General features: G+C 42.0%; 1 protein-coding gene across 9 annotated transcripts; it reads right to left on the reverse strand.

Annotated features, from left to right (window-relative positions):
• Positions 1–1,706: 1,706 nt before the first annotated feature.
• GXYLT1 (glucoside xylosyltransferase 1) lies at positions 1,707–106,401 on the reverse strand. Of its 9 annotated transcripts, XR_009156016.1 has the most exons (9): positions 105,978–106,390; positions 81,873–82,047; positions 79,989–80,114; positions 69,967–70,218; positions 68,732–68,855; positions 41,047–41,219; positions 29,046–29,203; positions 25,418–25,752; positions 1,707–7,927 (listed from the first exon to the last, which is right to left on the reverse strand). XR_009156016.1 is itself a non-coding variant. In XM_058190128.1 (8 exons), the coding sequence occupies exons 1-8, from the start codon at positions 106,202–106,204 to the stop codon at positions 25,578–25,580; spliced, it is 1,302 nt and encodes a 433-aa protein (XP_058046111.1). In that variant the 5' UTR covers positions 106,205–106,393; the 3' UTR covers positions 17,227–25,577. The 9 variants fall into 9 exon arrangements, 6 of the variants coding, with proteins under 6 accessions (XP_058046111.1, XP_058046110.1, XP_058046114.1 ...); XR_009156018.1 differs by lacking the exon at positions 1,707–7,927 and having other exon boundaries at positions 17,226–25,621; positions 29,046–29,190; positions 105,978–106,396; XM_058190128.1 differs by lacking the exon at positions 1,707–7,927 and having other exon boundaries at positions 17,227–25,752; positions 69,967–70,110; positions 105,978–106,393.
• Positions 106,402–106,704: the final 303 nt, after the last annotated feature.

A 106,704-nucleotide genomic window follows, 5' to 3' on the forward strand; every position in this document is an offset into this window, starting at 1 on the left:
GAATGTGATAAAATAAGACCAACTAGTCCAGAGGGAATAGGACCAGAATACTGTGAAGGAACAAGTTTAACTTCTAATGGAAATTTAAAATCCAAATCTTCTTGAGTAATTAAATCGGTCCCAGCACTACGGCTGGGGCTGGGGCGGCACAAGAGAGGGAGGAGGAGGGGGAGAAGGTAGGGTTACGGGAAAGGCACGCTTTGTTTTCTGGGTGGGTGCCACACCCATTGGCAAGTTTCCCAAATGGAAACGGCACTGGTTTGTCCAGTGAAAACCCTTTCTGCATAAAAAACATTTCTTTGTAGGACGGTTAACACCAGTAGATGGCGCTGAACGACAATCTTTTTGAAAATGGCCAGATTTCCCACATCTGAAACAATTCCCTATAGGTTTCTGCCCTATTTGAATAGCTGCAGCTAATAAATGCATCTTGTAGGATTGAGATCCTATATCTTGACAAACATGTAACATATCTGCCAAGGTATAATGATCTGTAGCTTTTAAAGGTTGCAGAGCACCTTTACAATCTGCATTAGCATTTTCAATAGCCAATTGATGTAACAATTCTCCAGCTGCTTCTTGATGATCAAATTGTTGATGTATAGCTTTTGAAAGTCGTTCCACAAAATCAGCATAAGGCTCAGTTGCTCCCTGACATATCTTAGAAAAATTAGCTGTTGGCTCACCAGTTTGTGGAACTTTCAAAAAAGCTCTAAAAGCATATTCAGAGACTATAGCTAAAGTAGCAGGAGGAAGAACAATATGTGTAGGGATAGTTGCAAATTGACCAGATCCAAATAATTGTTCCACTGTGTAAGCACCACGCCCCACTAAAGCAGCTGCCTGGGCATGATGAAGATATTCACTTTCCCAAACAACATACTGCATAGAAGATAAAATCATGCAAAAAAATTGTTTCCAATCTTCAGGTACCATAGTATATCCATTTTTAATCCCTTCTAATAATCCTCTTGTAAAATTTCCACTAATTCCATAATCAGTAATAGCTTTTTTCAACTCACGTAAAATTTGATATGGCAAACCTTCCCATTCTGCTATCTATTGTCCAGCTTGCTGGACGATATTGCACTGGGCACACAGATAACAATTCAGCTAACTCTTCCCCAGAAATAGCAGCAGCCTTCTTACAAGTTTCCACCATCTTTTGAAAAGAAGATTGTGGAACGATGTCAGGAGGAGGTTTTTGTCCAGTATCAGGAAGTGCAGAAGGCAACAAAATTTTAGTTTCAGATACTGGAGGAAGCACTACAGCAATAGAATGCTGAGGCAAAGGAGGTGATAAAAGAGGAACTTTCTTATGACTAAATGTTTGCACAGTATGCCTACACAAATGCCAAACATGCAAAATTTCTATCTCTGCTCTCGGATCAGAATGCAAAACTTTACCAATTCTTTCCCAATCTGACAATTTAAAAAAACCCTTTTCAGGATACCATGAACATTTTAAAACAATTTCTCGTACCAGCCGAAAAAGAGCTTTCTGTGAAACAGCTAAATCAGATTTTTTAAGATAACCCAATTCCTCTGCATGCTTTCTCTGTCCTTGTGAAAGCAAAGACCTCATACTTACAGAAACCTTGAAAGGTTGAGAAGCCTTAAAGTTGAAGGTGCACCTGTCCTTGCCGGACGAAGTAAAGGGTCCCTGTTCCGGGCACCAAATGTTGCGAAGGCCTGAAGGCTGAAGGTGATTGATCAGACTTTATAGCAAACAATGTCCAGAATCAACAGCACTTTATTGAACATCACACAAAGTTTATATAGTTTCTCAGTTTCTAATTTCTAATACATGTTACTTCATTATTGGTTAATGAATCTCCAAGGCACAATAATTGGTTAGTAATTACATCATTGGGTTTTCGTGTGAATATTATGCTAGAAAGTAAATGCATCAATGTTTCAGGGTTACAACTTAATTTCATACTGTATTCTTTTATATGCTGGGAACACTGCTTAAATGTGGTTTGCCATCCAAGATAAGAATGCTACCCACATTCCACATGATGAACAACAAAATGTTAACCCTTCATAAACCCTTCAGTGTAGGGTTTCCTGCCTGGGCAGGGGGTTGGACTAGAAGACCTCCAAGGTCCCTTCCAACTCTGTTATTATGTTATGTTATGTATTGAGGTGTCTTCCTTTTTGTTTTCTTTAAAGAAAAAGGTCAATTCCTTCTCTATTCTTTGAATAAGTTCTTTATCTTTTAAAATCATAGTATTTAAGGTCCATCTGGATCTTTTCCTGTGGCCTTTCCATGCCAACATCATCGGGTTGTGGTCTGCCCAGGTATTGGCTTCTATATCAATTTTTCTTATGTTGAGACTCATTTCTGTTGTCATCCATATCATATATCCATATATTGGACCATGACAGGTGTCTATTTGAATAAAAAGTATATTCTGTTGATTCCTTTCTCTTCACACATCCTTTAAATTCATTTCTTCCACCATTTTGAAAAAAGACTTCGGGAGGGTCTTTCTATTTTGCCTGGTTGTTTTTTGTGTTTTATAGTCCATCTTTACATCAACTACGCCATTCCAGTCACCAAGGATACCAATGTTTTTATAGTCCAGTTCACCAATCTTCATGTAGAGTTTCTTATAAAACTCTTCTTGATTGGCATTCGGAGTGTAAATTGCTGTTAAAAGTATTTTTGTATTGTCGATTATTTCCAAGATCAAATTTCTACCATTCTCATCTGAATATATTAAATTTGCCCTAAGTGTCTCTTTTATACTGTATATATGGTTATGCCTCTTTTCTTACATTGAGAGAGTGAGGTGAATACTTTCCCTAATTTTGGTTGTATTAATACTTGTTCATGCTGTTTTTTAATGTGTACTTCTTGCAAACATATTATATCCAGTTTTTCTAATTTATGAAATATTTTCCTCCTCTTAATTGCCAAATTTGATCCATTAATATTCATTGATATCCATTTTCTCTCTTCCATTTCTATACTTTGTAATTAGGGTTTATCGCTCTTGTGGCTCTTGGTTCATGATAAGGCTTAACTCCAATCTCACTGCCTACAGCACCTCCTTCTTTTTGTAATAAGGCCAATAACTCTGACTCCTGTAATTCAATCAATGAAACTTCAGCACTTGCCTTCCCATTCCCCTTAAAAAAATTCCACATAAAAATCCTTGGCTTTATCTATCGTATCTGTTCTGTATTTTTGCTGTTGCCATGTAAACAGCAGTCCCTCTGGCACCAGCCATCTGTAATTCACACCTTTCTGCAGTAACACCTTGGACAAAAATTGGTATTCTCTTCTTAATTCTCTTACCCTTCTGAGAACTTGTTTCAAAACAATAATTTCTTTTTCTCTCTCACTGCTTGTAAGATTTGTGCCTTGAATGATTTTTTAGTAAATCTTATATGGACTTCTCTAGGAAGATTATTTCTTGTTGCATATCTTGTGTGTATTCTAAACATCTCATCAATACCATCAAGTGCCTTTTCCTTAGTGATTGCTAAAAGTTCAGTCAAAATTTCTGCCATTTTATCTGCCAAATTCTCACACTTCTCTTCCTCTATATTTTGAAATCTCAGAAAAAATTATGCTCTATCAATCTCCCAACCTAGAGCACCACTTTTATCTCTATCCATCACTTCCAATCTACTATTAACATTTTGGATTTTTTGATCTCTTTGTTCCTCTCTCTCCTCTACTTTCTGAAGTCTATCCTCGTAATTTTTCAGCATCTGTTGAATATCTTCTACTTTTTCATCTGTTTTTTCTACTTTTTGTTTAATCTGTTCAATTCCCTGTAAAATAAGCTGAAGAGAAGTCTCTCTGTCTTTCGTTTTTTCTTTTTCTTGTATAAGCAACGATTGTATTGTTCTTTGGGATCCTGCTGGTGAGGAGGAAGGGGCTGGAATCACTGTAGCTTTTCTACTCATTTTTGTGTATAAAAATACAAACACTAAAATTCCAAATTGTAATCCAAATCGCCAAGATTATCTTGGGGTTTGTATAACTGGGAAAAGAATCCGGAAGTTTCAGTTTTGGAATTTCACTCATCATGTGCCAGTTTCCTTATGCTAGTAAAAAAACTCTGAAGCCATTGTCTTTCAAAGTTCTTTACTAGCATAAGGAAACTGGCACACGATGAGTGAAGAGTTTATTGACAGATTATTCCAAAAAAAAAAGGAAAAAACAAATCTTCAGACTCTTCTGTGTCTTAATCCAAATTGAATTGATCTCAAAAAAGGAACCAGAATAAAAAAATTGAAGAAAGAAAAAAATGTACAAAAAAAGAACCCAGAGAGTAAAGATAGAAGGGAAATGTAAAAAAATAAAATAAAATAAAGGAGGGAGGGTAAAAAAAAAAAGGAGAAAGAAAATAATAAAAAAAACTCTTGTGTATTTTTTAAAAATAGAAGAGGCTTTTCTGCCTTCTTCCCTTCCCTTGCAAGCTTTTCCAGAATGTAGAATAGAACACCTGAATAAACAATCCTCAGTGTTTATCTCAATCTCAAAAGGCAACACTGTATCTCAAGGTTAAAGCTCTAGGGAAATTGTGTAACAATGTAACAAATTTCTTGTAACAATAAAAGTACAACCAGTAGGTTGCAATCTGGTTGAATCCTTTCCCTCTCCCTCCTCCTATCCACCCCCTCCTTCACACTCTTAAAATAAAAAATAAGCAAAAAGGACAGGAAAGAGAAAAGAAGAAAATGATAATAATAAAAAAAATGTTCAGAAAAAATATGGCAAAAATGCTTTCCCTAGTAAAACTCCAGTAAAAGAGATTTTTAAATCCAGCAACAGCAAGCACAAAAAGAGTTAACTTCTCACTTTAAATCCAAGGTGGAGACACTCCCCCCCCAAAAAAAAAATCCAAAAAAAGGCAACATTTAAAAAGATATATTTTCTTTAAGTATTTTTAGTCCGCCATTCAATTTCTATAGTATTTTAAACTATTTTTGTTCTTTCAAATCTTAGGGTGGTTTTACAAAGTCTAATTGAATAAAAATCTCTCACCCCTGCCAACACGTTTCCTTCCGCTCTTCCGTATCGAAGCTGCCCCAGCTTTGACAGCCAAGGCTGGAATAGACTGCCACGAAAAAGGGCTTCTCCTGGGTCAAGGAGACCAGCAAGAAGTGCCCTCCACGATCACTGTCCCTCCGGGATAGTGAGGTCCAAAAAAACTGGACCGTCTTGGCAGAAAAACTTCGGCTGCAAGTCCGGAGATCAAACTTGTAGCCATTTCACCAGGATGCCAGCTCTGCTCCCCCCCCCCTTCTTGAAGGGCAATTTTAGGTCTGAATAAATGGTTCTTGGACTACTGGGCAAAAGTGGGGTTTTCTTTTAAAAAACAAAATAAGATGCTTCATAATGAAGAAATGAGTGGAACTTTGAAGGAGATGGCATTGATTTTCCAAAGCACAAACGACATTAGGGAGAAAGGATTTAAGGAGATTATGGAAAAAATGGAAAATACTATGCGAGGGATGATGAATAAAGATCTAGACATTCAGAAAAGGGAGAAGCTAACAGAAGGAATGGAGGAAAAGATAGAACCAAAGAACCAGAGAATAGAAGAAAACAAGAAGGAGATAATAATAAAAATAACAGTGATTGATGAATTAAACCAGGAGGAAAATATTTTAAGAGAGTTGAAAAGAGAATTGGAGATACAGGAAGATACTCTTGAATGAGAGATAGGGGTTTGGGCAGATACTTTAGAAGCTAGGCAGTGGAAGGGGGTAGAGATGGGAGAAACACTTAGATTGCATAGTGAAGAAGTAGATGCAGACAGAGATAAAGATCTAAGAGAGGAATATGGGAAGCAAGTCAAAAAAAGCATAGCAATTAAAATACTGAAGCAGAAAAGAGACAATGGTTAGAAAGGAAAGGGTGTCTCTTTTTTCTTTGATCTTTTGATTTGCTTTTTTCTTTTCTTTCCCAGGCAATCTCTGACTGGGTTACAGGATGTCAATGCTGTCAACAGTCCCACCCAGCAGCACAGGGAGTGGGAGACCCCTAGGGCCCTGTGGTCTCAAATTCATATAGATTTTGCTGGGCCATTCCAAGGGGCAGACCCTTTTGATAGTGGCTGATGCTTACTCAAAATGGATGGAAATAGGCCTCATGGCATCAACCACTTCTGAAGCTGCAATTAGGGTCACCCATGGCCACCCATGGCCTTATTGGTTTAGGATAATGGCCCACAATTAACCTTGGCCACGTTCCAGGTGTTCCTTGCTGAGCATGGCATTCATCATGCCCAGGTGGCTCCTTTTCACCCTGCCAGTAATGGTATGGCAAAATGTCCGGTCTGCTAAGGACATTCTGGCTAGACTTGGGTTGGGGAACTGGCAGGAGAAAATTGCAAAATACCTCCTAGCACAGTATACAATCCCATGCCCAGTGACCAACTACAGCCCAGCCCAGTTACTCATGGGCTGATGACTCAGGACCATTGTGGACAGGTTGCACCCAAGCTACGTAAATGACACCCCCCCTGACTTGACCAGCCAGGTCAGAACTTTTAAAATGGGAGACCAAGTGTACTCCTGGAACTATGGGGGTGAACCTCGCTGGTTGCTGGGACAATTAACCCTAGTAATTGGACCCTGTTCTTATAGGGTCAAGCTTGAAGATGTCTCCCATCTGATGTTGCTGTCAGGCCTGGAAACCATACTAGACTTTAGGGTTCCAGACATCGCCACATTTTCCCCTGAGAGGAAAAGGGGGGTTGAGGGGTATGGTAACATTCTTCAAGCGGTCAAGGTCGGATGGTGTTCATATCTGCAGGAGGAGTGGCGAGAAGATATTCGAATGAACTGGGAGAACGTGAGACCATGTGACCAGCAAAGGGGTTAGGGGGGTGGGACTCTTGGGGTTTGTATAAGTGGGAAAAGGATCCGGAAGTTCAGTTTTGGAATTTCACTCATCGTGTGCCAGTTTCCTTATGCTAGTAAAGAACTCTGAAAGACAATGGCTTCTGAGTTTTTTTTATGCAGAAGAGGTTTTTCTGGAACCTTGACAGTTGCCACATTGATCATCTCCCAGGGTGACCATTCACCTCTGCCTCTCGGCCAGACGGGGCCTTACCAGAACTAATTGCTGAGGCAGCCACCTCAGACAATCCCCAACCAATCAACGTCCTAAACATTGTTCCTGTACAATGTTCTCATTGCCAGGCTCACCTGAAGAAACAGGCTTCTTCCATCTGTGGAGCCGCCAATTGAAATTTCAGAAAAGTCACCGGGAGTTCTAGCAGCTCAGGAGTAGCCTCCTTCTCCAGGTAAAGACACTCCTGAACTGCATCGATCTGGGAGGAGCTGCAGGCATCCAGGTTATCTACAAGATTACGCATGCGCCATCCAGGAGGGGAGAAGTGTTGTGTCCACAAACCACACTGTTGCTAGGCATGACGCAGAAGCACCTCCCATTGTCTAAAATGCGACAGCTCATCCAGTGGGAGAATAAACATGCGCCATTGGTTAAACCGTTTGACAGCTGCTATATAAATAGCAACTTGACAGAAAGTTGTTGTTGCTGGTTCTGCATTACTTGTTGCATGTTAGCTGTTACCTTATTAAAAAGGAATTACCTTGAAAACAGTCTCGTCTCAGTTTCTAGCCACCTTTGTTCTCCCGAATGGAACACTTATAGAGATATACCAGAGTGGTATCACATTTAAGATTTGAACCAGGAATAGAAAATGAAAGGCCATATTGATACAAAGCAGTCTAACCTTTCCTCTTTGCTTCTGTTAAAGAAGTTGCTTGTACTATTTTGCTATGGTTGGAAATCATTTGTTAGAAATTCATTCTATAAGAGAATTGTATCCTTTTCTATCTGGCTTCTTGCTTCTGTAAATTATTTCAGAGCTAGGCATATTCTTGGAGACAGTTCCCAGGAACATCCTCCTCCATAGATAAGGGGGGCTGCCTAGGAGCACAAACACACAAGGACAAGTGTTAGATAGCATAGACAGAAATGGACCTGAACAAAAAAAGATCATGTTGGTGACGAACCTTTGTCTGATTGGATAAACTTTGTTTCTATCAGTGTAAAATGTATATAATACTCTGAGCCACTCTTGCAGTGTGTGGCTATTCCTTGTATGCATTTTGTCTGTGTTTTGGAAATAGTATCATCCAGCTCTTTTTCTGCTTTGGCCAAAGGAATAAAAAAGCTGTTATTTTTGCAAGCCTTGTCTCGAGTCTCTTTGGCATCTCAGTGGCTCAAGGAAACTTCTGGGGCCTTACAGTAAGACTGGATTCTTGTCCACCTTCATCTATAAATGCTCATTATTTAATTTTGGGAACACTCACTTTTAGCTCAACATATTCCAATATTTATATCTCGCCTTTATTATTTTTTAAATATAGAACTCAAGATAGTAAGCATATCTAATTACTCCTTTCTTCTCCTATTTTCCTCACAACAACAACCCTGTGAGGACAGTTGGGTTGAGAGAGAGTGACTTGTCCAGCCCAAGGTCATCTGGGCTGACTTTCATGGCTAAGGTATGATTAGAACTCATGGTCTCCCACTTTCTTGCCTGATCCTTAACCACTAGATAAAACTAGGGCTGTACTGGGGTAAAATAGAAGGGAGCACTTTGTGTGCTAGTTTGAGCTCCTGAACTTAAGGTAGGTAGGTAGGGAAGATCAATAAATATCTTATTTCTTTCTTGTCATTTATAATAACTGTCTCCTTTGCTGCACAGAATGTTAAAGAGCTAAGGTCTATAGCTAAATACAGATAAGTGTTAGCTCTCTTAAAAAGAACCATAGATATTTCACATGAGATACATATATTCAATATATAATATTGTAAATGAGCTGAATTGCTGATTCAACCGGAAGCGTCGCGAAATCCCGGGCTGACAAATTGCTGTTGAGGGTACTTCGGACCGGATGTGTCCTGTAGGGATGGAGAAGAAGGAGAGGCACCTCGGATGACCAAGAGGAACCGGCAAGTTCCTCGGAAGTCAGAGAAAATCTTCGACTCAGCAGCGGTGGCCCTAGCAGCCATCATTAAGCTGGGGCAAATGGACCAAGATTTTGAGCAGGAGCGGAATATTGACGGAATATTGAAGCCGGGTGAGTGAACACCAACTCACAAGAAAAAGAACTAATTTTAATTTGGCAAAAAATGTCCTGGCGGTGAAACAGCGGCTAAACTGAGAGAGGAACGTGAATACAGCAAGTATAAAAAGAAATGGAAACACTGACCCTAAAGCCCGAAAGGGAATTTGGTTTTTTTGGAATTTAATTTGTGAAACCCCAAATAGAAGGAAGGAAAATAAAACCCTTAAATAGAGCTGGAGAGGCTTAAAAATTCTCAGAACGACTTTTGGATTACAAAAGGAAAGCTGGGGCAATTATAACTAAAACTTGGTGAAATTTTTCTTGACTCTCCCTTTTCCCCATTAAATTGGATGACTGAATTTTAAAGGATATAGATTTGGTTTGGACTTTAAATTGAGTTCTTGGAGGAAAAATAAAATAAAATGTGGTTTTAAAAAACAAAATGGATACCTTTTCAGATTGTTGATTGGAATTGTGGATTGGAAAGAGACACCCTCAGGTGGAAGGGAAAATTACAACGACTAACATACATTGTGGAAAATTTTTTTCTCTTTAAAGTGATAAGACTGGTGTGAACTTTGGGGGAGGATTTCAGTGCCTGCAAGCTGTTTGACTTTGATAATAAAGCAAGGCAAAATACAATCCAGAAAATACAGAATGATGCAGGAAATAATGGAAATGATGAAAAGGATGCATATGACTTTAAAGCGGGAAATAAAAGAAATAATTACAAGACCTTATGGACAATTGAAATCAGATGAACTAGCAACTGTGTTGGAATCTACACAAGAAAATAGAGAAATCATGAAGAAGAAGCAAGAGTGAGTTATGGTAGATAAAGAAAAAATACTAATTGTGAAATATTAAATGATGGTATGGGGAGTAATGATGGAAAAAACAGAAAGGGTGGAAAGAGACAAAGGGAGAAAGAAGGAGGAAAGAGAAAAAGCACAAAAAAATTAAAAGATTACACTGGGATTGACAGTGGCAAAAGAACAATATCTAAAAGGGGAACAAGGAGAGCAGATGGAAAAACTGCAAACTAGGAGGGCAGATAAAAACAAGGAGGAAAAAAAAGAGGGAAGGGAAAAAAACAAAGTTAAAGGACCAAATTGAGATTAAGAGTGAGAAGATAAGAACAAGGGAAGAGGGGAGGAGGAGAGTGGATGGAAATACAGGACAAGCAAAGAGAGTAAAGGATTTTAAGAGAAAAATGGGGGAAAAAAGGAGAAAGAGAAAAAAGAGGAAAATTAAAAAATAGTTGACAATATATTAAATGACTTAAATGTTAATAATGGAACTTGGAACTATACAGTAAAATGTTTTTAAATGTAACTATGTAACTTTACTTAAAGTATTAGAAATGATACTATGAAGATAAACTGAGTTTTTCTTTTCTTTTTTGACTATGGCTAATACTATATGAATTGTTACTGAATTGCAAATATATGACTGATTTTGATGTTTGATAAGTAGTATATATAAAAGATTACAAATACTAACTGGAAATAAAGGGTTGATTTAAAGAGAGTAAGAAAGGGGGAAGAGAAAAGTGATTAGAATTTAGGGTGAAGGGTAAGATTAGATATACAACATAGTTAAAAGAAGGAAAATAAAAATGAGAGAAACTATATACAGTAAATGTAAGCATATAAGATGTGTTGGAAGAAAACTAAACATTGTATGAATATGAAACCTCGCCAATATTCTGTTCAGAAAAAATGCATTATATGTTGATGTGTGTATGTTAAAAAATTACAAAAAAAAGTAAATGAGCTGAATCAAACTTTGGTTATTTTTCTAGACTGTAACAGCCGCCTTCATAGATGCTGGCTTGATCACCAAAGAAAACAAGAGACTTGTAGTTGATCACAGTAAAGTCAAGAGAGCCCAGAAAAAAATATCTTCCACCTGGTTCACTGCACACAGAGTAATGTTCTTCTTTGATGGAACTGGGGAATTGCTGGTCCGAATTGTTTGTTCTCCAGCAGGGTGGGACCAGCAGCCAGGTATGGGATTGACTCGGTCTGTATCCAATGGGATCATTTCATTTTCATTTCATTTCATTTATTAGATTTTTATACTGCCCTTCTCCCGAAGGACTCAGGGCGGTTCACAGCCAAATAAAACAGTAAAAAGTGCACAATAAAACAATAATTAAAAAACTTATTAAATATAAGGCCAAATTAAAATCCATTTAAAACTGTAAAACCCCATAAAATTTAAATCCAAATATTAAAAACTACTAAAAATTTCTATGCCAGTCCTGCGCGAATAAATAGGTATGTCTTCAACTCGCGGAGGAAGGTCTGAAGGTCAGGCAGTTGACGGAGTCCTGGGGGAAGTTCATTCCAGAGGGTGGGAGCCCCCACAGAGAAGGCCCTTCCCCTGGGGGCTGCCAGCCGACATTGCTTGGCGGACGGCACCCTGAGGAGTCCCCCTCTGTGAGAGCGCACGGGTCGGTGGGAGGCAATCGGTAGCAGTAGGCGGCATAGACCAAAAAGGGGATCGGGAATCCTTTCCCCTAGGGTCCAATTTGGAGCAGGCCTTACCCTAGTGCCTCTAGAGGCCTACCTTCCAGCACAGGCCTTGGCCATGTGCATTTAGAGGCTTAACCAATGGTTGTAGCCTTCCAAGATGGCAGCCGTATTTCCAGCCCAGGCTAGCAAAAGAAAACAGCCTGCCCATAAGGGTAGTGCCAACACACTACACACACTACAACACACTGCCCACAGCCAGTGCCAAGCACTTTAGGCTCTCATACCCCTGCAAGGGCAAAGGACTTGCAGGCCACGGGAACCAAGCCTCACAAAAAGGCTTCCAAAACTTCTGAAAAAGAAGCCTTACAATGCCAGATGGCAATGGACCGGGCAATTGAAAAGGCAGTAAGAGAATCCACTAAGAAAATACAAGAACAACCGGGCCTAGCCCAACAGACCATCACCCCTCCAGTTCAGACCCCTCCTCAGGCCTCTGGGGCCCCATTGGCTTCTTTGTCACTGGATGGCTTGGTTGCTTCATCCCTGCCACAACCCACTGCTGATTTATTCTGCCCTTTCCCTACTGCTGAGGTGGATGTCATCCCTGCGGGCACACAATTGCAGGAGCCATCGGCCGAGGTCACCACGGCCACCCTTGCACCAAGGGCCTCAGTGAGCTAACAGGAAGCTAGGCCCGCACCTCAATACCCAGAGGGTATGGCAGATGCTGTATGATCATAGCTGCCATCCATTGCTGCCTCCATGCAGCTAGGGACCCAATCATGGGTCTCGGAATATGCAGCATCCCAAGCAAGCCAGGATTTAGTGCATGACCACATCACTGCTCAGGCTGAGGATTTCCAGGTTCATTCACCCACTCAGGTGTCACTAGCAGACGAAGGCGACTTCAGGGAACAAGACTTTTCTGAGGATGAGGACTTGGTCCAAGACCAACCCTCTTGTGGGCCTTTTTAACCCACAATTATTTCGGTCCTTGCTACACAAGGCCAAGGTCACCACCCGGCTGGGAGTGACCCAACCTGCTCCAGACCCTACCCCAAGGCCACAGATCCACCCCTAAACTTGTTCTTTGAACCAGTGGTTGAGACAGAGGTGCCTGCTCCCAAATTATTTGTGGATGTAGTGGACAGACAGTGGGCCACACCTATAGCTGGTCCAAATCTCAATGCCTTGGACCGCTGCCTGTACAATTTGGACCCTAACTTTTTCAAATGGTTACAGGTCCCCACTGTAATCCCCCAGTAGTCTCCTTAGTGGGCCTCTCTGTTGTGACAGGACCCCCAGAAGAAACCCTATGCCCAGAGGACAAATGGGCAGAACAGTCCTTGGTTAAGGCGCACCAGGCGGCCACCTGGACCGTGAGAGCAGTGTCAAGGTTCCAGAAAAACCTCTTCTGCATAAAAAAAACTCAGAAGCCATTGTTTTTCAGAGTTCTTTACTAGCATAAGGAAACTGGCACACGATGAGTGAAATTCCAAAAACTGAACTTCGGATTCTTTCCCAGTTATACAAACCCCAAGAGTCCCACCCCTGACCCTTTTGATGGTCACATGGTCCCACGTTCTCCCAGTTCATTGAATATCTTCGCCACTCTTCCTGCAGATGTGAACACCATCCGACCTTGACCGCTTGAAGAATGTTACCCCTTCTTCCCCTCATGTGGCAGCGTCTGGAAACCTAAAGTTTCTTTCTTTAATCGGGTCGCCCTCCTGTGGCTAAAATAAATGCAAGAACGCCTGCCCACCACTGACACTCTGTCCCACCAGGACTTAAATTGTGGCAGCCCTTGAATGCCTGGCCGACACAACCCTAAACGCTTCAGATAGATGCTGGCAGGCGGACGCCAAAAGCAAATGGCGTCTGGCATTGGCCCCATACTCTGGAGGTTCATTATTTGGAGCAGCCTTGGATCCCTTACTCATAGAGACCAAGGACAAGTGTAAAATACTCCCAAGTATGTTCTGTCGTTCGGACACTAGACCTGCTCCTTATTTTCGTCCCTTCAGGATGGTGGATAGAGGCTTCATGCATTCCAGGCCCCAAAGGTCCTTCTCCCCCAGACAGGGTAGTCAGGGAGGTCAAGGACAGAGGGGCTCCTCCAAGCGGCCCGTTCAGGGCGGGAGGGGTCACCCATTCTGATGCTCACATTGACTGCACGTCCACTCCTCCCATTGGGGGCAGACTGGCTCTATTTGCCAGCCAATGGGAGAGCTCCACTACGGACACTTGGGTCAGCGAGACGGTCAGGTTGGGCCTCTCCCTGGAATTCCTCTCCACCCCCCGAGCCATTTCATCAGGTGTCCTCTATCCTGCGACCTGACGAAACGGCTTCTCGTGGCATTGGCCATAAAACACCTTCTCTCAATTCAGGCCATCCAGCCAGTTCCACGAGACCAACACGGTCAGGGCTTTTATTCCCAACTGTTCATCATTCCAAAGTCCTCGGGGGGGGGGGGGATGGAGAGCAATTCTCGATCTCAAGGCTCTGAACCACCACATCATCTACAGGCGGTTCAAGATGCAGTCTCTCCAGACCATCTTGGAGAGCGTCTGGGAGGGCAACTTCCTCACGTCACTGGACCTGACGGAGGCATATCTCTACGTCTCAATTCTTCTGGCCCACAGACAATTCCTCCGCTTCTGCCATGGAGGTCTTCCCTACCAATATTGTGCCCTTCCATTGGACTCTCCTTGGCCCCAGGGTCTTCTCGAAACTGACTGAAACAGAGGAGATGGGCCATCTGGGAGAAAGAAGCGTTTGTGGTTCACTGGGCTCTCCAAATGTGGAGACAATTCCTAGAGGGAGCTAAACACCCTTTCGAAGTTTGGACTGATCACAAAAACTTAGAAGTCCTTAAAACACCCAGAAAACTGTCGCCAAAGCAAGCTCGATGGGCCCAATACTTTAACTGTTTTAACTTCTCATTGCGTTACATTCCGGGAGGAAAGAACTTCCTGGCAGACGCTCTTTTTTTTATTTATTTATTTTTATTTATTTATTTATTTATTTATTTATTTATTTATTTATTTATTTATTTATTTATTTATTTATTTATTTATTTATTTATTTATTTATTTATTTATTTATTTATTTATTTATTTATTTATTTATTTATTTATTTATTTATTTATTTATTTATTTATTTATTTATTTATTTATTTATTTATTTATTTATTTATTTATTTATTTATTTATTTATTTATTTATTTATTTATTTATTTATTTATTTATTTATTTATTTATTTATTTATTTATTTATTTATTTATTTATTTATTTATTTATTTATTTATTTATTTATTTATTTATTTATTTATTTATTTATTTATTTATTTATTTATTTATTTATTTATTTATTTATTTATTTATTTATTTATTTATTTATTTATTTATTTATTTATTTATTTATTTATTTATTTATTTATTTATTTATTTATTTATTTATTTATTTATTTATTTATTTATTTATTTATTTATTTATTTATTTATTTATTTATTTATTTATTTATTTATTTATTTATTTATTTATTTATTTATTTATTTATTTATTTATTTATTTATTTATTTATTTATTTATTTATTTATTTATTTATTTATTTATTTATTTATTTATTTATTTATTTATTTATTTATTTATTTATTTATTTATTTATTTATTTATTTATTTATTTATTTATTTATTTATTTATTTATTTATTTATTTATTTATTTATTTATTTATTTATTTATTTATTTATTTATTTATTTATTTATTTATTTATTTATTTATTTATTTATTTATTTATTTATTTATTTATTTATTTATTTATTTATTTATTTATTTATTTATTTATTTATTTATTTATTTATTTATTTATTTATTTATTTATTTATTTATTTATTTATTTATTTATTTATTTATTTATTTATTTATTTATTTATTTATTTATTTATTTATTTATTTATTTATTTATTTATTTATTTATTTATTTATTTATTTATTTATTTATTTATTTATTTATTTATTTATTTATTTATTTATTTATTTATTTATTTATTTATTTATTTATTTATTTATTTATTTATTTATTTATTTATTTATTTATTTATTTATTTATTTATTTATTTATTTATTTATTTATTTATTTATTTATTTATTTATTTATTTATTTATTTATTTATTTATTTATTTATTTATTTATTTATTTATTTATTTATTTATTTATTTATTTATTTATTTATTTATTTATTTATTTATTTATTTATTTATTTATTTATTTATTTATTTATTTATTTATTTATTTATTTATTTATTTATTTATTTATTTATTTATTTATTTATTTATTTATTTATTTATTTATTTATTTATTTATTTATTTATTTATTTATTTATTTATTTATTTATTTATTTATTTATTTATTTATTTATTTATTTATTTATTTATTTATTTATTTATTTATTTATTTATTTATTTATTTATTTATTTATTTATTTATTTATTTATTTATTTATTTATTTATTTATTTATTTATTTATTTATTTATTTATTTATTTATTTATTTATTTATTTATTTATTTATTTATTTATTTATTTATTTATTTATTTATTTATTTATTTATTTATTTATTTATTTATTTATTTATTTATTTATTTATTTATTTATTTATTTATTTATTTATTTATTTATTTATTTATTTATTTATTTATTTATATTTTTTATTTATTTATATATATTTTTTATTTACATTTATATCCCGCCCTTCTCCGAAGACTCAGGGCGGCTTACAGTGTATAAGGCAATAGTCTCATTCTATTTGTATATTTTTACAAAGTCAACTTATTGCCCCCCCAACAATCTGGGTCCTCATTTTACCTACCTTATAAAGGATGGAAGGCTGAGTCAACCTTGGGCCGGGCTTGAACCTGCAGTAATTGCAGGCTGCTGTGTTTTAATAACAGGCTTCTACAGCCTGAGCTACCACAGCCCTTTCTCGGTTGCCTCAATACAATAGCACTCACATGGAAGTGGCACACCCAATACTTCCGGTTCAGCAACTAGCAGCTCTGGCCATTACCCGAACCCAAGCAAAAACCGATGCATCACTACCAGATGATCTCACCAAGCTGCTAAAGGAGGCCTTGGACTGTGCCATAGAAATCCTTCCGGGGTGAAACTCCCGAAGCCAAAAGCTTACTCCATGTCACAAAAAGAACTATGGAACTTCATAGACAAAAATTTGGCTTGAAGTTTCATTCAATCAGCCAGGCTCTGGGTAGCGGCTCCGGTGATGTTCCGGGAAAAGAAAGATGGCACCTTTCATCTCATAGTGGATTATAGGAATTTGAACGCGGTATGCATGGAAAACATATCCTATGCCACTTATGAAGGACATGCTGCCCATTTGGCAAAGGGGAAGTTTTTCACAAAATTGGACTTACGAGAAGCCTACTACAGAGTGCATATAAAGGAAGGAGATGAGTGGAAAACTGCTTTCAATTGTCCCCTTGGCTGTTTCCAATTTCGAGTACTCCCTTTTGGACTGCAAGGGGCCCCTGCGGTGTTCATGCAATTGATAAATGAAGTACTCCATGAACATTTGTTTAACGGGTTCTGGTTTATCTTGATGACATCCTTATCACTAGAATGGTCGATGGAGTGCCAAGCAGCTTTTGAAAAGTTGAAACGACTCTTTGCGGCTGAACCTATCCTCAAGCACCCTGACATGGAGTCCCCATTCGTGGTTCAAGTGGATGCTAGTGATGTAGCAGTGGGGGCCATTCTACTCCAAAACAATGCTGAAGGGGAACTACAACCATGTGCGTACACATCTCGGAAACTGACTGAAACAGAGAGGAGATGGGCCATCTGGGAGAAAGAAGCGTTTGTGGTTCACTGGGCTCTCCAAATGTGGAGACAATTCCTAGAGGGAGCTAAACACCCTTTCGAAGTTTGGACTGATCACAAAAACTTAGAAGTCCTTAAAACACCCAGAAAACTGTCGCCAAAGCAAGCTCGATGGGCCCAATACTTTAACTGTTTTAACTTCTCATTGCGTTACATTCCGGGAGGAAAGAACTTCCTGGCAGACGCTCTTTTTTTTATTTATTTATTTTTATTTACATTTATATCCCGCCCTTCTCCGAAGACTCAGGGCGGCTTACAGTGTATAAGGCAATAGTCTCATTCTATTTGTATATTTTTACAAAGTCAACTTATTGCCCCCCCAACAATCTGGGTCCTCATTTTACCTACCTTATAAAGGATGGAAGGCTGAGTCAACCTTGGGCCGGGCTTGAACCTGCAGTAATTGCAGGCTGCTGTGTTTTAATAACAGGCTTCTACAGCCTGAGCTACCACAGCCCTTTCTCGGTTGCCTCAATACAATAGCACTCACATGGAAGTGGCACACCCAATACTTCCGGTTCAGCAACTAGCAGCTCTGGCCATTACCCGAACCCAAGCAAAAACCGATGCATCACTACCAGATGATCTCACCAAGCTGCTAAAGGAGGCCTTGGACACAGACGACTGGTTCTTAGCCCATTCGTACGAATGTACTCTTTGTGATGGCCTGGCCTGGTGGGGGCAAAGTTGTATGTCCCTGCATCTGCAAGGGAGACCATACTTCAGTGCTGCCATGATGCTTAAAATGGCTGGACATTTTGGTTTTGTGAAAACCTTGCACCTTCTGAAAAGGCAATTCTGGTGGCCAGGACTTAAAAAGGACATTGAGTCTTACATAGCGAGTACTGTGTGTGCAGCGGCGAAAAAACCACCAGGAAAACCACCAGGATTGCTTCAAACAGTTGCTCGCCCAGGAGCCCCATGGAAAAAAATATCCATGGACTTCATAGTGGAATTGCCCGAGAGTGGTGGCAATACAGTAATCTGGGTAGTTACAGACTTGTTTTCCAAACAAGTGCACTTCATCCCATGCTCTAAAATACCCTCAGCTAAAAGCTTAGCGAAATTGTTTGTCCAACACATCTACAGATTACATGGGGTCCCGGAACGAATTATTTCGGACCGGGGAGTGCAATTCACTTCCCAGTTCTGAAAAGAATTTCTACGACTCCTAGGCTCCGCCCAGGGATTAAACTCCTCCCACCATTCTCAGACTAATGGATCTTGTGAGAGATCTAACTCGGTACTGGAATAATATCTAAGATGCTATGTTAATTACCAACAAGGTAATTGGGCAGACCTACTACCTTTTGCTGAAGTGGCCTACAAAAACTCTGTACATAGCAGCACTGGTTTCACTCTGTTCAAAGTGGCTTCTGGTCAAGAGTTTGTCCCAATCTCAGAACTTCCCGAAGAGAAACCTTCGATTCCATCACTGGCTGAATGGGTAGAACAACTACAAAGTACCTGGAAAATAACTCGCAAGGCAATTGATGACGTGCATCGCTCACACAAGAAACAGGCAGATAAAAAACGGTCTCCAGAAAAGTGGGAAATAAAGTTTATCTGTCCACCAAATATTTACAAACAACTCAAAAATCAAAGAACCTTGGACCTAAATATGTTGGACCTTTCCCCATTGTGAGAGTTATCAATCTGAGTTATCAGTAACTGTCCAACTGGAACTACCCAAAACATTGAGAATAATTCACCCTGTTTTCCACGTTAGCTTAGTGAAACCTGAACACACTTCCCCTATGAGAGCCATGCCTACTACCCTCTCCCCGTACCAATTCTCATAGAAGGGGAACAACATTTTGAAGTAAAAGAAATCCTGGATTCTATAAAACATAGAAATAAAGTCCAATATTTAGTAGCTTGGAAACACTTTCCTTTATCCCAGGCAGAATGGGTTAACAAAGTGAATGTTCGTGCCCCCAAAAAGCTAGCACGATTCTATGAAAAGTATCCTGATAAACCTTAACTTTTCTTTTCTTCTTTTCTAGGACTAACGTCCTTTTTGCAGGAGGGCTGAATGTCAGCCTCCGCTTATTACTTTAAGTGTTTAGTTACGTAGTAGGATGTTTAACTGTTTTATTACTTTGTTAAATGTTTTATTGCTAGTTTGTCGTCATGCTAGATTAATGGATGTTGTGGCTCTTTAAGCTTCGGCTGCCATTGAAAGGAAGAGAGAGAAGGAATTCAAACAGTCAGATGCACGTGCTGGCATCAACGATCTTTGCATATCAGACAGAAGAATAACATCGAAAGAAGAACACCACGTGGCCCATGAGGGCAAAGACATTGAACTAGATCTGTTTGACCTTTGGAGGGAGGAGGGATGAATAAGGGGATATACCTCTGTAAGTCACACCTACTCAGATCTTGCTTTCCTTAGCTGTAATCAGATGTATCCAGTAAAAGTACCTATCTGTTGTGGCTCCGGCCCCCAGGCCTGGCCTCCTAGAGCCAGATGACTCGGAGAGTGAGGAGGAGGAGCTGGCAAGGCCTCCTTCCCCCCCTGGACACTCCTCCTCCCTGGCACCATCCCAGATTCCAGCTGCAGGCCAGAAGGAGGAGGAGGAGCTGACAAGGCCTCTTTCCCCTGACCCTTCTTCCTCCCTGGCAATGCCCCAAGAACCAGCTGCTGACGATCAATCTTGGCTAGATGTGAAACAGCGATGCTGAGATAAGGGTGCGCAGCAGAGGAAAAGGTGGGGCAGGCCCAGGGAGTGCTGAGTCATGGAACCACACTCCACAGGGGATAAAAGCAGGGAGAGTGCTCGATAGGCCCTTGTGTTGGACAAAGTTACGGACTACTGGCTCTTTGACTACTTTGGACTGAAGGCTGGGAGTTCTTGTGAGTACTTTAGATCATCCTGCAGACTCCTGGTTGCCCTGGCAATGGTCTGTTGGCACGCTGCTACTTAATAAGGACTTGGCTGGCACGTGAAGGAACGTTGCCAGAACTTCTTGTTGCCAGAAGAAACCCGGCCAAGTGTAAATAAATTGCGGCTGGCGTGTTGTTTTTGGGAAGGAAGGGAGGGGACAGAACACGATCTCTATTACCATATGGAGTTGGGAGTTTCCTTTCTTGGGTATTGATCGGCGACAAGCTGACAGATACGGTCGAGGCCGAGTTTATCTATCGCAGGAACGCCTCTCCAGATTACAAGATCTAGCCTTAGAGGTGAGGACAGGACGTCCAATTCCCTTACGGGTTCTTTCCCAACTCTTGGGGAAGATGGTCTCCTGTATCAGCATAGTGCCTTGGGCACGTCTCCACTGCAGGACCCTGCAGAGGTTTCTGCTCCTGTATCAAAAAGCCCACAAGGCTATGTCACCATTACTTGTCCAGATTCCTCAACAGCTCAGGGACTCTGTGGTTGATCTTCCAGCCCTGTCAAAAGGCAGAGAGTTCAGGAACCCCAACACTTGATATTGACAACAGACGCCAGTCTTCACGGCTGGGGTGCCCATCTGGGATCAAACATGGCTCAGGGTCAGTGGTCTCCAGAAGACCTGACCCACAACATAAACTGGCTAGAGCTACGGGCCATACATCTAGCCCTACTGTCATTCCAGGATATAGTTCTCAATCAGGACATTCTGATTCTAACAGACAATGTGGTCTCAAAGGCCCATGTGAGCCACCTAGGGGGAACCCATTCACAGCCCCTGATGCAGGAGGCTGTTCAACTGGACCTCTGGGCAGAGACTCATCTGAGGTCCATCCGGGCTTCTCACATATTGGGGGTGGCGAATGCACAAGCAGATTGGCTCAGCAGAGTCTCAGTCGACCACAGGGAGTGGTGCCTGGATCCAGACTTGTTCATCGAGCTCACATGCCGCTTCGGGACCCTGACAATGGACTTATTCACCACTTGAGACAATCGACAACTGGAAAGGTTCTTCACCAGGTTTCCAGCTACAGTGGTGGAGGGCATAGACACTCTATGCAGCCCTTGGCCCCCCGGTCTCCTATACGCCTTTCCTCCCCTTCCGATCCTCCTCAAGGTCATCAGGAAGATGCTGGAGGAACAGGAGGAACTTCTTCTGGCTCCCCACTGGCCTCGGCATCCGCGGTTTACGGACATAGTGGCCCTTTCCATGGCGCCTCCCTGGAGGCTTCCTCAGGCCAGGTTGTCGCTCAGCCAGGGGCAGTTGGTCCATCCAGACCCTCAGTGGTTCTAACTGACCATCTGGTGCTTGAGCGGTACCTCCTGAGGAAACAACACCTGATGGCTAATGTCATCGACACCATCCAGGCTGCGTGTCGTAGTTCCACTGCTCGTATCTATGGCTCTACCTGGTGCACTTTCTGCACGTGGTGTTCAGAGAAGGATGTGCATCCAACTTTACTCTGGTCAACTACAAGTCTCGTCTTCTTCGGGGATCAAGCCAGCATCTGTGAAGGCAGCTGTGGTAATAGCAGCGGTGGCATTTAACATTGTATCTTATGCTCTGCTATTTTACAGTGCATAATTTCTAATCTATTATTTCTAATCTATTGCATTCTGTAGAGGGCATGTGTGTTTGGTCTAAGGACTCTTCATAACTTTCATCATATTCCTCTTCATTTTTATCATCAGTCGTCTGTCCTTCATTTTCATATTTTTATCATATCATTCATTGAGCTAGAGAAAGGCTCAAAAACAGGAAAACCTGTTCATGTTATTGCAGGTAATCTGATGTATTTCATGAAAAAAGCTTGAAGCCATTGGAGGAAATTCTACAAATGTTAAAATAGCTTGACTGGAAGTTGATCTGGTTGGTGTGTGCATTCCACACGAATGAGTTACCCCTACTACACTTAATCACAACATTGGATGGGAAGACCTTGTCTAACAACAAATGGGCAGTTAAAATTGGCAACTTGCTGGACATTGCAACAAAACTTGACATTGGTTCTTCATTCACTGAGTTTCAATTGGTGAGCCTCTCATTTCACTGAGCAATAGTGTTATAAAGGATCCATCTACAATCAAGCATATGGATAGAGTATCACACAGGCAATAAGGACAGGAGAACTTCCCACAGATCTGGCTCTTCTGGAAATTGGCCCCGTAAGCCATTTACACTGGTTGACAAACTCTCCAAAACTTAAGAATGATAGCGGAATACATCATTGTTGTGTACTACCCTTGCAGATTCAACATCAAAGTAAAATATTCCTGGATTGAAAGCCTGTATCATGTGTTGCTCCAGCTGCAGCAAGTCAGACTGAAAAAGACGGGTGTAGTAGATGCTGTTTTGCCAATCACTCAGCGCTCAGCATGGTATGCTTTCAGTGAAATGATAATCCAGACACTTCTAGTCAGCCCCCTACTCAAACAGAAGATCCTATACCATTTCAGACAAGTGACTGTCCAGTCTCTTCTTAAAATCCTACAGTGATGAAGCACCCACAATATCTGAAGACAAGCTGTTCCACTGGTTAATTATCCTCACTGTTAGGAAGTTTCACCTCAATTCCAGGTTGCTTCTCTCCTTGATTAGTTTCTATCCAATGTTTCCTGTCCTGCCCCCTAGTGTTTTGGAAAATAAATTGAGCCCCTTCTCTTTGTGGCAGCCTCTCAAATACTAGAATACTGCTATCATGTCCCCCACAGTCCTTTTCTCTAGACTAGCCAAACCCAAATCCTGCAACCATTCTTCATATTTTAGTCTCCAGGCCTTTAATTCTCTTAGTTGCTCTTCTTTTTGCTCTTCTTTGAAATTTTCCCAAAGTTTCAACATCTTTTTTTTAAAGGGATGACCAAAACTGGATACAGCATTGTATGTGTGGTCTTACTAAGGCTTTATAAAGCACTGCTAATACTTCACGTGATTTTTCTTCTATGCCTCTGTTTATACAACCAAAGATTGTATTAGCTTTTTTGGCTGCTGCCGCACACTGACTCATGTTTAAGTGATCGCCCATTAAGACTCGAAGGTCCCTCTCAGTTACTGTTTTTGAGCCAGGTTTCAAATAATCTGTACATGAACCTTTGCTTTTTCCTGCTGAGGTGTAAAATCTTGCTTTTCTCCACATTAAATTTCATTTTATTGGATACAGCTGATTGTTCAAATCTGTCAAGATCTTTTTGGATCCTGAGCTTTTCTTCTGGGATATAGGCTATTTCTGCAGGCTTAGTGTCATCTGCAAATTTGATGAGTTCCCCTTCTATTCCCTCATCTAAGTCATTTATAAAGGTATTGAAGAGTACTGGGCCTAAGACGGAACTCTGTGGTACCCTACTGCTTATTTCCCTCCATGTGGATGTAATATGGTTTGTCAGCCAATTACAAATCCATCTGATGCTGATGCTGTCTATCCTACAGTTTTCTAGTTTACCAAGAAGTAGGTTGTGATCTACTTTGTCAAATGCCTTGCTAGAATAAGACATTAACATCAAACGTCAACTTTTTACTTTTATATAATAGTTTAAACTAGCTGGTTCTATAACTAACTAATCGGTAAAACCCAAAATCAACGTTTCATTTTTTCCACCTTAAGCACAAAGTCTAGAAGCAGTTTCCAAATAGAAATAAAAGTATTTATATTTTTTCTTTAATCAGAGGTCAAATTAGCAATTTCTGCTAACTTCATCAGTTTTTGCAACCATTTGTCATTCTGGGGATTGAGGTGGCCTTCCATTTCTCTCTGTAATCTTGCTGCTGTCAACAGGTATAACATCAAAGTTCCATTTCCCCACCCCCCTAAGCCTTTTTCCATTAAACCCAGAAGAAATCTCTGGTTTTCTGTTTATATTCACTTTAAAAAAAATTTGTATTAAGGTATGAATCCTATTTCAATATTTCAATATTTCTTCGCTTTATCACACATCCACCATAAATGATAAAAAGTCCCTTTTTTACATTTATATTTCCAACATTCATTTGAAATGCCTTAATACATTGTTGACAACTTGTACCAATGATACATCATCATATAGAAGTTTTCTTTTAAGTTCATTATAAATTTTAAATCTTTATTCCACATATTCTCCCATTGTTCAAGCATTACATTATATCCAAAGTTCTTTGCCCTCTGAATCATACAGTGCTTTACTTGTTTATTTTCCAGATTTAAATTCAGCAACATTTTATAGATTTTAGCAATAATATGTTCATCATTACTACACATTAATATTTCCAATTTATTTTTAACAACATAACATAATTCTTTTTGTCTAATTTTGTCTAATCTTTGTTTCAATTGTTGATATGTAAACCAATGGCAGACATGACTTTTTGACTCTAGCTCCTCCTTAGTCTTGAGGGTAGGGTCACCCAAGTTGAAAGATATTATTTTACCATAAGTTTACCAGTTCAGCCTTGTCACCATTCCTTTTCTAAAAAAAATTTCCTTTGGAAACCCAAAGAGGCACCTTTGTGGAAAACCTTGTTTTATATTTATTCCAAACACTCAAAATGGCACGCCTAACAAAATAGTTGTTGAAATCAACATTTACTTTAACTTTGTCTTATCATAGGTAACAGTGAGACCCAAATCTTAATTCATGGCCTTCTAAATCCAGTAGCCTCTTGTTCTGAAGTTCATCTATTCTTTTAGCCAAACCACAGCAAGCATCAAACTACAATTTCAAATCTGGTAAACTCAAACCCCTCCTTCTCTAGCATCTTGCAGTAGTCTATATCTAATTCTTGGTTTTTTCCCCATGCCATATGAACTTAGCAATGTCCCTCTGCCACTGTTTAAAATGGAATATCAGTTGCAAGTATTGGTAATGTCTGAAACAAAAAAAAGTATCTTTGAGAAGACATCCATCTTAATTACAGAAACTCTACCTAATAGTGATAATTGCAATTTATCCCACCTTAGTATGTCTTCTTTAATGTCATTCCAGAGAGGCATATAATTGTTTTGGAACAGTTTTGTGTTTTGTCAACCCCCAAATATTTCACCTTTTTCTCAACCCCAAAGCCAAAACTTTTAGTCAATATCTCACCATCCTGTGTGGTCATATTCTTAATTCTTAATCAGAATTGTTGTTTTCTGTTGTTTATTTTATAAACTGCGAGAGGCCCAAACTAATTTAATTTCCTCATCAAGTATTCTATGTTATGTTTTGGGTCTTGCAATGGCGGCAGCAGGAGTCGCCATCACTCTCATGATCCTGGCCCAGGAAGGTACGACTTGTGCGTGCGCATACCTGCAAGAGACAGATGACAGAGGGAAAAGGGGAGAAAAAGAGAGAGAGAAATGAGAAATGATGGAGGGAGAAAGAGAGAGGGGAAAGAGAAACAAATGAGAGAGAAGGGGAGAAAGAGAAATGAGAGACAGCTGGAGGGAGAGAATGAGAGAGCGGGAAAAGAGAGGGAAACAAATGAGAGAGAGAATTATTCTAAAGCAGCTAAATGGAATACAGAAGAAAAAATTGCCTACAAAGTTTTGATACTTCAGATCTACTTTCAGTTATTTGAAGAGATAAATTTTTGAATAAATCAAGATCCCTAAACAAATATTTTTAGCATTTTGGGTATTAGGTGGCAAAAGTAAATTAAGAATGAATAAATTACTCTATTTTTGCTAAGCAGAGTAATGACACAGTAATTTTTCCAAGTGAAACTGCAGGACCCCGACATTCTGTGTGGCAATTCCTGCCCCTTGGAGTCTTCAGTGTTTGCTTCCTCAGCACAGTCCTGCTTCCCCCCTTCCCATTGGGCCTTACGGATCTCAACCTGCTTTTTACCCAACCACTCAGAGAAGCCTAAAGCTGACAGCAGAAACTACTGCCTTGCATAGGGTATTACTACTTGCAGGCCTCGCCCTCCTTCCCATCCAGCTACTCAGCCACCGAAGGGAGCCTAAAACTGGCAGCAGAACCCACTCAGAGACTTGCAGGACTTGGCCTACTCGAGCCATCTCCAGGCCCAGGAGCACCCAATTTAACTTTTTCTTTCCTACAAAGGCTGCCTCATGGCAACCATGTGCTAGACTGGAGCCTGTTTAATAAGGGAGCCCCCTAAAGGATCATGAGTATAGCAATTGCTTGCCAAAGCCCACTAAAACTTTTTTTTTTACTCAAACCCAGAGATTTGGCACATTCTGTTCTGTTGTTGGGTAAAGAGCCAGGTCTTTAAGGCATTCTTAAGGTCTGACAAGTTTAGGACCATCTGAACCTCAGGAAATGCTGTTCCAGAGGGCAAGTGCCAAAACTGAAGACGTCTCCAGGGTCCCATTGAATGACAATAGTTCATAGAAGGGGTATAGAACATAACAATTTCCCCAAATCTAGTGAGATAAGCATATATAATCAGAGAACAAGTAACTTGGCCTTAACCATGTTTTATTCACAGTTTAAATTTGAATATTATCAAGCACAATTTGGAACTTGTAATATGGAGTAGTCTTTCTCAGAATCCCAGTTAATTTGTTCCTGTGGTATTAATTTGATGAGATAGAAAGCTTCTGTTAGAAAAAAAAATACAAGAGAATTGTTTTTTTGCCAAGTTTCTCTTCACGGTACAACAATGCTTTTCCGATGGTGATTCCCGCAGCCTGGAACAGTTGATAGCCCAACTGTTGGTATTCCGGGAGGCAGATCCAACTACCAATCAGCTGCTCGTGCTAAATCAGGCTGTGCTGAAGCTGACCAGGCTGTTTGGTGTAAGGAGGCAAGTTGTTGAGAAGCAGAGGCTGAAGGGTGGGGGCCGGCAGGTGGGTGGGGCTTTGGCAACATTTGCTGTATAAGATGCGCAGATGTTTCTACCCACTTTTTTGGAGGGGGGGGAGAGGTGCGTCTTATACACTGAAAAATATGGTATAGGTTGTCAATCATCACATATTTCTTTGAAACAAAGAAACTTGTGAGGTTTGTAAACAATGTATTCTTATACTTTTAAAGTGAAGATAGTGCTGACTTAATTATTCCTTCATTCAGTTAAGTAAAATTGAGATTAGTGATGATAATATATTTTGCCATTCCTAAAACATATTAACTGTATTTTTCAGAGTATAAGATGCTCCGGAGTATAAGACACACATTAGTTTTTGGGGAGGAAAACAAGAAAAAAAAATCTGCCTCTGTCTACCAGCATCCATCAGTATTCATCTGGCTAGCGTCCTTGCAGCAAGCAGCAAACAGCCTGGTCAACTTCAGCACGTTATTGCAGCCTGATTCAGCATGAGCAGCTGATTGGCGGTTAGATCGGCTTCCCGGAATACTGCCAATCAGCTGTTCCAGGCTGCAGGGATCGTCAAAGCCCATCGCTACCTCCACGCGTTGAATTTTTGACCTCACTGCATCACGTTTTTGGCCTTAGCACGTTGCATTTTTGGCCACTGCACGGCCCATTTTTGGCCTCTGCGCATCACGTTTTTGGCTGGTCCCAGGGGGCAGGGGGCATCGGCAGTGATCCAGCCAAAAACACAACGCGTCAAGGCAAAAAACGGGGCATGCAAGGCTAAGAACGCAACATGCAGAGGCCAAAAACGTGATGTGTGGAGGTGGTGATCGGCGACAATGGGCTGTAGCGATCCCCACAGCCTGGAACAGATCTACAATGGAGCATGTGAAACTGAAAACAGCCAAAGGATGGGGCCGGAGGGTGGGCGTGCTTCAGCAACATTCACTGGATAAGATGCACAGACATTTCCACCCACTTTTTTTTGGGGGGGGGGAAGTGCGTCTTATACTCCGAAAAATACAGTATCTGATTCTTTTGAGGTTTCTTGAACTGAAAAACAATAAACCTGAATACAAACATAGCTCTCCTAACTCACTGCAGTAATGTCTACTAATTTAATTTCAAAGTTCCCTGCTAAGTTAAAAAAAAAGATTCTGCAAAGAATAATTCAAGATAAGTCCATAAAGTATTATGGTACAAAACATAATAACCAACCACCATCTACTGAGATATCACTATGCAAATCCTAGCCTTTTTGAACTTGTAGCCCAATGTCAGGTGCAAGTATGTAAGACAGAGGTTCCCAAGCCCGACTGTAGCATACTACCAGGCTGCGACCTGCACAAAGCAGCACTTGTGTGAGTTGTGGACAAGCATGCCTGTACGAAACTGCACTTGTGCAAGTGGTGAGTCCTTTTGCTCATGTGCAAAGCTCCAGTCATGTGAGTGAAGGGGATTTGAGCGGAGGCTGTTGTGCTTGTGTGCGAAGCTCCATTCAAGTGCCCTCCACTCGTGCAAGTGGACGTTTGCGCACAAGCAGAAACACCCTCCAGTGAAGCACCCTCTGGTTGCATGCAAAGATCCATTTGCCTAAGTGGAGGATATGTGCCCATGCCGCTTGCACCAATGGAGCTGCAGCTGCATGTGTGTGCCTGGTCATACGCCTTCTTCAGTGCCGGGCCAGGTGCCAAGGTGGAAAGTTTGGGGATCACTGATGATACATGTGGTTTCACAAGCCATGTTTCTTCATTATTTCCAATCCTCAATTTGTAGATGCCTAAGATGCTCACTATCTTCATTTTGTCCTCAATGGGTGATAATGCAAACTTCAAATAACAGCATATTAGAGCACACCATTTGTGTAGGAACAAACTTCAGGCATCAAATATTCTCCTACACTGTTCTGTTCAATACGAAAGTCTGGAGAGAAGAACTTGCAATGATCACCTTTCCTTAGTTCTTCTGTTACTAAGGTCCCTTATACTTTTTCTGAGTTGTTTTATGAACACTTTGTATATTCTTCCACAGTAGGTATGTTGTGTCTTTTGTAATTCGTGTTCAAGAGGCAGAAGCAATGGATGTGGAAGGTCATCTTCAAATGAATACTAGAAAAGTATTAGAAACATTGTATTAGTTAGAAACATTGTATTGCAAAGTTAGATTTACCAATGCCAGGTTTTCTGATATAGTTCTACAACTGCTGTTATACAATATACTGCCTTTTATAAACATGGGTCATTCCATGTCAAGTGGTCTGATTTCAGAAAATCCCATCACGGATTTTGATGAAATTTGGTGTGAACATGCACACATGTCCCCAGTGAACATTGGTAAAGTGTTACATTTGCCGATGCAACACTTGTGGAGATATTTGTTTGACCCCATACTGCAGCCTTTGACAATATGACTCTGAGGTTTCAGCAATTTTGAGACATAGTATCTCTGGCAATATTTTGTTGAGAGAAACAAAACTTGGCCATCTTGTACAACTTGTTGTGCTCTATTAAACAAATAATAAAAACATTCTCATGAGCGATCTCCATCTAGATAATTTGGAGCAAAGTTGGCTGAAAATGACTGTGGTGTGAAAAAAGAGTAAAGTTTGGCTTCTTATATCTCTGGAAGGAAAGGCATGAGAAACGTGAAACTTTGTGCATAATAATTTAGCAACACAAGGTTGTTGAATATAAAATTTCATTCTCCTACTGCTTTCCAATAGTTCACAAATTGAGTGTAAAGGTGATGTTTTTTGTAAACTTGCCAAAAATAGGATATTTTCAGGCCACTTTTACAAAAAAAGACCTTCTGGAAACTCTGTTAAATCATTCTCATTAGAAAGAGCATGTTTCAACCCTCCTAAAAAAGTAGAGTTGGTGTTTCATTGCTGATGCATAAAGCCCTAAGAATAGGGACAAAGTGGAGAATGTTGCTATGGCAGCGTCATGTGCATTCTATTATTGTTTCGTCTTATTATTTGTCTTACTTATTATTCGTCTTACTATTATATTGCGTTGGTCCATGGTGACATTGTCACTACCAGTTCAGGCACTTGACCCAGCAACCCCATCGCCGTAGGAGGCATACCTGCTAGCCATGCAATACCAGCCATGTGTTGTGTCTTGCCCGCCCTCAGAGCAGCCGGGGCCTTCTTACCTGCTCCCCAACACTGAGGAATGTATGCCTTCCGGCCCAAGTCCTGGCTCCATGCCCCCACAAACTGCAGAAGAAGGAGCATCTCCCTGCCCCAGCCCTGACTCCATGCCCAGGCAAACGGAGCAGCTAGACCCCTCCCCCTCCTCCACAGCAGGTGAGCCTGAGGAGGGTTTACTCCCAAGAACAGCTGATTGGAGTGACCCTCGCATCAGAAGATTGGAGAGGCGGAGGCAACAGAGGGAAGGGAGGGGCAGGCCTTAATGAGTGCTGAGTCATGGAGCCACACCCCATGGCCTATATAAAGGAGCTACTTTCTGGCAGTCTCTGAGTCAGGCAAAAGTCAAACTTATCTTGCTGAAGTCACTTACTGGTCTCCTGCCTGCTCTGAGGACTTTGCTAGGACTTTGGGCAGAGCTGCAGAGGCAAGCCTGATTCGGATTTCCCGGACCCAGCCGTCAGCGGAGGAGTGGGACACGACACCATGGGTGGGTTTCTTGGTTCAGGATGCCAAGCCTGTAGTTTGGCTTCTTCCTCAAGGTTCCAAAGCCTTATATGGGTATCTGGCTGGTTCCCAAGCCAGCAACTGGGCAGCTTATCCTAGGTTCCCAAGCCTAAAATGGGTATCTTATATATCAAATTATATTTCAAATTTGAATACTGTCCTCTTTGTAAACAAATTAGTAGTCTACATGGAAAGATTACCTATCTAGAATCTCTAATCTGTGCTCTCCAAGCAGAAATTAGGTGCCCAGTTCAGCCTTTCCACTCTATTGATCTGCCGCGTTATCAGACCCCTCTATCACAAAGATCCTGCAGGAGAAGGGCAGTATGGACAACTGTGCGATCTGTCAGGGTGAGAGCTGTGAACCATCAACACAAAGCTTTTGCTGTGTCCTAGCATAAAAGATATAGTGCCCTTGCTGACCTTAATAGGGACACTAAAATGACAGATCAAGGTAGTTGTGATAATGATAACTCAAACAAGCAGGGGATCATGGTCTGAGATGAAGAAATTACTTTGGAAAGGGGAAAGTGTGAATCAGGTATTACACATCGGTCACACAAGAGCACGGCATCCAAAAAGAGAAGCCATCTTCTGGTTGGCGATTCAATTGTAAATTTAGGAAAAGATATGGAGGTTTTGAAAGAGGTCAGGTGTCTGCCAGGTGCTACTGCCAGCAGAGGCAAGAGGCATATTTTTAAGGTAGTCAAGAATATCAGTAAGGACTGTGATGTTGATGCTATTATACATCTTGGCACAAATGATCTGTCCCAAAAGGATGTACTTTCTGTGCAGAATGCTTTCCAGAGCTTTGAGTATGAACTTATTAGTATAGGTTGTAGGCTTATCTTTTCAGAGGTTTTACCAATATATAAGGAACAAAAAGGGAAAGGCCAGCGTGTAGCGGAGTTTAATGTGTGGCTAAAGGAGTGGTGTAAAACGGAAGGCTTTGGTTTTATTAGTCATGATGTCTGCAGCCGGTTGAATGAGAAGACTGTACAAAAGAAATGGATTGCATCCATCAAAGAAAGGGACTGAGTTACTTAGCATTAAATTCACAGATTTTCTGGATAAACATTTAAACTAAACAGCGGGGACAGAGAATTAATTGATACAGAACATTTCTGTCCCCAGCAATCCAAAATTAATAGTGCATGTAACATAGATGTCTCTGCAGGTAAAATTATCAGCTCTGCTGTCAAGCAAAACCAAGCATTTAATAGTGAGTGCCATACCATGTGCACTAATCAAACAGGTGGTAAGAAAGTAGGGGCAGTCAGGCACAACACAGGTTATGTAGACAGTAAACACAGGGTCAATCAAAATGGACTAAAATGTCTATACACCAATGCACAGAGTATGAGGAATAAACAGGGTGAATTAGATATTCAAATAAATATGATATTGTTGCCATTACAGAAACTTGGTTGGATGAAACTCACAAATGGAACATACAGCTAGAGGGATATAAATTATTTAAAAGAAACAGATCAAATAAAAGAGGAGGTGGAGTTGTACTACATACAGGTAAAATTAAAAAAATTAGAATATCGTGCAAAAGTTCATTTATTTCAGTAATGCAACTTAAAAGGTGAAACTAATATATGAGATAGACTCATTACATGCAAAGCGAGATAGTTCACGCCTTGATTTGTCATAATTTTGATGAATATGGCTGACAGCTCATGAAAACCCCAAATTCACAATCTCAGAAAATTAGAATATTACATGAAATCAATAAAACAAGGATTGAACATAGAACAATATCAGACCCCTGAAAAGTATTATTTATTTATTTATTTTATTTGATTTGATTTTTATACCGCCCTTCTCCCGAAGGACTCAGGGAGGTATAAGCATGCATATGTACTCAATACTTGGTTTGGGCCCCTTTTGCATCAATTACTGGCTCAGTGCGGCGTGGCATGGATGCTATCAGCTTGTGACACTGATGAGGTGTTATGGAAGATCAGGATGATTCAATAGCGGCCTTCAGCTCTTCTGCATTGTTCGGTTTCATGTCTCTCATCTTTCTCTTGGCAATGCCACATAGATTCTCTATGGCGTTCAAGTCAGGTGAGTTTGCTGGCCAATCAAGCACAGTAATCCCATGGGCATTGAACCAGGTTTTGGTACTTTTGGCAGGTGCCAAGTCCTGCTGGAAAATGAAGTCAGCATCCCCATAAAGCTCGTCTGCGGAAGAAAGCATGAAGTGCTCCAAAATCTCCTGGTAGACGGCTGCGTTGACCCTGGACTTAATGAAGCATAGTGGACCAACACCAGCAAATGACATGGCTCCCTAAATCAACACCGGGTTTCCGGGCATTTCATCAGCCGAGGGCCCAGGGTAGGGGTGGGGTGGGTAGCGGTTGTTATACACGAGGGTCTGGAACCGAGGAAGGTCACTGTCCGCAGATAGCCGGTTGTGAAACCCTCCTGGTAAAGTGGGGCCGTGGGGTACAGGTGGGCATGCTGGTTACGTACCTGGCTCCTTGCTACGTGGCAGCAGCCCTGCCCGAGTTGTTGGAGATGATAGCCTGGGCGGCGGTTGAGAACCCCAGACTTATGGTTATGGGGGATTTCAACCTGCCGTCAGTGGGCGAATCATCTACGGCAGCTCAGGAGTTCATGGCTTCCATGGCGGCTTTGGACCTGACCCAGGTAGTTAATGGTCCCACCCACACTGTCTTGGGACAGTGGCTTAATGATCTGGATTTAGGGGAATTACTTGTTAAACCCTTGTCATGGTCAGATCATTTACTCCTTCAACTAGACTTTCGAACCGCTACACCCCACCGCAGGGAGACAGAGCCGTTGCGATAGTTCCGTCCCAGGCGCCTGATGGACCCGGAGAGGTTTCTGACGGAGCTTGGGCCGTTTCCTGGGGAATTAGCCCACGACTCGGCCGAAAAACTGGTGGCCGCCTGGGAGGAGACGGCCGCCGGGGCTTTGGACTGCGTCGTGCCTTTGCGGCCTCTGACCCGGCACCGAACTCAACCAGCTCCTTGGTATAACGAGGAGCTGAGAGAGATGAAGCGCCGGAAAAGACGCCTAGAGAGTGTCTGGAGGTCCAGCCGCACCGAATCCAACCGAACACTAGTTAGGTCACATATTCAGACCTATCTAGTGGCGATAAGAACGGTGAAACATAATTTTTTCTCCACGCTTATCGCATCAGCAGATAATCGCCCAGCCACCCTGTTTAGGGTGACCCGCTCCCTGCTCGTGCAGGAGGCTCGGGAGGACCTCTTGCAGGGTCGTGCTGAGGATTTTGTACAGTATCTGTCTGATAAAATTGCTCGGATCCGGAGCGGTCTGGATGCTGATTGGATAGATCCGGGCGAGATGATGGGGCCGAGTCTTGTGGACATTACCTGGGCTGAGTTTGATCCTGTGACTCCCGACGACATGGACAGGTTGTTGGGTAGGCTGAATCCCACCACATGTTTATTGGACCCGTGTCTCTCCTGGTTGGTACTGGCCACACGGGAGGTGACACGAGGCTGGCTCCTGGGAGTTACCAACGCTTCCTTGTTGGAGAGTATTTTTCCCACCGCCTTGAAAGAGGCGGTGGTGAGGCCCTTCCTCAAGAAGCCTTCCCTGGACCCAGCTGTATTGGCGAACTATCGTCCAATCTCCAACCTTCGCTTTTTGGCGAAGGTTGTTGAGAGTGTGGTGGCATATCAGCTTCCCCAATACCTGGAGGAATCTGTCTTTCTAGACCCGTTCCAGTCCGGCTTCAGACCTGGGTATAGCACTGAGACGGATTTGGTCGTGTTGGTGGATGACCTCTGGAGGGCTCGGGACAGGGGATGTTCCTCTGTCCTAGTCCTTTTAGATCTCTCGGCGGCTTTTGATACCATCGACCATGGTATCCTGCTGCGACGGTTGGAGGGACTGGGGGTGGGAGGCACTGTTTATCGGTGGTTCTCCTCCTATCTCTCTGACCGTTCGCAGACGGTGTTGGCAGGGGGGCAGAGATCGACTTCTAGGTACCTCACTTGTGGGGTGCCTCAGGGGTCGGTTCTCTCACCTCTCCTGTTCAACATCTACATGAAGCTGCTGGGTGAGGTTATCTGTGGTTTTGGGGTGGACTATCATCTGTACGCTGATGATACTCAGCTGTACATTTCCACTCCAAACCACCCCAACGAAGCTGTCAAGGTGATGGCCCGGTGTCTTGAGGCCGTGCGGGTCTGGATGGGGAGGAACAGGCTCCAGCTCAACCCGACCAAGACAGAGTGGCTGTGGGTTCCGGCGTCCCGGTACAGCCAGCTTTCGCCATCGCTGACTGTTGGGGGTGAAGTACTGGCCCCCAGGGGAAGGGTGCGCAACTTGGGCGTTCTCCTGGACGATCGGCTGTCTTTAGAAGAACATCTGACGGCCGTCGCCAGGGGAGCATTTTATCAGGTTCGCCTGATTCACCAGTTGCGCCCCTTCCTTGACCGGGACTCCTTACGCACGGTCACTCACGCCCTCGTTACCTCTCGCCTGGACTATTGCAATGCTCTCTACATGGGGCTCCCCTTGAAGAGCACCAGGAGGCTCCAGCTAGTCCAGAATGCGGCTGCGCGGGTAATAGAGGGAGCACCACGTTGCTCCCATATACCACCTATCCTGCGTGGCTTGTACTGGCTGCCGGTAGCCTTCTGGGTGCAATTCAAGGTGTTAGTGACCACCTTCAAAGCGCTCCATGGCTTAGGACCGGGGTATCTACGAGACCGCCTTCTGCCACCGATAGCCTCCCAACGACCTGTGCGCTCCCACAGAGTGGGCCTGCTCAGGGTGCCGTCGACCAAACAATGTCGGTTGGCGGCCCCCAGAGGGAGAGCCTTCTCTGTGGCAGCACCGGCTCTTTGGAACGAGTTACCTCCGGGGTTACGCCAACTCCCCGACTTCCGAACCTTCAAGCGGGAATTAAAAACTTTATTATTTAATCGTGCGGGACCAGCCTAAATGTATTTTAAATGTATTTTAATTATAGCTTTTAAATTTTAAAGGGTTTTATGTCGGCTTTGACCATTTTAGCAATCTAGCCAATTAATATATTTGTTTTAAAAAATTTTTAAATCTGTTATTTATATTATGTGTATTTTTGTATTTTTAATATGGCTGTACACCGCCCTGAATCCTTCGGGAGAAGGGCGGTATAGAAATTGGATTAATAAATAAATAAATAAATAAAATAATAAACACAGACTGTGGAAACTTTACACTGGACTTCAAGCATCTTGCAGTGGGTGCCTCTCCATTTTTCCTTCAGACTCTGGGTCCTTGGTTTCCAAATGAGATGCAAAAGTTGCTCTCATCAGAAGAGAGGACTTTGGGCCACTGAGCAACAGACCAGTTCTTTTTTTTCTTTAGGCCAGGTAAGACGCTTCTGACGATGTTTGTTGCTCAGGAGCGGCTTGACAAGAGGAATACGACATTTGAAGCCCACGTCCAGGATCCGTCTGTGTGTGGTGGCTTTTGATGCACTAACTCCAGCCTCAGTCCACTCCTTGTGAAAGTCCCCAACACTTTTGAATGGCCTTTTCCTGACAATCCTCTCCAGGTCATCCCTGCTGCTTGTGCACCTTTTTCTTCCACACTTTTCCCTTCCACATGACTATCTATTAATGTACTTTGATACAGCACTTTGGGAACATCCAACTTCTTTTGCAATTACCTTTTGAGGCTTTCCCTCCTTATGGAGGGTGTCAATGATGGTTTTCTGCACAACTGTCAGGTCAGCAGTCTTTCCCATGATTGTGATTCCTACTGAACCAGACTGGGAGACCATTTAAAGGCTCAGGAACCCTTTGCAGGTGTTATGGCTTAATTAGCTGATTAGAGTGGGACACTTTGAGCCTGGAATATTGAACCTTTTCACAATATTCTAATTTTCTGAGATTGTGAATTTGGGGTTTTCATGAGCTGTCAGCCATAATCATCAAAATTATGACAAATCAAGGCGAGAATTATCTCGCTTTGCATGTAATGAGTCTATCTCATATATTAGTTTCACCTTTTAAATTGCATTACTGAAATAAATGAACTTTTGCACGATATTTTAACTTTTTGAGTTTCACCTGTATAAGAAATAACTACATCTCTACAGAAATAGAGCACAACAATGATGAAAATTATCTTGAATGCATTTGGGTCTATATTAAAGGGGGAGGGGATGACATTGCCATAGGTCTATACCAGTGGTTCTCAACCTTTATAGTGCTGCGACCCCTTTAATACAATTCCCCATGACGTGGCGACCCCTTTAATACAATTCCCCACGATGTGGCGACCCCAACCGTAAAATTATTTTCGTTTTGAATTTATCATGCCTGAAGCTGTATTGGCTAGCGATCTGACCTGCTTGCGATTGCCTTGAGGACGGAGTCATTAAAGCGGAGACTCCTTCCCTATTAAGTTTATTGCGCCTGAAGCCAGATTAGGCTAGCGATTGGGAGTGATTGCAGCTGGCTTGAGAGAGACATCAGAGCAAAGATTTCTCTCTTTTTTAATTCATCGCGCTTGAAGCCGAATTTGGCTAGTGATTTGAAGAGCCTGCAGCTGGCTTGTGGAGTCAACCATTGGAGCGTGATTCTTCGACTCGCAAATATACTTCCCATATTTCCGAAGGTCTTAGGCGACCCCTGGCAAATCGCCATTCGACCCCCAACGGGGTCCCGACCCACAGGTTGAGAACCGCTGGTCTATACCATATCTACCGCCCACTTTTGTCACTGTTAGTAGTAAAGTTTTCTAACCGCCCACTGGTTCCACAGTAATGGTGATTTATAAAGTAGGTTTGGAGGGGGGGAGGACGCCGGCAACCAGCTCTGCTTGTCTGTTACAGCTGGGTCTGTTACAGCTGTGGGGGGAGATGCGCGAGCTATTCTGGGGCGAGGCTCTTATGTTTGCGATCGCATGTAACATGAACTAAACTAATGCGCGGGCGATACAAATAGTATATTTTCAGAAATTTAAATTGTCACGACGAATTTTATGAAAACCTAATGAAAATGTTTTTAAATAATGCTATGAAAATTTTTTTTAAAGTCAATTAAATTAAAAAAAAGGAAAGTGCTTCAGTATTGGACAAAATCCCTACCACCCACCATGAAAGCTGGAATGCCCACTAGTGGGCAGTAGGGACCAGGTTGACTACCCAACCAAACAGAGGAAGTAAATTAACTTTTTGCTAGTCAGCTAAACAAATGACTATATCTCCACAAGTATTGCATCGGCAAACGTAACACTTTACCAATGTTCATTGGGGACGTGTCTGCATATTCACACCAAATTTCATCAAATTCCGGGATAGTTGAGCTGGGAGCCCCAGACCACTTCACATGGAATGACCCATAAGTATTTCTAAATAAAATAAAATCTAGGTCCAGTAAAAAAACTGTGCCTACTTTTAATATTCTTAATCCTCATCAGGCAAGGCAGCAATATCATCTAATTATTTATAATGTCCAGTTACTGTCACTTTAAATAAAATGTAAAAAATGTAAAAAATATAAAAATATAAATATTCGCACATAAAATAAAACACAAATATTCATACATAAAAATCATATTAGCACTTAAAATTATGCATTAATTTTTGTGGAGCATATTGTTCTGATAAAGTGGCTTTATCAGTGTGAAATATATATAACTTCCCCCAGAATATTCAATTGATATATTAATATGCAATATATTGAATAGAAACAGCATAAAAATAGCAATCTATAGAATCATTAAAGAACGGGTAATTTCATTAAACTGAGTTATAAACACGTACACACAATATTTAATGGAAACCTGGAGTAAAGGGCTATTGCTTTTCAGTTGCAGGTTTGTTTAATATGTTATAAATGTAATATATGCAAACACAATATTACAAATAAAATAATTTTATTATTTTGCTGGACTTAATTTATATCTCTTCTGTGCTTTATGCATAAACAAAAGCTGATTTTTAAATAAAGCCAACAGTTTTCTTTTCTTAATATTTTTTGATAATACTCAAAGGAATTAAGAAATTGCATTTTTATAAGACCACATTTTCTTTTGGTTTAATAAACTCTAAGGCCCGCAATAGTACTTTTTTCATTTTTATACCTATATGACAATATGCCACAAAGCACCTTTAAATAAACTACTGTGTTTCCCCGAAAATAAGACAGGGTCTTATTTTCTTTTGAACCCCAAAATAAGGTCTTGGCCTTATTATTGGAGGGTCTTATTATTTCAGGGGTGCAGGAAGCCCAGGCGGCCTGTGCACTCACAGCCGGAGGTCCGGCAGAGAAAGGCTCCCTTCGTGCACTGACATCAAGCCCCTCCCCTCCCGCGCGTGTGTGTGTGTGTGTGTGTAGAACCCGAGTGGCCCGAAGGCACCAAGCAGTGCAAGTGCCTGTCCCCACCCCCCACTCATGCGCCTCCCAGGCCTCACCACGTTAATGGGGGCGAAGCCGGTGAGCACCAGGTCCCTGAGCAGCTCGTAGCCAATGCCACCGGTGTGCACCACCAGCACCCTTAGGGAAGCCATGGCCTGGGCCAACTCCCCCTGTAGGGTCCAGCTCCAGCTGTCACCATAGAGTAGGAAGCACACTCCTAGAGTGGCTGCTGCCTTGGCTGGTGTTTGGAAGCCACAGAGTTTGGGGGAGAGAAACAAAGACTTCTGCTGCTTCTGCTCCTTAACTTGCATGTAGCCAAAAGCAAAAGCAGCAGAAGTCTTTCTTCCTCTCCTCCAAATTCTGCCTGTGCAGCTTCCAAACCCCAGCCAGGGCAGTGGCCACTCTGGGAGTGTGCTTCCCACTCTATGGTGATGGTTGCTGGAGGCCTCCCCTTCCCCTACTCCTCTCTGCTCTGATCACCCGGTGGTCTCCCCACCCAAGCGCTGACTGACCAGAGCGCCTGCTGTGAGTCCAGGAAGCGCCTCGGGACTCACCAGACTGGATGGCAATCAGGCTAGACCCTTCCTGGGGAAAGGAGCCTCACGGGACCCTTGCCTACCCTCCCTTCCTCCTGCAGGTCCAATTTACTCTTTCCAGGTGCCCGGTAGTGAGATGCCAGGCAGCCACACCAAGGGCAACCCCGACAGACACAGCTCAGCCGGCCCAGCCATGGCCAACGCTCCTCGCCCACCTCAGCTATTCCTGAGACCCGCGCCCAGCTGCAGGATGCACCAGGTCTGCTGTTGTAGTCCTCCGTGACTGCCTGCTGCACATGGAGGCCTCTCTGCCACCGGTGGCCACTCTGCCAAGGAAGCCCCGGGGTGGTGATGCTTGTGCTGAGGCTGCTGTGGCGGGTGCTCGGTAGCACGGGCTATGTGGACACAATGCCTGGGCACAGGGGCGAGAGCGGGCGGGCTGCCACCATGGCACAAGAGCAGGCACTTGAAATATATGGTCAGTGCCGTGGGCAGCGAAAGAAGCGGGGGCACAGGAGTTTGCAGGGATGTGGCTGCCTTGGGAGAGTTGGATGGTGGTGAGGGACCTGTGTGTGCGTGTGTGTAAGTGGGGGGGGCTTATTTTCAGGAGAGGGCGTATATTTAGGCCCACCCCAAAAATCAGGCTTGGCCTTATTTTCGGGACATGTTCTATTTTCGGGGAAACACGATATTGATTTTTGAAGATTATATACAAGGTAGAATGAACATTAAAATAAGCAGCACTGCTACGTTAAAAGCTTTTCAATGAGTATACTGAAAGACTGATAAATCGTTTATTAGAAATGGTTTATTAGAATGGCAAACTGAATAGTTATGCCAAGTATCTATAATATTTAAAAAGTAAAATAAGAAAATTATACAACTATGACATTGAAATAAAACTTTTCAATAACAAAGCATCACATATAATTTTAGCAATAAAAAGGAAACAAGAAATTGTCAAGATTCCTGTGTAGAAATTGTTATTTTGGTTCACCAATGCAGATTTACTAATTACAAGCATTTATAGAAGCAATATATTACATGGAATTTCTCCGGAGTCAAAATAATGTGTCTCATCTGGTCCTGATGAATTTAAAATTAGAAAGCTTAATACTAAAGGTTTTCAGTGTCTCGCTGAAATCAATACTGTAATTACGTAACTTCTGCCCTTCTGTATAGGCCAAAGCCTTTCTTCCTTTCAAAGTCTATTTTATTCTTGAATATTTCAGAACAGATTCTGAAATATCCACTTTCAATGTCTTTATTTATTTTTAAAAATAAGTAAAATTTATTGTATAACTGCTTGTAATAGATTTATTGGAAGGCTTGAGGTAGAGTTCTAAGAATTATTTTTAATTTTAAAAGTTCAAATTAAAATGTTTACTTACATTTTTAATTGCATAATAAACAGCACGAAACGTTGGCTGCTTATCATCATGGTAAACTCCTCTATTTCCATGAAGAATGAATATTCCTTCCTTTTCTGCCTCCTGGCAATTGCTCCCATAAATACAATGGTCGGGCCGATAGTTCCATTGGCAAGGAAAAAGAAAAAGGCTTTCTATAGAGAAAAACAAAAAAACATCCATTATAATTTTTCTAGGCAAACTGTTCATTTCAATGGAAAACTCAAAATTAAAGCATGTCCAAAGTTTGCTGTCCAGACTTTGCCTGAATATTGTACATACAACAAAGTGAAACTTATACTCTCATTTGATAACTGGTTCAACAGTGGTGGGATTCTACCAGTTCAGACCAGTTCAGGTGAATCGTTATCTCCGACTTTCAGCAGTGAGTGAACTGGTTCTCTCTTTCTTTGAAATGGGCTTGCCTGCCCGCCTCTGCGTTATATTCACCTATATTTCTGCTTCCTAAACCCAGCTGATTGGGGTGGCAGAGTGGATTGCTGCTCCTCAGCTGTTTTCCTTGCTCTCAGCAATGCGGAAGTTCAATTTTCTACAAACTGTGCACATGAGCACAGTGCGCGTCTGGCGCACGCGTGTTCAGTGAACTGGTTGTTAAACCAGTAGGATCCCACAACTGGGTTTAACTGTTGACATGAGTTCAAATTAATTTTTTTTCCCTGACTTCCGGTTGACGTCGCCATACAGACAGAGGAACAGGTCTCCGTGTTCCCTGTGTTGAATTCTTCACGTTTGTGGGGTCCAGAGGGAGCCTAAGCCACCCTGTAGGGGCAGTGAAGCAAAGAGGGCCACCCTGTGAGATTGGGGAGAGTCAAAGCTCTTCTGTCGCACCTGGGGGTTTTTTCCCCTCTCAGCCACGGCAAGAAGCAGCAGCCTAAAGATGGCTGCTACAAAGCTGGGACAACCAAAGAACAACAGCTAAGACTGGTGCTGGAGAGAAGGTGAGCCATGGTGGATTGGGGTGGGGGGAGGATTTTTCTTTTGCTTTAAATTGAACCCCAAGAAATAATTCAAAACCATTTGCCCAGAACTATGTGTTAAAGCGGTGCCTAAGCATTTTGGGACGCCCTGAAGTTGGGACCTAACTGGAAATGAAAGGCGCAAGAGAATAAATAACAGATTTTGAAATAAATAGAAAATTGACTCCTAAACTGGGAAGACATTTTTAAATATTGGAATTATATATATATATATATATACAAAACTTATTCTGCTTTTACATTTGTTGGATAATCCAAGTAACAATGGACTAGTAAACTGAAATCTAAATGGAGAGTGCCACATGCTGACAAAAAGGGAAACTACAAGGAAATGATTCAATCAAAGAGACATTTGAATATTAGAGGATTGAATTGGCAAAGGACATAAAAGGGCTTTTGATAACCTCTGGGACTACTCAAATGAGACTTGAGTGTTAACCTATGAGACATGAAGAACTGGGACTGGTATACTCCTTGAAGGGTAATTCAAAGACCAAATAAAAAGTTCTTGGACTGTTGGATAAAAACCAACTTTCTTTAAAAAACAAGATAAGATAATTAAGAAAGAGAAAGGAGTGGAATTGTGCAGGAGATGACACAAAAAATAAGACATTATGGATAAAGGATTTAAGGACATTATGGAAAAAAATGGAAAATACTATAAAGGAATGATGAGTACAGACCAAGACGCCCAGGAAAGAGAGGAGTCAAAATAAGAAATGAAGAAGGAAGAAAACAAAGAGGAGATAACAATGAAAGTAATAGTGATTGATGAATTAAACCAGTGGGAAACATATTAAGAGAGTTGGAAGATACATTTGAAATGGAGGCAGGGGCCTTGGTAGAAATTTTAGAAACTAGGCAGTGGAAGAGGGTAGAGGTGGGAGGAACACTTATATTGGACATCCAAGAAATAGATGGAGACTTAAGAGAGAAATGTGGGAGGCAAGTAAAAAAAAAAGCATAGCAATTGAAGTATAGTGAAGCGGGCAAGAGACGATGGGTAGATGATTTTCTTCTTTATTGATTTGCTTTGCTTTTCCTTTTCCTCTTTCTTTTAAAGCATAGCAATTTAACTATGAAGCGGGCAAGAGATGATGGATGGATGATTCCTCTTTTTTGTTGCTGCTCTGAGTTGCTTTTCCCTCTCTCTCCCTCTTCCCCCCCCCCTTTTAGGCAGATGACATGATTAGAAGTTAGACAGGAAATAAAGAAAAAGATTCTTAATAAAGGGTGACATGATTAAAAGCTAGAATAAGTGATAGAAAGGGAATATTAATGTAAACATTTTTATTTGATAAAATGAAAGCAATAATGAGAAATAGGTGGAATAATTGAATGATAGACTGTAACCCAGGGGTGAAATCTAAACAACAAATCTCAGAAAGCTGCACAAATATTTTATTTTATTTTATTATTTTATTTTATTTTATTGTGGACTTCAAATCCCAGAGTTCTCAGCTAGCAAAGCAGGAAGTCAAAGCAAGCTTTTTTTTTTATTCAGTAGCTGAAGAAAGCATGCAGTTGTAGCCGGAAAGGAACAGTAATTATAGGTAAATGAGGAGGGGGAATTGGCTGGGCATGGGTGGGGGCTCTTGTAAGTGGGGGCTGCTAAAAAGTGAGTTTAGAAGCCTGTGAGGATCAGGAAACTCCTCTGGGATCGCCAGAGGCGGCTTTTAAATCATGGGTTTTTTTCTTTTTTTTCCCCCCTTTGGCTGAAGAGGGTTTTTTTAAAAAAAACTTTTAAAGGGTTTTGATCTCTGCTCAGCCCCGCGATCATCAGAGGGTTGTTGTTTTTTTCTTTTAAAGGCATGTTTTGGCAGTGGCACGTAGACCAACACTGTATCTTTTACTCTGTTGAACTCCCAACACCCAATATTTTCAGATATGGCCTCCTGTTAAGAGAACAAAGTAGTGATGATACTAGAAACAGGCGACTTAAGATGAAAATGAAGGGGATGCTCTGCCAATGGAATGTGTGGGTCGAAACACAGGTGAGGAGCCAAACTTCCAGCAGCAAATGTTTTTATTAAGATAAGGACTCAGTATAAACCAACATCCAGTTTCCGGCTAACAGCCCCTTTTTAAAGGGAAACTGTCAGCCTTTAATCAATAGCTTTAAACTATGTCCCACACATGCATGGCAAAGGAAAACCCTCTGTTCATGCCTGTGTGGATATAACACCCCTCTCCCTTCCTCAAGGAAACCGTGTACACCACAAACATAATCATCCAGATACATTGGTCTACGGCAGCTTCGCATTGACTGGCGGCTGTCCTGTATTTCTGTCGGGCCCTCCTCACAGGTCAACCGCATTCTCAACGATTCTTCAACTACATCAGATGGCTTACATATACTCTCTGGGGCCCCTTCCTGAGCATATCCCTTAGTTGGAGATGGAGAAAAGTGAGATGGACCCTGTGGCAATGGACCCTCAATAACAGGTGTTTCATTCTGCACTGGCCTCAGCCCTTCAAATACCTTTTACTGCATTGTTGTCCCTCTCGCTCTTTTGGATTCCGACCCGGGTTTACTTCTTCCAGCTCCCTAACGGCTGTCCCTCTCGCTCGGCTCCAAAGCTGATCGATATGTCAGCGCCACAGATGCCCATCCCCAAGCTCCACCCAGTACGAACGGGGACCTGTAACTTCTGTAATCTGTGCCGGCACCCATATGAGTTGACCGGTATAATTCCGGGCAAATACTAGGTCACCTTGCTCAAAGGTTCTGACTACTTTCCCAGTCTGTGAGGGTTTCTGTTGAATAATCAGGGTGTCTAAATTTATTCTCAGCTGGCGACCCATAAGTAATTTGGCTGGGCTCTTTCCGGTGGCTATACAGGGACTGATGTGTTGGTTGAACAAATACTTATCAAGTTTCTCCTGATAGTCCCCTGGACCCATACGAGCCAACGCCTCTTTCATTGTTCGCACCATTCACTCCGCCTGCCCATTACTTGTGGGGTGAAATGACACAACAAGGGCATGATGTATTCTTTGGTTTACTAGGAATACCTTGAATACTGTTGTCGTAAATTGCAGCCCATTGTCCGATACCAACACATCTGGGAATCCATGTGTCATAAGCATTTTGTTTAATACTCTCACAGCAGCGTCTGTCGTGGTTGACCTCATTATGGCCACCTCCAGCCATCTGGAATACGCATCAACAAAATTAGGAAAAACAACCTCTTTATCGGCCCTGCAAAATCAAGATGTATTCTAGACCAGGGGCCTTTCGGTGTTTCCCAATTCTGTGGTGGTGCTGCAGGAGGTGCCGGTCTTGATCCCTGGCATGCTTGACACAACGCCACCCACTCCACAATATCTCTATCTATATTTGGCCACCACAGATAACTATGGGCCAACACCTTCATCCTTACAATTCCAGGGTGGCCTTCATGTAGTGTCTCTAATAATGATTTCCTTAGCCTTGAGGGTATCACTACCAGATCCCCCACAATAGGCAACCCTTCTGCACCGAAAGTTTGTATTGCCTTGCCTGGAATGGCTTAAACTCTAAACTCCCTGCCTCTTTAGGCCATCCCCTCCACACCCAGTTTAACACCTGCATGATCATTCGATCTTTTCTCAACTGGGGTGCTACTTCTGTGGCTGTAACAAGAATGGAAGGCATAGTCTCAATCAGCAGTACTGATGCTGCTGGGGCTGGATCCTCCACTAGATTAGGTAGCGGACATTGGCTTAGGTCAGTGGTAAGTCAACCTGGTCCCTACTGCCCACTAGTGAGCGTTCCAGCTTTCATGGTGGGCGGTAGGGGTTTTGTCCAATACTGAAGCATTTTCCTTTTTTTTAATTTAATTGACTTTAAAAAAAAAATTCATAGCATTATTTAAAAACATTTTCATTAGGTTTTCATAAAATTCGTTGTGACAATTTAAATTTATGAAAATATACTATTTGTATCGCCCGTGCATAAGTTTAATTCATGTTACGTAAATGAAACTAAATGGCGCTATAGTGCGACCGCAAATATAAGAGCCTTGTCCCAGAATAACTCGTGCATCTCCCTCCACACTACCCAGCTGTAACAGACAAGCAGAGCTGGTAGCTGGCGCCCCCCCTCCTCCAAACCTACTTTATAAATCACCACTACTGTGGAACTGGTGGGCGGTTAGAATTTTTTTTTTTTATAAATAATTTTTATTTCCATTTTCCAACATCATATTTATGTACAAACTATTATCCATCATTAATTATTAATTTTTATTTATTACTGATTCAGGCCTGACCGATTGCCACTTCCTTTCTTCACAACCTCCCTCTCTACCCTCTACTACTTTCCCATCCTTCATCTCCTTCACTTTACTACTTCCTCTCCTCCTTCTCCACTCCTCCCTTCTTCCACCCTATCTAACCTTCTTATTCCCCTCCTCCTTCTCTACTCTTTCCTACCTACTTTCTTCCCTCCTTCTTCTCCTCTCTCCTTTTCTTCCTGAAATGGCAGTCGAGCATCCCCAATATCATTTAAATTTTTTTAATTTCATATCTTCAAAAATTACTGTACATTAATAATCAATCCATGTATCATTCCCCCCCTTCCCCCCCTTCCCCCCCAGACTTCCCAAAGCAAATACTATGATATTATGATATTATGACCAACAATCACAAACTAAAGTATACAAAATATACATAACCTCCCACCTTTAAAAATTTAAAACTTTAGATCCCCTCACAATAAAAATAAAAAGATAGGAAAGAATAAATAAGAATAAAGAAAGAATAATAAAAAGAAAGAAAAGAAAAGAAGCAATACCAACTTCACATATTACTTCTTCTTACAGTCCATTTTTAAAATTAATCCATCTTCTCAAATTCAATTTTTTTTCCACTTGTATATTCCTTCAAATTTCATAAGTCCATTTCTCAAATTACAGTCCATCTTCTCGAACTCAAATTTTTATCACTCATATATTTCTTCAATTGCCGTAACATTTAATGTCTGTTCTTCTTACAGTCCATTTTAAAAATTAGTCCATCTTCTAAAGTTCAATTTTTTTTCACCCACTTGTATATTCCTTCAAATTTCATAAGTCCATTTCTTAATTTACAATCCAGCTTCTCAAATTCAAATTTTCATCACTTATATATTTCTTCAATTGTCGTAAGATTTAATATCTAATCTTCCAATACTACTCCATCAATCAAATATCATTTCGAATAAAATCTCTCAAATATAATATTTACAGCTTAACTTCATAACTTTTACTTATAAACGTATCATTTAAAACAAATAATCATTTAAACTACATCCACAATATAACAGTAAGCAGTTAAAATCATTACATCCACATTATCTAAATTCATAAATTTCACTTTCCATCCTTCACAATTGAATAATATCATCCCATAGATTTATACCATACAAATAGCAAATAACAAAAATCCTATAATTTATATCCTAAACAAATCAATTCCAAAAATTAACCATAATCATCATATTCACATCTTAAACATTCCTCCCCTCTCCCATTCTATTTCCCATCATTTCCAAACCAATTAACTTAGCATCTAACAACAAAGGATTCCCACTCTTTAAAACATTAATATAAAAATGTCTCGCTTTCATAACTGAATTAAGAAAATACTTTCTGCCTCTAAAATTCACTGACAAACCCATTGGGACTTCCCATCTAAAATATATCTGATATTTCTTAAACTCATCCACTAAAAAAAGCAAATTCTCTTCTCTTTCTTAACATTTTAGGAGGAATTTCCTTCATCATTTGTATATCTTGTCCCAATATTTGAAATTTATTTTTATAAAAGGCTTGCAAAATTTCATACCTAACCTTTTTAGTTGTAAAATAAATAACCACATCCCTCGATACTCTATTTTGTCTTGCCCACCAACTTGCTGTTAGAAAATTTTACTACTAACAGAGATACAAAAGTGGGCGGTAGGTATAAAAAGGTTGACTACCCCTGGCTTAGGCCATCAACATGGCCCAGTTCTATGCCAGGTCGATGTATAAGTCAATAACTATATGCTGCTAAAAACTCTGTCCAGACTGTGATATTTGAGCAGACTGAGTATTCCGAGAATCACAAGGCTTATGATCATTTGGAAAAGTGAGTCCTGCCTGTTTGGTTAGAAGAGAACTCCAGTGTAGAGATAGGGTGGCGACTGGGTGGGAGTAGCAGTGATTCAGCATAATATATCTAACCGCTAAAGTGACAAAGAAGAGAAAGGAGTAAGGAAGGACTAAGCAGTTTAAAGAGCAGGGGGGACAGGGGGAGTCTCTGAAGAAGAGGAAAAGTGAACAAGAAGAGAGAGCTGACAGCCCAGAGTGACAGGAAGAGTAGGAGGAAGGGGGGAGAGCGGACAACAGACTGCCATGATTGCAAGAGAGGCTTGAATACCCGAGTTTGACAGCGGAGAAGGATTTTATTGCTGTAACAGAACTCTTGAAATTTGGGTCTGAGGGACCAGACTAATCTAAGATTAATTGAAGATGGAGAAAGACAATAACTTTACAATCGAGACATTGAAGACCCAGGAGAAATAAAGAGATCTAAAATTGGGTGAAGATATAAGGATTCACATATACCTAGGACCAATTCATGGAACTTATATCTAAGGCATATTTTTCACTTATTACTTTCTATGGACTAACTTTAAAGTATTTAAGAGGATTTAAAAAGATTAAATATATCTATTCAGTATATATTTATTTATTTATTTATTAGTGGAAATCTAAGCATTTATGAGTTAATAATATTTACAAACTTTGTAGGGCAAGAAGTGAGAAATATAATATATTGGTATCTGTATTTAGTTATTATTTTATTAATCTGGAAACTTTTAGAACTATAAATAGAATTAATTCTAGATATATATTAATCAACTGAGTATTCTAAATCTTTGACTTATTTATTTGCATAATATATATAGATTAATTGTGAATTATATGTATAGTCATATCCTTTTTTTTACCTTTTTCTGATAATTCTGATAGCTTTATTGTTATAGTTGATCTGCAACAGGACTAGATATTACCAGTGGAACTGAATGCTTAATGCTTAATATTTAATAAGACAAAGCAAGTAAAAAGGGGAAATAAACAACAACTGATAATATAAATTGGATGATAGTGTGGGATAACATCTATAGAATATTGGAAGAGCAAAACAGGGTTTTGAAAGAGATGATGAGCATCACAACGACGACCCTAAAGGAAGGGGAAAAAACAGCATCATATCCAATGGTAACAACATCCTCTCTATCAAACCAATGGTTGACGGAGGGGTCGTCAAAGATGGAAAAAACTAATATGTCCCCAAGCGTGCAAATGATGCAAGATACATGATGTTGATCCAAGAAACAATGATTAAAATGCAGGAAACAATGTTTAGCAACCATGGAGAACTGAAAGTGATATCCAGAAACTGGACAATAAAATGAATTCAATATAGGAAGCAAACCAGATGAACGAAGAAAAAATGAACATAGTAGAAGCCAAAACAGAACAAACGGAAAAAAAAGTATATCTGTTAGATCAGAAATTGATAGCAATCAATAAAGATCTTGAAGATTCAATAGTCCAGTTGGAAATGGATCTGGCATCCTTCTACTTAAGATTTCAAAATGCGAGGGAGGAAAATGATGCAGATATAAGGCAAATAATGGCAGACATAATATCAGAATCTCTTCAAAGAGATAAACAAGAAATTCTTAATGAATTGGACAAGGTGTACCGAATCCAAATGAATTATGCTAGACGCCATAAACTGCCCAGAGAGGTTCACATTAGATTTGCCCGAAATAAAATCTGGGACATTGTCTGCAACATTACACGAGAAGAACCAATGATATATAAAGAAAAGGAAATCATTACACTAAAACAAGTCCCGAGAATGGTTAGAGAACAACGTAAGGACTATCGTTTTCTGGCTTCACAATTAAATAAATGAAATATCTATTTAGATGGATATTGCCAGAAGGAATGCTTGTCTTGCAAGGCAAAAAGGTGAAAATTGACAGTTTAGAGATGGCACAGGATCTTTTTAACCAATTGATGGTTAAGGAGGAAGATCAGAGTAGTAAAGAAGAGATGCAAGTCAAGAAGATTCACAGCAAAGCCAGGAAGCGAAAGGAGGAGCCCAGGAAGAGAGAAGTAAAGAAGAAAAGGAAGGGAAAGAAATAGGAGGTATTAAAACTAGAACTCAGATAGTTACAAGGTCCAGTAGATATTAACACACGGCTGATAGAGAATAAGATGGGAGATTTGAAATTATTATCGATAAACATGAATGGATTAAATGCAACGGCAAAAAGAAGACAAATATTCACAAAGTTAGTTAAGCAAAAAGCAGATATTGTGTGCCTCCGAGAGGTACACATCCGAAAGCAGGATGAAAAATATCTAGAGTATAATTAGGGAAATTATATACAGCACTGGCAGAAAAGAAGAAGAAAGGAGTGGTGGCTTACATCAAAGAAGGAATAATAGCCAATCAATTCTATGCAGACCCAAAAGGAAGAACTTTGATGATAGAAATAAAAAAAGGAAATATACCAATTTTGTTAGTAGTAATTTATGCGCCTAGTAAAAATCAGGGAGAATATTATAAAAAATTGCACGAAAAAATAATTGCGACAGGCTACAGGAATATATGTATTGTGGGTGATTACAATGGGATAGTCGACATGAAAAAAGATTATACTAGCAATAAAAAAAACAAGAAAAACAGAAACATATTACCCAAACCCTTTTTTAGAATGATAGACAAATTAAATCTGATTGACATGTGGAGAATTCTGCACCCAAAAGAAAACAATTTTACATTTTATTCCAATCCTCATGCATCAGCCTGCCCCAGATCAGTGTTTGAGAAAATAAAGACCCAACTCCATCATGCTGAAGAAATTGGTAATTTATACCAGACAAGTCTGTATGCAGTACAAGCAAAGCTGGAACTGGAAGTAAATCAAAACCACAGAGTCATATTCTCTCCTGAACCCTCCCCCTACTAGAGGTCAATACAGTAATAGTCCAATGTCTTCTTCCTCCTCGGCCACGTGTAGTTTCACTTCCGATATTCTCCCTCTGTCAATCTTCTGGATGGAATGTGGAGCCAGCAGCTGCCGTTACATTCACGCGCCAAAACAATTCAAACATCTATTTAAAAAGGCTTTTTCCCTCTCCCACACATGCAATGTCAGCCGACGCTGGAAACAGTGAAAACCTCCCCCCTCCTCCATAAGGCATGTAAGACACTGAGTAGAGCAAACTTTTAACAAGGTAATAAAACAGTCAGATAATCTAGTAGGAGAAATACACTTAATTAAAGCGGAGGCTGACGCTTGGTCCGGAATCGATATGATTTGGATGAATAAGGAATTAGGCATAGAAATAGAAAAAATTGAAATTTCCCCAAATACCTGGGCAGATCATAATCCCCTTGAGATAATTTGGAGAGGCTAAAAGGAAAAAAGTAATAGATGGATGTTAAACCCTCAAGTTTTAAAAGAGACAGAATACATAGAAAGAATAACAAAGGAATTGGCATTATTTTTTAAAGAAAACAAAAAAACATACTTCCCTAAAAAATCTGTGGGATACGGTGAAAGCTTATTTAAGGGGGATAACAATAGCTTATATGGCAAAGAAAACAAAGAAAAATGGAAAGAACATAATACCCTAACGAAAGAAATTGAAAAATGGGAGAACCAACTACAAATAAAACCAGGAAATAACTTAGCCAGAGAAACTTGGAATAGGGCCGGAATAGCTCAGGCTGTTAAGAAGCCTGTTATTAGAACACAGTAGCCTGCAATTACTGCAGGTTCAAGCCCGGCCCAAGGTTGACTCAGCCTTCCATCCTTTATAAGGTAGGTAAAATGAGGACCCAGATTTTGGGGGGGCAATAAGTTGACTTTGTAAAAAATATACAAATAGAATGAGACTATTGCCTTATACACTGTAAGCCGCCCTGAGTCTTCGGAGAGGGGCGGGATATAAATGTAAACAAAAAAAAACTTTGACTTTTGCTAGACATGAATTAAATTTATTAGAACAAGCAGAAATTGCAAGAAAATTAAAATTTTCTAAACAGAATTTCTTTGAACAAAACTGGACGGTGGTTGGCTTACAAGCTGAAGGAGGAGAAAGAGGAAAGAATTATCCAATAACTATACGATGAGATGGGGATTCCACAAAATAATGAAGAAAAGAAAAAGAGAATAGTACAAGGTTATTATATGAACCTTAAAAACAAAAGGAAACAGCAAAGGATAAAATTGATAATTACCTATTGGAAGAAGAGTTTATGCTGCTAGAAGAAGAAAAAAGGGCAGTGTTAAATAAAGAAATAACACTAGAAGAATTGAGGAAGGCAATCCTAAAACTTAAAAACAATAAGACACCAGGACCGGATGGTCTTCCGGGGGAGGTCTATAAAAAATTGAACGAGATTATAGAACCAGTCCTATTAGAAATATGTAATGAAGTTCTGCAAGAAGCAAAACTACTAAAAGGAACAAAAGTTAAAGGAGAAGAGTTTAAAGTACAGGCCTTCGCAGATGACATGGTATTCATCATTGAAGAGCTTTTGGAATCTCTATTTTGGAATAGAAAAATATCGGGAAGTGTCTGGACTTAAAATCAATAAAGGGAAAACTAAAATGATAGTTAAAAAATTTAATAACCAAACAGAAGGAAGAATTGGAAAAGGAAATGGGTTTACAAATTGTAAAAAAAATCAAACACTTAGGGATATGGCTAACAGCAAAATTTATTTATTTATTATTATTTATTATTTAAATTTGTATACCGCCCTTCTCCCGAAGGACTCAGGGCGGTTCACAGCCAAGTAAAAATACATAATACACTATAAATACAATTAAAATACTATTAAAAAACTTATTAAATTGGCCAGAATTAAAATTTAGAAATAAAACCCATTAAAAACCCATAAAAAACTAACCCAGTCCAGCGCAGATGAATAAGTGAGTTTTAAGCTCGCGGCGAAAGGTTCGGAGGTCCGGAAGTTGACGGAGTCCTGGGGAGAGTTCGTTCCAGAGGGCAGGAGCCCCCACAGAGAAGGCCCTTCCCCTGGGCGTCGCCAGACGACACTGTCGCGCCGATGGCACCCTGAGGAGTCCCTCTCTGTGAGAGCGCACGGGTCGGTGAGAGGTATTCGGTAGCAGCAGGCGGTCCCGTAAGTAACCCGGCCCTATGCCATGGAGCGCTTTAAAGACGTTCACCAACAATGTTCATCACTTAAGGAGGACAATTATATGGTATTAGCTCAAAAATTAAAGATCAATTTGGAAAGATGGTGGAGATTACAACTATCGTTTTAGGTAGGATAGCAGTTATTAAGATGAATGTCCTACCTAAATTGCTGTACTTATTCCAGACAGTCCCCATTATTAGACAGAATTTTTTTGGGAGAACTTAGTAAAATTACCACAAAATTTGTTTGGGTGGGAAAGAAGGCAAGAATTAAATTATCCTCTCTTTAAGATAGTAGAGATAGGGTGGCTTTGGACTTCCAGCATGGGAACTTTACCACAAGGCGGCATCTTTGGTTTGGATAAGGGAATGGATCAATGTAAATAATAGAAGAATTATAGCATAGGAAGGCCACGACTTACAAAAGGGGTGGCACACCTTCATGTGGGATAAAGGAAGCAAGACACATTCATATTTTCACAGACATAGAATAAGAGATGCATTGGTATGGAATTGGCAAGACAATTGGAAAAAACACTACATGAAAATTCCTGGCTGGTTATCCACTATGGAGGCGATGATCCACCCCATCACACTAGACATACAGTCATGGCCAAAATTGTTGGCACCCCAGAAATTTTCCAGAAAATAAAGTATTTCTCACAGAAAAGTATTGCATTAACACATGTTTTGCTATACACATGTTTATTCCCTTTGTGTGTATTGGAACAAAACAAAAAAAGGCAGGAAAAAAAGCAAATTGGACATAATGTCACACAAAACTCCAAAAATGGGCTGGACAAAATTATTGGCACCCTTTCAAAATTGTGGATAAATAAGATTGTTTCAAGCATGTGATGCCCCTTTAAACTCACCTAGGGCAAGTAACAGGTGTGGGCAATATAAAAATCACACCTGAAAGCAGATAAAAAGGAGAGAAGTTCACTTAGTCTTTGCATTGTGTGTCTGTGTGTGCCATACTAAGCGTGGAAAACAGAAAGAGGAGAAGAGAACTGTCTGAGGACTTGAGAACCAAAATTGTGGAAAAATATCAACAATCTCAAGGTTACAAGTCCATCTCCAAAGATCTAGTATTGCCTTTGTCCACAATGCGCAACAAAATCAAGAAGTTTGCAACCCATGGCATTGTAGCTAATCTCCCTGGGTGTGGACAGAAGAGAAAAATTGATGAAAGGTTGCTACACAGGAGAGTCCGGATAGTGGATAAGCAGCCCCAAACAAGTTCCAGAGAAATTCAAGCTGTCCTGCAGGCTCAGGGAGCATCAGTGTCAGCGCGAACTATCCATCGACATTCAAATGAAATGAAACGCTATGGCAGGAGACCCAGGAGGACCCCACTGCTGACACAGAGACATAAAAAAGCAAGACTACAGTTTGCCAAAATGTACTTGAGTAAGCCAAAATCCTTCTGGGAAAACGTCTTGTGGACAGATGAGACCAAGATAGAGCTTTTTGGTAAAGCACATCATTCTACTGTTTCCCGAAAATGGAATGAGGCCTACAAAGAAAAGAACACAGTACCTACAGTGAAATATGGTGGAGGTTCAATGATGTTTTGGGGTTGTTTTGCTGCCTCTGGCACTGGGTGCCTTGACTGTGTGCAAGGCATCATGAAATCTGAGGATTACCAAAGGATTTTGGGTCGCACTGTAGAGCCCAGTGTCAGAAAGCTGGGTTTGTGTCCGAGATCTTGGGTCTTCCAGCAGGACAGTGACCCCAAACATACATCAAAAAGCACCCAGAAATGGATGGCAACAAAGCGCTGGAGATAGTGAAGTGGCCAGCAACGAGTCCAGATCTAAATCCCATTGAACACCTGTGGAGAGATCTTAAAATTGCTGTTGGGAAAAGGCGCCCTTCCAATAAGAGAGGTCCAAAATTCCGGGTGAGAGGTGTAAGAAGCTTAATGATAGTTATAGGAAGCAACTGATTTCAGTTATTTTTTCCAAAGGGTGTGCAACCAAATATTAAGTTAAGGGTGCCAATAATTTTGTACAGCCCATTTTTGGAGTTTTATGTGATATTATGTCCAATTTGCTTTTTTTCCTGCCTTTTTTTGTTTTGTTCCAATACACACAAAGGGAATAAACATGTGTATAGCAAAACATGTGTTAATGCAATACTTTTTGTGAGAAATACTTGATTTTCTGGAAAAATTTCTGGGGTGCCAACAATTTCGGACATGACTGTATATGATTGCGCAGAAATGGATAGGCTTACCATAGAATTACAAGAAAAAGAATACTGGGAAAAGTGGTACACATGGACAATCATAAAAATAGAAAACAAAATATAAATAAGGCTATTGATGATTAGATGTATATAATGCATACAGAAATTATATGGAAGATAGATCTGAAATATACAATAATGTCATGGTTCTGTTGAATATGTACAATTGTTATGAAAAAAGAAAATCGTAATAAAAATAAAAAAAACACTGTCCAACGCTTCATTCTTGGGGACAGGACTTGCGGTGTTTGCTGGTCCCCTGCAATTAGTCCCAATAGTGGCTTATGATCTGTCACTAAATCAAATCTCCTTCCATCTTTGATGCAAGATGGCGCCGACGAAGGCTGCCTCAGTGAAAGGCTCTCTAATGGTTTCTTTATTTCTAATTGATCTCTGTGACTCACTATGGATTTCCTACTCACGAGACCATCTGCTAAAAATTAAGCAACATTTCTTTAAGGAGCAGCTTTCTTTGATCTCACCCCTGCCTGTCTTTACAAACACAGAGGAGATTCTAACACAGGAGGAGGCAATTCCCACGGAGCCATGGATTACTAAAAAAACCAAACGACGGAAACAAAGGAAGAGGGGTAAACGAGCTGGGATCTTAAACAGACTAAGAAATCGCGTTAAAACTCCTCTGCCTTCAATTTTCCTAACAAATATACGCTCACTTGCAAATAAGATGGATGAAATACTCCTCTTAAACAAATACTATTCTGATTTTCGCAATTCAGCAGTCCTATGCTTCTCTGAAACCTGGTTAAATGAATCAATTGAAGATAGTAGCCTGAACATTCCAGGGTTTCAGATTGAACGATCAGACAGGATTATAGAAACATCTGGTAAAAAGAAAGGAGGAGGCTTATGCCTACATATTAACAACAACTGGTGTCAAGATTTTAAAATAATTTACAAATTCTGTGACAACAATTTAGAGACTTTAATTATCAACTGCAAACCATACTATTCGCCTCGTGAATTTTCCTCATTTCTTCTAATTGCTGTTTATGTCCCACCACAAGCCTGTATAAACAAGGCATTACGAACGCTAGCTGACCAAATCAGGAGGCTGAAGCCAAACACCCTGATTCATTGGCCATTGTTTTCGGAGATCTAAACAAGGCAAACGTAAGGAAAGAGCTACCAAAATACTTTCAGCATGTCAATTGTCCCACCAGAGGCAAGAATACTCTAGACCATTGCTACACAACACTAAAAGATGCTTATCGGTCTTTACCACGTGCAGCTGTAGGACACTCTGATCATTGCATGATTCACCTTGTACCTGCTTACAGGCAAAGACTTAAAACCACAAACCAACAATTAAATCAGTGAAGACTTGAATGGAGGAATCAAAATTAAAGCTACAGGCATGTTTTGACTGCACTGATTGGAATATTTTTGAAGATACCTATGCAGACCTGGATGAACTCACAGATACTGTAACATCATATGTCAGCTTCTTTGAAGACCTATGTGTACCTACAAGGAACTTGCGAATATACAGTAACAACAAACCTTGGTTCACACCTAAACTTAAGCAGCTACGACATTCCAAAGAGGAAGCCTACAGAAAAGGTGATAAAATGCTGTACAATCAGGCCAGAAATGCACTAACAAGGGAGATCAGAGCAGCAAAAAGAAGCTACTCTGAAAAGCTAAAGAATCAGTTTTCAGCAAATGAACCAGCAAACATGTGGAAAACTCTTAAAAATATCACCGGCTATGGCAAACCTCCTTCCCAGGCTGAAGGTAATCAACAACTGGCAGATGACCTGAATGAGTTTTACTGCAGGTTTGAAAGGAAACTACAGCCACCTATCTCCACAACCCCCATCTCAGACACACCAACAACAGCCAAGCCTCCTACAACTGACCCCATTTCATTGGGTTCACAACCTCTAGTGATCACAAAAAAGGAAGTGCAGGACCTATATCACAGACAAAAGCCAGGAAAAGCTGCAGGCCCAGACAAGATAACTCCTTCTTGCTTAAAAGTCTGTGCTGACCAATTGGCCCCCATCTTCACCCGTATTGTCAATAAATCACTAGAGATGTGCTATGTTCCTTCTTGCTTCAAATGCTCTACCATCATCCCAGTGCCGAAGAAGCCCACCATCAAGGAACTGAATGACTATAGACCAGTTGCTTTAACATCTGTAGTCATGAAAACCTTTGAAAGGCTAGTGCTTTCCTACTTGAAAACCATCACGGATCCACTGCTAGACCCCTTGCAATTTGCATACCGAGCAAATAGATCAACAGATGATGCTGTTAATATGGCTCTGCACTACATCCTACAACATCTTGAGTCTCCAAAGACCTATGCAAGGGACCTCTTCGTAGACTTTAGTTCAACATTCAATACCATCATTCCAAACACTCTTCTAACTAAGCTAAACCAGCTACAGGTACCGGAACAGACTTGTAAGTGGATCACAAGCTTCCTAACAAACAAGAAGCAGCAGGTGAAGCTAAGCAAGATCACATCAAATACCTGTACAATTAGCACAGGGGCCCCCCAAGGCTGTGTGCTCTCCCCACTTCTCTTCTCTCTGTATACCAATGACTGCATCTCCAACAATCCATCTGTTAAACTACTGAATTTCGCAGATGACACAACAGTGATTGGTCTCATTCGAGACAATGACGAATCCGCATATAGACGAGAGGTCGAATGACTAGCCTTGTGGTGCAACCAAAACAATCTGGAACTGAACACGCTCAAAAGGGCCGTGATGGCTCAGGCTGTAAGATAGCCTGTTATTAAAACACAGCAGCCTGCAATTACTGCAGGCTCGAATCCCACCAGGCCCAAGGTTGACTCAGCCTTCCATCCTTTATAAGGTAGGTAAAATGAGGACCCAGATTGTTGGGGAGGCAATAAGTTGACTTTGTAAATATACAAATAGAATGAGACTATTGCCTTACACACTGTAAGCCGGCCTGAGTCTTCGGAGAAGGGCGGGATATAAATGTAAAAAAAACAAAACAAAAACCATAGAAATGGTGGTAGACTTTAGGAGAAACCCTTCCATACTTCCATCTCTCACAATACTAGACAACACAGTATCAACAGTAGAAACCTTTAAATTTCTAGGTTCTATCATATCGCAAGATCTAAAATGGACAGCTAACATCAAAAACGTTATCAAAAAAGGACAACAAAGAATGTTCTTTCTGCGCCAACTCAGTAAGCTCAAACTGCCCAAGGAGCTGCTGATTCAGTTCTACAGAGGAATTATTGAATCTGTCATTTGCACCTCTATAACTGTCTAGTTCAGGTCTGCAACCCAACAAGAAAGACACAGACTTCAGAGGATAATTAGAACTGCAGAAAAAATAATTGCTACCAACCTGCCTTCCATTGAGGACCTGTATACTGCACGAATCAAGAGGAGGGCCGTGAAAATATTTACAGATCCCTCACATCCAGAACATAAACTGTTTCAACTCCTACCCTCAAAACGATGCTATAGAGCACTGCACACCAGAACAACTAGATACAAGAACATTTTTTCCCCGAAGGCCATCACTCTGCTAAACAATTAATTCCATCAACACTGTCAAACTATTTACTAAATCTGCACTACTATTAATCTTCTCATCGTTCCCATCACCAATCTCTTTCCACTTATGACTGTATGACTATAACTTTGTTGATGGCAATCCTTATGATTTATATTGATATATTGACCATCATTTGTGTTGTAAATGTTGTACCTTGATGAACGTATCTTTTCTTTTATGTACACTGAGAGCATATGCACCACGACAAATTCCTTGTGTGTCCAATCACCTTGGCCAATAAAATTCTATTCTTCTATTCTTTAAACGTATTCATGAAATCTCTTAATTCCAGCCACGCAGCCAATGCCTCTTTATCAAGTTGGCTGTAGCTCCTCTCGGCAGGTGATAGTGTCCTAGAAAAGAATGCTATTGGAGCCTCACGACTGTCTGGAAGGCGATGACTCAAAACTCCCCCAACTCCAAATGGGGATGGATCACATATCAGGACTAATGGCACACGGTCACTAAACTGAACTAAGACGCTATCCGAGGAAATTAATTTTTTCATCCCCCACAAATGCAACTGCTTCTTGGTGCCTCCATACCCATGGCACCTTTTTCCTCAACAATCAATGTAGTGGTTCAGCGACAGATGTCTTTTGTTGCAAAAACACACTATAGAAATTGAAGAGCCCCAAAAGGGCCTGGAGTTCCATCTTATTCTTTGGTGCTGGTACAACCTGTATTGCTTCTACTTTATCCTTGGTGGGATGCAATCTGGACGCATCAACCAGGTATCCCAGGAACTCGATTTGATTTACTGCTACTTTACACTTTTCCTCCTTTACCTTCAGTCCAGCCTCTTGAAATCTTTGTAACACTAGTCGTAGTCATTCAAATAATTCAGTTTTACTGGTAGCAGAGATGAGCACGTGATCGAAATAGGGAACAACCCCAGGATGCCATATAACAAATGCTCCATCAGGCTTTGAAACAATCCTGGGGCCACGCTCACCCCAAACTGTAGGTGGCGGCAAAGGAACACCCCCTGATGTGTTATGATAGTTTGGGCTTTGGCAGTGCTACATGACACTGCAGGGATCTGCTGATATGTTTGGGCAAGATCTAACTTTGCAAAGATCTTAACACCCCCCCCCAAGCGAATGTAACAAGTGCTGCACCACTGGTTAACAGATAAACGTTATGTTGAAGATCCCTATTCGATGTACATTTATAATCCGCACATTTTCTGACCGACCCATCTGGTTTCACGGGCATCACAATAGGGATCTCCCACTTGGCGTGGTCTACCAATTCCAGTATGCCTTGCTGTATCAATGTATCTAGTTGTTCACCACCTTGGGCTTTAGTGCAAACGGCACCCTCCTTTGTTTCATCCTTATTGATGCCACCTTGGGGTCCAAACTGAAGGATATTGGGGTACCCCTACATTCTCCCAACTTTCCATTAAACACATCAGCGAACTTTTTACTTAACTCTCCGATAGTTTCTCCCTGGATTTTATGAACCCCGGTAATATCTAACTCCAAAGCTGCAAACCAATCCAGTCCCAGGAGGTTAGGCAGTGCACCTTCGACAACAACCAATTTAAGTGGCCCGATGAAGTCTTTATATTCTACATGGAATGTTCCACTACCCTTGATGGGGATGTTATTTCCTTGATAATCTTTCAAACGAATACGACTATGCATAAACTTCCGCTTGGCTCCATGTGGCACCAATTTCTGTAGAGTTTGCCAGGATATGATTGTTGTTGCCGACCCCATATCCACTTCCATCTGGCAGGGCAAGGACAGTAATGTAAATTTTACTACTTCTTGGAATCCCAGTTTGATTGCTCACCGTCTCTGAATAATAGGAATCCATGTTAATAGTAAAACACTCGTCCTCTGGGGTTCTTAAGCTTCGGTGGGTCACGCTTTCCCCCTCCATTATGAATTGAAGTCTGCCCAATTGGGGGGGGGCAGACAATGTGGCACGGCAAACTTATGCTAGGTGACCCGTCTTCCCACACCGTCTACAAATGGTATTTTTATGGTGACACATAGCTCTTGGATGGTTTCCACTGCACCCTATACATGAGGAGAACTTCCGATCCTCTTGTCAATCTGCGATCCTTGCTGGCTGCTCTCAACCGATGGACATCATCATGATTATCTCCCTTATCTCCAGTGTCCTCCCGTAATTCCACCTCTCCCCGATGGACGATTTCCCCCCTTCTAGCCACCAGGGGGCTGCCTGACTTCTGTATCTCTTCCGTCGATCTATTCGATGATTCAGCAGCTTGCACCTCCTCTACTGCTGTCTGTAGCGTTAACGTTGGTTTTGCACATAATCGTCTCTGTAACTGAATATCCTGAACCCCATAGACCAATCTGTCTCGAAGGGCTTCATCTAAGCTGCTAAATTCACAAAATAGCTACTTTTCTGAGGGCCGCCATATAACAACTGATAGACTCACCTTCCGCCTGGTCCCTATGGTAAAAAGCATGTCTTCTAGCAATGCAAGATGGTTGAAGAGCATAATTTCTCTCAATTTGCTTAATAATATGTCCCAAGGAACCGTCTGCAGGGGTTGGGGCGCAGTGAGGGCCCTTGCCGTCTCAAACACTTTTTTTCCACAAATGCTCAAAAAAAGTGCTCATTTACGATTGTCTGTGATATTTGTATAGTCATTAGCTTCCAATATACAGTCAAAAAGGATTAAATAAGAATCTCACGTCTGTGTTTCAGGAACAAATGGAGCAAACTGTGGTGAGTTAGCCATTCTCTTTCCAAAACAGTCACCAATCATGCGTGCCTCCTTTTATCTCTATGTCCAGCAGTCCCTCCTCTGTTGCCAATGGAATGTGTAGGTCGAAACATAGGCAAGAAGCCAAACTTCCAGTAGCAAATGTTTTTATTAAGATAAAACTAGATTGAAACCAGGGGTGAAATCCAGCAGATTCTGACAGGTTCTGGAGAACCAGTAATAATAATAATAATAATATTTTAATTTGTATACCGCCCTTCTCCCGAAGGACTCAGTAGCGATTATTAAGTCCTTATTAAGATAAGGACTCAGTATAAACCAACATGCAGTTTCCGGGTAACAGCCCCTTTTTAAAAGGAAACTGTCAGCCTTTAACCAATAGCTTTAAAATATGTCCCATACATGCATGGCAGAAAAAAAGCCTCTGCTCACGCCTGCATGAACATAACAATATAGTACATAATTTCTAATCTATTGTATTCTGTCTTTTCTTTTGAAGTAGAGGGCACGTGTGTTTAGTCTAAGGCCTCTTCATAACTTCCATCTCATTCCCCTTCATTTTCATCTTCAGTCGTCTGTTTCTAGCATCATCACTACTTTGTTATCTTAACAGTAGGCCATATCTGAAAATGTTGGGTGTGCAGACAGCAACAGGTATCTGCCAGTCCCAATTATGTTGCTCATATGAGTGAACATTCCCAGTCTTGGGTTTTTTTTTTTAGAAGCCATTACAGATATCACACTCACAGGAAGTCTAGCAGCATTAACACTGACAAAGAAAATAACATTTAACAAAAAGAGAAAAACAGCTGAACCTGTGAAATGAAACAAGCAAAATGTTAAAAAATTATTGTCAGCCTCCACTCCAACCTTCGTATCTCTTTGTACTTCTTATATCTAGTTGTAGATAGTATGGGATTGTATTTCTAATGTATATAGCTATTGGATTCAAGTTAAGTAGAGAGAGCCCTTTAAGAGTGTCGGTCTGACATAATTAAAGGTGGGAGGGGTGATTGCTATTCTGAATTCAACAGGAATGTTTGGCGCGAACTCTAACGGACATTGCATTCCTGTTATGATTGACAACCAGAGGCCTGCGGAAGAAGATTACCACGGGACCACGGGAAGGAGCTGGCATTGGACCAGACCTGATGACCTTTTGGGAAAGGGGAGGGAGGAACAGGGTGATGCAGATTGTTAGCCATATTTTGTCTCAGATTCAACTTTCCACCGCTAAACATAGCTGCTATCCCGATGTATCTAGTAAAAGTACTTTTCTTTATTTGCAAATGAAGTCAAGGTGTATTTCTTTCCTAGATATAATCAGAGGCAGCCTGACATTAAGTTGAATCTCACAGCATGTCGACCATTCAGGATTCTAACCAGAATACCGAGGGGGCCGACAGGAAAAATTTGATGGAAAGCCAGACGCTTGCTGAGCCGAGGGAGGCGTCTGGAGGAATTTCTGCTGACACTTTTAACCCTGAGCTGGAAGACTGCAGAGCTCGGTGGATAGAGCAATTAAAACTGGAAGAGAAAGGGTGGAAGCCGGACACTGAAGAGCTTCCGTCTGGGGTGACAAAAAGAAAAAAAAAAAAGAAGGAGAGACTTTCAGATTGGAAAGAGGAAGAAGAGATAAGGGACAAACTCCAGCTGGAGGAGGCCTTACGTCTTTTCTGTGAAGTGAAAGTAAGGCAAGCAGCTCGCCACAGGTATGAATCCCCTATTCAGTCCTCCAGGTGGGAGGGAGAAGAGGAGGAAGATAATACAAAGGGGCCAGCTGGAGGAGATTCCCAGGGTGGAGAGATTTCTGAAGGCCCAGAGTCGGAACCCCTTTTCCCAGAGGCAGCTGAATTGGATGGGGGTCGCACGCCACCTGCTGATCAAGCAAGGCTGCGCAGGGGAAGGAAAAAGCCAAAAATCCCCCCCATATAAGAGAAATTTGTTGGGAATGCCAAGGAGTTAGAATTATTCCTGGCGATAGTGAATGACCACATGATAGACTGGGGGGAAGATTATTGGTCACAGGCGGCACAAGTTAGAGCTGTGACCCACAACTTGACCGGAAGAGCAGCTGCATGGTTTGTGTCACTATATACCAACCACTCCCCCTTACTGCAAAACTACAAACATTTTATTACTGCGCTGAGGAGAAGGTTCGAGGACCCCCTAGCAGAGCAGAAGGCCAAAGGCCGGATGAAAACCATCAGGCAAGGGAGAAGGCCGGTGGCGGATTACAACCAGGAGTTCAGTGATCTAGTTCCCTTGATGAGAGGATGGTCAGAGGTGACCCTGGTCGACATTTACAAAGATGGTCTGAATGGAGATCTCTATGAACTGTGCCGGGTACGAGCCTCTCCAACCACGTTGTACGGCTGGTACACCCTGGCAGCGGAGATGGAAATCGAACTGGTGAAAGACCGTGGCAGAAGACAGCGCACTGGGAGATCGTACCCGGGCCATTCTCCTGGAGGCCCTTCTAGGGACGTTCCTAGACCGGAGGTAGGGAGACAACGTTCGACTGCGTGCTACAGATGTGGGAAAGAAGGCCACCGAGCAGCCGACTGTCGGGTGAAGCTGGTGCCGAGGACGACCTCTGGTGGTGAAAAGGAACCAGTGAAACCAACTGCTAACGCGCGAAAGCCGGCAAAAGTGGGAGAGGGCGTAGCCAAGAAGGGCACGCCCATCAGGGAGGATTGCGAAGCATCGACCGAAACTGATGACAGCAAAACCACGTCAGAGTCCGATGAAGACCTTCTGGTGAGTTGGACACGGGGTCCCTTGGACATTCCAGTCAATCTGCATGTACCCTCTTCGGGTAATAAGGGGGAAATGTTAGCACTACTAGATTCTGGATGTACTAGATGCATGATCAGTCCCAAACTAGTAGAGAAAATGGAACTAAAACTGAGAACCCTAAGTAGGCCCATAGCGTTTGCCCAGTTGGATGGCTCTGTGGCAGGGGGAGGACCCGCCCACTTCGTAACATAACCCATAGAAATGATAATAGGAGACCATCGCGAGATCCTAAACTTCATAGTAGCCCCAGGGATGGACCAACCCCTATTGCTAGGGTTGTCATGGCTGCGGAAGTGGAACCCCCATATTAACTGGAGGACGGGAGTCTTACGTTTCCGCTCTAGAACATTAAAAGGAAAAAAAAAAAGAAACCAAGGAGGGATCTACCATGGCCCTGTTCCAAGTTACGATGGGGGCAATGATCGAACGGATAGACGGGGAGGAGAGGATACCTAAGGAATACTGGGACTTGCGAGAAGTCTTTAGTGAGAAAGCATCAGACGTTCTACCTCCCCATAGGCCTATTAACTGTGCCATAGACATCCTTCCGGGGGTAAAGCTTCCAAAACCAAAAGCTTACCCCATGACCCAAAAGGAATTGGGGGAGCTACGTAAATTCATAGACAAAAACTTAGAGCGGGGGTTTATCCAACCGGCTAGGCCTCGTGTGGCTGCACCAGTGATGTTCCGAGAAAAGAAAGAGGGCTCTTATCGCCTTATAGTTGACTATAGAAACCTAAACGCCGTGTGCGCCGAAAACGTATACCCCATGCCGCTCATGAAAGATATGTTGACACATTTAGCAAAAGGAAAATTTTTCACCAAATTGGACCTACGAGAGGCTTACTACAGAGTTCGTATAAAGGAAGGGGATGAATGGAAAACTGCTTTCAATTGCCCCCTAGGGTGTTTCCAGTTTCGAGTTTTACCATTTGGACTGCAGGGAGCGCCCGCAGTTTTCATGCAAATGATAAATGAAATACTCCATCAACATTTGTTTAAAGGAGTTCTAGTCTACCTTGACGATATACTTATCTATACAGAAACAATGGAAGAACATATTAAACTAGTAAGAGCAGTTCTTAAAAAGTTATTATCTGCAGAACTTTATTGCAAACTATCCAAATGTGATTTCCATCAAACCAAAATAGACTACTTAGGGTATCGCATATCGGCGGATGGACTAGAAATGGACCCAGAGAAAGTGAAAGCTGTCTTAGAATGGGCCCCCCCACGCACACGCAAACAGTTACAAAGTTTCCTGGGATTTGCAAACTTTTATCGTCAATTCATCCCTTCCTTCGCTCAAATTGCTTTACCTATCACCAACCTCTTAAAAACTAAAGGAGATACAAAATCCAAACCATCATTACCTCTTGAATGGACAATGGAATGTCAAGCAGCGTTTGAGAAGTTAAAAAGATTGTTTGCCGCTGAACTTATTTTAAAACACCCAGACATGGATGTTCCTTTTGTGATACAAGCTGATGCAAGTGATGTAGCAGTCGGCGCCGTTTTACTCCAAAACAACTCCGATGGTAAACTACAACCTTGTGCTTTCACTTCTCGAAAATTAACTGAAACGGAAAGACGATGGGCTATTTGGGAAAAGGAAGCATTCGCTGTCCACTGGGCTCTTCGCACATGGAGACAATTCCTAGAGGGTTCTAATCATCCTTTTGAAGTTTGGACAGATCACAAAAATTTAGAAGCGCTAAAAACTCCTAGAAGACTTTCTCCCAAACAAGCCCGGTGGGCGCAATATTTTAATCGTTTTAATTTCTCCTTACATTACATTCCGGGAGGGAAAAATTTTTTGGCAGATGCTCTTTCACGTTTGCCCCAATACAATGGTACTCACTCCGAAGTGGTTCAGCCAATACTTCCCATTCAACAATTAGCAGCTCCAGCTATAACCCGAAGCCATACCAAGACCGAGTCATCCCTACCAGATGAACTAGCTAACTTGTTTAAGGAAGCTTTGAAAACTGATGACTGGTTCTTGACGCATTCGCATGAATGCACACTCCGTGATGGACTAGCTTGGATAGGACCGAAGCTGTATGTTCCTTTGTCACTTAGAGAAACCATCCTACAACGGTGCCATGATGCCAAAATGGAAGGACATTTTGGATTTGTAAAAACCCTATATCTTCTTAAAAGACAATTTTGGTGGCCAAGTCTGAAAAAGGATGTTCAATCATATATCTCAAGTTGCCCTACTTGCGCATCATCTAAAAGGCCTCCAGGAAAACCTCCTGGACTACTTCAAACAGTAGCCTGACCAGGAGCTCCTTGGAAAGAAATATCCATGGATTTCATAGTGGAGCTACCCGAAAGTGCTGGCAATACTGTGATTTGGGTAGTGACAGACCTGTTCTCCAAACAAGTTCATTTTATTCCATGTTCAAAGATACCCTCCTCAAAGACTCTAGCGAAGTTGTTTGTGCAACACATTTATAGACTACACGGCATGCCTGAACGCATCATCTCAGATCGCGGAGTTCAATTCACTTCTCAATTTTGGAAAGACTTTTTACGATTGATTGGCTCCACCCAAGGATTAAGCTCCTCCCATCATCCTCAGACTAATGGAAGTTGTGAACGCTCGAACTCGGTACTGGAACAATATTTACGTTGCTACATTAACTATCAACAAGACAATTGGGCAGACCTACTACCTTTTGCTGAAGTTGCTTACAATAACTCAATTCATAGTAGCACAGGATTTACTTCTTTTAAAGTAGCTTCAGGCCAAGATTTTGTTCCCATCTCAGAACTTCCCAAGGAGAAAACCACGGTTTCCTCCTTATCTGAATGGATAGATCAAATACAAAGCACATGGAAGATGACTCGCAAGGCGATCGATGACGCTCACCATGCACACAAGAAACAAGCAGATAAAAAAAGATCCCCTGAGAACAAATACCAAGTTGGTGATAAGGTTTATCTCTCCACCAAATATTTACAAACCACTCAAAAATCTAAAAACTAGGACCTAAGTATGTGGGACTTTTCCCCATAGTGAAAATCATCAACCCCGTAACTGTACAACTAGAATTACCAAAAACTCTTAGAAGAATTCATCCTGTGTTCCATGTCAGTTTGTTGAAACCGGAACACACATCCACTTTCCGTGCTGATCATATACCCCCTCCTGTACCAATTCTCATTGAGGGCGAACAACATTTTGAAGTAAAAGAAATCTTGGATTCCAGAAAACATAGAAATAAGATTCAATATCTTATTGCTTGGAAGCACTTCCCTTTATCCCAGGCCGAATGGGTGAACAAGGAAGATGTTCGTGCTTCAGAAAAAATAGCTCAATTCTATAAAAAATATCCTGACAAACCCTAACTTTTCTTTTTCTTTCTACGACTGACGTCCTTATTGCAGGAGGGCCGAATGTCAGCCTCCACTCCAACCTTCGTATCTCTTTGTACTCCTTATATCTAGTTGTAGATAGTATGGGATTGTATTTCTAATGTACATAGCTATTGGATTCAAGTTAAGTAGAGAGAGCCCTTTAAGAGTGTCGGTCTGACATAATTAAAGGTGGGAGGGGTGATTGCTATTTTGAATTCAACAGGAATGTTTGGCGTGAACTCTAACGGACATTGCATTCCTGTTATGATTGACAACCAGAGGCCTGCGGAAGAAGATTACCACGGGACCCCGGGAAGGAGCTGGCATTGGACCAGACCTGATGACCTTTTGGGAAAGGGGAGGGAGGAATAGGGTGATGCAGATTGTTAGCCATATTTTGTCTCAGATTCAACTTTCCACCGCTAAATGCAGCTGCTATCCCGATGTATCTAGTAAAAGTACTTTTCTTTATTTGCAAATGAAGTCAAGGTGTATTTCTTTCCTAGATATAATCAGAGGCAGCCTGACAATTATATTTATGTAGTTATTTACCAAGCACATCTAAATTATATTAAAGTAACCAAAATATATTTACAAACCTCAAGGCATGTCACAACTTTTGTACACCCCTAATGTTTGGAAATTGAAAGTTGAAAAATTTGACAACATAAATTTTTTGGGAGCACTTTAAAACACAGTATAACACAAATAGCAATATCATATTAAGATTGAGAATTAAAATTGCATTTTTAAAAGCAACTTACCAGGATTATGAAAAAACATAATGTTCAAAAGATCCTGATCACCCCATGTTATATTCAACTTGTATTTTTTCAGCAGCGGCATGAGAATTTCTTCCCAACGTAATCGTACTGATGTCATATCATTCTTCAAAATCAAAATACCAGAATTAATAGTAAGGGGATTTAGATCCTACTTTTTATGATAAAATATATGCTTCTTTAATTTTTATCATACAATGCCTCATTTTTATGCAGTATTATGTCACAGTAATAAGTCTTTCCAATTTAAATAGGCAATGTTTTTAAAATAATTAAATATTTATAACAAATAAAACCAAAAGAATCTTCAGTTTAGATTCTACCAGATTAAACTACAAACTTCTAAAAGTACAACAAATATACCCAATAGTCAATATAAAATACTTTCCAAAAGTGAGTGAGAAAGGATATGCAAAAAGAGATTTATGCATTTTAGTGCTGTCTCAATGCATGAAACATTTCTAGATTAAACAAAATAACGTTAACTATAAATATCTAAATTTGAAAATGGCACACAAATCTAAAGAATAGTGTCAATTTTCAAATACAAGGTTAAATCCTGGGTCTTCTGATTGCTTTTTCTTTTTTTTTTTAATAAAATCTTTCAGGGCACAAATGATACATGGAATCCAAAGGCATGCTAGAAAGCACCTAAAAGTCATATTTTTAGTTCAAACATTCTAAAATAAAAAACTGGAAAGGATAATAGATGTTGTATTTCTGCACCCTGATTTGGAGTTTGCATAAGGAGTAGAAAACTAGATTACATTTTTACATTGGAATGAAACATTTCATGAGTCTATTACTTATGAACAATGTCCCTAAAGAGAACATTATTTTGGATAGATTGTGAGAATGAAACAATTGTTTTAAAATGATTGTACATAATCTTACATGCATTCTGAGTCAATAGTCTAATAGCACCACCTTCAGGTTAAATTGTATACATACTCATAGTACAAATTACTGAGTCAGTTTAACATGAAGTTTCAAGATAAAAGAACAATGAGAAATGAGTAGGTAGGAAAAAGCAGAAGAAAAATGAAAAAAAAAAACCTACAAATGACAAAAAGTATTCCGTTAAAAAACATTGAGAATCAACAATATATGGTGTTTATATGGGATTAGTTAGAATCCACTCTGAGATACCACTAAAAAACATGCTGCTTTAATTTACAGAAAAGTACCAAAAATGAAAAAGAACCAAAGCAAACTACCTTGAAATATTTTCTTCTAATGCGGGTCATGTTCATTAACATTACTCCAGAATTGATTCCAGTTTTTCCATAATATGGGTGCCTAGCAAAGCGATTATACCACCCAATACGAGGTTCTTCATGCTCTGGTGCCATAGCAGCAATCTGAGTAGAGTTGAATTTTTTCAGGAAAGACCATATATCATCAACAGGGCTTAAGAACAAGATATCTGTGTCAACATATAGTAGAGAGTCCACCTTACTGAGGATTAACTATAGAAGAAAAATTTTTGGAAACAAAATTAACATCAAACACTGACATTTTATTCAATTTGCTATTGTAGAGGTTCTGTGATTATAGAGCTACAAAAGTAGCTATTTAAACATTTCTTTATAAAATTATCTATTTTTTACTTTGATTAATTGAATATAATGCATACAAGAGCATGTTAACTATGAGATGATGTTGAATTTAATTTTTTAAAATAAGCTGTTATATTAGCATTCAATTTTATTTTTGAAATGTTACTGGTTTTCTGTTTTCCTGCTTTTAATATTTGAAGCTGGACTGTTATAAAAAAAATTGCTTAATCTTTGTTTCCCATTCAATATAAAGCTCAAAAAAGCCTAAACTTTGTTTATCTGAATGTTCCAATAAAAAAAGAATAAAAATTATAGTCCTAGACATGAATCCTAAGTTCATGAGTCATGGCAAAAAGGAGTGTCTCCAAGGAAATATCTATACACGAATAAGTCCAAAACAATAAAGAGGCTGCTGAAGTTGATGAATGATATTAAACAAATCAGCTGCTAAGTGAAGATGGCAAAATAATAACAGGTAGCAGAAAACAGGCATAGCATCTTTGATTTTGCTTCAGTCTTCCCAAGAGGGCGTATATTCCATTAATGAAATGTGAAGAATGGGCAGATTGATAGAAATATAGATCAGGGAATATATTTACTGTAAGTGAGCTTAATTTCCAAAAGCCAGAAGAATTGCATAAGGTGGTATTAAAAGAACTTGTTAATTATCTAGCTGAACTTTTACAAATCATTTTTGCGAAAGCTTTAGAACTAATTAAGCATCAGTGGGCAAAGGTTGCTTCTACCTTCAAATAGGACGAAAAGAATGCAAGAGCCACAGAACTTTCAGTGTTACAGTGATGTTTGAGAACATTCTAGAATAGTTCATAAACTGTATTTTTATGTCAGTCTATCCATTTTATTGGGTTTAAACCCATTCCAATCATTAACTGACTTTGAGCAATTTACAATACTATCTAAATAAACAGGATTAAAACAACAAAGATATAACCAAAAAATTCAATGTTATGTTGTACATTAAAATATTTTATGCCCATGAAACCCTGATTAATTTTATATTCTGATACAGGACGAATCTTTCATTTTATTCCCCCTCCCCGGCTTAATAAAATAACTAGTTTTGAATGCACTATAATAGTCCAAATAGACGTAAATGGGTGTTGGTCTTACCTGATACACCCCTTTTCTGATGGGAAGGAGTGACTCCAGGCATGGGTACCACTCTGTCTTCTGGCTCTATGGACAGGGTTCAAACTTAAGAGACGCCCCCTTTGTAGACCTCCCACTTTCAACGATGTTCGACGAGGGTTCCGAATACTGTACCTGTAACAACACCCCACGAACACCTCCCTGACCAGACCCTTTCATTAGGGTGGGGCTGGAGTCACTCCTTCCCATCAAAAAAGGGGTGTATCAGGTAAGACCAACACCCATTTTCCTGTATGAGAAGGAGTGACTCCAGGCATGGGACTTACCCAAGCTGTCAGTCCTCATGGGTGGGAAGCCGTCTGGTCATCTCCTTCAGGCGTCTCTACCACACGTTGTAGTACTCTCCGGCCAAAGACCGGCTTGGCCGCTGCATATGCGTCAATCCGATAATGACGATAAAGGTGACGGAGTCGACCAGGTCGCTGCCCTGCAAATCTCCTCCACTGACGCCAGTGGCCCATGCAGCCGATGTGGCCGCACTCGCTGAATGTGCTGTAATAGCCTTAGGCCTTAGTAAAGCCTGAGCCTCGTAAGCTTTGACTATGGTGGCTCTGAGTAACCTGCCCACCGCCGAAGCGGAAAGCTTCTGTCCCATGGGGGATGGTTGGAATGACACAAAAAGTGCCTCTGTCCGTCGGAAAACCCTAGTCCTTTTGATGTAAACCCTCAGAGCCCATCTGACGTCCAGAGTGTGCCACACACGTTCCTTCGTGTGTGATGGATTAGGACAAAAATCCGGAAGAACCAACTCCTGGGCCCGGTGGAACCAGTGAGTTGACCTTCGGCACAAAGGTTGGGTCCAAATGCAAAACCGGAGTGGAATACACACAAGTCTTCTCGCACCGAGAGTGCAGGCAGTTCCGAAATCCTGCGGGCCAATTTGATGGCTACCAAAACCAGCGTCTTGTAAGTCAAAAAACTGATGTGAACTGTCCTAATCAGTTCAAAGGGAGCCTTGCAAAGTGCCTGCAAAACCTTCTGAAGGTCCCAGGTGGGATAACGGTGAACCACTGCTGGTCTCAGGTTGGTCGCCCCCCTCAAAAACCTCTTTACCTCTGGGTCCTTTGTCACCGACCGCCTACCCGCAGAACCTAACACTGACGCTATCGCTGCCACCTGCCTACGTAACGTCCCTGGTGCCAGCCCTTTCTTCAACCCAGCCTGTAAAAACTGCAACAACTGTGGAACCTCTACTTTGGTTGGCTGAATGCTCCTACCAGTGCACCAAATCACAAAGGTTCTCCAAGTGGAGTCATAAATTCGTGTAGTAGACGGTCGTCTAGCCGCCTGCATTGTCGTTATCACATCTGAGGGAAATTTCCGTCTTTCTAGCAGTCTCCGCTCAACAGCCACGCTGTCAAGTGCAACCACTGGGGACCCGGGTGATGAACTGGTCCCTGACTGAGAGACACCCTGTCAGGTGGAATCCTCCATGGTGCGGCGACTGACAGACGTACCAGATCCGCAAACCAAGGCCTTCTGGGCCAGTATGGTGCCACCAGAATGACCTGTGCCCTGGTCTGCAGAATCCGATCAATTACCCGAGGAAGGATAGCCATCAGAGGGAAGGCATATAATAGACCCCTGTGCCAAGGAAGACGGAGGGCATTTACCCCTCCCGCCCCTGGCGCTGGGGACCTGGAGAAATACCAAGGAAGTTGATGGTTCGCTGGAGATGCGAAGAGATCGATGACCGGCTGTCCGAATCGCCTCACGATCTCTTTGAATAACTCCGGATCCAGTCTCCATTCTGCAGGATCCAGAGGTGCCCTGCTCAACCAATCTCCTCTGACATTGTCTATCCCGGCAATGTGTTCCGCCCTGATGGAAATCACATTGCGCTCGGCCCAGCGACAAAGGCGATCCACCTCCGCCATAAGCCCCCTAGATCAAGTGCCTCCCTGCCTGTTGATGTGGGCCTTCACCATGATGTTGTCTGTCAGGAGAAGCACATGTCGATCCCTCAAACACTACCTGAAATGTCTGAGCGCTAACCTGGCTGCTCTCAGCTCCAGCCAATTTATGCTCCTCTTTGTCTCCCCCCTTGACCAAGAGCCCTGGATCACCTGGTCCTGACAATGAGCCCCCCAGCCTATCAGACTGGCGTCTGTTGTCACCGTGATGCGGTCCTGTTCCAAAAAATGGCAGCCCTTTTCCATGTTCCTGGACTTCCACCAGCGTAGAGACATTAGAACATCTCCCGGGACCCTGACCTTGAACTGCAACGTGTCCCTGCCTGACCTCTGAAACGGTAACATGAACGATTGTAGAGGCCTTGCATGAAACCTTGTCCACGGGACCACCTTTATGCAGGAAATCATCTTGCCCAGCAGAGGTGAGAGTAACGCAAGCGGAACTGTCCTCTGTGAGCGAATCTGAACTACCAGGTCCTTGATGCTCTGAAGTCCGTCTGGGGACAAGAAAACTTGACCCTTCAGCGTATCTATTACTGCCCCTAAATGCAACAGCTAGTTCGTGGGAATGACGTGACTCTTTCCCATGTTTATGGAGAAACCATGAGTCTGCAGCCAAAGTATTGTCTCCCTCAAATCTTCTATTGCTTGTCTGTGAGAGACTGACTGCACCAAAATATCGTCAAGGTAGGCCTGAATCCGTATTGGACGAGCCCTGAGAAGCGCTCCTAACGCCACCAGGATCTTCGTAAAAACCCTGGGGGCCGAGGCAAGGCCAAATGGAAGCGCTCGGTACTGCAAATGCTTACCGTCGTAAAAGAACCTCAGGAACCTCCTGTGCTTCCGATTTATCGGAACATGAAGGTATGCCTCCGTAAGGTCTATGGAGGTCAAGAAGTCCCCCTTCCGGACATTCGTAAGGATTGACTGCAGGGAATGCATCTTGAACCTCCGATACTTCACATACCTGTTAATCCTTTCAGGTTGAGAATTGGTCGCAGCCCCCCTGAGGCCTTCTGGATGACGAACAACATTGAGTAATAACTGCCCCATTGTTTGTGAACTGGAACGGGCTCCACCGCTCCGATATTCAGCAAGTGCTGAACTGCACTGTCCATGATCTCTCTTTTTGCCGCATCTCGAGACCTGGGACATCGAAATAAGACCGTCGGAGGGGGTGCAAGAAATTCTAGTGAGAGACCTGATGAAATGGTCTCCCTTATCCATAGATCGGAGGTGGCTTTCTCCCACTGGTCGGCGAACAGCCCTAGACGGCCACCAATGGGAGCCTGAAGCCTGCCGTCAGCAGTGTCTACGGAAGGAGTGGTTGCCCCTCCCCCGAAAAGGACGCCGTGACTGACCGCGGGACCTGCCTTTGTCAGAGGACCCCTCCTCTGAGTGATGATAGTGGCCCCACTGACCTCCCTGTGTTTGAAAACCTTTGATATCTGCCAAAGGCCGACCCCCAATAGGGACGAAAATAAGACTTCCGAAAGGAGGGGGGAAACCTGGTATCCCCTCTCCTTGACAAGGCTGTCAACACCTTCTTCTTCCCCTTAGTTTCTGTCAACACGGGCTCCAAAGCCTCACCAAACAACTTTGCACCTTTAAATGGCACAGAGGCCAATTGCCATCTGCGCTTTGTGTCTGCCTGCCAATTTTTTTAACCAAAGAAACCTCTGTGCTATGACCGAGGACGCAATCGACTTTGCCATATATTTTGCGGAGGACCTAGTGGCATCCGCTGTGTATTCCACAGCTGCCACTATCTTGTTGAAATCCTGATGAGTCCTCAGATCGGTCACCGGCACTTTCTCCTGCATTTGTTTAAGCCACAGGAGGACGGCCCTGCTGAAGAAGGATGCAGCTGTGGCCGCCCTTATACCCCAGGCCGCCGCCTGATGCGTCTTCGTGAGGGCCTGCTCCAACTTCCGATCCTCTGGCTTCAAAACTTCCTCAGGTTCAACCAAAGTGGCCGAAGAGGAAGCCAGGGCCAAAACCGGGTCATCCACCTCAGGCACTCTCAGGAGTTCCATCAGGTCAGAAGCCGTGTTAAAAAACCGTCTCTCAAGGGAGGACATGTTCGGTAATGCGGCCGGGGCTTCCCACTGCTTCTTAATCATATCTAGAAATAATTGAGGGGCAGGAACTGTCTCCGTCTCCACCGTTGGTTCAGAAAAAAGCATGTCTGCAGGGTCCTGCTCTGGACAGGCGCCTTGTTCCCCTAGGAGTCCCTGTTTAGTAACCGCCTTAGCTATACTCAACAAGGCCTTAAAAAGATGAGGCCTGAATAGCCCTTTAAACATGGGCTGCTCCGGTAAAAAACCTTCCTCCTCAGACAATTCCTGGTCCCATTGTTCATCCTCCATGGATGGGGAACTCTCCGCCTCTGATGGCGAATCAGAGCTGTCAGAACGCGACCCCATGTGTTCGTTCACTGTTTCTGTTTCTACCTGATCCCTATCCTGTGACTGGGCTTCCGCCCCAAGAACAGATTGTGCAGCTGCTTCTGAACTGCCACTCCTTGTCTTATGACAACGGCTCTTCGAGCCTTCAGTGGCAGCTCTCTGAGGTTGAGAAGCATCAGTGACCTCCATCTGGTCACTAAGTGAGGCATCCGACACCATATTTCTAAAACACATATAGAAATAAAATTACATATAAGTAAGCACCTTTTATAATTCCATGAATTTAATTTTTATTGTTTTTATTATTATTATTATTATTATTATTATTATTATTATTATTATTATTATTATTATCATTATTATCATCATTATCAGCTAAATCAGGCCTCTTCACTTCTTTACTCCAAAGGCCTATGCTGTACTGGAGGGCCGATCACCGAAACCCCATGACAGCCTCTTTTCTCTTTCTTCAGTTCAATTTTTTTTTTGTATTATTATTATTATTATTTTATTATTGTTATCATAACAAATTCTATGTAATACATATAAATGTCAATGTACAAGCCTCAATAACCAGTTACCATCTTTAGAACTCAGCAGCATTACAAGGGTTAATTCCCTAAACTGTTGGTCCTTTCCCTCTGCAGGTCAGAACGCCTGCTCAAAACTCCCAGCCATGCAGCCTGGAAACGGCTGCCTCAGGCTAAATCAGGCCTCTTCACTTCTTTACTCCAAAGGCCTATGCTGTACTGGAGGGCCGATCACCGAAACCCCATGACAGCCTCTTTTCTCTTTCTTCAGTTCAATTTTTATTTTTTAATTTATTTTATTTTTATTTTTTGGTATTATTATTATTTAATCTTTATTTGTTTATTTATTCTTTATTATTATTCTTATTATCATATTATTCCTGTTTATTTTCCATATATATAGATAGATAGATAGATAGAGATATAGATAGAGATATAGATATCTCATTCATGTATTTATTTTCATCATCTTCTCTATACATATAAGGCCAGCCAGCTCCCAAAATGGCCACCGCCCTGGCTAGCCCCATGTGGCTTCCAACATGGTGCTCAAGAGCTTGTTCCTTCCTGTGCCTTCCCCACATATGGTGGGTATTCCAGCAAAGGCACCTGAAATCCGGAGCTTAAAATAGCAGCACAAACAAAAAATAAATAAATTGGAGGCAATGTGTTCTCAAACTTCCCCCGCTGCTCTGATTCTCCCCCAAAGGAGTAACCATGTGGAATCAGCAGCTTGATTTAAATCTCCCGGTACTCACACCATGTGCTCCCGGTACAAACAAGTTAAAATGGAGACAAACAAAATAAACTTTCCCTGCAGCTCCAAATAATAGTTTCCCCCGCTGCTCTCCACACACACACACACACACTTTAATGATCCTCAGCCTTGTAATTAAACTCATCAAACACCTAAATAAGGTTCGCTCATTCTACTCAGCTTCTACATTTTCATAGAGGCTCCAAGAAAACTCATATTAATAAAAAACCTCAAACGCCTAAACAAAGATAGCTCATTTACTTACTCAGTTGATGCCATTTCAAAGAGAAAAGCACACATTTTCAAACCAACTCCTGCTAAATCCAAACACACAGGAGTAAACCCACAAAATGTCCTCATGAGCTCAGGACAGAGTTGAAAGTGGGAGGTCTACAAAGGGGGCGTCTCTTAAGTTTGAACCCTGTCCATAGAGCCAGAAGACAGAGTGGTACCCATGCCTGGAGTCACTCCTTCTCATACAGAAAAATCCCCATGAGGACTTTTCACTCAAGAAAAGGTAATTGCTGTATCAGATGAAACTATTAAAAGTCCTTCTGACCACAACTGTCACCTGCTCTCTTCAGAAGGAGCTATGAATTTAGGAAAACCTTATTATGAATCTGTCCAGTACAGGGATCAGAACTCCATCCAGAACCAGAGATGAAATATCCCCGTAACCAGATAATTTAATCCCTGTAACCAAACATCCAGTCACTCTGTATTTATTCTTCTCCATTCTGGTCCTTACAGCCTCTAAGCAGTGCAACTGCACAACTGTATCACCTGTACCTCCCAAGGATACAGCACCCCCCAGATATTATCCAAGTAAAAAGGCTGATCAGTAAGCACCTTGGAAACAATGCAGTAATTACTAGAAGTCAACATAGATGTATCAAGAAGTCACATTGGACTCTACCCCACCCCACCTTTTTAAACTTGTACTGGTAGTCTTCAACTTAGTCATTCTTTTAGTGATTGTTTGACGTTATAATGGCACTAAAACAAGTAAGTTATCACCAGTTTTCACACTTACGACCATTATGGTATCTCCATGGTCACATGAGCAAAATTCTGACGCTTGGCAATTGGTTCATATTTATGGTAGTTGCTGTGTCTTGGGGTCATGTGGTCACCTTTTGTTACCCTCTGACAAACAAAGTCAATGGGAAAGCCAGATTCACTTAACAACTGTGTTAATAAGTTAATAACTGCAGTGATTCACTTAACAACTGTGGCAAGAAAGGTCATAAAATGGGGCAAAATTCACCTAACAATTGTCTTGCTTAGCAACAGAAATTTTGGGTTCAACTGTGGTCACAAGTTAAGGGCTGCTTATAACCTCCTTAGATTGCTGCAATGCTGTTGTTATTAGTAAAATATCTGATACAGATCCCATATTATTCCGGATAGCAATTAGAAAGTCAGTCTAAAATTAAAGAAACTCACAATATTTAGCATCAAACAGAGAAAATATGGGGAAGTTATGGTAGCATTCTCTGAACATTTGGAAGGACACAGACAAAAATGAGCAAGATTGTTTGACCGAGTTTGAATATTATACAGAAAAAAATAAATAAATTGTGAGAAGGCATATGGCAAGTGTATGTTAGAAAAACCTTCCTAACATTCAGAGCAGTCTGATAATGAAGCTAATTACCAAGAGAAATGGTGAGTTCCTTTTCATTAGATATGCTTAGTGTCAGACTCAGGGCGGCTTACAGTGTGTAAGGCAATAGTCTCATTCTATTTGTATATTTACAAAGTCAACTTATTGCCCCCCCAACAATCTGGGTCCTCATTTTACCTACCTTATAAAGGATGGAAGGCTGAGTCAACCTTGGGCCTGGTGGGATTCGAGCCTGCAGTAATTGCAGGCTGCTGTGTTTTAATAACAGGCTATCTTACAGCCAGAGCCACCACGGCCCTATATAGTCCTAATAACATTCCTTTCTCAGAAAGTCAAGGCCGTCTTGCCCTCCACCTAGGCGGCTGGATTTGGGAGGCATTTCCAGTTGGGATGGTGCTTTGATTGGATCATGTAATAGACGTGTGGGTGCTGGGCAGGGACTTGAACCTTTCTTTGGGTGGGGAAAACCTGGAAACTTTCAAATTCGTGTTTTCCCTGATGTGCCAATATGACATCTCTAATAAAATGTAACTTTGAGGAAACTCAACCTCAGAATTTTCTTTTGTTGGGGGTATTACTTGGAACCCTGACACTTAGATACAGAATGCAAAGTACAGTATCAACTCAGAATATTTTAATATAGATTTCTATATTGGGCAAAGTTTCGGATGTTATTTCATTCAATATAAGCTGTATACCGATGATTCTGTAATTGGAAAACGTACTGAATACATAGATATGCCTTCAAATTTCTGTTGATTGGTGAGTAAAGTTGTTTTTTCTTGGCTTATTAGAATTTTTTCATCAATTTATTAATAAGAGAGGAAACTGTAAGGAGGTACAACCCTACTAATCAGAATTCCAGTAATATTTCCAAGACAAAGCATAATCATCTTTAGTGTGAAGTAACTGGAATACTGAAACAGGAATCTCAGCCGACAAGTAATGACCTACCTCTTCATATTCAACCTGATTATGCTTCAACTTGATACTACTACTTACTTTTGAAAGGGCAGAGCTAGTCTGCCACATTATTACATTGTTATAATAGGCCAAACAAATAACTGAAGAGGTTACATTTTATGTTCATTCAAACAGCAATAGCTTACCAAATAACTCACTTTTCTCTGGAAGCATATTTATTTATTATATTTATATGCTGCCATCTCATTCTGAAAAATGACTCAAGGCAGTTATTTAAATATAAAATAACACTTATTTTTCACTTATGAATAGAATTATTAATTTTGTTTAACAACTACCACTGCTACTTACTGGTAGGAAAAGTCTTTGAGAAGCACAGGGCTTGAACAATTTCTTCCATTCTGCTGCATTCTCAGTTGGAAATGAGATAGGGTATAGAGTATAATTAAATTTTTCATTATGTGTCAAATTATCAAGCTGAAAAAAACAACATGTTTTAGTATTTTTGTATCAAAAGTATATAAGTACGATTAACCAATTTCTAACTACTCTGTTTCTCATTTTGATTATTAAACAGTATGTTTTCAAGCCTATAAAATTAAGATTTGTGAAAGGAATATATAATACTGACAATTTGTTCTCTAATTTTTTGGATTTATATGCTACCTTTCTAAAACAGATGGTACTCATTATATTTTACTAAGAGGGTGAGAATATATTCAGTCACTACTTGCAATTGATGTAAAACACAGAGAAAAACCAATCAACATAAAATGTATCTTAAATGCAAATAACATGTTTTAGAAAATGGTGTTAAGTTTTAAAAAAACCTATGCAAATAATTGGGAATACCAAATAACCAAACTCACAACTTATCACAAATGCATTTTCTATGAAAAACACCTGTCTTCATAAAAGACAGCTATAGCATGTGTATATTTAAAGTAAAAAAATGTATGGTTCAGCAGGATACTAATGTTGTCAAACTCAGACTGTATCAGAGGCTAATTGAGACAAATGTAATTTATAGGATAAAATATAGAATAGAATAGAATTTTATTGGCCAAGTGTGATTGGACACACAAGGAATTTGTCTTGGTGCATATGTTCTCAGTGTACATAAAAGAAAAGATACGTTCATCAAGGTACAACATTTACAACACAATTGATGGTCAATATATCAATATAAATCATAAGGATTGCCAGCAACAAGTTACAGTCATACAGTCATAAGTGGAAAGAGATGGGTGATGGGAACTATGAGAAGATTAATAGTAGTGCAGATTCAGTAAATAGTTTGACAGTGTTGATGGAATTATTTGTTTAGCAGAGTGATAAATATCTTCATATTTAAGGCAGGTCAAGAAGTCACAGTCTCCTGGTTTCTAGGCCAGCATCTTAACCACTATACCAAACTGGCTCAAAGTTTAAGAAGTGTGTTTCTTATAATAGTACACTTCTATCATGGTGCAAATATTAAAATATGTTTTGAACATTTTATAGATAAAGGTAGTTCTTGTCTTACGACCACAATTGAGCCCCAAAATTTCTGTTTCTAAGAGAGACAGCTGTTAATGAATTTGCCCCATTTTACAACCTTTGCCACATTTAAGTGAATCACTGCAGTTGTTAAGTTAGTAACACAGTTGTTAAGTGAATCTGGCTTCCCCATTGACTGCTTATACAAAGGTTGCAAAAGGTGATCACCTGATCCCAGGACACTGCAAACGTCATAAATATGAGTCAGTTGCCAAGTATCTGAATTTTGATCACATGACCATGGGGATGTTGTAATAGGTGTAAGTGTAAAAAATGGTCATAAGTCACTTTTTCAGTGCCACTGTAACTTTGAATGGTCACTAAATGAACTGTTGTAAGTCAAGGACCACCTATATTGGATAACAATTTCTAACTACTCAATTTCTTTTCAACTTTAGAGTTCAAAGAACTGGAAACTGCTGTGCAATTGATGAATACTGTAGTGTAGCTCCACTTATGACTGAGAAGACAGCAAAAGTTCAACACATCCATCATGAGGTCACAATATATCCAAATTATATGCATTTTGCTCTTGGAAATATACTGTTTCCAGTTACAAAGTAAAAAAAAATCTTCACAGAATATAGATCACAGAGTGGCAGATTTAGAGACTGAAACCAAGCAGCCTTAAATTTGGTAAAAAAATAAACACAAAGTTACCTTAATCCAGGCATACATTCTTTTCTGAATACTTACTATTTCTCTGAAGTCACTATGTAATGATTCCTCAGCAAAAATATGACACTGAAGATTTTTTATGCTGAAAATAATAGCTGATTTCAACATAGTAACAGTTTCCTCCAATCTTTCACCACAGGCTACTACCGCCAAATGCATCCTTTCAGAAAGCTGAGGCCTTGGAAAATCATATCTGATGCAAAAAATACAAGAAATAATTGTTTCCATGGAAACAATACTAAATGTAAACATTCTATATTACATTTGAAAGAAGATTCTTTGTTCAAGTTTATCATTAATGTTACTTAGCTTTACCACAATTTGAGAAAAAGTAGTTATGACAACCAAGAGAATGACAAGGATATATTTCCTAACTGTTATTAAACCAAGTTTTTAAATCACCTTTTTGTAGTTTTAATTCTAAATGTATTATAAAAATGTATTTTCCTACCTTATCTGCTCATAAACTTTTATCTGAAAAATCATCTCTTTTTTCTCAAAGGTTTTCTTTTAATAAACATTTGGTTGAGAATGTAGCCCACTTAACTTTCCATCTTACAACAAAATTTAATATTTTCTCATATTATTCCTCATAGTAGCTTTCATTACTATTTTCTTTACAGCCTAATCCTAACAATATTTCCTGCTGTTAACGTAAATGCTTTGCTGTAAAGAAAATAAACCAAAAACCAAAAGTAAAATCATATACAATACTAATAGCCAGAAAAAAATGTCAATGTACACACTCTAAAACACATGAACCTTTTGTAATATCAAAATAAATTCCAATAAAAATCAAAATGTTTCAGACCAGGGGTAGTCAACCTTTTTATACCTACCGCCCACTTTTGTATCTCTGTTAGTAAAATTTTCTAACTGCCCACCGGTTCCACAGTAATGGTGATTTATAAAGTATGTTTTGGGGGGTGGGGGGCACTGGCTACCAGCTCTGCTTGTCTGTTACAGCTGGGTAGTGTGGAGGGAGATGCGCAAGCTATTCTGGGACAAGGCTCTTCTATCACTTCTATTTCGACTTTCAAAACTGTAGAAAGAAAATCCTTTGCCTTTAAAACAGTGTCAATTCTATATCTCCTTCCTTGATAGAATACTGTCAGTCCAACTGGCACCTCCCATCTGAATTGAATCTGATGTTTTTTAAGTTCTTGTGTAAAAAAAGCAAATTCCTTCCTGTCTCTTAACATCTTTGAAGGAATCTCTTTCAACACCTTCAACTCCTGTTCTCCAATTTTTAAAGTTGTCTGATATGAAACTTGCAGAATCTGATTTCTCATAGTCCTTTTCACAAAATAAACCACAATGTCCCGAGGAAGCTTTCTCTGTCTTGCAATCCAGGAATTAACTCTATATATTTTATCAATTTGGTAAGCTACCTCTTGGGGGTCCACTTCAATAAATTCAGCCAATGCTTCTGATATAATTTTTCTTAAGTCTTCTCCTCGCTCTTCTTGCATACCACGAATTCTAAGAGCTCCTTCCATAAGTTTATATTGTAATATCACAACCTGATCTTCATTTTGATCCACTTTTTTCTGAACACCTTTCATTTTGTCTTCTAAATGCTTATTTGACTGAGAGATCTGTTGCATTTCCACTTCCAATCCTTCAATTTTTTTACTCAGTCCTTGAACTGCCATAAGAATATCTTCTCTTATTTTTGCATTAAAATTCTCCATCATCTCTTTTTGCCTATCTTCAGAAAGTTTTAATTGTTCTTTCAATATTTCCTCAAGACTTGGTTCAGATCCCCTTCTTCCAGAAGGCTTTAAAGGTTTAGCTGCCATTCTGTCTTCAAAAGAATCAGGAATTCAAACTTAATAACTCTCCTTCCCTCCTTTCAGTATAAAAAAACTCCGTTTGTAACAATCCACAAATAACGCTGCTTCATCCTACTAAAAAAAATTTACTTTCACTTTCACACGCCATCTTAAAAAGTCAATTAATCAAAGACAAAGAAAGGTTTCAAGTTTCAAAAAGGGAGTCGGTACTTGCCGTGCTGATTCTACATCAAAGATCGAACGCTTGTGAAATTCCCGTCTGCTTAGAATATCAATCAATTTAATAAGTCCTTTAGAGCAGAAGCGACATTCCCACTCCTTTTTCATGATAAAAACAGGAGCGTGCTGAAGTTGGAGGGAGTGGAATTCGGTGGGGTCATAAATCCAGGAAAATTCGCTCTTGAGAGCAAACCCCCTGTCAGACCTGCCACTTTCCCACAACTCTGATAACCTCTTTCACCCAGAGGTTATGCTAAGCTCAGTGAACAGTGATTTTTTTTCTGTTTCACTGACTTTTACAATCTTCTAACACGGAGTGCTCTGTTAGAGCACCCAGCAGGAGGGTGACGTCACTGGAGCCTCCAATGAAAATGTTTTTAAATAATGCTATGAAATTTTTTAAAAAAGTCAATTAAATTTAAAAAAAAAGGAAAGTGCTTCAGTATTGGACAAAACCCCTACCGCCCACCATGAAAGCTAGAACGCCCACTAGTGGGCAGTAGGGACCAGTTTGACTACCAATGTTTCAGACAATAAACTGTTAACCTTAAGATGCAAACAATAAATATATAATTAGATGTGTGCCAGAGTTCCCACAGAAAAAAATGACAATAAGGTTATCTTAAGATCTTATTAAATTAAGTAGATGAAAAATATCAATTAAAAAGTAGTCAAATTCCAGTATCAACATTTCACTAATATGTGAATATATAAGAAAGTCCTGGATGCAACCTATCAATTAAATACTAGATACTTCATTCTTTTTAATCTTAGAATTATTCTTCAAACTTTAATAAACACCTCACCATATATTTTATGAATTAGAATGTTTTTATTTTAAATTAATTTCTAACATCTTCTATTTATACGCATAAGAGAGAGATAAAAATAGTTCAAATACTTTTTCTTTTAAAAATCTGAAGTCTTAACTATTGCGCTGAATTGAATTCAGATACAGCACAAATTAAAGCACTCTGTCTTGCAGTAAAATGTTAATTCATTTCTTGGATTATCTAGAAAGCTCCCAAGCTGTTGACATTAAGGAAGCTACTTACGACCTGGCTATCTCTCTGAGACTTTGGATAGGTTGGTGGTACAGATCGTTATATGGGTTCTTTGTTCATATGTCCATCTTCATGGTGTTTATGATTATTTTTGTATTGTTCTCACTTTTTAATTGTAAGCTCTCCAAAGAGTCAGGCAGCCTTCAAACTGCTAAATGACTGCATGAATAGTCACTTTAGGTTGATAATAAATTGTAAAGAGAGTGGAATCATGGCTCCTTACAGGAAAAAGTTGCAAAGAGTGCAGTAAAGAACAGGATCCAAAATAATTTACTCTCATAAGAGGTTTTGTAACTCATGTTGGTTCTGGCTTCTCTGTTAATCTTGGCTTAACTCTGCTGAAATCAGATTTTAAAGCCAAAATAAAACACTGCTCCTTTTTTTACTGCTTTTATTGTTTTATGAGCTGTCCAGAAATGTGATTCTTAACGTGACGGGAGATGTATGTATGTATGCATGCATGTATATAATAAGACAACAGGAAACTCTAGCAGCAAGAACAGATCTTATACATACTGTTTTAAGTAATATTTGAACATTTTTGGTTACTCTTAAATCGGTAAACTTTTGAGATACAGTGAAACCTTTTTTTTTTAAAGGAGCATTTTTGGCTTGCAATATCTCTGTATTCCTGCCAGCATGATGTACGATATCATCAATATGTTGACTATATCCGGCTTTACATCTCCTACCCAAGTTATACCACAGTCTTGGTGTCTGGAGGTTGTGGGGATTGGAATTGGCTTCAAATCAGCCCTAGCAACATTGAGTGGCTTTGCTTATTACAGCCACTTCCTTCCAAGGATTTTCCATCTTTAGTTCTGTTTGGGGGCCACACTATCCCAAGCAGAAACACCGCACAATTTGGGGGTCCACCTGGACGCCAAATTCCTGTTCAATGAAAAGGCAGCAGCTGGGAGGGGGAGGGATTTCCACAATTATGTGTTTCTGCCAACTGGACTTTTTCTTAGACAGCAAGGCCCTTCTCATAGCAATTCATGCCTTTCACATCCCAAATGGAATGTACTTTACATGGAGCTACCCTTGAACACAATCCAAAAGTTATAGTTGATAGTAATATCTTGGCAGTTATGTGCACTCCTTAATCAGTGTACATTATACCTTTGCTTGATGAGCTGCATTGGCTGCCAGTATGTTTCTAGTGCTGGCTGTGTAGAGATATTCTCTACCAGCTACAACCTCTGGATTTGGCCAGGAAAAGAACCCTTTCTGTTGTGGCCACATTTTGGAATATCATTTCCATTGGCCCCAATCCTGTTGTCCTTTTGCAACATTTATAGACCTGGTTCTGTCACTGGACATGGAAATCAGTGGGTGTGGTTGAGTCTGTGCAATGATTGTGCTGTTTTGTTATTGGTGAATTTATTTTTATCCCAACATGTTGCTTCTGGTTTTTATGCTGTTTTAAATATTGTTAGTTGCCCAGATCTATTCCTCTTGACTGTATTAGAGCAAGGAAGAAAATGAAGGATGTATGACACCACTAAACCATGATTCCACTATTAAGCACTCAATGTTATATAATTAACCAGCAGTCATATTGTGTAAATCACAGATTAATATGATGTCCAAACTGATCTATAAATATGAGTGCTGAAACAACCAGATCCCTAAAATAAGAAAACATCAGAACAAGCCAAAGTAATTTTAATGTCACTACAATATTTCTGAAACTTACAAAGCTTTATTTTTCTACTAAACAAAAATAGTGACATTCTGCAGAAAAATAGTTCTGAATTTTGTCTATTAATTTTGCTTCAAGTACATTTATTACATTTACAGCTAAAGACTTTGTATACTTACAAACAGGTACACCTCATTTGCTTTTAAAAAACTTTTGCTCCTACGTAAGCATGTACAGAATTACAGCTTCGAAGTCAAACTAAGCAAGCAGTGGCCGCAAAATCAAGCAACATCTTGCCGCCACAGAGCTTCTTGCGGCCCTTTTTGGTGCTGGGCAAGCCTCGGGTGCTTGGGGAGACACTCCATGTGCTCTCCAGATTGGCAGCTGCTTCTCTCTGCCGCTGCTGTTGCTGGGAGAGTGTCTTGTGCAGCACAGTGAAATTTAGCAGCCGTGAGCCTCCGCTTTCCTCTAAGTCCGTCCGGAAAGTGATGCGGCAGAGAGAAACAGCCAGATGGGCAAGTGGCCCTCGGGGGAGATACTGCATTGGTACCGAGACTGTTGCTCTGCTGCAGTGTGTGTGCGCAGCCTGGGACATCTGCCTGCCATCCCGGAGCACCACTGCTGCCAGAGCGCTGGCCCTGGCCCCTTGGGATCTGAAGGGTAGGGCACTCAGGCCGGCGGAGGCACATGGAAAGTCTGGAGGTCCTTGAGGCCTTCGGGACCGATCAGGTCCTCCAAGGCTTTGCTCCCTGGGAAGGGCTCTATCATGGAGAGCTGTGTGCCCAGACCAGGCAATTTTTCTTGTGCCTCCCACCTCGCATCAGGTGGCAGGAGGTGGCAGTATGTGGCCAGGAAAGCTGCTTGCAGTTTTTGCAGCCTAAGCTGGGATGTCTGCGAACCCGCTTGTATGAGGTGTTCTGTCTTGAGCAGAAGGTTGAACTAGACCTCCAAGGTACCTTCTAGCCTATGATTCTAAAGTGTGTGTGTGTGTGTGTGTGAGACAGAGAGAAAGAGAGATGTGGCTTTTTAGGGGTGCATTTTGGAGAAGTGTCAAGAGAAATGCTAAAAGGGCAATCATTTTGGGGTTAAATTCCAGATGAAATTGGGACTTCAGGGTAAGGAGACATGAAGAACTTTCAACTTCAGGTTTCTAAAAATCTTATTAAAATGTCTAGAGGCAGCTTTTTAACTCATTAGTGCAGAGGGAGCAAAAGAGATAGGATCCCAATGAGGGTTTTAGAATATTTAGCTTAGGAATAACAGAATAACAGAGTTGAAAGGGACTTTGGAGGTCTTCTAGTCCAATCTCCTGCTCAGGCAGGAAAATTGAGGATGCCAAAATCTGAGTGGAGGGCCTGGGAAGGGTGTCAGAATAACAAAATAACACTTAGAAGGTACTTTGGGGGGGAACCCTATACCATTTCAGAGAAATGGCTGTCCAGTTTTTTCTGAAAAACTTCCAAGTGATCGAGGACCCAGAACTTCTTGAGACAAGCAGTTCCAATGGTTAATTGTTCTCACTGTCAGGAAGTTTCTCCTTAGTTTTAGGTTGCTTATCCCTTTGTTCAGTTTCCATCCATTGCTTCTTGTTTTGCCTACTGCTTTGGAAAATACATTGCCCCCCCCATTTGTGGCAGCCCCTCAAAAGCCTGTTTTGTGACCTGCATATAGCCATTTTCCCCTCTCAGTCATCCATGAAAGTACATCTATAGTATATAGATGCAGATAATAAAATCGAAAAAAGGTAAACATTTTTACAGAACTATAGATACGTTGAGGCCAGGCATGATGAAGAGTGGCTGGGAAGGGAGGGGTCAGGTGAGGTGTGACGTGGCGTTGAGTTGGCTACGCCCACCCAGTCACAGGACCACCCAGTCACACCCACACAGCCACATGACCACACAGCCACAGCCACACAGCCAGTCATTAGGGCAGAGAACCAGTTGTTAAAAAATTTGAATCCCACTACTGCCAATGAACATGGATTTATGTTTTAGTGCTCTTTTTGTAGTAATTTCTATTTATTACTTGTCAATAATTTATTTTCTTCTAATATTCTATTTGCACATCATTTTGGCTAGTGTCTAATTTTTTCTTGTATTTTAAAAATCATGTATTACACTGTATCTCATAGGACAATAAATTGAAAGTTGCTAAGTCAAAAACTAAAGATACTTCTAAGAAGCAACTATTTCTTCTTGAATGTTTGCCAAGCTAAATTAATATGTATTTAAATTTTAAAAGTGAGATTGAATTGCTATGTAGTCAAAGCAGCATTGCTCTCAGCGTTCCAGAAAACCCTCCTTGCAGAAAAGACCCCGAAGCAAACATCTTTCAAAGTATTTACTAGCATATGTAATCTGGCACAGTTGGTGGAATCTGAATCTGGGGATCCAAGTTCCTCCCTCAGTAATACAAACTCCAAAATCCCCACCCTCATGACCGCCGATCACATGCTCCGATCACATGCGCCAATCACATGCTCCAATCTTCAACCGTCCCATCTCGAGACATCACTCCGGCCACTCCTTCTCCAGATGCGAGCTCAGCCTGACCTTGACCGACAAGAAGAATGTTGTTATGTCTAATAATGCCTTGTACCACCACTACCCTCCTTTACTTTCCCACACAGGAGAAAGTGGCAGTGTGTGGAAGCCTTCGGCCTAGTATGGCTTCCAAAGCTGACAGGCGTCCCCCCCTGCTGAAGAAAACACACCCTGGAAAACAAAACAGACAAAAAATGCAAAGGAAGGGGTTAACACCCAGTACACACTCTCCTACCCCCTCTCTCCCCACCGGGAGGACTCTTAGGTTTCTCAGGGAATTTATCATGAAATTGCTTGACTAGAGTATCAGCATTTACATCCCAACTTTTCACCCAAGTAGCTTCAGACAACGGGTACCCCTTCCAGTGACCAAATATTGTAAGCGACCCGTGTATAGTCTAGAGTTAAGGATTTTTAAAATTTCGTAATCGGTCATCCCCCTGGATTACCAAAGGAGGGGGAGCAGCTGGTAAGGGCCTCAAGCTAGATCCCCTAGCTGGTTTGAATAAGCTACTGTGAAAAACTGAATGCACTTTCCCTAATATTCGAGGGAGGCTAAGTTGGACAGTCACTGGGTTAATTATCTTTACTATAGGAAAAGGACCTGTCGTGTGTCCTTCCCCCTCCGACGACCGGGTCTGGGAAGTCTGTATCAAGCGTGACCACGAAGCCTCTGCAGCTTTGCCAAATTCCTTTCAGATTTCTCAGGCAGGCAGGAATCCAAGGGGTGACTTCAGCAAACCAGATGAGACTTTGCTTGACTCAAATTGCTTGACTCAAGCTGGTCTTTTATATAGGCCATGGGGTGTGGCTCCATGACTCAGCACTTATCCAGGCCTGCCCCTCCCTTCCTTTTGCTGACGTCGCCTCTCAATTCTCCGGAAGCGGGGATCCGTCCACTGTGAACTCCCTTCCTCCTGATCTGTTGCCGGCAATTCTAGCACGTGGCTGGCTTCGTGCTCACACGCTGTGGGAGAGAGGTTTGTTTGTGCATTCCTGACATTCTGTCCGGGTATGGTGCCAGGGCTGGGGGCTGGAGGCAAGCCAGTCCGTTCCTCTTCATTATCAGACTCTGAATTGGATAGCAGGAGATGGGAGGGGCCCGGCTGAGGAGAGGAGGGCGGGGGAGGCACAACTCTATCCCTCACCACAGGGCCCTTTCCCCGGGGCTGACGATCGGGATGCGGTCGGGCCGGGTTCTGCTCGTGGAAGGCCCGCACCAGGTCCGGGGTGTGGACGTCGGAGGCGTTGACCCAGGTGAACTCGGTTCCGTATCCCTTCCACGCAATCAGGTATTGGAAGCGCCCCTTCAGCCAGTGGGAGTCGCGTACGCTGTGCACCTCATACTCCTCCGCCCCGTCCCCGACACCAGGTGTCGAAGGGGACACGTCGGGGCTTCAAGGACCAGCAAGGATCGGTGGAAGACGGGATGGATCCGCATGGATTGCGGCAGGGTCAGCCGATAGGCCACCAGATTGATGACCGCCTCGACGGGGAACGGACCGATGAACCGGTGGTCCAGCTTCTTCGCCGGCTGGTTTTTTTTTTTTTGTTTGTTTACATTTATACCCCGCCCTTCTCCGAAGACTCAGGGCGGCTTACAGTGTATAAGGCAATAGTCTCATTCTATTTGTGTATTTTTTACAAAGTCAACTTATTGCCCCCCCAACAATCTGGGTCCTCATTTTACCTACCTTATAAAGGATGGAAGGCTGAGTCAACCTTGGGCCGGGCTCGAACCTGCAGTAATTGCAGGCTACTGTGTTCTTTAATAACAGGCTTTTACCAGCGTGAGCTAAACCGGCCCTAAACTGGTTGGATGGGAGATGCCTCGTGGAGAGCCACATGCAGTATCTGACTGCCAGCGGGGGGGTTGCCCATCGGGAGCGGTCGGCGACCCGCTTGTAATCCTCCTTTGTCTGATTCAGCTGCCGACGCACCATCTGCTGGACCGCGTGCAACTCGGAGAGGAAGGTCTGCGTCTCAGGAACCGGGGAGTCCAGAGGAGCCAGAGGGAAGAGCCGTGGATGGTACCCCATGTTGGCCAGGAATGGGGTTGTCTGGATGGAGGTGTGCTGGGAGTTGTTGAAGGTGAACACTGCCAGGGACAGGTACTCGGCCCAGCAGCAGTTGTCCTGCTGCTGGTTCACGAAGCACCGGAGGTACTGCTCCAGGATGCCAATGACCTTCTCCGTCCCGCTGTCGGTTTCCGGATGGTGCGCCGACGACAGGCACACCTGCACCTTCAACGCGGCCATCAGGCTCTTCCAAAAACGAGCCGTGAACTGTACCCCACGGTCCGACACCACCCTCTCCAGCAGACCGTGGAGGCAGAAGACGTGCTGCAGGAAGAGACAGGCCGTCTTGGCAGCAGTGGGCAGCCCGCGGCACGGGATGAAGTGTACTATCTTAATGAGCATGTCCACCACCACCAGCACCGTGGTGAACCCCAAGGACGGCGGCAGGTCTGTCAGGAAGTCCATGGAAATCGCCCCCAGGGTCTGTCAGGAGTCGGCAAGGGCTGGAGGAGACCAGAAGGGGCCCCCGTGGCGGCCTTGGCTTGCCGGCACGGCACACAGAATGTCACGTAGGCATGGACGTCATGCGGCACCTGGGGCCACCAGAAGGTCCGCGTCACCAGGTTGAGGGTCTTGAAGAACCCGAAATGGCCCGTGGCAGGGTTGTCATGGCACTGGGCCAGGACGAGGGCCCGAAGTGGTCCCGTGGGCACATACAACTGCCCCCGGAACTTGAGCATGTCCTCCTCCAACGTCCACGGAGACGTAGGGCCCACCTCCGCTCGCCACTGCTGAGACCAGGAGTCTTGGCACTGTGCCTCTCGCACCTGGGCCCGTAAGTCCACGGTTCCTGGGCGCCAGCAGCACTGTCCGTGGAGGAAAAGGGTCCTGGATGCTCAGGTACTCCAGCTTACGGGACAGGGCGTCCGCCCTCCGGTTGTGGCCGCTGGGGATATAGGCTATGCGGAAATTGAACCGGGCGAAGAACAGCGACTACCGGATCTGCCGCTGGTTCAACTTCCGAGCCGTGGTGAGGTGCTCGAGGTTCCGATGGTTCATTCGGACCTCCACCTGATGCTGGGCCCCCTCCAGGTGGTGCCGCCACGCTTCGAACGCGGCCTTGATAGCCAACAACTCCTTTTCCCAGATGGTGTAGTTGCGCTCGGAAGGAATGAGTTTCCGCGAATATTAAGTGCAGGGAAAAACACTGCCGCCATCCGCTGGGGCCTGTAGCAGCACCGCTCCGAGGGTGACGTTGGAGGCATCCGTCTCCACCAAGAAAGGCCGGTGCGGGTTGGGATGTCTCAGGATGGGCTCCGTGATGAAGGCCTTCTTGAGAGCCTTGAAGGCCTCCTGCTGCGGGGGACCCCACCGGAACGGGACCTTCTGGAGGAGCTGGGTGAGTGGAACTGTCAGCGTGGCGAAGCCTGGGATGAAGGTCCGGTACTAATTGGCGAAGCCCAGCAGCCACTGGACATCCTTCACCCGAAGCGGGCTTCCCAGCTGCACAGGGCCTCCACCTTGCGCGGGTCCATGGCGATCCCCTTGGCCGAGAGGATGTGCTCGAGGAACTCGATGGACGTCTGGTGGAGGAAGCACTTCTCCAGCTTGGCATAGAGCTGGTGCTCCCGCAGGCGCTGCAGGACCAGACGGAGGTGCTGGAGGTGACTTTCCCTGGACCGGAAGTAGATCAGGATGTCACCAGGTAGATCACCACGAACCGATCCAACATGTCCCGGAACACGTCGTTCATAAGACGGGGGCGTTGGTCAGCCCAATCGGCATGACCGTGTACTCGTAGTGTCCGTACCAGGTGCTGAACGCCGTCTTCCACTCGTCCCCTTCACGCATCCGCACCAGGTTGTAGGCCCCCCGGAGATCGAGCTTGGTGAAGACCGAGGCCTCCCGCAGCCTGTCCATCAGCTCCGGGATGAGCGGCAGGGGGTAGCGATTCTGCACCGTGATGGCGTTCAGCCGGCGGTAGTCGCAGCAAAGGCGCAAATCCCCCGTCTTCTTCTTCACGAAGAGGACCGGGCCGACAGAGGGGTCTTGGAAGGCCGGATGAACCCTCGGGCCAAGTTTTTGTCCAACTCGGGCTTGGACATGGAGTACAGGCACTGGGCTGCAGGGCCACGGGGCAGTCGTAGGGTCAATGCAGGGGCAAGCGGTCCGCCTCTTTCTCACTGAAGACGTCAGTGAAGTCCCGCAGCTCAGGAGCCACGACGACAGCCAAGGTGAAGACATCCTGGCCGGCACAGGTGTGGCGGATGTGGTCGATGCACTGCAGGCTGGGGAAAGAGATGGCGTTCCGCGACCAGGCCACCTGAGGGTCATGAGTCCGCAGCCAGGCCAGTCCGAGGATCACCGGGAAGTGGAGGTCCGCCGTCACGTAGAAGCGAATCGCCTCCTCGTGGTCCCCAATGGCGAGGCGCAAGGGCTGCGTGGCGAAGTTAATGGGTCCGGCCACCAGCTCCCTCCTGTCGATGGTCTCAACCCTCAGCGGAGGGTCCACCGGTACCAAGGGGAACCTGAAATGGTCCACGAAGGCCCGGTCCATAAAGTTCGTGGCGGCCTCCGAGTCCATCAGCGTATGTGCCGGGATCCCCTCCAGCCGGTCACCCAACCACACCCGGGTGTCCAAAATGAGGTGCCGAGGGGGCCGAGGTCCATGTCGGCAATGTCGGGTGGGGGCTTGGTCCGTGCCCGGCCTAGAGTTTCCCCACGGCCGGGCCTGCCCCGTTTCCCAAATGGCTAGGCCGGGTTTCGGGGACAGGCACACGTGCTCTGCCGCGCTTCCTGGGGCATGCAGCGGCGAAATGGGCTCCCCGCAGTACAAACACAACCCCCCTTGGCGCCTCCGGCTCCGCTCCTGGGCCATCAGGTGAGGCCTGGCCGCTCCTAACTCCATGGGCTCCTCTGCGGCAGCCACGAAGCGCGGGTCGGCCCAGGTCGGGGGAACGTGGCTGTCGTTGACGGTTGCTGACGGCGAGGGACGGGCGTTGTTGGAGACGGGTGTCGAGACGCAGGCAGAGGTGCACCAGGTCAACGAGGGTCTGCGGAGCCTCCACCTGGGCCAGCTTGTCCTGAAGCTCCTCCAAAAGGCCCCTCTGGAACGCATCCGCCAGTGCCGTGTCGTTCCAGTCCGAATCGTGGCACAGCAACTGGAATTCGGTGATGTACTCACAGAGGGGGCGCGGCCCTTGTTGGATCTCCGCTAAGCGCCGGGCGGCCGTCATGAAGCGCAGTTGCCCCCAGAACCCCTGGTAGTCTGCCAGCAAGGGGCTGTCCCAGAGCACTAAGGGCGTGGCCCACTGAGCAGCCTGGCCAGACAACAGGTTCATGACGAAGGCCACCCTGGCCCGGTCATCAAAAAATTCTCCCGGCTGTATCGCCATGTAGGTCTGGCAGTGGGCCATGAAGGCCGGGAAAATCTCCATCCACCCAGAGAACTTCTCTGGCACCAGTACCGGGCTGTGGCGCTGAGGAGAGGAGGAGGAGGAAGAGGAGGTTGGACTGCTGGGGCATTCCCAGCAGCCAGTTGAGCAGTCAGCTGGGCGACTTGCTGTTGCAGCAGCTGGTTATCTGCTCGTAGCTGCTGCACAATCTGCTCCAGCTGCTGCTGATCCATCTTGTGGTGTAGATGGTGATGTGTGGGAGTCAAGCAAGATGTCGTGTCCCCCTCCCCCTCCGACGACCAGGTCTGGGAAGTCTGTATCAAGCGTGGCCACGAAGCCTCTGCAGCTTTGCCAAATTCCTTTCAGATTTCTCAGGCAGGCAGGAATCCAAGGGGTGACTTCAGCAAACCAGATGAGACTTTGCTTGACTCAAATTGCTTGACTCAAGCTGGTCTTTTATATAGGCCATGGGGTGTGGCTCCATGACTCAGCACTTATCCAGGCCTGCCCCTCCCTTCCTTTTGCTGACGTCGCCTCTCAATTCTCCGGAAGCGGGGATCCGTCCACTGTGAACTCCCTTCCTCCTGATCTGCTGCCAGCAATTCTAGCATGTGGCTGGCTTCGTGCTCACATGCTGTGGGAAAGAGGTTTGTTTGTGCATTCCTGACATTCTGTCCGGGCATGGTGCCAGGGCTGGGGGCTGGATGCAAGCCAGTCTGTTCCTCTTCATTATCAGACTCTGAATCGGATAGCAGGAGATGGGAGGGGCCCGGCTGAGGAGAGGAGGGCGGGGGAGGCACAACACTATCCCTCACCGCAGGACCCTTTCCCCGGGGCTGACGATCGGGATGCGGTCGGGCTGGGTTCTGCTCGTGGAAGGCCCGCACCAGGTCCGGACTGCTCAGCTGGCTGCTGGGACTCCACGATCTGATATTATTCTCCCTGGAACTCCATGTAAATGTGCCTCACAAACAATTTCAACAATTTCCTTGCCGAAGGTAACACTGCAGGTGGTGAAGTGAGTCTGTTTGGAAAATAAATCAACCACTGTCCAAATCACTCTATTCTCTCCGCTGACAGGGAGCTCAATGATGAAATCCATAGCAATCTCCTCCCAGGGCCTCGTAGGTTCGGCCACAGTTTGGAAAAGCCCGTGGGCCTTCCCTGGTCTGGATTTCATGGTGGCGCAGGTGGCACAGCTCTTTACATAGTCTTCTATATCTGCTTTCATCTTTGGCCACCAGAATTGTCTCCTAGTACAAAAACCCAAAGTGGTTTGGGTGGTACATAAATCTTACTCCTCTTTCAAGCCAGTTCTTCTCTTAGGGTCAGGTTTGTTAAGTTGTCTTTGAGCCAGACATCTGCTGTGAGGGCTGATTTTAGTTCTGTCAATAACCTGCCCTCTGGGAGGTTGGAACCATGGCGTGGCTGGGACCAAGCATGAGCTTGGCCTGCTCGCTGGATTTCGGAGATCATGGCGTGATCCCGCCGGCTGTCAAACTGGGGCTTTTTTGATAGGGCCTCCGCCAGTAGCTTCCCCCTCCCGGGATGTATTTGAAGTTGAAGTTAAACCACTTGAAGTACTGAGCCCATCGAACCTGCTTAGGGGAAAGCTTTCGAGGGGTTTTTAGAGCCTCGAGGTTCTTGTGGTCTGTCCACACTTCAAATGGTTCTTTCACCCCCTCCAGGAAGTGTCTCCAGGATAGGAGAGCTCATCATATGGCAAAAGCTTCTTTTTCCCAGACCACCAACCTGCGTTCTGTGTCCGTCAATTTTTTTGAGACATAAGCGCACTATGCGCATTAGTTCGTTTTGGGCATTCTTTTGCATTAGAACAGCCACTACCGCCACATCACTCACATCTGCCTGGACCACAAATGATTTATTTGGGTCTGGGTGCTGGAGAATCAGTTCCATTGCGAATAGGCGTTTTAACTGTTCAAAGGATTTCTGACAGTTCATCATCCAAGCTAGGGGCTGGCTAGGTTTCGGCTTGCCAAGAGATGGACTAGTCTTTAGCAATTCCATCAAGGGGAGAACAACCTCTGCAAAAGAAGGGATGAATTGCCAGTAAAAGTTCGCAAATCCCAGGAAACTTTGAAGCTGTTTACATGTGCATGGGGGTTGCCAGTCTAGCACTGCCTTTACCTTTCTTGGGTCCATTTCTATCCCCTGGTTTGACACCCGGTAGCCTAGGTAGTCCAAGGACTCCTTATGGAACTCGCATTTTGACAGCTTCACGTATAGTCTGGCGGGTAGGAGTTTTTTCAGAACTTATCTAACTAATTTAATATTGTCGTGTCCCACTCCTCCGCTGACGGCCGGGTCGGGGAAGTCCATATCAAGCGTGCCTCTGCAGCTCTGCCAAAGTCCTATCAGAGTCTCAAGGCAGGCAGGAGACCAGGGAGTGACTTCAGCAATCCAAGTTAGACTTTGCCTGACTCAGAGAATGCCAGAAAGCAGATCCTTTATATAGGCCATGGGGTGTGGCTCCATGACTCAGCACTTATCCAGGCCTGCCCCTCCCTTCCTTTTGGTGACGTCGCCTCTCCATTCTCCGGAAGCGTGGGTCTATCCATTGCATCGTTTCGTCTCCAGCTGTTGGTAATCTCAGCTCGTGGCTGGCTTCAGGCGCACATGCTATCGGAGGGAGGTTTGTTTGTTCGGCCTGTCCGGGCATGGTGCCAGGGCTGGGGGCTGGAGATATGCCAGGACATTCTTCCGAACTATCAGCATCTGGCAGGAGATAAGAGGGGCCCGGCTGCGGCAGGGGGAGCAAGCGAGACACAACAAATATGCTCCTCCATACTTTCGCTGTATATAAGAATATTGTCCCAGTAGACAAGAACCCCGTTATATAGGTGGCTATGCAGGGTTTCATTGATTAGCTGCATGAAGACTGCCGGGAGGCCCTGGAGTCCAAAGGACATGGCCCGGAACTGGAAACTGCCTAGGGGGCAGTTGAAAGCAGTTTTCCATTCGTCCCCTTCACATATGCGGACCTGGTAATAGGCTTCTTTTAAATCCAACTTGGTGAAAACCTTGCCGCTCGCCAGCTGGTTTAGTAAGTCCTTCATTAGTGGTAATGGGTAGCTGTTTTGTATGCAAACAAAATACCGTTGATACTTTGAAAATCAACACATAATCTCAAAGACCCATCTTTCTTCTCTTTAAACAACACGGGGGCGGCCACTGGTGATTTTGCAGGCTCGATGAGCCCTCTGGCTAGGTTGGTGTCGATGTACCTCCTGAACTCAGTAATTTCAGCAGGTGTCATTGAGTACATTTTGGGTTTTGGTAGTTTAGCCCTAGGCTCTAACTCGATGGCACAATCAGTGGGCCGATGGGGGGGGGGAGGAGATTACATTCCTCTTCGCTTAAAGGTTTCTGTCAAATCCGAATATGCTTTAGGAATGTGCGGTTCACCTGGAGGGGAATCTGATCCAGTGGCTGCTGGCTCCCCCTGGTGGTTTTCATGGATTGGTTGTTTCTCGGGAGGGGGGATAGGGGCCAAGGGGCCAACATCCAATATGATTTTTCGGAACCCATCTTCCCACTTGATTATGGGGGCCCATTTGTCCAGCCAGGCCAGGCCTAGTATAATAGATTCTGACATCTTTGGAATTACTATGAATCTTGTAAGTTCATGATGTTTTCCAATTTGTAGGCCAATCAGTTCTGTAATTTGGGTGGCTGGGATTCCACCAATTAATGTTCCATCCACTTGGTGGAATTTAATTGGGTGTTTTAAGGCTAGTGTTTTGATTCCTAATTGGTTCACAATTGAAATCCCAATTAGACATCTGGTACAGCCAGTATCTATAATGGCTGGCAACTCCCTCCGCTCCCTCCTCCTGGAATTACTAAGTTCACTTTGATAGAAAAGGGGGGAATGGGTGCACTCACCATCGGGTCAGCTTCTCCGCTAGGGTCGTTGGGAGGCAACTCCCTCCGCTCCCTCCTCCTGGAATTACTAAGTTCACTTTGATAGAAAAGGGGGGAATGGGTGCACTCACCATCGGGTCAGCTTCTCCGCTAGGGTCATTGGGAGGGGTTTCAGCAGACGGAGGTCCCTCACTCTCTTCAGTGAGGAGGGGAATGTCCACGGCTTGTCTTGCAAATCGACTGGTGTCTGGGTTTCTTCTTGGAGGCTTTTTTCCTTGGGCAGTGGTGGTGGACTCTGTTGTGGGACAGGCACTGGAGCCAGGCAGTCAGAAGCCCGGTGTCCCATTTGGCCACACCGGTAGCATTTCATAACTCTTGTTGGTTGAGGGGGGGGAGATTACTGCAGGCCGTGATCAGAGCCGTCTGCCCAGTGGTCCTTGGAAAGGCTTTTCAGCTGGTAGTTGGGGGTGGGGGTGGATTTCTCTGTCCAGAGCTATGGACATGTTGTACCAGTCTTGCAGTCATTCAGGCACACCCCGGATCCCACATGCTTTTCTGACTTCTTGATAGATCATCTCTTTGAAATAGTGGAGGAGTATGCGGTCTGGCCAATGCCCGAGGTTTCCTGCTACTCGTCTAAAGTCCCATACAAAGTCTTTTAAGGGTTTGTTACCTTGTTTCATTGTTTTAATGGTGGCTTCACTGTCTGCAATACGATCCTGGTCTTCAAATCTGGTCCTGAGCAGTGCAACAAACCCTGCGATGTCATTCAATTCTGCAACATGTTCTTTCTGGAGCTTGGCAATCCACTCAGAAGCTTCTCTTTCGTTCATTCCATCAGAAATAGCCACTATTAAGTCCTGTTCTGATTGGTATTGATCTCCAAATTGATCTATGTGAGCCCAGACTCTGCCGAGAAAGTAAGCCAGTTTGTGCGGTGTGCCATCATAAGTTGCTCTGAAGCGAGGGGGGGATGGTCGGGGGGGCAGGGGATGTGGGGGCAGCTGCTTGGATGTTGGCAGTTGAGGAGGAATTTGAGGCACAGCCGATGCAGGTTGCTGGACGGGCCCCTGCTGAGGGGGAGGGGCTGGCGACACTGGAGTTGCTTGCTGGGCTGCAGAGGGGTGTGGAATCCCAGCCGGGTGCTGGATCAAACCCCCTTGTGCTGCTGGTATCTATGGGCCATACAGAGGCCAGGGAGATCCCTGGAAAATGTGAGCAGAGGAAACTGGCTGCCACTGGCATTGGATCCATCCTTGTCTGTGGTAGAATCCCCAGCCTTGGGGGATGGAATTAGCAAGGGGGAGCGCAACAGCCAGCAGGCGGAAGAGCTCTGTAAGGGGCGGTTGCATTCCCCAAGACAGCTGCGTTGGATGCATCCCAGCTGTGTAACTTCCCTGCTGCGCTTGGGCGCTGATCGGATTGTTTCTGGGCTTGTCGGAAAGGGCTTGAGCCCCCCTAATTTCCCCCTCTATGCGAGGGGGAAAGGTGAACATTGGCTGGGGGGGAGGTACAAAACTTCCCACTTCCAAAGGTTCAAAACTCTCCAGGAGCCCTGTTAGGGACTGGGATCTCATGGGGGGTGGGAGAATCCATTCCCTTGAATCCACAGATTACACAGCTTTTCCTGCTCTCCACTGGGCTTGGAAGGTAGGAGGTGGTGACTTCGTTAGGCAGGGATTAGCACCTCCTCTGGAGATCTCACCTCTGGTCCTCTTTCAGGCGTCGGGTCAGACTGGCAATTTTTCCAGGAATCCAAATCCTTGGGCCAAGCTCTCGAGACAGTCCTGCTGCCTCGAGGCCACGTACCACTTCTTCTGATGGAGAGATTCTGGTCTGAGTGTCCGTGCCCACTGCCCCCTCCGGGACTTCCCTTTTCCCTTCCATCTTCGCTGAGTCTTTGCACCACTCAAGGCTTTTGGTGGATGCTGGGGCCCAGCACCCCTGATGGCCCCACTTGGGGTGCCGCTATGCTCTAAAGGCGATTTGGATTGTCAGCGTTCCAGAAAACCCTCCTTGCAGAAAAGACTCCGAAGCAAACATCTTTCAAAGTTCTTTTACTAGCATAGGTAATCTGGCACAGTTGGTGGAAATCTGAATTCGGGTTTCTCCCTCAGTAATACAAACTCCAAAATCCCCACCCTCATGACCCCTCTACCAATCACATGCCCAAATCTTCAACTATCCCATCTCGAGACATCACTCCGGCCACTCCTTCTCCAGATGCGAGCTCAGCCTGACCTTGACCGGCAGGAAGAATGTTGTTATGTCTAATAATCCCTTGTACCACCCCCTCTCCTACTTTCCCACACAGGAGAAAGTGGCAACGTGTGGAAGCCTTCAGCCTAGTATGGCTTCCAAAGCTGACAATTGCTTTGCTACAACCTAAGATTGAAGTAGTAAATGGGTACTTCCCATTTAATGCATTCTTCCTGACAAGAGATGCTGCTGAGGGTTCCCAATGAAGTCAAGTGGATGGGTCTCAGAATCTATGCTTTTTGGGATCTTTCCTCTGCTGTGGAATATCACGCATGTAAAGACATATGAGGATAAACATTTGGTGATTAATAATGGATGAGAAGTATCACAGCTTGGATTTTTACTAAATTATGTTTTATTATATTTTTATGAAAACTAGATGGAATTGCTTACTTACACTGATACTTTTATGATAGTAAACAGCCCAAATTCTTTAATATTTTTTAATATTTAATAATATTATTAATAATAATAGTATACAAACTGCTACATGAACAAATAAAATGCTGGAGTACTTAGGAAGCGTTTTTTATAAAAAAGACCAAGCTACAACACCAAGTAAATATTTAAGTAGAATTAAAATGCTAATTATTGTGAAAGGGATGAGGAATGGACCACCAGGAAACTGATGCAAGGGAAAGTGTAAAGAGATATTATTATGGAGATATTGTACAATTGAATGAAATATTACTGTAGGACGATCATACTTCCATATAATCCATATTAAATATAGCTAATTCTTGCTTAACAAATGTATATGCATAATTATGCTATATACATTTGGTAGGATTATTAAAAATGAAAAATAGTAGTTTTTTTTATGATCAATACATTTAATTCTTTAGTGCTTTTCATACCATATATAATATGGTACTAATAAAATAGTTTTAAAAAGTGAATCACATGGAATATACAGATATATAAAAACCTCTAAGTTACAAATTTGACTTTGTAAAAAAATGAATTTGAAATTGTATTGTGTAGTAAAGATGTTATTGTCAAGGTTTATAAATTGTTATTGAAACTGAATTGTTATTGAATGAATATGGTGAAGCACTGCATAATCTAATGAGTAAAAAAAGAGTATAATATAATGATTGCACAATGGACACCTGGATAAGAATTTAAAATTTATATTAAATTGTAATTTAAAAGATTTTTTTAAAAAAATGATGCGCATAATAAAACTGTCAAAGATGTATAAAGCTATTTTATATGTATGTTGGAATTGTAAATGTAAAGAAGGAACTTTTTATCATCTTTAATGGACTTGTGACAAAGCAAAGAAATACTAGGGTAAGGTTTATAATTTAATGCAGAAGGTTCTTAAAACGAATATAAAAATCAAGCCAGAATCATTTCTTTTAGGCTTGATGAATAAAGAACTTGAAAAAAATATGGAACTTTGCTATTATATATGTAGGCAAAACAAGAATGTTTTTATGCACAAAAATGGAAATATACTTTAATTCCCACAATGGCTGGCTGGAAAGACTGATGAAATTAGCAGAAATGGCTACATTAATTGCTTTAATCAAAGAAAATAACACATCCAGCTTTGTTTCTACTTGGAAACCACTTCTGGATTTTGTGCTTGAGGTGAAAAAAAATGAAACAATGACTTTAGGTTTTGCTGATTAATTATATTTGTTGTTATAGAAATAGCTAATACATATTAAGTATGTAAAAGTAAAAAGTTGAGGCTGTGATGTTGCTATCTTATTCTACTATGTTAAAGATTTCCCTCATTTTCCTACTATTTTCATTTTCTTCTGCATTTATATCTTGAGAAGCGTAATAAAATTATTTAAAAAAAGCAGTATTGCCTCAATTTATTTTTTCTTGTGATCAACACTTAATTCTTTAGCGTTTTTCATATAAAAGTACATCATATGGTACAAATAAAGCAGTTTTAAAAAGTGAATTACATGGAATATAGAGATACAAAAGACTCTATGTTCATTAGGAATTGGTAATATGCATTAACCTCAGTGAAGCTGATCCTTAGTAGTATAATCCATCAGGAATTGTAGGCTTTCTACAGATGGCTACTATATTTACTTCTGAAATGCATCTTAAATATTTAGAAATGCAGTTGCAATAGACAATATTGTTAAACTGTACTTTATAAAAAGTACTAGCAGGAATACAGGCACTAAAAACATAATTTAAATTCTCAGTTAGTATTTCACAGAGAATTTTAAAATTCATTCCTATGTAAGCAAAAAGCCACAGCATATAATTTATTTTAGATGATGATTTCTATGATGTAAAACAACTGTGCTTCCACTAATTAATGATAGAATTGCATACTCCACAAGAAATAGGGCTGAGAAATCTAAATGGATTTTTTGTTCCTCCTATCTTATACTTAAGTGGTGACACCAAGCTTTATTTGCCCACAGCAACCCTTTAATCAAATAAAAGATATTTCTGTCATAAAGCAGTTAGTAAATATTAAGTCAATACTCCCTTTAATAAAAGCCATCTGCTGAAACACTTGAACTGTAGACAAACCATCCTTTGCCAGTTTCAATTCTTATGGGCTATCCTATATATAAAGTATCTCATAAAATCAAAATAGAACTAAAAATTTCATTCCACTTTAATTATAAAGCTCAATCATGTTGTAAAAGTTGGAACTGAAAATACAATATTGGGGCAGGAATGGGATTTTCAGAGTTCTGCTTATGGTAGGTGGAATCAGAATGACATCAGGCAAATTTCCTAATTTCATGTTACTGTTTGTGTAATAGATTAACTCTTTTTTTGCTAAAAAACTGGAACAGCATTTATCACATTGCATCATGACTTTCATGTAACAAAAATTAGCTAAATAGATCTGTAAAATGTGATTATATTTAAATAAACAAATTTAATATCAAATCTTATTTTACGCTTAAGCAATCAACAATCTTAAAATACAAACTCACTTCAGAGTACTATATATTTTAATTTCCGAAATATAATGAGGGAAAAGCAGAATTAACGTCTGGAAAATTTTTGATTAAATCCATGACTACTTTCAACATTTGCAGGTGTGAAGTAGCAGTTGGATTTAGATTTGATCTTTTTATAACAAATATTCAATCAATATGCAACATCAAGAGCAACAAGACAGCTCACCTGCACATCTTCAACATAACTGTATATGCTTCATAACACAAGTAATCAAGATGTGGACTCTCACAAAAATCTCACAATATCACGTTTCACTGTCATAATTTTCAGTAACATTTATTGCTTTACCTATAGTATGTGATTTGAAGCCTAGTTTGAAATATTTCTTGTAAACCATAGCTGGGCTAAACTATAACCAAATGAGATAGAACTTTTAAATTAATCACATGATTGAACATTTGAATAATCTTTCAAATAAAAAGAAAACTATTTACAAATTGGAACTTTCCCATGTTATATTATAAGTGGGATTTTTTTCTGTAGTATACATCATCGCAAAAATGTAATAGTAGCCGCAAAGGCGTACAGATTCTTCATGACTAAAGCAGAATTTTAAAAGGGATTCAAAATTTTATGTCTGTCCACTGCAAATATGGTGCTGCAGGAGCCATAGACAGATAGTCCTTGACTTACAATCACAACTAAGACCACAATTTGTTAAGTTGTTGTTAAGTGAGTCATGTCCAATTTTAGGATCTATTTTGCTATAATTGTTTGAATCGCTGCAATTGTTAAGTGAATCATATGGTCATTAAACAAATCTGGCTTCCATTGACTTGTTCGTTGAAAGCCAGCTGGAAAGGTCCAAATGGTGATCACATGACTCTGAGACTGCAACTGCCATAAATATATGCTGGTTGCCAAGCACCTGAATTTTGATTACATGACCATAGTGATGCTGTGCTGTCGTAAGCACAAGAACTGGTTGTAAATCTTTTTTCAGATCCATTGTAACTTCAAATGGCCACTAAATGAATGTTTGTAAATCAAGGCCTACCTGTACTGTGCCCCCCAATATGAGATCTGCAGCCACCCTTTTACCCTTGCAAAAGGGCCTGTAGATTTGGCTCTGCCAAGTGGCTAGGGACCACAGTGGAGGTGTGTCATTCTGGAAGTGTGTCATTCTAGAAGTATTTAAGAACTAGGTAAGATTCCACCTTTCCCCATGTATATCTTTTGCTCCCACCCTCTCCAATTCTGTCAAATTTAACATTACTATCTGTTTTAATGTTTTAAATTGATATTTTATTGATTGTGAGCCACCTAGTGTCAGCTTTGTTGAGCTGGGTGGCACATAAGCTTAAAATGTAAATAAATAAGGCACAAACTATTCAATCCTATCTGAATGTCTATGGAGATTCTCAGTCATCCAGGTCATGGTTGTCCCAAAGGTACTTTTTTCAAGAGCAACTGGACTTTCTGGTTTTTCTTTAAAGATGTTTCACTTCTCATCCAAGAAGCTTCTTCAGCTCTGACTGGATGGTGGAGAATGGAAGGATTTATACTCCTTGCAGACAGCTGGTCATTTGCATTCTTTTAACAGGTCATTAAGGTCACCTGGAGGTTTATCTGTGTTATCAGGGTCACCTGAGTAGTGCAAATGGGTATGGAGCCTTCTTGGAACTGTTGAAAGGACTGTGTTGTAGACTATAAATGATGTTGTATCCCTTCCCCTCTGTTGAGAGGGCTGTTCAATATTGACATAGATACTCTTTGACTACTTTCAGACCAGTGATCCTGTCCAAAATGTGATCTTTGCTGTCTTCAAAACAGTTGCCTTTGTCTTTTAAATGCAGATGGACTGCTGAATCTAGTCCTGATGGGTTTGTTTTCCTATGTTGTGACAGGTGTTTATGAAGTGGTTGTTTTGTTTCTCTGATGTACAAATCTGCACAAGGCTCACTGCATTGTACTGCATAGACCACTACTGAGCAACACAAACTGAGCAACTGGTATGCACAAATCTGTACATTAGAGAAACAAAATAACCAAAGGTTGATGGGAGAATCGAAAAGTCGGTAATATTCTTGTTAATATTCTTGTTTCTAGTTCAATTAAAGTATTTTTATGTAACAAATATTTGGGGATCTATAAACAATCTGAAACTTCATGAAGAGGTCGATATCTTTGCCTAGGATCTATTACTGTAGTAGCAACTCTTAGCAAAGGACCACCTTGAGGGCTTTCGTCTCTTTCTTAGGTACCCAGCCAGCCATCCGCCCACCGCTCATGAAAGAGTGAAAATCCCCCCCCCCAATTTAGGACTAAAGAAAGAGCCTTTTTTGGGGAAGAGCCCCTTTTTCCCCTCCCCAAACTTAAGAGGCGAATTATATACCTCTCCGGCTCCGACCGCCGGTGTCTCTCGCCGCGGCCTGCGCTTCCCGCCAGAGCTCCCAAGCGCGTGTTGCCGCCACTCAGCTGCCTCCGGACTGGAAAGGCGGAGTCCACCTGGCGCTGGGGCCCCTCCTGTTCCAGCGACAGAGCCAGTTGGCTAAACGCGTAGAGCAGCGAGCACAAACCACAGCCCAGGCATAGTAACACTACCCGTGCCAGCCGCCGCATTCTCCCGCGGCCCCGAACGACAGCTAAATCCGGGGCCTTGCCGGGAAGCGCCAATCCCAGCGGCAACCGGCAATTCCGTCGGAGAGAGACGACGCGTCCTCAACCGTTTTCAGAAACTCGGAAAGGCTGCCGGCACTGCAAGAACGACGACGGCGCACTTCGGTTCCCAACGCTGGACGGAGAGTGGGAGAGGCCTCCGATATGGAGGAAGGCGGCGCCAGTTAGGTGGCTCGGCCTAACCGAGGAGGAGCCGACCGGGAGGTGGGGGCTGTTGGGCCTTGTGGCTGACTGCTTGGGTGGAGCAACGAAGGCTGCCGAAGGCCCATCCTGGCGTTGAGCTAGATTCTGAGCGACTGACAAACACTTCGGCCGTCGGGCAGCCGGGGATTGACGCTAATTAAAGCAAAAACGGCAGAGGAGCTGCTTCTGTTTAATGGACAACCATTGCCTTTACAGGGCATAAAGTGAACGTTCTACTGTCATACCCCAGTGCAGTTACT

The sequence above is a fragment of the Ahaetulla prasina genome, chromosome 7 (assembly GCF_028640845.1).
Source record: "Ahaetulla prasina isolate Xishuangbanna chromosome 7, ASM2864084v1, whole genome shotgun sequence".
Classification (NCBI taxonomy): Eukaryota; Metazoa; Chordata; class Lepidosauria; order Squamata; family Colubridae; genus Ahaetulla; species Ahaetulla prasina.

Excerpts from the sequence above, each read along its gene's own strand:
- GXYLT1 (XM_058190126.1), bottom strand. The coding sequence starts at position 106,204 with ATGCGGCGGCTGGCACGGGTAGTGTTACTATGCCTGGGCTGTGGTTTG. Across the intron at positions 70,219-79,988 it reads CTCAAAGACTTTTCCTACCA|TTAATCCTCAGTAAGGTGGA; the intron begins GTAAGTAGCAGT and ends TTTCTTCTATAG. Across the intron at positions 29,204-41,046 it reads TTTATTATGCAATTAAAAAT|TATTCATTTGAAGATGACCT; the intron begins GTAAGTAAACAT and ends ATACTTTTCTAG.